Source organism: Bombus bifarius, unplaced genomic scaffold (assembly GCF_011952205.1).
Source record: "Bombus bifarius isolate JDL3187 unplaced genomic scaffold, Bbif_JDL3187 scf7180000009125, whole genome shotgun sequence".
Classification (NCBI taxonomy): Eukaryota; Metazoa; Arthropoda; class Insecta; order Hymenoptera; family Apidae; genus Bombus; species Bombus bifarius.
In genome coordinates this window covers 4,119,756-4,263,934 of record NW_022884914.1, presented here as the reverse complement: position 1 = coordinate 4,263,934, position 144,179 = coordinate 4,119,756, and the positions used below count along the sequence as shown (strand labels likewise).

General features: G+C 39.0%; 2 protein-coding genes across 4 annotated transcripts; one reads left to right on the top strand and one right to left on the bottom strand.

The window, feature by feature from the left end:
• Positions 1-58,044: 58,044 nt before the first annotated feature.
• LOC117213700 (ankyrin repeat and SAM domain-containing protein 1A-like) lies at positions 58,045-135,877 on the bottom strand. Of its 2 annotated transcripts, XM_033459257.1 has the most exons (18): positions 135,750-135,877; positions 135,569-135,684; positions 123,265-123,345; positions 122,639-122,795; positions 121,583-121,728; positions 121,162-121,284; positions 113,145-113,371; positions 112,214-112,430; positions 108,117-108,393; positions 105,551-106,234; positions 99,945-100,119; positions 68,882-69,196; positions 68,485-68,612; positions 67,839-68,216; positions 64,698-65,009; positions 63,491-63,649; positions 62,979-63,116; positions 58,045-62,575 (listed from the first exon to the last, which is right to left on the bottom strand). In XM_033459257.1, exons 2-18 carry the CDS (start codon positions 135,670-135,672, stop codon positions 61,973-61,975), a joined length of 4,224 nt encoding a protein of 1,407 aa, XP_033315148.1. In that variant the 5' UTR covers positions 135,673-135,684; positions 135,750-135,877; the 3' UTR covers positions 58,045-61,972. The 2 variants fall into 2 exon arrangements, with proteins under 2 accessions (XP_033315148.1, XP_033315149.1); XM_033459258.1 differs by lacking the exon at positions 135,750-135,877 and having other exon boundaries at positions 64,698-65,006; positions 135,569-135,704.
• Positions 124,701-143,614, top strand: LOC117213702 (transmembrane 7 superfamily member 3-like). 2 transcript variants are annotated; one of them, XM_033459260.1, is made up of 8 exons: positions 124,701-124,996; positions 137,270-137,608; positions 139,351-139,619; positions 140,667-140,838; positions 141,067-141,207; positions 141,658-141,807; positions 142,709-142,969; positions 143,304-143,614. In XM_033459260.1, exons 2-8 carry the CDS (start codon positions 137,323-137,325, stop codon positions 143,411-143,413), a joined length of 1,389 nt encoding a protein of 462 aa, XP_033315151.1. In that variant the 5' UTR covers positions 124,701-124,996; positions 137,270-137,322; the 3' UTR covers positions 143,414-143,614. The 2 variants fall into 2 exon arrangements, with proteins under 2 accessions (XP_033315151.1, XP_033315150.1); XM_033459259.1 differs by lacking the exon at positions 124,701-124,996 and adding an exon at positions 135,928-136,151 and having other exon boundaries at positions 143,304-143,568.
• The last annotated feature ends 565 nt before the right edge of the window (positions 143,615-144,179 follow it).

The window sequence follows — 144,179 nt, the reverse complement described above, 5'->3', positions numbered from 1 at the left end:
GCGACCAAACTACAGGAATAAAAATTGTTTCGCGTTAAAGACGGAGATCAATCCGTGCGGCAACCTCGAGGGTGGTTCGAAGGGTCTTCTGAGCAGTTCGGTAACATTAGGAAAGTTTAAAAGTTTCAGAAATCCTACTGATTATTTACTGAATTACTTACTGGTCATAAATTTTAAGCACAATTCTAAGGGTAATTCTGTGAAAGTTTAATAAGACGAAATTCCTGCAGTTTCATACTTACAAAATTTTTATTAATTCTGTTTTCATACAAATTTCTCAGATATTAAAAAGTCTATCATGAATATTAATTTTCAAGAACCGCAGAATGAGAACAATCATTATTTCTCAAATACCTTTTCCGATAAGTCTCGTTATACGTATTCTGTGTCGATAAACGTGGACCTATACTACTTATAACTTTTAAAACAGTGGTCGTTTTATTAGAATGAACTTTCGTCCCAAAATCCCTGTCTTATTTCAATATACCATCACCGCCATTTTGTCCTCGCGATATACACCCCTAAATTCTCTAGATCACATTAATGAAAGAAAAAGAAAAGGAAATACTGCAAGTAGCAAACATTAAAATGATTATAGAGACGCAATGCGCGATATTTTCCAGTATTCGGTTACTTAAGGAAACACCAGGGCGAAATTAATACGCTGTCAATTGCGAAATCGGCACGGTAATACCGGCAAGTTGCGCAAAATGCCTTGCGTCCGTAACACCCGTAAATGACGTGGTGCGGATCGAAGCGCGTTCAGGGGCAAGGCCCCTTGATGAATTGTCCGCACGTGCCTGGCCACGTACCACACCTAATTACATGCTGATCACAACGAGTACCTATATTGTCCTTTGAAATGCGAAATTGCCTATTGTCAACGTTTTCGCGGTCGAAACAACCGGCAGCCTGTAATCGAAATTTACCTCCTGATACATTTTCAATGGGGGAGCATTGTTGTTCCTTTCGCAGCGTGCTCGTCGTTATACTTTAATTCCGTTCGTGATGCTGCAAAAATATATGCGCAAGGCACGATTGGATTGAAAAACTGTGGCTTATATTAGAAATGCGGATAAAAAGTAAAACAGAAATAATAGTTACGGGATGAAAATATCGTAATAGTTTGAAATGTTAAAGATGTCCCAGAGAAATTTTTATAGATGAACAATGTGAATAAATTAATTTGCTTGCTATTATGGCGATGTATGTATTGAAGAGGATAATAAAATATCTTGGGCCAATCTTGTTGAAGTTTCTGGTCCATTCCTAAACACAATCCAACGTATCAAATAAGCTGCATGTTGATATCTTCTTGGATATGAATATACAAACAAACATATGTAGATTAGAAAACGAGAAGCCTTTCTATTTTAAATAGACAATCTAATTTTAAAAGGCAATCTTAATATATTTAAGAAACAATTCAATTTTCTCTGAACCTCCCTTTACTTCACTGTAAGTTTAAGAACCGTTTAGAAACATACAGTAATTTATTGTATAATAACACTTCGTCGATTTTATTTCACAAATGTACGAGGCTATAACTATCTTTTTGCAACGAATCGGACACATTTTCAAAGAGCGACCACGATCCGAACGACGACGTGTCGCTGATCGGCATTTATTTTTTTTTCCCATCCTTAAAATCACCCATCGTGGCGTGAGTCGTGGATTGATGTGTTTGCTGGAGCCGTTGATAGATGGAGGCGCCCGTGTTGTCGGCGCCCTTTCTACCCCCTTAACATAGACAAATGCTTCCTAGCCACCCTAACAAATATCTCTCAGATTTATTATGCGAAACCGCTTCGGCCTTAGCAAGCTCGACGACTACGTTCCTGAAAGTTTCGAGAGCAAAAAATTGGTGTTCTTTCATGGGCAGTCGTGCATGGCCCAGAACGGGAAGGAAGACACGGCGAAGAAAAGCTCTCCCGATTTTCCTTGGAACCCGTGGGACGAGTCCTTTTAATAAGTTTTATTTCAAGATCAACGTCTTATGCCGTATTAAGTAGAATGAAAACGAAAGCCGGCAAAGAAACTTCTGCCTGGCACGACGGTTGATTTTTCGTTCGTTCGCGATTCATTACGACCTTGCCTTTCAGCTTGACCACTCCTCCTTAATTATATCCGCAGCGCTAATTAAATGCTTCTTCACTGGCAACACAGAGTTTCGAACGTTTTGGTGTTAAACGACAGCCCTGTCAAATGCATGGTTTCTCAAGAAAGATACTCGTACCACAATACTTCTGAAATATAGTCTGAAACTGTCAAATTCGAAAAATCTCCAACTATATCTTATTAACAAAAAAATCACTCTCTTCTGACAAGCATATACACCACAACACAGAATCCTTTCCATCGGCAGGTCCCAGTAATTAATTCAATTCGTTGATCAGCGTATCTTAGTTTTTACCGCGAATTGCTTTTCATTCCACCACCTCCTCCCGCCCCAAAAAAGACGAAAAAGGATCAGTGGGGAAAAAACAGAACTACAATATACCGCGAGATGGAAACACAGTTCGGAAAAATTGCAGAACGAAGATGGCGCAGGGCAGGTGCGTATAAATCACCTATCGCCACCGGTCCGCGGTTCATTATCATTACTCGCGGTTCACGTGACACGCCACGACGAACACGGTGTTGGTGGATGACGTTGGCCGCTGACACCCTTCCCCGCAAATTATTGTGAATATAAAAGTGCCGCGAAATAACGTTGCCGAACGAACGAACGACTGCTATTCACGTAAGTGCAAACGTATACACGCGGACCGAACGAAACGCGTTGCCCGATCTCGTTGCATATTTGTGGCTCCGCTATCCGGTCGTAAATAAAGTCCCTCTAAAAACAAAAACGCAACGAAATAACGAACAAATGTAGCCATCACTTCTGCTACATAAACCTCCGCGCCAGTGTACGCCAGTCCCCTGCAACATCGGGGACGCCGATCATCGCTGATAGTGGTCGTATGCGAACCTACCGTATGTATGCGAACACACATTGCCGATTGCTCCGAACATAGTCAACACCGGAGAATTCGTAAACTGCAATTTCGATCGATCTTCGTGTTGCAGGTAATAATCGATAAATATTGATCGGTTCTGCTATCTTTCCTATTGGTAATGTGGAAACGATTCTGTGATATTGGGGATCTGTCACCTTTTTGAGGGAAGTTGGCAAATCTTTACGTTATATATTATGATACATTGTATTTGTTTACATAGATTCAGTCAAAAGTACTGAAACATCGAGTTTCTAAAATTTTAAACGTCAGATTGAAAATAAAATGTACGAAAATCCAAATAGGCAACAACAAATCAAAGCTTTCTCTTTGAACTAATAACATAAGCGACAGATTCAACGAACTAATTGTATTAAATGACCAAAAATTAAAACTACCGCTCATAAAAAAATACTTATCAACCACTTTCTAATTTCCCTTCCATTATGGAACAATTTGTTCTTTCTACTTAAAACGCAAAATCAAAGTTTTTTACTACGAGTAACAGCAAATATCACACACCTATAGTATCAAACTTCTCTAGAATATCATCAAAGCACAATCCAGCAGTCTGTACCGAGCAATAAAACAAGATTCCCGCGGATCGACGTAGGAAAAGATAAATTGCGGTATTCTTGGGTACCGTGGACGTAATATCGGTGCATATTTACGAGGCTGCGGGAACGGGGTACGTTGGTTGGGATGAGGGACACGAGATCCTGGGGTAGCGAAGACGAGAATCGAGGGTGGCGGTGGGTCGGCGGGGATGGAGGTTTCTGGCGTTTCTTGCGAGACGGAGACCCCCGGGCTGTGCCGTTCAAAAAACATTCAAATTAATTCCAGCCGGCTTGTTCCAATGATGGCGGCCAATGTTGTGCAACATAAGATGAGACCTTCGGCCTTCGTGTGCTCCTCCAGAAATACACGGTACGCGTGCATGCACGTACACATCCTTTCATCGACTTGCAAGTATGTATGCTCACGAATTCGATTTTTATATAGGATGTTTTATAACACGTGACTTGTCCCTTTGAAAATCGATGAGAAGCACACGAATAACAAACTTCGATGAGAATAGTCAGTTTTTGATTTCGTGATAATTCGATTTCTTTGACCATTTTGTAATTAATGAAATTACCAGATAAATCTGCGGTAGGTTTAAATACAAATCTCCATTAATATGCAAAGGTTATAAATAAGGTTTATAATATCGAATGAAATCTAAATTTTATAAATCAATCACTCAGAAGCTATACTGATAAATAAATCTTATATTTTTTAAATTTCTTAACTCTAGTACCAGGGTGCACAATTACTTTTTAACTCTTAAAAAAAAAAAAAAAACGAAGCGTTTAATTTCGACGAAGTTAGTCAATGTAACTGCTATTTAACTTAAGTATTCCCTTTATGTCACCAATTCAATCCTAAGATTAGGTTTGCACATTTTGAACAGTCCTGTACGCTTAAAACGCGTTTATGCAGCGAGCGTTTTTTATGTATCCGCCTCGCGTTCATGTACCTGTCGGTCTACATATCCGTAGGTACATGCCGAAGACCACCCCCTAACCCCTTTTCACGGTGGCATCAGTCTTTCCCTCTTCGCCGTTTTTCTTCTTTTTCCACGTATCCGTCGAGCCATCTCTCCCGCTATCTCGTGCGCGAGTAGAAAACTCGAGCGTGTTGGTAACAACGCTCGGAAAGAGGAAAAGAGCTTCGGAAAAAGGAACATTTCGCGGATATTCTGCGAGCTCGTCCCCATCCCCCACTCCTCTCTTCTTCTATTTCACGTAGTCTAACGCTCCGTCCTTCTTCGAGCATCGGTCTCTCGCGTTTCCTCTTTCAGTTTGGCTCTCTCAGCCAACCACCCCCGTGGCCTATTCTGCTTTGCATGTCTTTGTAAGGGGTGGCGATGGAGGGGGGGAGGGAACGACCGACTGTGGGGTGAGTTTTCTTATAGGATACAGCGGGAAGAAGCCGACTGGGCGAAGAAAGGACGAAAGAGAGGAGAGGAAACGAGACGAAAACGAGACGACGACAGAGCGTGTGACGAGGACAGCAGAGTGGCACGAAGGGGTGGACAGAACGGAAAGAGAGAGAAATGATAATCCATTCGACGGTCATAACGCAGCGCAGCACCGTAAAGCTCACCAGACAAGAAATACGGCCAACCGACCACCCTCTCCGTTTCGTCCTCTGCATCGTCGTCTCTCTATCTGTGTTTTCATCTTTCTCCAGCCCCCGAAACCTCGCAGCGAACTTACCCCTGGTTATATGCAAACCGCCACCGTTCCCCCGGGCCAGTCATAAACTTACTGAATTATATTACGCGGACCCGCTGTCCCTCTGTCCAACCCTCTCTCCTGTCCTTTCCTACAAATGTACTATATCCGCCCCTGTATACACCCACCTACACCCACAACTTCGTTCTAACTAGTTGGCCTTTTTGCTCCCGGTTCTGTATCATCGGACCGCTAATATGTGAATTTTTTGAGATTATATAACGAGAAGGATCCAAGTATTTGCTGGCGGTGTATTTCGAATAAGGAGAACTAGAATTTTTGGTATGACTAATGATATTTCCATTATATGGAAACAGTGTGCACTATTGGCGCATTAAAGCTCACATAAGAATCGTGATGGTATTTTAATGTGTTTTTGCTACAATGATTGATTCAATTGTTATTACGTTGATAAAGTTGTTTTCCGAAGAAGTTTCGACGTGGATGCTGGCAGCGTATTACCGACGAAAGTTCTAACAAAAATTTGGAAATTCAGATTCAACTCTGTTACGTTTCAAAATATTTTTGTAGCAAGGGTAAGGAAGGGTGTATTTTGAGAGGAAGGGACGTGTTTTTATTTCCATAAATTGAAGTTGTGGAACAACTTTCGTACAACTTAATAACATGAATTCCATTGTTACAAGTTTCAGAGGTTTCATATCCGTGAACTTTGAATGTGAAACTGTGAATCAGATCAGCCATTATGTTAATCGAAACAAAATCCATTTCTAAGACCATAATACTATTCCTCTATAAAGCCCCAGCTATATATATTACATCGTTCAATATACTCAAGTCCCTCACTCACATTAAAAAAAAAAAAAAAGAAAAAAGGAAGAAGAAAAACAATGTCCTACACATAGTAAGAAAAAAGTCAATCCCATTGACGTCAATCTTCCTCAATCGAGTTAGGAGACGAAACGTCGCGCGAACTAGATTCTCGTAGATTTATTCCCGCGAATCGAGCATTCCTGTTCGACGCATCGATCGATTCGTTTTCAATATCGTCACCGACGACGACCAGTCACAGACATGCCGGGTCATTACTAAATGCAAATCGTAGTGAAACCGGGATCGATGAGTTTGCATGATGTACCACACGAGCGAGCGAGCGAACGAGCGAAACGGCCGGCAAGCGCGTAACGCCGTTTAACCGTTTAGGGGTTCGAGGCACGTTAACGGGGTGAGAATCGGCCGCCACTAGTCTCGACACGCGCCTCGTTGCCTGCCGATCAGCTTTTTTTCCTCTTCGTCGCATTTTAATAACCTCGTCGCGCATTGGTTACCACTCCCTTTTCTTTTCACGCGGGCGTTACCGTGAGCTTATCAGACTCGTTACGTCTCAAAAAAGTCACACGCTGACCCTGTTGATTTCTCAATTTCGGTCGGACGCGACCCAGTGTCCGCCACGTCGGCCGAGAAACGGGGATCGAATAATGGATACGGTTCCCGTGAGAAAGCGGAAAGAATGAGTTGTAGCTTTGGCGAAACGATTTGATAGCTTTGATAGATACGCGTGAGAAATATTGTCACTTTTTAAATGCATGCTTTTTACACAGTTTTGGTTTTTATTGTTCAGTTTTTTTTTTAATTGTACAAGGATTGTGTATTTAATGATCGTAGAAGATATGTGTTTGAACGTACTTATTTTTTAAATCGCTGCGAATGTTAGATTACAAGTGTTTAACACGGTTTATGGAAGAGATGTAAAATAAATGCATTCGCGGTACATTTCACTGTAAAAATGGTAGAATTTTATAAAATTAACGTTCCAAGATATTTTATTATTCAAAGTGTGTAAATGCACGCGCATTCTTATTACAAAATAAATATATGTTGTTTTAAAAATATTTATAGAGATGAACAGGAATTGAACAAACTACGTGGACCATCTATCTAACTTACACTCTCTTTCTTATTAATTCTCTTCCTACTATTTATTGTGCCATACTCTAATTACTTTTATCTCCTATTTTGCAAAGTAATATTTATAAATTAAGTATAAATTAATACGCTCGTAACATTATGGAACACTAATACTTTCACTGAAACATTATCTTATCTTTGTATAAAGATATTCAATGACTTGCCTAATGGATAAAAGAGAGAGATAACGAAAGCAAGGCGGCGGGAAAATCGGCGAATTGAGCCGTCATCGTAGCGACGTGTATCAAATCGCGCATTATAATTGGAACGTCGACGTGCACGTACGTCGAGCACGTGCCGGCACTGGGCCGCAGCTCGATCACAGTAAGACCTGCTCGTATATTATTCCTACGGAATCATAACTCTAATTCCCGATATCGAATCGAATTACACGGCGATTGTTATGGGAGACGTTCGATGAACGAGCGCATGATCTGGAAGGGTGACTGCGTCCGAGCAAGGATACCCGTTATTAGAGCATGTGCGCAGGATATGCTTGATGTCTGACACTTGTTCCTTGTGCAACGATATTTGATACGGGGAAATATGCAATAATACGAAGAACAATGTTTATATTTCATTAGAAATATTTTTTTTCGTTTTTAATTTTCAATCGTTTCTTATATTAATTGGACCTGTTGAGTAGAATAGAAAGCAACCAAGTATGCTATGATCTGTAGATCGCTTTATTATTTGTGAACGATATTGTTTCTTTTAATAACAGCGTTTGCCAATTAAACAATTTGTTTTCTTTTTTTACTATATTGATTTTATATTACCGTCTCAATTTGATATTAAAAGATAACACTTATTTTCTAGATATAACGTTTGATAGAGAATCATGCAGTTAGATTTATGGAATTCTAAACATGTTTATATTTATGAAATGATGTACTTGTGTTTTTAATTTCGCATGTAACTTGTTGAATACGGCCAAGAGGTCTACGCAAAGGATAAAGCGTGGTATCAGATAGCGTAAGCAGAAATTATAACCAGCGGAGGCTACTCGAAAACTCCTACCTCTCTGAATAAATGCAGCGCACCCTCTTCGGTACACAACTTGAACAAACAACTCGAAGATCCCTGAAAAAGGGACTTTAAAATCATATTCACCCCTGCTCGCAACTGAATCTATTAGCTTCAAGCATGTACCATTGACTGACGTTTATAGTTCGATAAAGTGTTTGATGTTTGACGTACAAATTCGTCGACAGTACCTGGTGAATACCCACTAACCTATTATAGAAAAAAAAATTGTTTTTATATCCTGTATACTTGGAGACCTATACAGACTCTTTTAGAGATCTATATAGATCTATTTTTACCATAAGGACATTTTGCATTTATGATATCAAACACATGTTTACTTTCTTAAATTTTTGACGGAAATACGTATTAATAATTATTTTATGTATGATGACATCTAAGATATGAAATTTATGGTACTATACCTACTTAATGGCGTGGTCGAATTTCTCTCGTGTTACATTATGAGAAGGTTAATATCTAGTATATTTAATACGATTACTCTATCGAAAACTCAATCTCTTGCAAAGGTAGAAATAACTAAAACTAACTAAATAACTTAAATCGGACTTCAAACAAATTTTCCACACTCCAATCGACATCTTAAACCCCCAAAATCCTTCTCACCTTCCAAATAAGTCTATCCAACCTATCTCAGGGTCTACATAACTACCTTATTAATCGCCTACGACACAATGCAACCAACCCCACGCTCTGAAACTCGACAACTATATCATAATCACACAGTCGTTCAAACTACCAACCCCTTGTAACCTTCTTTCACACACATACACGCACACATACCTCTAGTCCCTACCCAAAGAACTCGGACTCGTTCTCCGGTAAAGTACCTTCGATCATAATACACGGACAGCGCAATCAGAATTTACACTCGTCTAAATCGCGTATCAATCACCGGGGGCCCACCCTCTTGCGCCTAAAGGGATGCACGCGGCGCACGGAGGCCGTACGATAATGCGTTTCGCGCCGATCCTCCTGATCGTCCGACAAGCGGGTCCACGCGTCCTGCGTGCACGTATAAGCTCGTTCTTTTTATGGGTTGCCCTCCTGCAGCGGCACGAGCAGTCACGTGCCCGAGGCGCCCCCTTCGAGCAGCCTCCCTCGATCCTCAACTCGCCCCTGTGTCACGAAGCCGCCCACTTTAGACGCCCCTGAGAGGGAAAGAGAAAAAAGGACGGTCCCGGCACCAGCCTACCCTCGTCACCTCCGCAACCAGCTTCGTCGCTTTCATTTCCTCCCCGTTGCTCATCTCGTTTCTCTCTCTTCCCGGCACTTCTCCACTTTCCATCCTTGCGCGGCCGGTCGCCGCTTTAATAAAAAGCTACTTACTTTTTGGACGCGCCGTCAACAAGGACGCCGACGCGTCTCGTGACACCCCGTCGTCGAATTATTGACGGCTGATAAGGGACGATTAACGCTACCCTTGGAAAGGGAGCAGCTTCCGGAACGCGAGTCCAACGATTGCGAATTAGATCGGAATTCGTGATAGAGGATATATTTGAGGATTGGAATTTGAGGTGGAATAGATCGAAGTGAGAGAGGAAGTGAGGATATGTGTAGTTATTATTATTATCATTAGTTGATTAGAGGTTGTTATTTCATTTAATTATATTAATAAGCTTTAATTTGCTAGTGGCGATATTAATTAGTTGTTTGTAGCATTACGCGGTGAGGTAGGGGTAGATCTTTTAGGAGATTGACGTAACTGATTTAAATTAGCGGAATTATTCTGATTAGTTCCTTTTGTAAAGAGAAATTACTTCACAATGAAATTCAGCGAAATCGTATAAATTTTCACGTATAAATTGTATTTAGAACACGCCACTTTAGTCGAGGTGGAAATAATTGGCTTGGACTACTGAAATTCTTAGAAAATCGAAGTTTTAAATACTTCGGATGTTATTTTCAACGAAGCCATGCTCCCCGATTGAATCATGTTCATCTGAAAAATGTTGTTTCAATCGTTTTGTCAAAATCTTTCCGCGCTCGCCATTCCATCAATCGATCCGAAAACTCTGGTTCTTCCACTCGTCTCCTCGCAATCTAAGGAGTACAATCTACCAACGACGCGACATTTCACACTCGTTCACCAGCGGCATCGTTATAATTTCGTCGCTTCCTGTTGGGCAAACAACACGAGGATGGAAGAGAGGACCACGCGAAAGGGTGTGGAAGGGTGTGTACGCGAAAATATGTACAACGAGAGCCGGACACGTAGACCGGCGTTGAACTTTAATATTACAAAAAGCTGTAATCCGACGGACGAGGTAGCTGGAGCGTTAACCCTGGCCACCCAATTTATAAAAATAACGATGAAATTACTGTTGCGTGAAGTGTAGCGTCACGCAGGACACCGATGCAACGCTGCACCCTGCGAAAGGATGACGAGCGTCCAACGAACATGTATGGGCTAGTCACATGGACACACTGGACCAAGGAGAAAGAGAGAGGAAAAAGAGAAAGAGAGATTGGACCGGTGGCTCGTCGAATGGGCGACGCGAAGGGTAACGGTGAAGAGGGTGGAGTGACGAGGGAGGAGGTAGCGTGATACACGTTTTGTCCGTCATCAGCTAGCAGACCGTCGGGGCGTTGATGTTTTAGTCTCTACTCGCGTTTTACGTTCGAAAAAATATGCGCATTGGTACGTGAGCTAATCGGTGGTAATAACGAAATCTCGGATCCGATTAATTAAAACGGTGAACGCGCCCGACGCGGGGCTCGAGAAAACGAGCTCTTCCAGTTCTTTCGAATGCGCGCGTCGATGCCGTGTCGTCTCGTGTGCGCACATATCGCGCAACCCCGACTGCTTCGTGATGCTTCGATGCCTAAGCTTCCTTTTTGTAACTTATTGGATAGCCCCTGTTTCTTTTCTCTTTCATCCTTTTCTTTTTTGTTGCACTTTGTTTCTCTTAGAGCTTCGTTATCGCGAGACGTTTTTTTGTTTCGCGGAAGTGCGCCGTAGGCAGACTGTAGGATAATCGTTGGGATCAATGGGTTATTTAATACTGCTTTAGGTTTAATGGAGTTTAGAAATTAAGTTAACGATAGGAAGGAGTCGATCATTGGATATTTAGATTTGTCAATTGATTTGTTATCAATTTTTCTTCCTGATAGAACGAAAAGATATTTTGTCCAAGATAAATATTATTCTGAAACTTTTAATGTAGTATTCTTTGAAGCTTCAGAATGTCATTAGTCTTATAACGAGATCGAGCATGTTTAATTAAAGACAAAACCATTCTAGAATCACTAATGCTTAAAACATTGTATGCACAACGCTTGAACCAATTAAGAATATGTAAAAAATTTCTATAAAAATTCACTACTTGGCAGTTTTGACTAGTTATTCTCGTATTAAAGTCGAAATATAAGATTCGCCCCAAATTATACGACATATATTCGATACAGTATATTCGCTTCATAATCCTGAAAGTTATACGAAAAAAATGAGGATCGAGAACTAGCTCCTTGGTCATTATTAAATCACGTTAAATCACTGGAAGGCCGTGAATCCTTGAAGAATCAGAAGGGACGTCCTTCGGAGTTCCCGGTGTGCTCCTCTTCTCGAAACTGTCTGTCTGTCACTCTCCCCCCAACCGACCGAATCCTCATTGGGCCGATGCTAACAATGTTTGTAGATATATTGTATCTCACGCATCACTTGGCCCGCAAATTGTTTTATAAACAGATTATAGCGACAGCGGGGTCGCTACCAGCGTAACGCTGGTAATATACTTCGACCAACCCCCTCGCGACCCACCCCCTCGCATGCACAAGAACTATTCCATTGTCGGCAATGGCGACCGCATCGTTGCTCGCCGTCAAATCTTCAATGTTATTGCATCAAGCGATGAAATATCGAAACGCTAAGATCATACCTGATTTCGTCTACTCGCGAGATTAAATCTGTAATCGACTTAGGAGATACGATGCTCTTGAACAAGATTCGTTTTAAGATAGAAGATTGAACTTTGAGTTTATTGCAAGTGGTTGCGGATACACTTTGAGAAGTGGATTAACGGTTAATATGAGAATTACCAAAGTGATGAAAATAACGAATTTGTAATTTTTCATAGAAACTTGATAGACTTACAACGGTGCAGTTTTGGAGATTTTCAGATTATAAAAAGAACGTGGATAAAAGATTTTTGCATACATCGCATCTTGATTTCCTTGGTACAAATTTTATGATCACAGATTTCATCATCAATCATCGGTAATTCTAATGTTAATTGCATGTAACATATTTTTCTGATAAAGCAAGTTTTATTTTAAAAACTACGTTACATTTACAACTTAAAAACATACTTCGTAAAAGACACAACCATAAATATATCTAAAACTCAGTTTTACTCGAAATTACTTTGCTCATTGATTTCCCTCCTATCTATTCATAAAGTAAGAAAAAAGGCGAATCAGATCTCTTCTCATTCCCTACAAATACATATCCAATTTTCCTGCCGATTCTGGAGGTACAGATTTTCCTATCAATTACGGGTACTCGGGCGATTTCAGGACAAAGCCGTGACCGAAAAAAGAGCAGTGCGACGAATGCAGTCGATGCAAAGTTAAGAGTGCATTGAATTTCTGCATCCGGGAATGGGAAAAATCCGGTGAATCAGTGTCCTTGGCTCATTAGTTCGATGATAGCGGTAACCCGCCGACCAGAACGGAATAGCGTGCTTATTGTGGTAAACCTGGAACTTAATGGTCTGTGACCCGAGTACCGTACACCGATGCCAGGTCCTTTATCGATGATCCACCAGGATTCGAGTAGATCAGAAAATTTAGTTATTCCCGCCAAGGCGGAAGAACTAACGTTCCCGGTGCTTCGACGCGCCTGCTGGGCGTTTCCGGTCGCGTGCCATTACGATTCCGTATAATCTGTCCCATTTAAATTTGAAACGGCCTACCCTTTTCAACGACAGCTTCCTTCTATTCTTCTGTTCATCTTCCTCCTACAGTAAATCATCCATTTTTCATACCGCCGCATAAGTAATTGATGCACTTTCTGTTTTGTAGGTTACAGATAGTTTATTAGGTAATTGAGGAGTTAGGAGAAAGTTGGTATAAATGACAGATTTGAATGAATGATACGTATGGTTAAATTTTAATAAAGGATTGTATGATTTTATATTTTAGTTTATATATTTCATATCGTATATTTGATTCTTAATTTTTAATAAGATTCTGGATAGATATAATACAATTTGATGTTTTTTTGTAAAACTGTAGAAAAATGATGTATTATTTAAATGGTTTTAGAAGTTTTAATAATTAGTCTTGAAGTTATTGTTATCATAGTGGCAATAAAAATATGAAGTTGCAAGACAGTACTCGTGCAATATTTTTCTGATTTCTTTAATACCGATTGCTTTACAATGGATCGTAAAGATGGCACGTAATAATACAAGATAAAGAACCAATCGCGCATGAACCGATGGTATCTTTACAAGGTATTACGTCAAAAGTTGGCTATATCTGTCACTGAAAGGTAAACCGTTATTGGTACTCGAAACTACCGACGTCATCCGCGTATCAAAACCATCAAACACTCTACTTTCCTTCTACAAAGCACTTGGAGTTTCCTTTATTTACTTCAAAGTCATTTAAAAGTGGGTACTTCCCGCGGTGGAGTGGAAACGAACCGATAAGAGCGTGGCGAAAAGTTGCCGCGTGATCATCGTACGCCTTCGACGAAGGGGTTAAATCGGTCGCAACGAGGGTTGAATGCGTACCAAGCGCGGGTTTACCGTTGTGCGTCGATGATGTCTTGCGAGCGGATATTTTTGCGAGGCAATCGGCACTCGCACGTACATACGACCCTCTGGAATATATCGAGAGAGTAATCTTCATCCAGTAATCGCCTTGACGAGTTATTTCTGTAACGTTTCCCGCACAAGGGGGGTGAAAACTGCCGTAAGAGATGAGCTGCAAGAGAGGAGGGTGTACAAAAAAAGAGAAGAGCGCGCTTGCAAGTGTGCGACCCGTGAGAGATGCCTCGCACGATTACCTACCCAATCTCGAATATAATTTTCTTGTTAGCTGTAAAATCCAATCAACGTTGACGTTGCCTGGCCGCGCCGCTCGGGTCGACCAACCCCGCGCTCCGTTTTCTTCCTCTCTCCGTTTTCTCGCTCTCGCTTCTCCTTTTTGTCGTCCCCTTTTGCTTCTCTCCGGGATCTACACACCAGTTCCAGGAATATGCCAACGGGGAACAACGTGGCAACGAACAACGAACGGGACAAAGATGAAACGAGAGGATCGAGAACTGACCGAGATGAAACGAGAGGATCGAGAACTGGCCGAGATGAAATAGAAGGATTGAGAACGAGAGAGGACATAGAACCAGTCCAAGATGGAATAGAGGCAAGCTGGAAGGGAAGAATCAAGTTACTCCGAATCCGCTGTGTTACTTCTCACTTATTTCGTGGGCCGCGGCTAATGCGATTCTCCTGACCGTTTCTAACGTCGTTCCGTAGCTACGCCACGCAGCTAACCCCAAAAGGCTACAAACTGGCCTGCCCTTTGTTTTCTGCACGGTCCTTTCAATTATTTGCAAATAAAAGACCGAGCACAGGGGTTAGACCCTTTTTCAAGCTTTCTTCCCCTCTTCTATATTGTCTTCCAACCTCTCGTTCTCGTTCCGTTACTTTCGTACGGCCAAACTTTTCGCCCCTTCGCCAATCCCGACTTCTCGAAGATTAAAACGCTGTTCTTGGGTGGGAAGTCTCATGGGCGGAGCTTTGCTGATCTCGTTGCATCTATTTGGGCCTGATATTCGCTTCAAATGATACGCAACGGGAAGATTAGGGTAATTTGGAATCAGTTTTGGTTTCGTGGAGGGATCGTGAATCTGATCATAAATTTATCGAATGATTATTCGAATCTTGTTTTTAAGCTATTCAAATATTGTGTACTTGGTATTGTAGGAATGGTAGGTATATCGATGGAGATGTCAATTTTCCATTAACAAATTTCATCGCGAGCTTCCAAACGAAGGAAGCTAGTGGAACAAACTAACAAATCATTCGAAAAATTCTCATCCATTCGAATCTCTGAAGACAATGGCATTCATCCTGATTCATTGATTCAAATACAAAGACTCTAATCAGATTAAAATAATTACGCGTCATTAAAAATAATTAGCCGTTGTTGTCGTGGTAAAAGAGAGGATGACAATCACAGTGATATCTACGATCCTGTTTCTTTTCTCTTCTTGGCAATTATTATATTCTCCTTTCCATCGTCCAAGTCGATTCTGTCTCGACTTATCGGCCTACCACGGAACAGAATAATAGGCGCATCCTGCTGCAGGAGATTGAAAGGAAAAAGAGGAGTGCCTTCCACGTTGGCCAAGGCTCGCTGGTAAGGGAAGCGAGTGCCCTCTTCTTCTATGCGCCTCGCTGACTACAGACCACGGAGTTGAATCAATTAAAGTTTAATCCGGAACCAGGAGGATCGAGAAGAAGCAGCCCCTTCGTCCACCTTTCCTGCGTCCCTCCCCTTTCTTTCTTTCGCCCCTTTCGCGTTCTCCCCCTTTTTCTTTCGTCCTATCTTCTTTCCCTTTGTTTCGCCCCTTTTTTGTCCCGTTCCTCGCTTCCATCTTTCTCCTATAGTCGGTTGCATCCTCTTTTTTCTTTTTTCCCCTTTCTGCTCGTTTTCAGTTTTTTCCGTTTGATACAGCTCTTGCTTTCGTCCGTGTTCTTCTCTCGACGAGATTGTAGTGATTTCGCTATTTCAGATCGCTCGCTCTTTGCCTTCTTGTTTCGATTCGGTTTCATCCGGGAAATAATGCAGGCTACTTTCGCTGCTTTCAAATTCTGTGTCCTACTTTCTGGTGTTTCTATCTTTATCGATTTTTCTTTCTGTTAACCCGATTATAAAGGCGTAACTGTTATTTATTTATATTGTTTTTACTGCTATTCGTTGCAATTAAATTGTAGATGTTTGAACGATAAAGTATTTGTATTGTAGTATTATATTATAGTATTATATAGTTAGTATTTAGTATTAGTATGTAGTATTATATAGTTAGTATTTAGGAAACGAGACGAATATCATTTACGTTCGAATCCTTTCATTTTGTTCACTAAAATAAGAATTTACACGAACAATCTCAATCTAGTTACACTCCCCATCAATTCACTTATGACAAACTCTAAGGATCCTCTACTTCTAACTTTAAATCAAGATTCCATTTTTCATCGCCATATTGGTCTAACCATCTCTCCCAATGTTCAATAATCTACACGCGTTAAAAAGAATTAATAAAATTTCCCGCACTATGCTTCACCTATAAATTCCATACTTTCTTCTTTCTTATTTTTTCCCTCATAATCTGTCCTAACCCCATTACGTCATTCCTCCTTCGCCATTCGATTCGTTCCTCCTCTTCCATTTGCCTTTCGCCCTCCAAAATGGTTCGGGTCGGTAGATTGGAGGCATCCTGGCTGGAAACGAAACGAGGGCAACGATAGAACGAAAGAAACAACTAGGAGGAGAAAGATACGCGAAGGGAGGCTCGCGCAACGGGGTTGCTTCTATAAAATGACAGGGGAGGGGGTAGAAAATTGGGGATCCTGAAAGTGTATCGCTTACGCGAGGGGCTCCCTTCACAATGGGGATTCGCAACGAGCGGAAAGAATAGTTATCTGTAATATGGGGTGACGCGTGCTGATGAGTCGGGCCGGAAGTTTCGATCACTTCTACCTCCCTCTTCTGTATCTGTCTTGCCTTCGTTAAAAACGACCTTGCGATTCGTAAGCTAGGCTATACGTTCGTTTTCTCTGTGATCTTTTGACAGAATGACAAAGCACGCCGAACGAGCGCTCATTTTTTTGCGATAAGGAGCACCAGATAACATTACGTCGCTTGAATGGACGGATGCGTTGAAATTTTCCTCTGAATGAAACACTGTTGCATTCTCTTTGGCGAATAATGTAAATAATCATGTAGGGTTAAAAAATTGAAAATATGTAGTTTTTGGTGTATGATGGTTTAAGTGGAACATGTTTGTGTGGTGCAGGATTTGAACGTATAATTCAGAAGTTATGTTACTAGGATTTTTATGCGTATTTATGTTATCTAATTTGAAGAGAAGTATTCTTGGTTATATAGTTTTTTGATTAACGAACGATTCATTGTATTCGTTTCCAACAAGCAGATAATTTTCTTTAGAAAGTAATAGAATGCTGAATTTTATCACTGATAATATTTATTCTTTAATTTTGTACGTATATTATTTTATTGTAATACGGGTATTATTATTATGATTAATGTTCTTTGAAATATTAAAATCATAATACATCGCGTTCTCGGAAACCACTTGTCAGGGATGCTGGCGAGCTGTTCTCCATTTTCTGCATTACTGACATGTTCAATCGCAGCAGTCTGGAAAATCGCCAACTCGAGCCCCGGCGAAACGAATCTTAGCCTTATCGAAACGTCAAACATTTTAGCGGCGAACTTGACTCCGACAAAAGACCGATCACACATGTCGCGGAAGATCCTTTATTCCTCTCATGATTTCGCGCACAGTGTGCTCCAACAGCTTTTCGGCGTATCAACACGGATTATACCATTCGGCCCAGAATCGAAGTGACACAGTGATTATTCAGGAACATTTTAATGGAGCACGTTAAGCACATTAATGCCGTTGACTATGTTGATGACCAAATGGGAAATTTAATCAAATGATCATTTTTAAGATACACGGCTATAGATATTGAGCAAGACTAAATTGTTTTTATTAAATGAAAGAAATATTCTTTCTGTATAGTTATTCCTTAGGTTTCAAGAAACATAAGAAAATGTTTCAATTGTTAAAAAGAAATAACTGGTGGTAAGAAATATTAAACCGAACCTAACTTCAAATAGAGTAATTTTCAGATTCATAATGAATTATAAATGTAAAGTAGGTTAAGGATTGCAAACGAAGTTACACGGACAGAAAGAGTTAAAGCTGTGGACAGCAAAAGATCCGACTGATCATTCATTATTAATTAATTTAATTCGTGTGTTGCGTCTTTATGTAAAGTAAATTAAATTTGTAAGTCTTCAATGTACTTTGGAGTACAGCAAACGCGCTTGCAGCAGAGAGGCGTTTCAGAGAAATTAAAGCGCAGAATAAATATACCACTCCCTTCAGTAATTTGTGTAAAATGACGACTTACAACTAACGCTACCTCGTTTATGAGTAGGAAAACTGCAAATCATAGTTGGAGAAGTCAGAAACAGTAGAATATATGAATAGCGTTTAAATCTTCAGAAAGCAACAGTTAACCTCGATGAAATTGATTAGTTCTTAGAAACTTAAGAAACTTTCAAAAAACAGAATTGGTTCAAATATGTCCTAAAGAACTTTCTCTTTTTATCCTTCCGTTATTCTTACCTCTCTAAATCAGATGAAAATCCAATTTTCAAGGAATTCAACGCAGTGTCGTCGAAGATATCTCTTTTAAACACATTAAGATAAAAGCCTAAAGAAACTGGTAACGACATCGGCTGTTCGGTGAAAATGAAAAAGTGCATCTGCCCTTTGGGTTTTTTTTACCGAGGAACCATACGAAACAATGGCGACTGGATCCCGAGGATGCATCCACGGTCCGTTTACCTGGAAATGCGATGCTCGGTACAGTCGCTGACCCAAGCCAGGCAATCTCTCATTTTTGCCGGGACAAAAGAGCGCTAAATCTTATTGTTCTTATGCCGGTAATTAAGGTGGGTGAATTAGTTGGCGATTGTTCTTCTGCCGTTCGGTCATCTCCCGCAGGGGATAATAAATAAGATTCTTGAGAAATTTCTGACCGTGTTATTCCGCAATCCTGTTTACGCTCAACGGGCCACCCAAGGGGGGAGACTGGATTAACGGCAGAAAAAAACCGGCAAACCCATCCTGCCACGTTAATTACAACTGTAACGAAGTCTTCTGTTCGTTCCCGGTTATGTTACCGATTATTTTGCGCCAACTTGAAAAACTGTTCTTCTAGCGGATTAATCTTTCGCGAACTTGTATATAATACTTATAATGTAGTATAAATGGAATATGCTGTTTCATAGTAATTAATATTGCAGTATTTGTCTGACGTTATACCTAGTTGTTTAGTAATCTATCGATTTACGATCATGTTCTTTTTTTCAGTGAATCTTTTATTGTAATGTCTGTAAGTGAAGCGTCTACGTAGTAATCTCTGTTGATTCATGCTCTGTGGATACATACGTATACTTGAATGCACAAAATTATTACTGAATCAACAGAGATTACTTCATAGACGCAAACGAAGCAGAATCCTTTTTCGTTACAGCAAATGCTCGATATGTTCTCATTTCACTGCTATGTAAGACTTACATCTACGTACGAATTATAGATCGTTTGTGCTGACAACTTCTGGGGTAACGTACTTCTGAATCAATCTGCTTGTTTACGTTCAACGAAGGAACTCACTCACGATATCGAAAATGATAAAAATCGATTTTACGTCGAAAGGATTGATTGCTGAACCTACGTATATTGGTTGGACATTTTTTGCTCCTGGTGAATACTATAAACCCTTAAAGCCTTGGACTATTTTCTTTAACATCCTGATTGTGCAAATAATTTAATTAGTATTTGACTTAATTCTAATTTATTCTTAATTTGATTCTTCTATCTTCTTCTATCAAAGTTCTGTCTCCCACAATTTTCTGTTATCTATCCTCCTCACAAAGTTGCTTAATGATAATGAACTATGATATACTGAAATCTTAGACTCACGATTTATATCTTATGAAAAAGATGAATATGAAATTGGAATTTTTACTAGGGTTTAGATAGGGAAATCTCTATATTCTACGCATGTTTTGCACTTTTAATCTTTCCACAAACACACAAACATCCATAATCTCGTAATAACTCCAAGTTTCAACATATTAATTCCTCTATAAAACATACCCAACTAGCTATCGGGAACAACTTTTACAAAGTTAGGCGAGTCTCGATAAATCAAGGCGAATTACAATGAATCGCATAAATCAAGAATAATCGTGGAAGCGTTCGCCGCTTCTTAAATATTCGCGTTTCGAAACGGCGCGGCTTGGCGTGGTATTACGACGTAATACCTTGACTCTAGAACCGCAGTATTTCACTTTAGCCAGGAAACGTCGTCGTCGTCGTTGTCGTCGTCGGCCGTAGTCTCGTTTCGCGAAGCGGCCGTAGAAAACTTACGATTGCAAAAACTTGTCTGGTTCTGAAGACAAAAGGACAAACTTTCCCGCTCCCGCAAGAGTTGCTGGCGACTTCTCCGTCCTTCTTCCATGTCGACTTTTTCAATTTCACTCACTTCCTTCTCTGTCCTGCTTATCCGACGGACGAACTTTTGGTGACAAGGCCTCTTCGTGTACTCCTGCTCCCCGCAAAAACGCATTTCCGAGGAGCTCCAGAAACTCGAACGAACTTCGAGCACTCGTCGATCCGACGATAATCACCTTTTTATTCTTTTACTTTCCTTCCAAATGTGGATGTTCCATGGATTTGTCATGTGAAAGAGTTTTATGGTGTTTATGGTTCGATAAATATGTTTTGGCACGATAGTTTTAAACAGTTGATTATTTTCAATGCTTTTAAAATTGAGGGACTTGCAGCAATGAGGAGGCAGCTTCCGTATTTAATCCTACTGCAAATTCATTTTAAACTATTCTTGGGATATTTTTCTGTCGTTGGAAAATTTCTGAATCTGAAAGGAAACGAGGAAACGTTTGATACTGATACGCGTGATCTCTCCTCTATTTTACACTAACGATTTATTGAAAACGTTAAAAGTCAATCTCTCGATTGAAGAGTAACCGCGACTGAGACGTAAAGAGTTCGAGGTTTGTAAAAGGGTTAAAGTGTATTCATCGGAATAGAAAGTGTACGTTTCGTATACAGCGCAATGGATAATATAATCATAATATTTTAAATTCTTGAATCCGCGGCATTATTTACGTAAAATACCAATTATATTATATTTTCAAAAGTTTTTATCCATTCGCCGAACTTCCACATGACCATTTTCTAACGTTTTATAATTCTCTGTAGATTTCAGATAAAAGTACTCTCACTTAAAATTCAAAAATTGAAATCTGTAAATTTTTGTATCTGATATGGCTATTTCCCGTTTCGTTTTTATTTTTTTTTCTGTTTTGTTTCTACCTTTTTTAATTATTCACGCGTAGCACATGGCGCTACGGGGGAAAATACGCGTCATTCATCTGCAACGCTTACATTACATTTGTTGTATATTTCTGCACAAACGCGACAACATGACGCTTGACTTCGTTCCCCCGATGCGTTTTGTTCGAATTTAATTTCATTTTGCTACTTCATGTGCTACAAAGGGTATTAAATTCCATTGCGTCGCGTTAAGTGAAGCATGACGAGAAATTGCTGCCTCTCATTTTCCACGCATCGCGACACTATTTCCGGACGGAACTCTTTATTCCTCTGCCGACAACCATACGACACAATCGAATATCGTAGCGTCGACCATTTGTTATTCGCATCGAGAATTGACGAACCATCGTGAAACCGTTGAATCTTCGTTTCACCTTTGGATATGAATTTCTCTGCGTTCGCCTTTTTCTTTTTATTCCACGATGAGATTTATTGATTGAACCTTTTAGAAATTGATACGATGATCTTTCTTTGGATTGAATGAGTTTTTTGAACAGTAGAATGGGGAAATTCCATGATAATACATCATCAGTTAATATGAATAAGGTGAAGATAGTTAGCTATTTAATTAAAATTTTGGACATTGCGGCAAACTTCTAACTAACTAAAACTAATCCTTTAAAGCGTATATTAGATAATGCATCACGAATAATTAACGTTATGTATCAACCGTCATATTCTACATCAAACCACTATAATTGATAATATACATATGCAGATGTGTACATGTCTCTTTAATTACACGATTAATTGATTCCATGTTATTCAACATCGTGTTACACTATTTTGCTCACTAATTGTAAGTGTATATTTGCCAGTTATTAACAATATACAATTTCGTGTAACAAAGTGTATAATATGTATCAATGATAAAAGATAATTCTCTTAAAAATGATGAAAAGGAGAAATTTTATAAAAACTATGTTATTAAAGTATTGTATTAATAATGACAAGAGCCGTTCAAAATCTTTCACTTCCCTCTCAATACAACATATTCGCCAATTCGATACTCACACAGCAATCAAACAATCCAAAATTAAATTATCATTGAACCAAGAACCAAAAGTAGCAAGTAAGCAGAAGTAGAACCTCGGCTATACGAAGTGATGTGGTCTGGGATACTAGATAAGTCTAGGATAGTCGAAGACTTAGATGATACGGAAAGGTCTATTACTGTGCATAAATCGTATAGTAAAAACAGAAATCTTTGATAGTATAATGTTGTAAATGTGTCCAGATTTAATTGATTACTTAATTGATTGCAAGTTTGATTAACTGCCTTTACGGTATCTGACTATTTACACTTTCGTACTCTTCGTGTCACAATTTCGAAAAGAAAATGAAGTTATGGAAATGTTCAAAGCACCTTGGATAATGCGAAATTTCGATTAAACGGAACTCGGATAACCAAGACTCCAACTATAAATTAGTATACCGTTGAAGTAATACAGATAGCACTGCTATCTCCACCAGTTATTGAAACATAATGCGTCACTAAATATGTCAATTTAAATAAATGTGTTAGATATTCCTATTATCCTCGCATTCAATAAGAAAAAGAGAAGAGGAAAAGACAGTTACTTCCTAAGACTTCCTAGAGAAGATATATCACGCTCAACAACTCACCAAATAAAATCTCACCCCGTGGTTAGTTAACAAATACACCAAGCGTCGAAACAATCAAACCTAGACGTTCGTTACAGACATCATCAAATGTATTGCTAGTCAAACCGCGTCTTGATTCTCGAGTGCCGCAAAATTCGTCTCAGCAATAACTTGTCCAACTAGAAATCCACGAAATCCAAAGAACACGAGACTACGGGCCCCAGCGATCGAAGACCATCGGCCGTTTATCAAATATCCGCAGTTAATCCAGTTACGAGCAATCCGGTAGCACGACGCTGGTGGATTGTAAAGAGGATGACGTCGAAAGGGAGGCGGCGAGGATAGGGGCGTCCGCGCGGATAGCGAGCCGCTGATTGCAGCGGGTAATGACGGGGGCTCAGGGGTGAGCAGTAGCCTGGAAGTAAGTAAAAATTTAAAATTTAGTTACCGCTCGCGTGCGTCCGACGGTTTGCGAATGCCGCGGATGTGGGACAGGATGAGTCAGCGCGCGTGCAACCAGCAACCAGGAGGCGGCGGGGAAACACCAGATCCCGCGGAACAGCGTTTCTCAAACTTTTCCGCAACCCTCAATAGTTCAACTAAACGTGGGCCAGGTTCTATGTAGGTAGAAGTGGAGATTAATATATTTTAAGGCAGAAGGAGGATTAAAAAATCAGGATATTTGTGTGTGCTCTTGGTTTTTAATATTTGAAATCCTATAGCCTGTAGTATTGTATTGTCAGTATAATGCGCCAACTCTGACTGTTAATTATTTCTAGATGAAATAGATTAGGGAACAATTCAGTTGATCGCATTCTCATTTTCTTGAAAGTGGAATAGCTCTCTATAGTGGACCAGTCTCTGTCTACATTTTATAACCTTTGGTTTTAAAACGATAGTTAAGCTATAAAAAATTGAAAAAATTGTAAAACTCTATTCAATAATTACGTTTAAATTGTATTATATATTATATCATATAAATAAACTGTAATTAAAGGACATTAAAGCTATAATGTCACAGAAGTATTTCGACTTGGATATTAACTATGTTAAAATTAGATAGTCGCATTCATTCAATCAGCAGGAACAGAAGCGAATTCTGTTCTAAAATCGTAACAGGATCCGCGTAAAATTCCCGTTTCCCTCGGTTGTAATCTCAGCCAATTAGATCAAGCATTTCGGAGTCAGAGGCAACGAGCAGCCACAGCACAAGTGGAATTAGACGCGAGTAGCCAGGCTCGTTTATCGTCCGACCTCGGACCGCCGGCAATATACGTCGACATAAATGTAGAACAGCAGAAACTCTTATATTTAGATTATCCTGTTTGCCCTTCGTACTTTACAATTCTACCTAGGTCACACGGTCATCGCTCACGGAAAATAAGTCCAACATACTGAAACTCTTGTTTAACAAGAAAATATCTCGATAACAAAATTCCTCCTATTTCATTTTAATCAAAATTTTCACTTAAAAGTACGAGTAGAAATAACTTATTTATCTTCCTTTTCTATAAAATCTTTTATCAAAAAATTCAACCACATATATCTTTTTACATTCTTTAACACGTTGACCGGCTCAACGGTTTCAACAATGTGAATAACTTAGATAATCAAAATTAAAAAATGAAATATTACGGTGTAGTATATTTCAGTCTACCGCGAATGTTTGGGCAAGGTATATAAAATTTGCATGACAGTCAACGTGTTGAACAATTGCTATGACAATTCTCAGCGAAAGGCGGCCGAATTCATTACGCGATCCAATATTATAGTCCTCGGTAGCTCCACTATTAAGTACAAACACGGCAAACAATTTAGCCAAAACCAGCTTCAAACCCAAGAAACAACAAAGAGTCTACAACGTCCGACGCGGCAAGCAAAATCAAAGAACCGACTATGGTTGAGAATTTGAGAAACGCTGACGCTCTTCTGAGCGGTGGCATCGCAAGGGTGTAAGCTTTAATAAGGGCTGCTGAATTTCACACTGACTTGGCTCGCCACGGATCCAAAGGGAAGGGAGAGTTGGATCCACTGGATAGCAGGAGGGGCGGTGCAGAAGGGGTGAGAGAGGATGTTGCACGAGGAAGGGAGAGAAGAATCGGGGGTTGAACAACGAAATGGGAAAGGAAGGCGTGCGAGTGATCGGCCAGAATAAAGTCTCGCGTCCTAAGCACGAGGCTCTAAGCGTTTCTCCACGCACACACTCGCCTAACCGATCAACAGCCAGATTATTAGAGTATTAGAACTTGTCTCATAACTCACGAGCCTAATGGTCTTTGACCTGGTCGGCACGACGATCTCCCGGGCGTTCCGTATTGCCTTTGACGCAATCCACGATATATGTGCGTTTTCCTTGCCCAATGTCTCTTTCTCTTCTTTATTTTTGCCTTTTTGTTTCGATTGGATGTGAAAGTTGTGTAGCTTTTACGATCGAGTAATCGTCGAGGGAATAAACTTGTTCGATATCTCTGTTTTACCTTGATTTTATGTGTGTTTCGGACTGCGGACTCTTATATTTCTTTTGTTACATTATAACATATCAAACGATATAACATTTCTTCATATTCGAAATAAAGCTTTAATGATTAGATACGAAACGATAATAATAAGACTTTCGAATAAAGAATCTATAGATACGTGAATCTGAGAAGACTTTATCGAAGTTGTTGGTATACTCTCCGAAAAATGATTACTCTGATACGAAATAATAAGATTCCCAGAGAATTTTCAGCTAATCTGATCGACTTCTAACACTGAGTGGTTCGTATAAATCAATCCGTGAATATAATTTAATGAAACAAGATCTTTCTTAATACGACATATACTAACAATCAGTTTATCAATAAACACGAGTAAATTTTCAAAACACTTCCAAACATTTCCACACGGTCTCATCCAAATATTGCTCGCCCCTCAAGCCAACATCGGCCCATCCCGAAAGCACCCTTAAACCACAGTAAAAATCCGTGGAAACCAGAATCTCGACGGGGTTGGCGATGAGAGAAGCGAACAGCTGCGTGGAGAGCCGTGTTGGCGTTGGCACGTTCGCGAAGCTCGCCTCGGCGAGTCGCGTTACCACGCACTGGCAACAGGATTGTTTTAATGCCATTTAAACTAATCGAATTAGAGAATGAATCAATGTGACGATACGGAACGATAAAAGAGGGTGATAGGGGGGCTGAGGAGGAGGGGTGAAAGCGTGGTGAAGGGATAGGCGAGGGCGGAGGAAGTGGAAGCTTGGATGGGGGGTGGATGGATACGCAAAAGGGGGCGCATGGATGTGCAACAACAACCCCCGTCCTGCAAACTCCGCAGCTGCCAGGCACAGCGATCGCTCGACCGGAAGTAACGCGACTACTGCCTACTATGCGTCTCCGTCTCTCCGACCCAACGTTTTCTCCCTTTCTCGCTCTCCCTCGTTCCCTCCTGCTATCGCCGTCTCAGTTTCTCTCTTTGTTTCTCTCCTCTCCCCTCATCTATCATTCGTCCCATCATCCCATCTCTGTTTAACAATGTTGCATCCGTTGTATCTTGTTTCTCTCGCCTAGCCGTGTTTCTCGTTCTTCCATTCTCACTCCCTTGGCCGCCGCAATTCGCACACCCTCCCCTGTCATTTACATGCGTGCACGTGGTACGAGCGCGTAACCAACCGCCTAGACGTGTCGGGATGAGTCCGTTTCCACTCGTTTTTCTAACATTCTTCTCGACACCCTCTTTTCCAGGGATTTCGTCTTGCAAGTCGAGTGCTTGTGGAAGAATGAAGCGCGACGTCGTGATAGAAAGCCCGACGCCGAGATTGGAAAGAAAATGGTAAGAGTGAGGTAATGGGACGAAGTACTTAGGATACAGGGCTATCTACGTGTATGAGATGATTTTGGGCAATGAAGATGCTCGTTGTAAGAAAGTAGCGATGTGTTTAGATACGTGTTTTGTGTTGTTGGGAAATTAAGGATTTTAGGTAAAGGTTCAAAATAAACTTGAGCGGTTATACATATATTGGAACGTTTGATTACAGGAAGATAGTGGCTATACTGAATTCTAAGCACTTTGATTTTGTTTTTTGGATTACCTCGTTTTATTAAGCATTGTTTATCATTGGCAGCTATCGTGGATAATAGAATAGATGAAAGAATAAACTGATCTCATTTTTTATCCCTCTTATTCCTTACGCGCTTTAAATGCAATTCGTTCTTCTTTTAACAGTCATTAGAGATAGAGAATTCCGAATTTGTAAAGGCGTTCGTGTATGGTGATCAAAAATATATCTGAAATAAAAAAATGACGTTGAATGAGAGATAAATTTTGCGTTAAATTGAAAATACAGAACTTTTCCTGACAAACGAAACTCCTTTTCTTCCTTTTATTGTCTTCTTTTTAAAAGCGTTCTACGAGTGAACCATCCACCACGAACGAATCGTTGTCGTTTACACGGCCATGTTCGCCACGCGAATTTACGCAACCATTTGGAAAGGCGCCTTTGTGATTTGACACGCGTGGCGATGTCAGATGTTTAAAATTACGACTCTCTGACCGGATCGCCTGGTATCGGGCTAATCCAAAAAACGTTCTTGCGTCGAATCGAATTTTTTCTAGATGGATAGAGTCGCACGTGTCAACCTCGCGGTCGGATTGCCGACTATGCCGTTTAAGATTGAAACCCGATTTAACTGTAGGAACCGTGAATGCGTTCGTGGAACGAGGATCAAGATGCACGTTTCGCGAATTTCATTGAACACGTGTCTTATTACCTACAGATATTTTTGAAACATCTATCGTTTAAAGGGGTTAAAAGATTGATTGCAAATAATTTTATTGTTCATTTTTAAATAAAACTTTATCGTATAACAATACCATACACAAATATAATATCTGAGATTAGTTTGAACAGGGTAAAAGATAATATTTGGATAGTTTCAGATTCATGTTGTAGCAAGAATCAGGTAACGAATAAAGTTTCTATGATACTATAAATTACGTATTTCATCAATTATATTTGCTATTCTTAATACTTTGCTATATGATTAATTCAGATTGATCTTTCATAACTAAAATGTAACGCGCCTTAAAAACTATTCAAGAATTTCAGTGCGCTCATAAGGTATAATGACATTCACGAATCTCTTCAATCCTAGTCTTCATTCATCTTGTCATAATAAGTAGAATAAATATAATACAATCAGTATCCAGAATTTCGTGTCAAATACACGCACCGAAGCTCATCATACACATATAATACATCTACCAAATCATTGGAAAATGCAGCACGGAAAACAGGGGATGATAAAAACGTAAATTAATCCTCTCCTCCCATAATACGGAAGATCAGCGCAGTCCTCTTTTTAATAATATACACAAAAATCGAAAACACGTTGGAATCACGACACTTTCAACCCTTCCGTCGAAAGCAACGATGTCGAGTATCGAAAATGCCAGCACTCACAGCACGGAATAATAGTAATAATTACGATGGGTTATAATATCACTATACACGCACTTAAACATCGAATTAACCCACGCCAAGTAACCTTAGGCTATATTGAGAGTAATATGTCTATTACACGTCTTTCCTCTGTCCTCCCTCTTTGGCTGTTCTCCTCGCCAGTAAATTACGCGCGCCCCGTTTTCTCATTAACGTGTGCGTGTGCACCACCTATAACCTTTGCTTGTTGGTACGAAGCATCGAAAAAAAAAGAAAAATAAATATAAAATAAACGACGCGTCCTTCCGACACGAGCAGCCGCGAAACGTCGATGTAATTAAATTCCTTTGGGCGATTATTTCGTCAATCGCCGCGCGCCCAATTTACATTTTCAATGAACGCGAACGCCCGTTTAAATCGATCCTCTATGAGCATATAACGTGCTTATTTCAGAAAATTTCTCCGCTGTCGGTGACTTGGTGAACGGAATTCTAGAGAATTTCAAGGTTACTTAAAATTATACATAATACTGATACGATATTTAATTTTATGATCGGTATACAGAAAAGAAATTGAATCTATAGAGAGAAAAAAAGAGTTTAAACAACTTAGTATCATGGATTAATTACTAGTAAAATTGTTAGCCTCGCAAAGTGTGATGGAATATTTCGACACGGTCCCAAGATAGAAAAATTGAACAAGGTGATTGTTTCTTATGATACAACAAAGTTAAACAGTTTTCAAACATTCCTCCATATCCATAAGTTCATAATCTCTCAATTTATACCATCTCAAATTTCTAAATCGCAATCTTAATCAAACAAAAAAATTCTCAGAATCATCTATGCACCCCATAAATCTACACTATTCAATTACTTTTTTTCTTTTTATTACTCAAGTGAAGTTCTCGTATCACCAAGTTATTCATAGACTCTTACTCACAACAAAAATAAACAAATAAAATTTCACAACAAGTGCGTGAGTATAGTCGCGCACCAAACTGCATGCACCCTACTACCCTTAACCCAAATCTCATAACTCTTTATCTTCCCATCTCAAAGCGGAGAAAGATCATAGTACGATCTCGATAAAGACGAAGAAATCAAAGGAGCTGCGTGCATCGAGCTCGATCCACGGCTGGCTATTCGTAGGTGCTGGTGGTTGCACGTCGTCGAGTCTGTGGTTCGCAACGCGCATCGAGCGTCGCGCTGATCCAACCCTCCGAAAAAGCAGCCGGCAAGAGGCCGGCTGCAACCCTCCTATCGGCATCGCTCCGCCCCGTGCCACCACTCTGGCTGCACCCCAATAGTGGCGCGTCCGCGTATAGTCGCCTATAGGGCTGCACCGAGCACGTCGATGCACCGCCACGTCCCTTTCGCGCTCGCAACCCTTCGCTGGTCCATCCGTCCGTCTGTCCATCCGCATCCCTTCCAACGATCTGCATTCTACGCGCCATCCATCTCATTCGCGGTGCGAGCCAGCTGCGGACTCGAATGTCGTTGCTGTTAACTACTCGCGGATATTTCTCCTTTCGAGCAGCCTTCCTCGCCTCGAACCACCCCTTCCACTGCTGCTTTTTCTTTTTATCTCCCTGTTGCTCGTCTCTGTCTAACACACACGTGTCTCCTCCTCGATGTTTCTTCTTTCCTTCTCTCTCTATCGCTCTTTTGCAGTGTTCTCAACCCTCCTACTACCCCTGCATGGAATGCCGAGTGCATGGAAATCTCTATTAGGAACTTCCATTTTTCTGCCACAATGGCGTTACCCGCTTCTTCGCTGCCTCTTTTGCCACGCGTATGTGCCGTGAGGGAGCACAGCGATGTCTGCAAGAAAGAGAAGGTGGAGATGAGACGAGATTCTTATGGATGGTCCGTCGTTATTATTATTATGAAACAAGAGACTGGCAACCGTTGAAGTCGCGCTTATCGTGATTAAACGTCTCGCTTTTACGGGGCATCTTTGATCAACGACGTTTCTTTCAAATAGATGAGTTTGTTATTGCATTTATGAAGAGTTTTAGTAGGTGGAATAGATCGACTTTTTGGGTGAGATTCTTTGGTATCATTGCTAGTGGTCAGCCTTTATTAGACATTATTGAATTATTACAAAGGTAAAAATTTAGTTTATAAGGAAAAGAATTAACGTTGATAAATATTCTCTTTTTTAAAATATAATTAAAATGTTAAGAACTTTAGTAAAATAAATAAATGTAGATTGTAAATAATATTTTTATCAAGGGTTTATTTATTTCTTGGTCAGAATTTAAACAAATTTTTTCTTAGAATTCATATTTTCGTATAAAAATATAATAATGGGATTATCATTTTCAAGTTTTCTTCTTAAGATATTATTAATAGTAGAAGGATATTGGAATTTCTAGAGAACTATGTAAAAATAAAACTCGTTTGGGCGTTTGGTTGGTAACTCATTTTTTTATTATAGCAAGATATACAGGATATCCAATACATTAGGGAATAAATAGCGATCCTGGTTTTTGTAGGCCAAATAGTCTACTGAACGAAAACGTTGGCGGATCGTTAATTTGAATATTGCTGAGGTGGATTTCTACGCTTTGAGCTTCCACGTTACGATTCGCTATTCGGCACACTCGACGATGGACCCACTAATTTTCCACGTATAAAAATCTCCATGTTGAACCATTATTCATTCAACGTTACAAACATTTGTTCGATCTGATATAAACATTTCTCTTTTAATAACAAGCATTCCACAAACATAATTCCATAAGTTTTAGTAAATCTTCACAAATTAACTTCTATATTTCCTAAATTAATTACTAAAAGACATACATTTTAACTTCTAAATATCCAATTTTCTTCATTATCTAAAAGAGGCAAACTCAAAAGTAGAACTCATTCAAACATACATACACAAGATCAGTCTCAACTCGTCATACAAATATACACGGTGAGTCGTAAAACTAGAACACAAAATACTGTCAAAAATATTATCTATATCGGTAAGTGTATTGAGAAATACTATACGAAATTAAACGATTTCAACGTAGATTATTTTGTTTAGAAGATAACTTCACAAATCAGAGTATTATAATCGCACATGAAATTGCACAAAAAATGACTCATTAACTTCTATCATTTTGTACGATAGAATACTATCTATATGTCATTAAAGAAGAAACATTCCAAAAAGGCACGAACAGTTTCGAAAATATATCAGATTTCATTCTTACGTGGCTCACTCTGTATATAACACTCCATTACCAACTACACGACTAGTTTTACCATTTAAACACGCCAGTTATCAAAGCAGAACGCTGTGAATATCCTTCAAAAGCGAAGCAAACTTAAGTACAGCAGAAGCAAGGATTTTCCAAAAATAAGTTGCAACGTTTGGTTAGTCACGAAAGTTGTCCACGTCTGAGCCGGACGTCTCAATTCGCGCGAACCGATGGATTCGCATCTGAACGAGTGCAGGTCGCCTTAAAAGATACCTCCTCCCTCCTACCCGGTTGGAATGATCGAGAAGCATCTCCAGCATCCATCCCCTCTTAGAACGTTACCGCTCCCCGTCGTGATTCACGGGTGAAGAGGACACATCGACTTTAAACCTCAGGCAGACAGGCAACCTCCAGACCCTGGCGCGGAGTCTCCTTTCATTAGTTGGAGTAGGAAACCAGCCAGTCAGCCAACCAACCAACCTACCTACCAACTAACCATCCATCCAACCACCGCAACGACCTACCCACCACTACCAGCTCTGCCATCATCACCGACGAGGCCAGGCTTCCATGATCCACTCTCGTTTCTGGCGCCCGGCTCCTGATCTTGCGTGCGGTTGACTCGTTTTCAATGAATACAATGCCGGGGCAGATCATATTGAATATGAAAACGGGAAATCAACGAGTGCCTTCCCTCTCTATAACGTTTCACCGTCTCTACTCCTCTATCTCTTCCTCGTCTTCCTCTTTCTTCTTCGTTCCACCCTTTGCTTCGTCTCTTTCACCCTTCTTGCGGATCTATCCGACTCTGTCCTTGCAACAACGAGCCCCCGAGGCGGGATATCCATGGGCTCCGCTTTGTCGAACCGAGTCAAAGAGATACGAGAAAGAAGGGTACAAGAGGAGAGAGGCGGGGGTGGGGGATGGGGAGTGGGAATGATATCGTGTCCGAGCATTGGGCTCCGTGAAAATCACCGACAGCGATACCACCAACGCAGCTTTAATCGTTGCACGTCGGATTAGCGGTCGGCCCTGCTGCTTTCCTGGTTAACCCGGATCGTAGAAAAGCGCGCGCTGTCTAACTAAGGCTCGCTGGCTTTTTCCCTTAGATCGGCTTAGGACTTTCTTGAATTGTCTCATGGATGTCGCTGGAAGTATCGTGCTGAGAACAGGTTGGTGGATTTTTGAGATCGTGGAGAGGTTTAAGAGAAAGTTTGGATTAGGATGATGAGATTTGACGAGGTTTTTGATTATGTAACTTAGAAATACTTTCTTACGGAATTTATCGACTAACGGAGAATTGGATTATATTGAAATTCAATATTATTTGTAAAACGTCATAGAAGTGAGTAATTTCTTAGAAATTCATAAACATTCGCAGTAACTATAAATAAGATATAACCAAATATTTTGAGAAACCAATTAGAAATAAAAAAACAGCCTCTAGAAAATCCTTTTTCTAACGAAAAGGGAGCGCAATCGTGAAGGGTTGGTCGACAACCTTTTTCGTACTCCAGCCGCGATTTATACAACGCTATTGCTCTTAATCATCGTGGAGGGTGGGTTTCAAAATCGAACGAACAAGAGAGAGAAGAAGAACGGACGAACTGTTAACGATTTCGTGTGGATTGTGTTTTCTTTGGCCCGGATCATCCCCACCATATTTCGTTCCCGTGGTCTCCGCCGGCAAACACACTTCGTTAGGCGATCCACTCTCCGTTGTTTCCGAGCGCTGGCAAACTATGCACTTTACCCTCTAAACAACCAGTACCTTTAACCCACTTACAACCCTAACGTGCCGTAGACACATATTCACGGCCAAAGTCGGCGCACGTAGTTTTATTCGTGTCACGAGATTACTACTATTTTATCGTTAACACGATAAGATATTTTTTCTTCTGATGTGAAATCAAGTAAAATTTCTTACGTGAAATTCTTGAGTGAACGAAGGATTGTATTAAAGTTAAAAATTTAATTATAACACTGACAGGTTTTGTGTCGCATTAATAGGATTAGATGTGATTAGATTGGACTTGTGTCCGATCAGACTGCAGCTATTTACGCATTACTGAGAAATTTATATTGGATAATGTACAAAAGTATATAAAATATCCAAAGTAAAATCCACTAGTTATAATATATAATATATATGATCTTCTGCTTCTCTCTCGTCGATTCAGAATCATTACCTACCCCGATTACACCAATCCTTTAACCCCATTCTCGCATAAAGCAAACCATTCTACCCCGAGAATCAATCAGACCTCGATCCAAGTCCTCGCTGTCCTAAATCGAACCTATCAAGTTTCCAAACTTGACTCAAGATCCCGGAAGAGAGAAGAACAATTTCCACTTTCAAGAGATGGTGTTTCCAAGAGGGAGAAAGTGGGCCAGGCAAAGGGCTGACAGTACACGATCTCCACCAGCTAAGAGTCTTACTGAACGTAAAGATCGTCGGAGCAGAATGTAGGCTGGTAATTAACATTCTAGATTTTTCAGCGGAACATGTACATACCTACGTAGGGCGGGAGCATTCGCCGTGAGAGGTGGACTGGTTTCACAAGCAGATGCTCGATTCTTCGGATGTTCTCGCGTATGGGCAAACTCCCGCGCAGGCAAAGGTTTCTGTTACCGGTGCTCCTCGGCGTTGTCGCTACTGCTGCCGATGCAGCCGCTTCCGGCTGGCCTCTTCAGCCCTTCGTGAGTGGGAATCCGACGTCGACAGTCGGCGCACAAAGCTTATTATGCCGGCTTGGCTCTCTTCAGAGCCCCGAAGAGGATGGGCTCGTGCTCGCTGTGCCATACCACGAGTTAAGTCGATGGCACTCGACGAACATCCTTCCTGTCTACATCCTCGATTCGGCTGTACGAACCTTCTTCCCGCGCTACCTCCTTAACCCGTCCTCCCTCTTTTCCATATGATGCTCCTCTCGTTTTGCCCTTCTTCTTTATACGAGTGTATGGCGAGGTTGCTCTCTCGCCGTCTGTTCCGTCTCTCCTCTCTTCGGTGCCTCTCCTCGGCATTCCTTTTACCGTCGACCAAGCGTCTTCGTTTTTATCTTTCACCGTCTCGCTCGCGATTTTCCGTTTTTGGAGCTCGAACTGAGTTGTAAGCGAGCTTTCAGCCCTCTGTAAGGTTAGGATCCTCTCTTTGCTAATTGGTTGTCTGACTGAGTTTTGAGAGTCAGATTTTCGACTGGAAAGGCTACAATTTTTTTTATATTTATATATAATTATTGTATTTCTGTCGTATTCGTGTTGTGCATGCGAATGAATTTGTGGAAGTGAATTATTTGTTTTCAGAAATGATTATTAATCATGTACTTGTGTAGAGAAATTAAGAAATTAATAAAAAGTAGGGTTGATCGGATTGACCTTTACTAGGAAATGTATACATTGAAATATCTCAATTAGAAATTTTATTAGCATTTTAACGGCACTCGACTGTTTCGAATATATTGATAAAATTTGAAAACAATCTGAAAATGGATTTAGCAATTGCAAAATATTTAGTGTAAGTAATACACATGTTAAAGGGCCGTCATAAAAATGTTCAAGGCTTTAACAAGTATATTATTGGAAACAATCATTGATCTTCTAGAAGGTGTATTTACTACCCTTAACCTTAAAAAATGTTTATTTCGAGCATCCAAATTCTCCCTTGGCCGCGTAAACATTTTAACCCCGGTCTGAATTTCAGCTTTTCAAATTGGGGGAGAACAGCGTAGCGACGGACAAAGTTATTCGCGCGTCGAGCGTCGATCGGCAAATGGGAAGTCAACAAACTTCCACCATTATTTACAAGCATTATCGCGTCGAGCGTGCGTAAACAGGGATATTTGGCCTGGCCTATGTAGCAAGCTGAAAATCGTCCGCTGACAAATCACCGACGATGGCAAAACGCAAAAAAGCCTCAACTAAATTTGCTTGTCTTTAGCGAGTAAATACTTTTTCCATCGAGCGAGCCCGACACTTTGTTTGCGCAGCAACGATACCACAGAACAAATTGCTGTTCGATAAATGATATTATATCCGTGAATATGCGTTTAATGAATTCTACACGATGCATAATATTCAGAAGATAAAGCGTTGGTTACTATTCAGAAATTTTATAGCGCGCAGCTTTCGAATTGCAGGATGTCTATTTTTATTTTACTGACGATGAAATTATTTGATTTATCAAAGTAAGAGAATATTGGATTGTTGTTTTGTAAATGGCTCAAAGACTACGAAGTTGGAATTGTGACTTTGGAATTCACAATTTTGAATTGGATTTAGAAAATACGTAACATAATATGTTATATTTAATCAAATAATCAGAGCGAAGATGATAGCGAAATAGTGTATTGAATAAAAATAAAAATATTTGTCTTGAAGGTTGTTTATATTCTATTAACATCAGAATTATTCAGTACACTAAAATGAAAATTTGCATTAACTAAAGTTTGGAGAATACGAATAAAGCAAGAAAATCCATCAAAACGGTTAGTGTAATCCTTCTTCTTTATAAGAATACAAAAATACATAAAGTATATAACAATGACAATATCTGCTATTTAATATTAGCAATAGTAGACGCTTTCTGAGTTATTCGACCGTAGAACGAAATATTCCTACAAATCGAAACCTAGTAAGATTTTCATCATCACTCGATATTCTAATCGAAAGGTACCATCATCATTCAACTCACATAAATAATCACCGCAAATCCTCTCTTCCGACAACAAGTATCACCCACCTCATATCCATCCACCTTAAACTTCTACGTGCACACTCACACTTAAACGTGCACACTCACACCCACCGTTTGCGAAGAAAGTTCCATCTCGCGCCATCTAGCATACAATTTTCCACGCGTATACATCCACCAAGAACAACTAAAAATTCCAGATACATTCCAGAGATACCTACGCCAAATACAAATCGCACAAGGATAAAAAAAAGAAGGAATGACCGGAAACTGAATGGAGCCGGAGAAACGATAGAGAAACTACAGAGAAACGAGGAACAATTCGATCGCGGATGGTGTGCCGGAGAGCTCTGTGGCTCGACTGATCGCCTTCTACCTCGAAAAGCCTTATATAGGCTTCCCCGAATTTTGTGGTCCACTTAACTAGAAAACCTGGTGCTTATCCGACTCCGGAGCCGCTGCAAAATTACACGCTTCGGCTTATCAAGCCGTGAAACTGGTATTAAGCGTCAGACGAACGAACGCGCGGGTGCTCCTGCACGCGCGCGAGGAGCCTTCGCCGGAGAGCTGAACCCGGAATGCACCAGTAAGCTCGTTTCCTAGGGTTCCTGCAATATAACTATATACACGGATATCGTTCACCTGACCGACCACCCTGACTTTTCGATCGGAACACGTCCGTGCCGAATCGACCCCCGCTCCTCGTGGACAACCACCCCCGCCCCCTTACTCTACGTTTTCACTCCTCTTCCGGCGATCCGGCTCTCTCGAACATACATCGACTCTGATATTTCTTTCTCTTCTGTTTTTACATTTTTGCTTTTTCGTTTTTATTTCGCGAGAGACTTGCACTCGATGGCGCGTGAATATCGTGATGTGTCTTTTGAGAACCGTGAAGTTATTAGTGCCTGGGAATAGAGGATAAAGGGAGGGTTGGTGATTTGATAGAGGAACAAGATTTTAAAAAATATTGGGTGAGAGTGGATTTAGAAACATTTCAGGCGAGTTTGTGCGAATTTTGGGTGAAAAGGGAAGCGGGAAAATGGGGAGGAAAGGGTGGAAAAATGTACATCTCAATATTTAGCTCGAAATTTGTTTTGATATGAGTTATAAAACTTATCCATTTAGTTATAAAACTTAACTTTGATATGAGAAATAAAACTTATCGTAATACATTTTTATACAATATATTTTTTCGTAAGAATTGGTTGAATTTATCCGAAAGAATTTCTCCACTTATATGCTCGCCATTGTATGTACTTCGTACGATCTTCTCACAAATTTTTTATCTATAAAAATGTCGAAAATTAATTAAGGTAACTCGTGTTACAAAATCTCAGATTATTTTTTTACAAAGATATCATTCCACCATTTCATTTTTTATTTCTGAGCGATCAATCACATTGACGACATCTTTGGAACAAACGGACTGTTACGACCGTTCGCGGAGAGACGTGATCGCGAGATAGCACGTCAACGAGAGTTGTAAATTCTCGCTACGATTATGTTAATCGACGCCGCGAAATAGTCGTTCCCCTGTTTCGTTTAGGACAACAGAGGTGGTTTAATGAATATAGCACTGTGTTAACACTAATAAATTAACGTTTATTTCAACAACTTATTAATTAGAAGGATATAAATGGAACAACAAAAGAAATGTAACTACGTAATGCGCGATATAAGATATGTATTGACAGTTTGGCTTCTCGAAACGTTCTGCCCGCCTTTCGATTTTTTCCGTTTTTTCTGGAAGGCGACCCCCACTACGTTCGGATCACGCCACATTCTTTTACGCCGGATAAAATAACGGCCACGAATCGAAGTTTCTGGAGGTCGCCCTGCTTAATAAACTATGCGCTTGCCACTACAATGTTTGTTTGTCGGGCAGCCGCGACGATCCGCCCGCGACATTGTAGTGCCGCGACCGACGGTTAAGAATATGATCTATGGCAAGCCGCATGGCGTAACACGGACCATGGATCAACCGCGAGATTCCATTACGAAGTTGGCGTTAAAAAGAAGGGCGCGGATTCGTCTCATAGGCGGGGTAGCTTGTTTTCGTGGAAACTCGCAGCCGTCGTTTCACACGTTTCCGCGTGACGGATATCGCGCATACACCCCGCGTATCGACGCATGCTTGAATATCGTGCGTCATTTCGCAAGCTGGCTGAACGTGTGGAACGATCGACGAGGGCGGGCATACAGATGCAACGTCACGCGGCAGAAAGGAATACGTCATCGTCCACGCGTGAAACTGTCGAACTGTCGTTAATTCGCTGGCGACAGGCCGCGGGATTGCTTTTCGAAACCGACTTTTATCGGTTAATGGGTTAAATCTGTCGATGAACCTGTTAACCACGAAAAAACAGACAATATTTTTGACGTTCGACCAGGCAGTCGTTTTATTATTATTCTTCTTTAACGTATATTATGGAAGTCTCCAAATTCTTCAAATACCTGAATATGTTATAAACAGCCAGTGAATGAAAATAAATAACTATATACATTAATACAGTAAACATTAGTATTACCAAAAATGCTTCTAATTATTTTATTCAAATCTGTCATTCCATTCACATCATATATGACTTATAATACGTAATACTAAGGAAACAAAAATTTATTAGGATTTCCCAATAAATGTGTTTAATGAGTAGAAATCCTAACATTTACGATGGTCAGTATATAGGTACACTGGGAACCTGTTTCAGTTTCTCCGTCTTCTTACCGGTATTACCATTCCTATCCTTCTGCAGCCTCATCCCTCGTCCATTCTCCTATCCCTTTCATCCCTTTGATCCTTTCTTTTCAGCGCAAACTCAAAAGTTTCTTTTCACGACTCGGTACAGCATGTAATCGCGCATTTACGCAAGCATTCGCAGTCTTGATTCTACGATTCCTTCGATTCGAAGGCTTAGACCGCTTCATCTCCCTCTGTCGAGTTTCGTGTCAGAAAGCAGATGCAAATTAGTTCGGAGCGAACTACAATTCAATTAAGCTTCATCATTTAACCGGCATTCTCGCATTGTAATTTGACTCGCAGGTGGCGCGTGCGGTGCAACGAGTGAAGTTCCTCCTCCGCTGTTTCTCGAGTAATTTGAGGGAAATTAATTACTGTGACACCGTGGCAACGGTATTTCTCGGGGCGAAGCCACATGTCGCAAACCATGTTATACGTGTGTTCACGCGGCGCCAGGAAACGCGTAGGCGTTCAGCGAGAGGATGGATGCCGGCCGTCTGGCGATACGGCGTGACGCTTGCACGCACCGCGACCTGGTTCCGTGGGTTGTCGTTCGTTCATCGATTCGAAATTAAATTGTCCGCTGTGCCTGCGGAGAGACTTGTTAATAAGCTGGAGAAAGGAACAGCCGATTCCAGCGGCAATTTATAGTTACTCGAGCATTGTCGATTGTATGAAAATTTTTAGGTTTAAGTAAAATTGAATATTGTCTTCAATTTTCGAGTGATCTAACTGTTGGCAGCTTGAATTTGTTATCCATGGTGTGATGCTTTATATGAATGAAATTATACATATTTTTTATACCAACAATTAGTTTATTCTCCACAGTAAAAAATATTAAATTATAAAACGGTTCGATTCCAGAATATACACGACATAGACAATAATCATCGTGGCTCGTTCTCTGCCAAACGGATCAAGATGAAATATACTCTATTTTCTTCCCCGGATACTAACTTATACGACAGAGAAAACCCCATCAAAGACAAAGAAGCAAACAGGCAAAAATTCCGAAAATTAGTTTTTTGCGCTCCTTACCTTATCAGCTGTTTCTGAATGACTGTTTTACTTTTTTTATTCAATGTATAAACACAACCCTTCTACTGTTTTATTACATATAATAAATACATATATCTATGGATGGCATGGAATTTTATCGATGGATGAAGATTTGGAATTACGTAATTAGACTTAGATTTTACTTCTTCAATTAAATTCAATAAAGCATGGATTTGCATAAACATCCGCAGTCTGATTATCATATATAATAAACCACTTCTTTAAAATAGTATCGCATTCCACGATCGTTATTAGGAAAAGGTGCTTCGCTCTATTGTATCAATTTTCTCCCTCATCCGAAGATCCCTGAGCCGAAGTGTTAAAAGGAGATTAAAGATCGAGGAATTACACGATGGAAGCCACGGACCATCGAACGGTGGAAAGAAAGGCCGACGTGAGAACCGACCGTGGGTTTCTGACGGCATCGATTTCAACTCGACAGAACGACGCACGTGACCAGAAGTGGCCAGGAACCCCTTCGACGTCCACGTTCACGAGCCCTCTCGTTCCTCTTTGGATTTTCGTGCATCCTACGGCGGTTCTGCGCAACGCTCGCCAAGTCAAGCGTTCCACGCACAATAGAAGCGGCTTAAACGCCGGTAATTATATTTGCGGCCGAGTGTCGAACGGATGGTTCAGGTTCTTGCTGAAACATAGGTTGGGGTTCGTACTGCTGCGGTAGTTTGTTCGTACGATCTCGTGTAGGTTGAAGTTTAAAGGAGATGATTGGTGGACCTGTAGTTTCATTGCAGTAGAGATTAACCTGTAAGTTTGTTGTTAAAGGTGCACCTGGTACGTCAGGTGAATCTGTAGATTTGTCTCTGAAATCTGTAGATTTCGATCTTTTTTCGATTTATTGATTTGATGTTTTATCTGATATTTTCTCTTATCAATATCAGCATTGTTTCTCTGTTCAAATCCTGTATTCGTGGAAACGTAATTGGTATAAGGAAAGGAAATATCTTCCAAAGTTAAAGGAGAATTAATCTGAAGTAATAATTGAACATAAAGCTACGATACATATCAAATGTAATTTATTTAAACTAAAGGCAATATCCATATCAAATTGGTATATATATCTTCACAAAGATTGCTCGATTTTTATAAGAATTATGTGTTGCTATGCGTTTCTTTCTTCCAATTCCACCTAAACTGCTGTAATCATCCACCTTGTGTCATAATCCAAACGTGATGCCCATCTTCATACATCGACATCCATAATCTTCCGCTTTTACCTCCGACAAACTTAACCCACCACAAAAGTTAACCACTCCTTTAAAAAACCCGTACGAATATCCAAAACAAGCAAAAGATCGACTAGTCTCTTCCGTAGCTCGTGCACACGCGAGTAGCGTCAACCCGCGCGTCCTCCCACTCGTTCTCGCGAGTACCACAGAAACTTCCGGGAGTTCCATGCCGTCAAAGGAGTACGTCACATTGCTTTACGACGCGCACGATACACGCGTGTCGGTCGTGTCGAGCATAAGTGGCGCGTATAGCAGGCGTGCGTACACAGCCGGTACAAGTTGTACACATTGTGAACGCTTGTACCGCGGTGCAATTGCTGGCTCGATAGGAAGGGGAACGCACCCCCGCCTCGTTATTAATGGCAATACAAATCTCGAGAGTCATCGAGCGCTCTTCAATCTGAATGCCTTCTGCTCGTGACGTCACGCGCGCGAGCCCGCGCGGCTTTTCTCTTTTCTTCGTTACCTCAGCACCCTGTACACCACCCTCCCTGTGATTTCACCCTCCCGTCCCGTCTTCTCTCCTTTTCCAAACCACCGACGCCCCCGAACGCGCTCAACGTCGTCGTCGTTCTTTCTCGCCAGAAGTTTGTTGTGTTTTTATTCCCGTTGAATGAGTCAATCGCTTCGGCCTTTGCATCCGGCGGCATAAGCACGCGTGGCCCCAATGGGAAAGCACTCGAGCTTCATGGCACACATATATACACGAAACAGAGAAGGAAATAGACGAACGAGTCCTGGGGTGGGGCCTTCAATTAACTTTCCTGATTACATCTCGTGCCCACATGTGGTGGCACTTTTGAAGTCTCTCGCGTCGCGTGCGCCCGTCCAAATTGTTTAATTGCGTCGCATTACCTTTTTTCCCTTTCTTCCTTTCTTTCTTTCTTTCTTTCGGGCTTTTAAGAGGTATACATGGGATCCCTGTTAACCGTCGGCTCTCGCTGGTTGGTTCTTTTTCCCCGTGAAAGGGATACAGGAGGATCGAGGGTGAAAAGTTCCGACGATCCAACACGCTTAACCGGTCCTCCATGCTTTTCTGATAGAGTAGGTCAGGACTCAGTCTCTTTTTTGTCCTCTTTAACCCTTTGCTGATTTCTTGCCGCTGTTTCCGGATGCCGCTCCGTGCTGTTTGGCAAGAAGCTTCTAAGCTTGGTGAAACTTGGTACGAGTAACAGCACTAGGTGCTGTTTGTGTTGGTTGGAAAAGGATTGTAAATTAAGCTTTGCGTCAACGTAACGTTGGCCCTTGATAGGTTAATATTCTAATTTTCAGTGATTTTTCAAACTTTAAAAAACTGATCTTTCGAATTTATGAAACTTCCCAATTTTCAGAAGAAAATTCTAAAATCTAAGACACAAAAGCGTGTTTGACTGAAGCTTCGAAAATCACGATTACATGTATCATCGACTACCTAACATCGCCATTCTTGGCTACCGAGAAAATCGCAAACTCGTATAACCAAACCTCCGACTCCCGTATTCCAAGTACGAAGTACCTATCGAAATGAATAGTTGGTAAAACAATTCAAGATTCCCGATTAATTTCACGGGCGGATTGGATCCGATGATTCGCGGGCAATAAAGAGGGCACGATTTCCCGATATATAAGGGTTTCCCTTTGGTCGGCCAAACACCGTTGGTCCTCTCTGTTACCCGTGAATCGAATGATAATGAGATTGTTTGACGGTGTTGGTCGATGGGCCGGTTGGTCACCGCCTGGAGCGATCCTCCGTCAGACCAGCGAACGTGTGCACGTGCGGGTATTCGAATGTACGAACACCTTGGTGGAGGGCATCGTGGCCTCACACAGAAGCGCGACTCGAAACTATGGTATCCAGCGCGCGGTGTATAATGCGAGCCAGCAGTGCATTGGGCGTCAATAATGAGATGCAGGAAGTGCGGGTGAGCTTCTCTAGGGAGAGGTCGTGGACGTTTGGTAACTACCAGAGAGACAGAGAACGGAGTGGATGGAAGCGAGAAATAGAGAGAATTAGGCGTAGAGAGGGCTGGATGGGAGGTTAGGCTGAGGAAGACCGATGGATGGACAGATGGATAGATGGATAGGCAGATAGACGGAAGATGGAAGGAGACGGATACTGAGGGAAACGTTGAAGAAGGATAGGGAAATAGGGTGAGCGAGCGAGGTAGAGAGAAATGCAGGTTGCAAGCACGGCTGTATGGTAGGTACCCTCTTGCCCGAGGGCGAGGACTTGGGCGAGGGCGAGGCCGAGGGTCGAGGGCACTGATATCCGCCCGAATGACTGCCACGTAATCACCGGCTAATTATCCGATAGATACCCGGGAGCTCTGCCCCGATGCCCGGCGTCAGCCACAGCCGTGCTCTCGTGTGCCCGTACGGATCGAGAGACGGAGTACAGGGCTGCCAAAGGGAGGCGAAGCGAGGAACGGGAGCAAAGCGGAGAGGAATACTGCCAATATGGCGAATATCGCCGGATTCCATGGAACGAGCAGTTCTCGTCTCGCTCTGTCACTCGATTCCTCTGTCGAGCTTTGTCATTCGTATATGGCCTCTTCTGGTATCCATCTTTCTCTATTATGTTCCCTCTATGCTTGATATTCTACCTGTTTCCGTCTATCGTTCGACAGGGTTCCTGGTATCAATCCCAATGGCGAATGTCAATATCGAGGATGCTATATAACGACGACGACTCGGTTGCGTCTAGCTGCGTCTCTTCAACGCTGCTGATAATTTGAGTACTTTTTGGGGGCGTTTGACCGATTTCGAGAGTTATTTGATTGTTTGCGTGGATATGTGGAGCGATGATTGAGATATTTTTCTCAATGACACGAAAATGTTATACATTTGGAAGAGAATGGAAAAAAAGATTCATCGTAGAAATTGAAAATGAGTTTGAAGAAACTTAGAAAAAAATACAATTTGAAATAGTACCAAAAGCAAGCAGCAAAGGAATTTGGAGGTTTTATCGAAAAGTAACGAAATCTCTAGGTCTTGGAGAAACGACAAAAAATTCTTCAACATTCAAATCTTCATCGTTCTACAGGAAACGATTGAAACAGAGAAATCTATTCAGTAATCCTTTTATAATAATTGCCATGTCCAATATTGTTACTCACTTAATCGCGTTCTGCAGGATCATTACCTAATAGCGTTTAATATGGCAGAGACCCAGACCATCGGAAAGTATATAACAACATATAGCGAAATTATTTGTCGATCGCTGACCGCGAAATCACGTGTGATTTTACACCCGCCCAGCATGAGCTAATTGAAATTCTCGTGTTTGGGATAAACACGATGCTGTGTATAGTATTCGACGATGAATTTAGCATCACCGCAACGTTCCATCCAACTCCCTGGAGTTCGATTAATGACCTTATTTCAGGTAATCGGGTAATTATGTTTCTGATAATAATGATACACGTAATTAACTTCTTGCTTTCCTCAAGTGTGTTTTCTGTCTGTGTTTTTTTTTTTTACTTTGTTAATTGTTGTTACAATGAAATCTCCTCCTTTAATTCAAACGTCCTATCTAACAACCAGAAACTGAAAAAAAAAAGAATTTTACCATTTTCTTTGTATCATGTTTGTTCTTCTTCATTCAATTATAAATATTTAATCATTGCTGTATCGTAACAGCCTGTATACTATAACTTTACTCAAATATAAAAAAGCACAGGACACAAAGAGCTGCAAGTATCTCAACGTATGTTGAAAAATGAAAGAATTCCAGATAGAATATTTTAACTAACTGAAACACTACAGAAATCAGTTTACAATTAGCTCGAAAGAAAAATTCCAAATTCACCTCGTCTGAAACCACCCAGAAAACGAATTTTCCAAATTCTATTACTCCATAACATGGCCAAACGATAACCTCCATCTCGCTTATATAAATGATGCATCCCATCGTGACTCCATATAACCACCTCATCTACGAAACTTCATCCCATTCTATGTATATAGTTTGCTCTGCGACCTCGATTCGGGGCGGTTAAAAGTCAGCGGCAGTTCGACGTACGCGGTATTCCATGTGCATCGTGGAGAAGCGAGGGTCCATGGAATAATTAGTTAACGGTATACAACAACGGGGACGCATCGACCCGTACGCTGTCCCAAATCGAAGATAACATCTAGATCCCGCTTCGCGTAAGCCTGACTGACGTTTCTGTGCGGGCCTGAGACCTTCTGTCCTCGTCATCGAGTGGTCTCACCCAAAGAACCCATCCTGCGGAGGGTATTTTCTCGTCGAACGCCCCGTGTACAACCCTCCTTTTCTTTCGAAAAATCTTTGCCACCGCTCTTTTCCCCTTGTGTCACCCGTTGCATCAGCACAGGAAAAACACAATTCGCCTCGTTTTTCGGCCACGTGGCCCCGCGACAATGCGGAGACGCAGATTCATCACGGCGACATGTAACAGATCTGGCCACGCACCGTTCGTCCCGAGTTTGTACAAGCATTTGTCACGCTTCGGTGAAACTAGGCCCCCGCGGGCTGAACATCGTAAAAGATACACTGTAAGAGAATCGTAGATAGGAGGAGGGACATTTTTGGGAAGGCAAGATTTAATTGGCGTTTAATCGATGGCTGGTTAATAATGGAGTTGTCGTGGCCTTCAAAATGATGAATTCTAGGTTTGTTAATTTTACAAGTAGTTGGATATGCCAGTGACCATGTTTTTGGAGAAGTCTTCAAGACGAAAGGATGTTTCGAGAGGGTAAAATTTGATACTAGATAATTGATACTAAATTAATATACTAAAGGCTTGTTATTAATAATCAAGTTAATGTTAATACAGAATCAATGAAGTCGAACACCTAATTATTTATTAACTAAGAAATATTTGTACACATTTCGGTACACATTGTACCATTTCAAGATTATCGTTTTATTATCGATCGATATACGATAGTTCAAATGTCAATATAAAATTGAAAAGGTTACATATTTTTAACGCTATAACTACTAGAGTAGTCAAAATGATCAATCCGTCCCTTTTTCTTTTAGTATTTTATATTTTTACGTATCCTTCGTTCTGATTTCCTTCCTATTTTTTATTAGCATTTAAAGTTCGAGGATATCTACAGATGCCAAGGAAGATACATTTTTATCCAATTGCCCTGTTTTGTAACCAGTGATCCCAAATTCTCGCAAACAAAAAATAGTAATGGATATTTAAGGAGCATTGCCAGCGGCATCGAGAACGATCCTGGGCAAACATCGTCGCAGCCATCATGTGGTAGCTCCTCGGGCAGTGTAATAGTGAGATAAACAGATGTTTCTGTAGAGATACTTTGGCTCGCCCGTAGGGAAACAGGGCACGTATCATTGTAGGATGCTCTAGGCATATAAAGACAATTTAATGGGTCTATCTCCGTGGTGGTCGGCGTTCGAGTTTTCTTCCCACAATGTTGACGCGCTGAACACGTAGGAAAGAGCGCCACGTGTGTAATAATAATTACGCAGGTATACAATAGGTTAAAATTGTATTCAACTTACCAACAACGTATTATTATGTTTCTTTATCTCGTTAGTATATTGCTGTCTTTGTTCCTAATTGCTTTTACGATTTATTTTACTCACTGAAGCGAACTTGAAGTTTAAATGATAGAATGAAAATAACATCATAATTCTACGAAATAAAATTACATAGAATATACACGATTCAAAACAATTAGACAATTCTTACTGAATAAAAACTGAACATAACACTTGGATACATCAATGAATAAATGAAAAAAAACATCTACAAGCTTCATAGATCGACACTATCGTCTATATGGTATTGTAATAAAGATTGGCTTTAAGACATTTATTAGAAAGAAATTTACAAACACAAGAGTCAAATGTAAAAATCAAAATGGCACAGCACATGATCTTATAACTGTTACAAACAAAACACGACTCAACTTCATTTTGGCATTTCTTTCCTCTTCTAGCCATTTACGTAATCTTACACCTGGCATCAACAACTCCTAATTTCCCTGTCCAACCAATTTCTCCGTTCACCCTAATTTCCTTCAGCCGATCGCCATCCTCGTGTCCAGATCTAGGGGATCGTTTAACTGTCGCGCGCACCCTTATCGCACGGTCGGATTCGTCGAAAGGAAGGAGAGAAGATCGGCAGAACGAAGCAGGACGAAGCAGGACGAAGACAGTAGCAGAGGCAAAGTCCTTCCGACCCCCGATAGAAAAATACGGCTGGTCGTTCGGGTGAAGTATTTCAATGAATATGAAAGTGACGGCCGCGTAATCCGGGCCAAATTTATCTGACCTCCTGGATATATACCCCTCGCGTTGACCCGGGTCCACGGAAACGCCCAGCCCTCCTCTCAGGCCAGATAACGTATCGAGGCTCGCGCCATCGCCGAGGCGGCCATTCGTTTTAACCGTACGCCCGCGTATATTACGCCTTGCCACGCGTCGATTGATATACAACCCATTCGTAATGACCCTTACGGTTCATCGAGAGAAACAAGCACGCCGGGCGCGTTAATTAATTCGCGCCGCTCCACGAGTCGTTTGCTCTTCGACTTCCTCTTACGGGTACTTGCGTCTTCGATCATGAATAATGAAACGCGGATGCTGTAAGTAAAACAATGGGATTCCTATCTGAATATCGATTGTGAATTTTCAAATGCTTTTTTAAAACGATTGCTTCTGAAAGACATGATCTCCGGTAACCTTTCTATAACTTTCAAGTATCTTCTCTAAATACGTTCAAGTGAACTTCAAGCGACCCGTAAATCACCCAGGCTGACGTTCACAGATCTGGAAATACCTGCTCTAGCTTTCACCCTCTAACTATTATTTTTGACAATATGACGCTCCCCAGCAGTTTCTTAATTACCAATGCCACGTATCCTCTGTAGACGTATCATCTCCAGTAGATTTTTAATTTCCAATCAGAAGCGTATGAATTCATTTGTAACGTATCCATGTGTATAATAAATCTCCTATAGTTCAACACTAAAATACAACTTTCAACACGATAACTTTACTAATTGCCAAAACCACGATGAAACCCTCGAACGCTACAAACGCCGCAATAAAAGAAACAAACTAACGGAACCGTTCTTGCCACGCACGTAGAACGTCGATATGATTGATGGGCCGATGACGCACCGACGTGCCCACGAACAAATTGGATCGTTCCTAAAGAAAAAAGGGCACGAACACTGCGAACGACGACGCGTAGGGTAGAAGGTGGTACAATTTGTCGAAGAAACGCGCCTGTCGACAGCCGTGTTCACATTTCCTTTCTCTCTCTTCCTCTTTCTTCCTCTTACAGAAGTCGATGATTTTACTATTGCCAGGCACGTCGTTTCGTCATCCCCCACGAATCCAGGATTTTTCGGGATTCTCTCTCGTCCTTTCTCCACCTTCGTTGTTTCTAGGCGAGGGTGTCGCGTCATTGTTTACAGGCACCTGTATGTACGTACATATATAACAATGTCACGCACACACCACGCTCTCGTTTATTTCTTTTGTTCCGCGTCGCAGCGAGGGGTTCCGATCGGCGACCCAGCCTGCTTTCGACAATCGAACGGACGTGCCAGATCAGGACGATAAACGCGCGAGACGTATCAAAATCCGCTAGACCGAAACCGTACCGCGGCTGATACTCCTATGAAAGAGGTCAAGAGAACCAAAAAAAGACAAAATAGATACGTACCTCCCAGTTCTCTTTTGTCGAATGATTCCAACGCCGCGGATGAGGGCTTAACGTAATGGCGGGTCCTGGTTGCGAGAGGCATTGAGTCGAGGGTGTTCTTGATCAGTGAAGGTATTTCATCTTTTTCTTATTCTTCGCCTGGATTGGCGAAGTAGCTTGGGTTAGAAAGATATTGCGATACAAAGATGCAACTTCCTGTTTGATGATTGGCTCTTTAAGGTTTTTTGCCGTAGGGTTATATAATTAGGTATTGAAGTTTGAAACAGTGTAATTATTGAAAATTATAAGTTGTACGTTTGTATAATTATAAGTTGTACATACTGTAACGTGACTTTGTACAATCAATATCGAAGTAAAGTTAGAAGAACTGAGTGATGCGTCAAAGTATCTAGACGTTTAGAAATTTTTAGTGACTCAATGTTATGAAATAAGGGGTTGAGTACTAAACTACTGAATACTAATAAAGACATTTTTATTTGTTCCATTTACCAACATAGTAAAAACCCTCCATATGGTATAATATAAAAAGTATTCAAAATCGCAACTAAATTTAAAGAATCATCCCCAATCTAGTATTCGTGTCTTGTTGTCAAAACCAAACAAAAAAAGAAAAAGAAGTTATCGTCGTTCCAACTGGTTCTTTTGGCGAGTACTTCCTAGAAGATAGAAACTATGGAAGGAATTAGGGAGAAGAGGAACTATGAAGTAACAATCGGTGCGGTGGCTATCAATTTTAACGACGAAACTTGCTCCGAGCTTTCCATTATTTTACCGCGTTTCACCGTGTACGATTGCCTGGCTTGTTTGGGAAGATAATAACAAGCCCGGCGGATCGTCGTATAACAATTTACCGGCTAATCGAAAAACTTTGTTAAGATTGAAACTTGCTTAATTAGCATCTTTAGCGGACTGGATGCTTATCTTGTGGCCACCGTGCAACCATAGACCGGAACACCGAACTGAAGAAATTATACAACGTGCAGAGTATTTGCGGTTTCGCTATCGATTCGACTTGCCAGACTAACTATTTGATACCGGATACCAACGACCTTTTATTTTCTTGGATCTGGTTACTTCTACCTTAATGACTGCTGACGATACAATGTGAACTTACCTATGTTGTGATATGTTTGTCGTTAAGAGACTTGCATATGAAGTTTGATAATAATATTTTCAATTTGCTTCAATACTTTGTGCGCCAGCACAGGATTTATATTCTTAAGAATATGTAAAATGATTCATGAAAAGATCAGGACACTCATCTAAATACATATAATGAGGATCATTAAAGTAACAGATAATTGGTTGTTCAAACACTTACGCATGTGAATGTTTCGTAAGATCAATAGCAGTTGTCCAAAACATAAAAAGTAGTTGATGTACAACTATAAGTTAATGATGACAAACAATGGATAAATATAATATAAATTAATCGGTAATAAGAAGATATCAGAATTGAAATGATTTAACGTGTGAGATTATTTATTGAAGAACGATTTTTGCTTGGAAACAAAACTTTACTCCTGATCGTAGATTTTCTCGAATTAAAAAGTATTTAAATCGCGTTCATCCATTTTACGCAAAACCATTTTTATACAAGTCATAGCTTGATTTGTCGCAAGCAATTGTAATTCATTACCATCGCTTGGTATTCAAGAGTTGGGACGATTGGACTTTTAATTGTAATGTTACCATGAATTATTTTCCAAGAATTACAATTCATTAAGAAAGAATCGATGTAACCGATTGATTCGAGTAGCCAATAGGATAGAATTAAACCAACAGTGTAATTTTCTCTACGTAAATTTGTTCGATCACTTCTAATATTTTCTTTGTTAATGCATTCCAAATTTATATTGAATTTATTAGTTAAAAATGTTTATACTGGTTTAATTTTATTAGCTACATAGGAACTTTTGAAGAAACTGATACTGAATTTCTTAATACGTTTACTGGTTCAAGTTGGAATATACTTACCGTCACGATGTGCAAGATATCGATATTAAATAATAATTTAATAATAATTGAAGCATTGAAGAACAAAACAGAGATGGGTGATTGAAGGAATGACACACAGTTCTCCCGTAAATTATCCGTTTTATTCCTTCAAGGCGTTATATATATATAGATATCCAGGGAATAATCTCTGTCTCATATATATATCATTCTAATAAACATGAACAATAATAAATATAATGTGTCCAAGAACGTAGGAAGTTTTTTTTTTCTTGCGTCTAATCAGGCTGCTCGGTACAAAATAGCGCGTTTATATTATGGCATTCTCGGCAAATAGCTTCCGTACAAGTACTCTTTTGATTTCAAAAGACACTGATCATTCACCACTACCCTTCTTCTTTTCAATTTGTACGTTCTCTTGCACAGTCGTCACGCACCTCGAGCATTTATCCTCGTCGTCCACGCGTTTCAAACTTCTTTCCAACCGCAGAAATCTCAAGAAAGAAGGACACAAAAGGAAACCTTTCCTTTTAAAATTCTCCTTCTTCCATCGCATCATTTTAAAACAGAAAAAAAAAAAAAGAAAGAACCAAGAAAGGCATCGACGACGAGAGAGAAAAACTCGTGGCGCGCGATTCATCAGCAAATACATCTATCTCTTTTATTATCACTACGAGTCATCCTCTCGAATTGCACGACGATCAAGCGCTGTCCCATATTTTTTCTTGTCTTCTCTCTTTTTATTCATTTTTTCAACAATTTTTTTCTTTGTTCTGTTTTTGTTTTGTCCATAGAGCGAGGGAGAAAGGGACAGAGTAACGCGGGGAAAATTGATAGTAACGTCTCCGAAATAGTAATTCGTTCGCGTCGCTCAACAGTGGCATTGTTTCGAAATCGACAGCCATGCGAACGCGTGTAGAAGGGAGAAAAAGGATCCATCGAATAGCTGGACCGGAATACATAGTCGAACTGCCTTTCGTTTTTCGAGAATCGTTCCGTCGGTTGAACCGTGAAAAAATTCGAATATCCACGGATTCCGGTTCTCCGTCTACCGAAACGTTCGAAAGTGGTTGTCTTTCATGTACGCCCTCGTTTATAAGTATAAGAACACACTTGCAGTAAAATCCGCGATACTTACAAAACACAGAAGAAGTTACTAAAACTTTTAGAAGTTATCATCTTTGAAATCTTAGATCGCGTACAGAATCCAGCACGTTTGATATTTAATATTTAATAAGAATGTGTATACATAATATAATAGCTTTTTGTATACACATTGTCTCAGCAAACTTCCTTCTCGATTAGAGAATAAATTATTCTGCATGCAAAAAGGAGTAATGTGTTTTCATTCGATGCTTAGTTTCCGAGAAAATCGAGTTCGAAAATTGAAGTGCGCGCGATCCTTGACCCGATATGGCTGTCCATGATGTCTCAACGAGTCTTATCTCAAAGTCGATTTTCTCGATCCCTCGAGCGAACAAAATTTTGCTTCACATCCTCAACTTATTTTTATTTTAAGAATCACTTTCTTATTCGTATTGAGTCGCGAGTTCGCCAAGTGCATATGTACTCGACATTTTGAAATCTGATTTTCTCGAAAACAACGAATACAAAATTTGAATCAACGAACTGGAAAACAAATAAAAGTCCTTTGTATGAGACCAATGAATGTCGTGATACTTGTGAACGAGAGTGTACATATACGAATATGGTTCGATGAAATTGAAATCGAATTGCGTGACGTGTGAACAATTATACGATTATATAATAGATATACAGAAAGACGTGTCAGAATTGAAAAGTGTCTCGAGTAGTAGAGGCGCTAAACGAGTTTGTGGATTGGATCGGTAACTAGAATAAAAGGTACAGCACAGTATACAAAGTAGCGAGGACAATCGTTTACAATCGATTCGTGAGGTAACAGGGAAACGCTGCCACGCGTATGTATCAATCCTTAATTGGTAGTTACACTTAATATCTACTGAAAGTAACGTTTATTAAAACGAAGGTACATAGTACGAAAAATTCAAAGTAACATTAAAATTCGAATATCGCATCGATATCAAATTGAAAACGTATACTTTATTGATCCAGCCTAATTTAATTTAATATAAATTGTATTTGTTGCAATATTAATTCTCAATTGAAAGAACGTTAAAGAAGCTCGTACAAAATCTTTGATTTAACGCAATTTTATTGCATCGCGTGGCGATACGAAGTTTCATTCGATCGTCGCAATATCTACAATCATATTAAATAGATATCTTGTGCATATATTATATCATTGACACGTTGACTGCCACGTCATTTCACAGTTAATCGCTACATCTATCGTATGCTACACAAATTTCAATTTTTACACTTATATATTTTCATATAATTCTTTGGTACAATGTATATAAGACTACGTAATCGTACCATAATTTACCAAACAATTTCTCAATTGCTTTAAATACATCGATCTTCTGGATATATTTTATTGATATTTAATTCGACGAGACAGTCAACGCGACAAATATATTCTGTGCAAAGTAAAGATCGAATCTCTCGATGAAGGCTAATCACAATAAGAGAAGAAATTGCAAGAACTAGGAGAGAAACATCGACGCAAAAAGAGTTAAAGAGTACAATATCTATAGAAAGAACGATCCATGATCGTTCTTTCGACAACCTTTCGTTTTCATGTCTGTCCTATTTCATCGCCAATAATTCTACCGTTACACACATCTAAACTCTACTATGTCTTTATTTTACACACTCTCGTTATCCGGTTATATGTACAGACATCGTTCGAAATGCTCGTTTCTATTATTCTGCTATGAAAGCGAAACGCAAAGACATTCTGGAACTCGATTGGAAGATGAAAATTCTCCGAGGATAGGGATCCTATGGATACAAAGTCCATCAGAAGCTGCTAGAACAACGAGCACGCGAAATGCGTTACGAAAATGGCGATCAAAATTGACCTCGATCATCGTATCGTTGCAAGTGTCATATTTTATTTTATAGCTTATTAATTATTTATAGATTATTTCATAATGAATTTGCATTTTGTGGATCGATCAGAAAGTCGAAATGAACGCAGTTTGATTCCTGTTATCATAAAATAATAATGCGATCTGAAGAGTGTATTTGAGTTGAAATTATTACTTTAGAAATGGAGGAACTCGGATAACCATCGACATGTTATCGCAAGAATGGTTAGTGGATTTTAATCAAGCGATCCATCAAAGTTTCTACCAATGACGATCGATTACATCGCTGATTCTATCAACGTATTTCGGTAATGACGACAACGTTGATTCTACGAATAATGGTCAATATACCATTAACTCTACCGACAATAATAGATGCGATGTTGGTTCTACCAACGATGGTTAATACATCGTAGATTCTACTGATGAATTCCAATGAGAGATGCAATATCGATATCATCAATGATGATCGATGATAATATTTGTTCGTTCTATAGATAACGATGGACGCATCGTCGACTCTACCAATGACGATCGATACATCACTCGTTCTATCAATGATGATGGATGCAATGTTGATTCTACAAATGGCGATGGTTACAGCCATTAATTCTATCGATAATTATGAATGCAACGCTGATCTTACCAATAATGATCGATGTACCATTGATTCCACCGATAATGATGAATGTAACGTAGATTCTATCAATGGCGATCGATGCAACGTTAATTTTACCAATAACGATGTTGATAATGATGTTGTTATAGCGACCAGTCAATAGACACTTCCAAAAATAAAGCTCAGAATTTTTAATTGGATAATCAAAAATCGAAAGATGCTTAAGCTGCTACCGAACAACGTTACTATGAGAACGAAGATAATTATGCATTCGTAAAAGCATTGAGCACAGAAGTTTCGATGCATTGGTGACTTCGAAATATTAAAAGTATTACGTGCTACGGTCAATGAACGGAAGAAAAGCGTCCAAGAATCAAAGATTCAAGTTTCATTCGACGATTTTCTGCAACAATAAACAGGATCACGTTAAAAAGTGGCCAATCGCACAATATCTTCGAAATCTTGAAAATAGAAGCACGAATCTTACGAATACGCTTTGTTAATCGTGCGAAGAAAATATTTAAATTGCAGTGTGCACGGAGCAAGATTTGAAGAATTTCATTCGAGCCTTTAGTATACTAACTATACAAGGGTCCTAGGAAAGATATGGAAGCTTTCACCGGAATCAGTTCACGAGTTGATCTAATGAAAAAGTTATTACATGTATAGTTGAAAGATCTCATGAAAGACACAAAAGCGTTTGTAAATTCTATTCTAAAGTACTTATTTTTACGTTGGGAGTGAAATATCATTGGTAGAAAGGAAGACAATAAATATAGGAAAGTGTATCTGCGTATTCAAGCTTATATATGTACTTATATATATATATATATGTATATGTAAATTATTATTATAATTATTATATAATTATTACTAAATTCATGATACGACTAAAAAATAAATATAACAATATCTTCCCTTTCCTATCAACAAATCCTAAATACCCATTTTGAAAATAGACACACCATTGACTAAAACTTCATTCAAACATTAATTTCAAAGATAATATGATACATGCTCGACTAAAGCTTCATTCAAAAATTCATTTCAAAAATAATACAATACATAATTGACTAAAACTTCATTCGAAAGCTCATTTCAAAGATAATACATGATTGAATAAAATTTCATTCAAAATTCCAATCGCATTACGTTACAACTATTTACAATATTCGAACCTATTATTAACTAGCTAAAAGTTCATAAATAAGATCTAAGCTCGCTTATTTAACAAAATCATTGTAATAATAATTATTATGCGATCGATAGACTAGCGAAATAATGTGGCGGATATTATAAATTCGAAGCGCCATGACGTTCGCATAATTAACGCAAGGAGGAGGGTGTTAACGAGACGTTTCGAGGCTCATGTTTTTCTCGCGTGAAACCTCCAAGCTGAGGCGAATCGCGCAGATTCACCTCGCAAATTGATGCGATTTGAGATAAGCGCCACGTTAATGACATCGCGTTTTCGCGTGCTTAATCAACGCGATCCTGCTCGACACACGTGTGTTCTCTCACGCTCGAAACTCTGTATTAAGGTGAAAAATGCAAACACCTTCCTCTATGGGAGTAATTCAACATATGCAAAAGTTAAGTGATGGATAAGTAAGATGAGTTATATGGACTGAGTGATAAACAGGATCGAACAATTTTTGGGCATATGATATTTGCTTTAATTTAATGAAAATCGTGATGACTTCGTTGGAGTTTTTATTTAAGCATCTAAATAAGTAAGTAAATTAATTATCCACTTATTTTGACAAAATAATTGTCAAACCCTTTAATATTAAATGTAAAAGGGTTGTCATATGGAAAATATCGTTTGTATTGTATTTATGAAATTTAAATAGATTAAAATAGGATGTAATCGAAGTGGGTACTTTAGTGTGAAAAAGATTAGCTAATGCGTCTTATTTCTGTCTTTGTTAGCTGTCATATGTCTCGTAAAATTGACCTTGTGAACGTATTACGTATTACTACTACTAGTATTAATAGAATGATTAAACATCAATACAAACAACGTAGAATGATTAAACTGTTATTAAGAAACAAACATGTAGACCTAAACTGATTAAACGTATCTTAACCGTTCTAACAAATACTATACGCTTCTAAATTGTTTCATCCTTTCGATCACCCTGTATGTATTATTACGTGGTTTATAAAAGTGAAGAGAAAAGGACGTAAAGTATATTTAGCTCGACTATCTTAACATTTTCTTGACAACACTATCGTTATATTTTTTGGAGCGTAAATTCGATAAAAGATACCGAAGCGATTAATCAATGCACCACCTTGCGTATCGTTTGAAGTTTTTAAGCGTAAGCAAAATATGTAGAAATTTCAAATTCTTCAAGTTCAGAATTCATATTGCGAAGATGTTTAAATCAAATAAGTATTATACCTATGAGTAAGAGGTAGTCCGACGAATGACAAATTTAGTGTATTTACAGAATCTCGACGAATATTGGATTACTTTATTTGTGCCTTGAAATACGTTCTGAGAGTTTCTGACTAGGTAATCGATATGTACACTCTGTGCTCTCAATATTTGTATTGCACTTTATTGCTAATTTATAAAACTATCGTTAGAACGTCCCTGTGAAGTATCTTTGCAATGAATCATTCTGAGATCCTTCAAGATTTTGCCGATTGACTTTCAAATTTCAGTCGACTATTCGAACGATCTTTGATAATAAACAGATACCAAGTTGTGATATTAAATTTTTCACAACTTCAACAATTTGTTCACGTCTAAAAACTTCGAACGGTGAAAACCGCAAGAACCCATCCCGCGGAAACCCCGTAGGATGCCAAGGCGTAGGTCAATCAAACGGAAGTGAGCGACAGAAACAACAAAAGTTCACAGGAATAATCAGTATGTCACTTTAATCACACATAGTCGTCTAATGTACAATTAGGAAATTGCTTCGACTGTCTCTTTGGTATCGTTGAGTCACTGAACTGATTCACGGTGATCGCTGTAGCACGCTCTAGTTTTACCATACACCTATGTACACGTACACCTGATACCTGAAATTCGATCTAAATAATCGACACGACGAAATAATCGTCGCACCACGTCATTCACGAGAAAGAAAGTCGACCTAAAAATTCCTCTCTCGACATTCCTGTGTCTAATATTTCCTTTTATTTTTCCTGAAATACTATTAATAGTTTACGAGCAAATACATATCGTCTCCCCTTGTCAATTAATCATTTACTTTTTTTTCTCTCCTGTTTTTCTCTCCCGTTTTTATCGTTTCTTGGTCCGTGAATGAGTTTTCTTCGCGCGATTGGCATGAGTCTGAGTTCCTTAAAAAAAACTCATTGCCGATACCACTCGTCCTATGTATAGTCGTATATAGTGTATACAGCTAACGTTTACTCGTTTAATGTTTTATTACTGTTTTTTTGTTTTTTTAATATATATATAATATATATATATAAATACTTAAAAGTTTACGCTATGATAGATGCCTCTTTCGTAGGAGATTGCCGGTCCGTCCTCTGCGCAAGAAGGAAATAAATTATCTCGTGCGACTATCTATTGCGTCCGTGTTCACAGCGGAACGGAACGAAAGATTCCCCTTTGAACACGTGTGGATAGGTTAAATTTACAGTATAGCAAAAAACAAGATAGCTACCAAGTGTTCGATGTATGTTATGTACACCTTGTCGAACGCGCGTATGCGTCCGTCGGAATTTTTTCTCTTCGGCTGACACCAGGCCGGTCTAACTTCGGAATCCCGAAGTTACATCGACGTTGGGTTTATTGAATACAAATGGGGCTCCATTGTTGGCACTTGAAAGATTTCATCGGCTACAAACTGTATTGTTCGTTGATGGACGAAATGAGTGTTGTTTCAAGTCGCGAGTCATGTGATTGTGCGATGAAGAAAATTCTTGACGAGAAATTTGAGATGTATGTAGTGATTCGTGTAAAGTTAAGAATGGACTGGTCTTTTTTCGCGCCTTTTTGAATCAGTAAATGGTTGTTATTTCTACGATCTGATAAATGCATAAGAAAGTATTTAAAACACTTTTCGTTGGCAAATACGATATCGAACGTTTGAGCGTATATTACGAGGAATCCATAGGAACAACAGAAAGAGAATTCTGTGTAAAATGTCTTAAATGGCATCATGTAGAAAATAATCTTCCATGTTACTTTATACGAATCACTGTACGCAATTTTTATAAAGAAGAAAAAAAGAAAGCAAGGAAAATCTTACGAAAGTACAAATCTACGAAAGGACATTTTGGTACGCTTGTCGATAAAGATACTTCGTTAAAATGTTCGAAACGCGTAGTACGTACGTTTTACTCATAAACGTCAAAACTTGGTCGAGAAACACTCTATCGATCGATAATACGACTATCAACTACGTAGCATTCAAATTGTCCTGTATTAAATACTGCACTCTAACGCAGTACTACGTTTTCGTCAACTATTCTGTTGTAATTTACGACGCTACAAAATTTATTGATTTCGTTATCAAATAATAGTGCCATCGATAATAGTCTAAGTACGTACATATTATTTTTTCCTTCTTTCGTTTCATTTATGTATTTTTTTTCACATAACCATATTATCCAAACAATTACCAATTATCGAATCTTAATATCCGACTTACCGCTCATTTTATTACAATCGAACAACACTAATAACCAAAGCCAACACGAATAACCCCTCTGATCGATTTCATATCGACTTTTTTCCAATAATGCTTCTTCTCGAGATTTTCTCGAATTTATCGACACACACATCGACGAAGCATGCTCTCTATTTCGATTTTCTACAATTCTACAATAGCTGCGCCACAGTTCGCGAATGTACGAACTTACGAAAGGTGGATCATCCACCTAATTTTACTCCACGTTGAAATTACTGTATCACGTCGTCCACGAACCTCGTTCACCTCTATCGCAACACCTTAAACGCTTAATCCTGCACGTATATATGTGTGTATATATATATATATACATGCAGGATTAAGCGTTAATATATATACATATACATTATGAATAGAGCTAACTATCATTTTAAATGTGATGAATACAAAGTGTGCGTATAGCCACGTGTTTATGGTGGTGTGTTATTTGGCAGTTTCTCGTGTTCCACTTGTCTGTGACCGTGTATAATATATTCTCTTCGTATCACCCTAAAATGGATTTCACTCCACTTTGCTCCGTCTCTCTTTGCTCTCCAGCTTAATATCGCGATTAATATCGCCACGTTCCCGTTCGATTAATATCGCGCGTGCTTTATATACAAACATGCAATCTTTGGTTTTCGCTACGAATCAATCTACCCGTTGTGTACACAACCAGACGTCATTTGTTTGACGTCTCGACAATTTTCTCGAGCTACCGCACGCTTTTATCTTTCCCGACTTCCCAGAGACGGTTCGTGATGGGCAATTATACGCTCACGATTTATCACTACGATTCGACAACTACATACGAGGTCAGTTAGGCCTGCTCCGTTTCAGGGACGGAGCCCACATACGTGAGATGCTACTTGCTGTTCAATCGATATTAGTACTCTACTATTGACACATCTTTGAATCAATTCGAGTCGTCTTTAGTGCTCAAAGCTGAATTGGTCAGCTACGCTCGAATATGATTGTAGTACGTTCCTTACAATCGTAGCAACTTGGAAACTTGAAAATCGACTTATATTAAATGTAGGGTTTTCGAGGGAACTCCGTGGAGTATTTAAATATACAATAGATAGATATTTGGTACCGTTTCGTGGTATAATATTCGTTTCTTATTCGCGAGGTTCGTCCAATTAGCACTCGATAGATACACGTTAATCCGCACGGAGTGAATTTTCTCTTCGGTTTTCTTTTCGTTTTTCCTCCTCTTCGTCCTTTCTTTTTTACTTCTTCTTTGTTTTACGATAATTAATACGTGCAATTTATGTTGTTGTGTACATGCATGTGTGTACATTGTACATACTCTATACGTAAATGCTGAGAAACGTGAAAAATGCGAAACGAAATAAGGACTGTCAGTCTTGGGTGATGAGAACGTCGAAAAAACGGTGGCACCTCGAACGAGGGTGACGATTTCATGGAAGAAACGAATCCATCGTGACGTCAATCAGCCACAGTTCAAAGTGAAAACGATTCAGCCTCTGAGTCTCATCAGTCGATTTTTCTTTTTTTAATTTGATTGTACGCGATCAAAATTGAGCATTCGCAAATTTGTTAACTCACCTGTACGTCCTTTCGACATGGGAATGTTTACATGTGTGTAAATGTGCCATTTTTAAATGCAATATAATGTTTCATGTGCAGGAGGAATCTTTAAAATGAAATCTTAAAAAAAAATCACGTCCTTTTGTCAACATTTTTTTCGGTTTTTCTAGTTCGTTTAAAATTATTTTAGGCGAGACGTCGATGTAACGTTAGTCACGCTCTTCCTCATTGACAAAACATCGAGTGTAAGACCTAGAAAACGTCTATTTTGTAACGAAGAGCTTCGTTTTAATCAAATAATACTGTTGACGATATACACGTTCCGTCCAACCAGATACAATGTAACAATCTTCTGAATTCGTTGCTTTGTATCTTCTTTTCCTTTTTTCAATTTTGTCGTTGTATGGACGTGAATAAAATATGTAAAAGATGAGCACACGGTTGTCTTCTAAACGTGTTTCGTCGGTTCGTTAATGCCCTCGATGTAGAAAATCACAGCATCGCCGTTTCATGGTCGATCAAGAATTTGGCAAAATAATTCGACAATCGTCTCTTACTTACCTGAGCTGTCATCAAACCCCTCTATCATTCTCTTCCGAATGACACAACCATTCAAATTGTCGATACCCGTCATAACGTCTGTCTAGAATGCTACTACAAAAATTCGAGAGATAAAAAGACACCGCGAACGCCTAGTCGAGTCCTATTTCGCGTGTGTCATATAATGTCTACGAAGGTTAATCGAACAATTCAAGTATAATCCGACCTCTCAGTCGAATATCAAAGTCCCAAATGGATTTTACGATATTAGTCCTAATGATCTTACAAAATTTCATATAGTATTCTGATGCAAGGATCAATCCGTACGATGATCTGTTTCACATTCACAATTAACAACCTTCAGTTCTTCATTAAGAAGAACAATCGTTCTAATGTCCCAAAAAAACTCTAAAACGCTTCTCAAATTCCTTAAAGTCCACCATACACCCTTGTGTCCGTCGTATTAAAGAACAACCCCTTGTATCAAACTCGCGTCTCGAAAGCGACATCCCTACACTTTTCCCACGAGGTCAAAGATCGTCAAGCGTTTCGATCTAATCTCTCGGACGAACAGTAATGAGTATCGAAATAGTAACGGAGAACCTTATTCCCCTTATAGTTCTTCTGACAGAGCTATAGGCGCCCTGGAGCCTGGCTTCAGGTCTTTCACGCCTATTCCGATGTCATCGACCGGCGCTGGCGCCAATTTCAACTGGTTCCCGTTCACTTTGATGTCGTTCACCGAATGGGACCTACCGTGCGTGACTAGCGGCTTTGCACTTTGGTTCGTGTTCGTGTTCGAATTCGAGCTGCTCACGGAGTTCGTGCTGGGACTGGTCGCTGAGTTCGAGCTGGAACTATAGTTCACGGTGCCGCTAGAGAAAGAACTCGAGTTCGAGTTTGCGTCTTGCATCGGATTGGTCATTGTGGACTGCACTATAGGGTTAGGGATGGACGACTTAGAGCGGGGTTTTGGTTTTGGGTTCATTGAATTCACGATGGGGATAGCGGCCGAAGGTTGGTTGTGCGATTCACGGCCGGTGTCCAGCGCAGAATCTGGAGACATTGGCATTTTCGATGCAGATTTTGAGAAAGTCGTCAGTTGATTGGCCGATTGAGATCGCACCGTGTGACTACCAAGTTTGTCACGCAAGGCCATTTGGTAGGCTACCTCGAACGCCTGGCCTAGGGTTAGGATCACCTCCGTTGCTTGGTCCTGAAACACGCATTCCTCGCTTCGTAGATTCTTTTTGGGTGAAGGAAAGAGATTTAGGAACAATGGAGTTGGTAGATGGAGGTGAATGATCACATTATTCACCTAGTCAACGTGGTAAGAGAATGACGTAAAAGAATTTGGAATTAGATGTTCCTGTTGACTCTTAATTTTCCTAGTATCTTATAGCGGTATATTATAGTGCATGTTATTTACTTCTATAACATTTCCAACTATATACTTGAAAATTACTTAAATACATAATCGATTATTATAATTAATTCATCTTTTGATTTTAGTCAAGATATAAAACTATGAAATTTAATGTTCCTTGAATACCAATTCTCACTATAATAAAGTTTCATATAGATATCTATAATAGAAACAAGAAAGGAAATAGACTTACCATCGTTGGCACGCAGAAAACGTGGCAGAAATGCGTACGGCTGGCGTGGTCCTTGGTGATGTAGGCGAAATGCGTGAGATCGTCGGCATCCTGGCAGGCGCAGTGAATGTTGCGAATTTCGTGCTCGCAAATCGGCTCCTATCGATTCCCATCATTCCAAATACAAATGTAGACACGGTAATCGTATTACGGTTCAACGTTAATCCCTTTCAACGCGACACAAATTCCATAAATGCACGAGATTGTCTTCCTTACTTATACCTCGCCGTATTACAGCTTCTCGATTAATCGAAATTCGGTTAACTTTATTTCAAAGAATAATCAATAGAAAGTTACGAAAGTTATTAAGTATTTAAGGAAGAGTTAGAAAGCTTAATTTTAAAAAGTGAAGTTGAAAAAACATGATTATCAATTTGTAATCAAATGATCGACATCAAAATTACCGTAAGATATTATGCAATACAAAGGATTAACGTTCGAAGTCTTTTCTTTCGTTTTTAAAAATATCTTACATTGGTCACCGTGTTGAGGAACCGCACGCCACGAAAAGAAATCGCCAAAGTAATGTCAGGGGTGACTCTTGGTTCGCGACACGTTTTCTTTAGCTTCTGTATCGACTTCTTTGTTGATTCGGTACCACGTAACTCCTTCACCACGGTGGAACCCAGATACTGTACGATTTTAGAACAGAAAGAAGATCGTATGTCTAGAACCGCAAATATTTAAAAGCTGCTTCCTTTAAAACGTCGCTCAACTTCAAAATCTCTGCCTGCGTTCACCATTTTTCAACATTTATTATTTACCAATATCTTTTATGTTTACGAATCATAGAGTTACTTAGAAAAGTGTTACTAATAACTTAAACAGCGTCAGATTTTTACGTAATATTTGCAACTTCGTATATCGAAGGAAATAGAAATCTATTACGCTGGACAACATGATTCCCCGAAGGAAGAAAGCGTTAAATGCTCGTTCATTGTGTTGCGGGTTACGCCATGCAAGATAATGCTCTGAATGAAATGTTAGTTACACCCACGCGGTAATTATGGTAATAGCCTTCACCTTGAGGCGTTGTCAAGAGTATCCGACTGACATCATACGACGTACTCGTTATTCAAGAACCGTGCAGTGCGTTTGAACGAGAGGATAGAATTATGGAGTCCAATTACTATACCAACATGACGTGTTCTCGTTTTCATAGCTATTACAATGTTTTTTTTTTGTCCAATATCGTGAAAAGCGCAATTGTATAAACAGATTTTTGCCACAAGCGGTTCTAGAATTTCTGAATGAAAATGAATTTGAATCGTGACAGTCACTTTTATGATTAAAGTCCATATAAAAACTAATGTAAAATTATTCTTTGCTCCAAAATCTTAACAAGACCAAAAAGCAATTAATCAAATACAATCAACCAAGAATCCCAATATTTTCGATACGCTAATACAAAGAAACTCGTTCGAAACTTTAATAAAAAAAAAAAAAAAAAACAGATCCTTAAGATACATTTACGTAATAAATATCCCAAAGAATAAACAATCGATAGAAACTATGAATAGATCCACTATGTAGATCCACATTAAGAACATTTGGCTCTCTGTAAAGAACAGTTCTATTCGCGATAGACGTAGCAAGGGTATGTAAAATACTTAGTAAGATGCCAAAGTAAAAGAGAAAAAGCAGAAGAAGGGAATGGAACACGGAAGCAATTAGACTTACGTTGGCGACGTACGTGACGCAGCCGGTGACTAGAGCTTTTGGCTGGTGCCTCCACTGCGTCTTCAGGGTGGACGGAACGCCGAGCAGCAGCTCCGACGGTGCCCTGATCTCGAGTTGTTCCGGTGCCGAGATCGCCCCATTATGCGAACTGGGTCGCTGGGGTGGCTGCGGGGCCGGCCTGTTTTTGCGGTGCCTTAATGTGCTCGTGCCGGTCGAATTCGTTCCGGTTATCGACGTACCGCCATTACCCTCCGTCGTTGTTTCCGGCAGCTTCTCCCGTATCTCCTCTTTCAGCTGCTGTATGTTCGTCTTCTGCGAGAAACGAGATACCGTCGAGTTTTTGAGCAATGAAAGTCTCTTCGTTCGTGATCTTATATAAGTCCGCTGGTTGTACTTTTTTTTCTCTTTCATTTTTGTTTTTTAATATTTCGGTGGTGTAATACGGAAGACTATGTTAGGAATTTTTTATGTTAGGAATATTTAATGAAGAATAAGATGGCTAGAATACTGCGAATGTCTATGCATCTACGAGAAATTTAAAGGTACAAATACGTACAAGGAAAAATATTGAATGTTTTTCAAGATATTGGTGATTGAAGTTTCTATTAGCAGTGAAGTGGAAAGATCTTAAGAGCAAGTAATCTTCAATGAATCTCAACGTTGTTATTATACTGTAAAAATTGAAAAACTTCAAGCAGATTCAAAGCTAATGATTCGAAAACCTATAACAATATAAATGAAGTATGTATGCATGTTTCACCGGGATTGTAGTAAAAAACGAATTTAGATCTGATGGAAGGGACCGGCGTTTTATCAGTAACGTCAATATTAACCCCATAGAACACGAGTACATTCCATTAATTTTCACCGAACGTAAAACCTTCCAATAGATTTATTTGAACGAACGAACGGACGACCGAGGCAAATACCTTTTTACATTCCGACGTCGCGTTCCCGGCCGCGTTACAAGCAAATTTCCGATACGTCAGCGGGCCAAAAATAAAAATGGACATGCCGGTGCGAAAAAAATTTTCGCGCAGCGTTACAAAAGCCGCGCACGAAAGCCGGGCTCGCGTTACAGAACGTGCAATTACACCTGTGAAAGCGTCGCGTTTCGAACTCGCCACTCGTCCCATCCCCGGAAAAAAAAAATGGGGAGAGAGAAAAAAAGGAAACTTTTTGCAATCTCCGTGAATGAATCGTTTCGCGCCGTTCCGGGAATTACGATCAAACCAGATTCAAACCACACAAGCGTATCGCTCGCTGTTCGGATTACATCTCGCGTATCGTTTGTTACATCTACCTCCCTTGTATAATTTGCCTTCGCAACTCCAAAAAAAGAAACCTAGAAAAAGACCTACGGAAAAGTAGAAACTACAAAAAACTAATACTAACAAACACGTGCATAGAAAAATGAAGAACACAGAGGCTTCTGCCTGCCTATAATATAGACAGGAAAACAATTCGGGAACAGTCGTAAAATTTGCACAATGTTTGCATCTTTAGGTTTTCTACTAATGCTTTAACACCCTTAGTCTAGTAGCAATTAATGGTAACAAATATTCACGTGTTGTTGGAAGAATAAATTAATTATCACGACAAAAATATTTGGAAATATAGTAAACTCAAAATCCAGCATAAAAATTCACCTCCCACGATGCATCTATTGGAACTTGAATAGTGGGCGAAAATGATTCTCGAGCATCCGGCGTTCGAGGATTAATCCGCAGACGGAACAGATGGATGGCTCGCATACGAGAGATGGAACTCTCTGCACGGGCCGGCAATCGTGAAATTCGATTACGAGAAAAGAATGGACGTAAGAAGCAGAGAAACGGAGGAACAAAGAGAGCAATTTGGACGTGTGCGCGTCGACCGACGGCCATTAATCGAATTTAATTAGCTAATTAAGGGAGCACCGGCGAAAAGACCAGGCGTAGAGACGCGAGGTGGTAGAGTAGCTCGTTAACGGATGCACGTATCGCGCTCGAGGCGCCCGAACAAAAACTATTAGCGTCCGCTCGAGCGATCAGCCTGAAAGCTTGTTCGAGTGTCGTCTCGTGAGGTGAGTCAGTAGCGAACAGGTAGCTAGCTGGAGCCGTGATGATACGCCTGTTACAATAACGCCTCTCCAATTAGCCACGATATTTACATTATGACGCGATCGGCTGAAAGCCGATGCGAGCGATCGAGCTTGCTTCGGTGTGTGTCGCTGCCACCCTCTTTTTGCCCAAGTGCTCCATGGCCCTCGTCAGACACCCCGTGTCAACGGAATTCTTAACAGGATCCCTTCACTCGCGACACTCACTCAACTTCTCGCTCTTTCTTTTTCATTTTGTCTCTTTTAGCACGTTCCCTCTCTGTCTGATTCCGATACGCTCTTAAAATGATCTTCGCGATGTGACGCGCTCCCTATCACGCGACAGGTGACACAATCGGCGGAACAAGAGCGTCACGTAGGTCGATCGCTGCGATGAACCTCGTTAACCCTTTCCAGTTTTCTCGCTTCAATCGGTCCAGTCGTTTTACTCGCTTTGCTGGGATTGATCGTTGCCTTTAGAGTTGTGAAATCCGCGTATGCTGTTTTGAGTATATATCTTAGGAAGTTTGTACATTTTTTGAAAGATGAAGTAAAATTTTGTGAAGATGAGCAGTAGATCGACGTAACAGTGGCGTAGTGTAAGTGTTTGTGATGTAATCGTATAATACTCATTGATATCGTGCGATAGTTTCTTTAAGTATTTGCTATTTTTTGCCGAACATTTAATGTTCATTTATCTGTATCAAGCACTACGCTTGTTTAGATACTCGAATTAATTGGAAAATAAATTTATAATCGATTATAAGCGACGAAAGCCAATTTGAAGAAAAAACAATAATCCACAACTCAACGTGAACCTATAGAAATTCCTTAATTCTCAACACACCCCAAAATTCCATAGAGAATCTCCAAGGCCTAACACAGCTACTGCATACAAAACTAAAAATATCAAAGTCTAAATTCAACTCAACGTCTACGGTTCAAATATTTCTGCGATTTTTACAGACGCCCCTCCTCTCCTCTCCATTATCGATTCCATACGAATCGTCAGCCGGCAACATGCCGATTCGTATTCAGACAGAACATGCGGTTTCACTCACCAAGGTGTTCAGATCCTTATTGAGATCCTCCAAGTTGGGCCCGGTGCAGTTGCGATTCTGCGCACGCGCGCTCGATCCGCTGACCGACGCGAGGATCCTCTTACGATGAGCTGGCTTCTGGATCTCTAAGACGGTCGCCAATTCGACCTCCCACACGCATCTCACACGTTCCATGTCCGTGTACAAGTTTTTCTTGAAAGTCTCTGCGTAATTTTCCAGGTGAATACTCTTCAACCATTCGTCCACGGATTGACTGTTCCCGCCGGATCGTTTGTCTACGCGTTTTTTCAGTAAATCGACCGCGTCCATTATCACGGCACGCTCTTGATCGCTGGTGATCTCCATGTCCTTCAGGTCGGTCTCGTCCAAAACTCCATTCTGTTAGAAAAAGCAGAGTTTTCAAGGTTTTTAGGAGAAGTATTATTCAAATCAATATAAAGACTGTAATAAATTTGATAAATCTCTAATCAGATATTCTAATATAATTTCTTCGTTGGAATTTAAAGTTTGGCTAAAACAGCTTACTTTTTATTCTATTCATATTTGTGCAAATATTTAACAGAATTGCACAAAGTTTATCAATAACAAAATTGGTATTGGATTACATCTTTAGAAAACAAAGAAGATATAATATACAAGCACGTACTATGAAGTCCAGATCATCAAATCCATAGTTGATGAAGAGGTTCTCGTAATCAGCCAGGCCCAACGTTGACAACCACTGACCAACGGAAGTAGAGACAATAGGGCTGCTGCTGGTGTCTGAACTCAGACCTGCGTACAAATCACACGAAATCACCAATTAATAGCAAATATTTTTCGAGAAATGATCGTGTTGTCTTTTTTTAAGATATTTAAGAACATACGGAATTTTCTATTAAAAATTAAATTTTATTCCCTCTTCTTTTTTCTTTTCTTTTTTTATTACAGATTTTCTCACTTATGCCAGCTTTCTTTCGAACTATTATTTATTTATTAGATTATAACCAACAGCGATACACTTTGATATTTCGATATTTCAATTTATAAATCTTGACATATACCTAGTCTCGTCTGGAATTCCTTCTCCAATTCTGTGACGAAGACAGATTCTCTGACGAGACCCGTGCCAAACGACGCCATGATCTCTGAAATTTTGGCCCATTCCTCCTGCTCGTCGAACGGGCTCATTATGCTGAGGGTTTTCTCGTCCCTCTCGCGATCGCGATCCGACCGGAACGAGACCTCTCCGTCTTCGAGACGTTCTCCGCCACCACCATCACCTCCGGTTCCCATTCCGCATGCGGATGGCCCGTAAACGTTCCGCAAGCGACGCAGCGTGCGCGGCCGCTCAGCCGTCACGGATCCTTTCAACAAACCTGTTGAGATTACGATATGACTCGATTATTTCTTGTGAATTACGACGATGTCTATAATAATAAGAAATATTTGTCGATCAAAGAGTCTTTAGATATTATCGTATTGTTAGAAAAATATAGATTATTTGAAGTTTAATTAAAGAAGATTTTGATGATATTTGTTTGATGGTTTATGAACAAACTGGAGATATGATCTGTGATTGTGAATTTTTATGAGATTAGATTTTATTCTTACAATAATTATATGTAGAAAGTGATTCCATCTCTTTGAATATCGTCATGAAAATATAAATTTCCTAACTCAGTGACTAAATTTATGAAAACTAGATTTTAGTAGCCATATAGTCAAACGTATAAATCCATCCTCCCTCTATCAATGTTGTATTCCTGAAACTTAGCTGACCAGCAATTTCGAACAGTTTTCAACGCAAACACGTCGAGCCTGTCTGGGATCAGCCAACGGATATCCATAATGGATAGCAGCCGCGTACGAACGAATTCACGGATACGTTGAATATTCATTACAGATTCGTCATTGTTCGATGCCTTCACGAGATTAGTTCGCGGAAGATAATCAAAACCGACTCTCGGCACAGATGTAGTTAAACAATTACTGTAAATTGCGCCCTCGTGGCTCGATGATATATACAGAATTGACAAATTCGTTCTTCTTGAAAATTACGAGATTCAAGAACGAATGTATTTAAATGTATAATTTTAAGAATTCGAAGGAAAAAGAAACGAAATTTCTTAAGTTCCTCTAGTGTTAAGGAAACTCTTTAGAGTTTAGCAAAACGAAACTTTTACTGTTATTTTGAAACCTTTTATTTGTACGCAGTATTAAACCGTTTTACGATCATAGAAGAATTGTCTAATATAATAAGAAAAAACATAGTTTCATAAAACTGCGTTTCACAGAATCTGCGGTTAATATTCCGGGATTAGTTTACATTTGCGGTTTCCTGCAGTTTAAATTCAGGTTTAACCACACAACGTTTATTCAAGTTATTCGAAAGAATTCAGACAAATACAAGAGCGGAGCGTTTTAAATTTTATCGCAGTTCCAACTAAATCAGATACTTCCTAGAAAATTATATCTTCTAGAAAGTTTATCATAGAAAAACCCTCAGTCCAATTTTTCGTTGCACTCCAATTTCTTTTAAGACAGTTATTGTTTTTCAAAAACGTTCGGTACGATCGTAAAAAAATATTTTGGTTGGTTAGTCTATCCTCACATAGAGAGAATCCAGAAAAAAGGAGAGAAAACGATAAAAACGCGTTAGATATTCGAAACGCGTCCGTTCATGCGTTCAACGTCGCGACGTACGGTTGCTCGCAAATAAATTCAGGTTTCGAGTAAATAAAGAACGCGGATAAAACGTTTGGGGGTCAAAGTACCATAAAAAAATCATTTGCGCGTGCACTTGTTGCGAGCGTTACATTCGCCGTGATTGAAGAGAACAGACAAACAGTGGACATCGCGGTTCGACCGTGCACAACACACCGCCAACGGAACAAACACATTCAGATCGGCGAAGATTATTGCAAAATCGATGTTTCCTGTCACGAACGGTGGCTGAAAAAACGATTCTCTGCATTAAATTTTTCGGGATTTGAGAAAATTTGCCTAGAGTAAAATAAATCCAGAAATATCATCATACACGAATTGCCAAATTCACTGAAAGTTATTAATTATTCACAAAATTTATTCAATGACAACTAAATATAGAATCTTGTAGAAGCTACTTTTATTACGCCATTAACAAAAAGGATGAAAGACTTTTCAGGAGAAAGAGTTCCAGCTATCTTTGCAAAGTTTATAAGATGGCCCCGAAGAAAGAAACAAGATGTACACTACCAACCATAAGTATCATAACACCAGCTGATGTTGAGTACAAATTCAACGATTATCGCTGCTTTTACACCGATAAAATATCAAATAAAGTAAGATCTGGTAGAATTTTCCAATAAATATAAGTAACGAGTAAATTCCCAACGCTTATACCAGCCAGTATATAATATTCGATAAAACGTTAAAATTCCTTCAAATTCTTCCTAAGCTTCTCGAATCAAATTATCTGAATCAAAATTGTGCAATAATAACCTAAACCTTCCACAATAATCAACCAACAAAACAACTGTTAAATACTTCATAGCCGGAGAACGAAACTTCCCGAATTAAATTATCCGAATCAAAATTGTGCAATAGTAACCTAACCCTTCCACAATAATCAACAAGAAAACAACTGTTAAATACTGCATAGCCGGAGAACAAAATCTCAACCCAATTAAATCTCTGAATAACACCACCCTATATATTCGTATCATCAAGCCTGCCACGTAAATCTATAATTACGAAGCGCGTTCAGTTAACGTAGACTTCTTACGACGTCTTATAACGCCTTACGACGCCTCTCTAGAACTTAACTGGTCGCACAATTCCGCTTCGACAGGTGCAAATAATTCCCCCATCCACGTTCTCGCGGTTGTGTTCGCTCTTTTCATGGTGTCGGCGCGGCGGTGTCAGCTCGCGTCTCGAGAGTGAACTCTCACGGGGGCCGCGTCACTTCGACATTAAGGACAATCCACGGTGGTTTTCAGCGGACGCTGTTACAATCGACGTCTCGGGAGCGTCGCGGGACTAACCATGGAAATTCTTTCATTCGAATTTCACAAATGAGAATTCGCGCCACCTACGCACGTACGAATGGGCCCGGGAGAGGCTCGTGCGAGGCCGCATAGACGGTCGAAGAAAAGGGAACGAAAGGAAGAGAACGCGGGAACGAGGAAGAGGGAGGAGAGAGAAAGAAACGAAAAAAGTACCACTTTAAGCAGCGGCTATGAACGCCTTTCAAAGACACTGTGTGTATCCTCTCCGGTACGAGTACATTCGAGAGACCCTGTACGTGCAAGTGTACGTCCAGGCGTCGTGAAAAGCTCATAAAAATATTAAACAGACGGAGACGGAGAGTGATAAAAAGGGAAAAAGAAAGGAACAGGAAGAGGTAGCAGCGGTAGACCAGAGAGAGGGTTGCAGCAAGAGAAGGAGAGAGAAGTCGCGAGCGCACGTTACAAGCAGCAAACGTACGTAATTTTAATTAAAGCTCCATGATGAAGGGCGTCGCCTGCTCGCGCGCACTCCAGCCACCAGCGTTATATTATGTAGGCAGTTATTCAAGTCATATACACAAATTACATAAATCCTCATCGTCGTCCCTTTCTCCCGTTTCTCCGCCTTCTATCTGCCTTTCCCTTTCCTTCCATCAACCTCAACCACCCCCTTTTCGTACACCTTCTCCTACTAAATTTTTCTCTTCCTTTCCTTCCTTTTTTCCTTTCCCCCCGGTTCCCATTATCTCCTTCTCTGTCTCACCGACGCGACTCTCCCGAGGGATTTTTTCTCTCGTTGCCATTCTTCCCGCCATCGCACGAGCGACCGCTGGCTTTCACGGCGTAATAGTTTCCCTAGCAAGGGAATCCGTTTAATCGCAGTAATTGGGAAGAGCTGCGACATTATGCGCTTTTTCTTTCGCCTTTATTTCGTCGCCAGTTTGCGACACTCTCACCGCCGTGAGAAACTACCGCGTCGAATGTGTTCTCTTTATTCCTTTCTCTCCTCCTCTCGCATCCTCTCTCGCGTCTCCTTTTTGCCTCCTCTTGTTACCCACTTGCTTGTTTCTTTTTTCCCCCTCTTTCTCTCTTCTTCTTCCTTTCTTCCCCTTCTTTTTTTGTTTCTATCCTTTCCCTTTTTTTTTTGTTACCGCTTTTTCGAAAGGGAATTTTTATTTCGCTCTTTCGGAACGAACCGGGATGCTCTCTAACAGAGAATTCATTTCTTGCGATGATATCGTGTGCGTGTAGGCTGCATGTCCGTGTGTATGGCGCGATTGGATTCGTTCTGTATCGAATGTTCTATGGCCTGGTTTTTTTTCCGTCGTTCAATCGGTTTCACAGTGTGTTTGTCGATTCGAGGAATCGTCAGTGAGTAAAGCGAACACTTTTTCAAATTAAGAGTGATATTCTGGTATTCTGTAATGCGGTTTGAAAGGGGTAAAAGATTCAAGGATTAATCGTAAAACCGAGCTACTATCTTTTGAAGTTCGTCAATACCGTGTTATCTGTGTAAATGAACGTGAAATCGTAGGTACATGTGCTCCAACAAAAATATTCCGAGTCTCTATCGACATTCGTATAAAGAGAGTGCTTTTTTCGGAATTGATACGTCAACGGTTGCTTTCGTGTGGAGCGTCGCACAACGGAGTTATTTGAGTCACAAACATTGAGGATTGCCAACTTTTTAAATTCATAAATCTTTCTCTTAGTATTCTATAAACGAGGCATTTCAATTTCTAGTTGTAATATTCTTACCGTACCAATGGTCCAAGGGATATTTTGAGTCATTTACATAAAATAATATCCTTTTAATAATTTAAAATAATTTAAACAAAATATCCCGTAAAATGTAAATATCCTGAGAAATTTTATCCTAACTTCGTATTTCTTTCTCTGGTCAGAAAATAATTCTAAAGTACAGATCGGCGAATAATTCCATTGTAAAAACGAAGAGTATACGTTCCTTCAAGCTCGTTGCATCGATCTTCGTACATCTGCGAGGAGGACCACGTACAACCGTAGGAACGCGAAGATTTAAAGAAAAAAAAGTGCTTAAAATGTTCAGAACGACTGTTACTCGCGGTAGCCTAACTCGCAACCAAGGCGTAACTTCCGCTCGTCTTAACTCCCTATTTCTAGATTCCCGACCGCGGTCCATTAAATCTGGAAAATTCGCGACGATGCCACGCTCCTCGATGCTCGTAAACATTAAAGTAATTCTTGCGTAAATAACTGCATGCGCCTGGAAAACGCCGGATTTCGCTGTATATTAAAAACGAACGGCCATTAAGTCGCTCGTAAACGGCGCTCTTTTCGAATCTGTTCTCAAACTGTTACCGAGATTTCCATGGGCAAGATCTGACAAAGTCATACAAATTCCAGGATAGTTGATAACGATTTCAGGAATGACGACCAAATGTCGTAAGATGATTGATGAGGAATTAATTACGATTTAAATATCGCCTCGCTCATTTGGAAAAGTATTTAAGCAACGACTAAAATTACTCGGCAGGTATCATATTATGATACGATGAACAAACCGAACATGGGAAACGATCAAACGTATATAATGCGGTTAACATAAAAAATTAACTGTAAAATCTTCTTTTTCATTTCACAGATCTACAGATGTGAAAAAACGAGGAAACACTTTAATTATCAGAAGTTCTCGACCAGCGTTAGTCAAACCTTATTATCTTTTCCACGTAATAATCACAAGCAAATTACCATCTCCACAATAGGAATCATTGCATCACCCATATAATTATTGCATTCACCACGAACGACAATCAAACGACGACCACATAATTCGTTCAAGAATGCATCGCACCTACGATCAATTGAACCTAATTGACGAACCGAGCACGACTTTCGACACGCGATGAATTCACGCAACGTATCGCGATCATAGAAACCGTCTTTTCCCGCGTTTCTTATCGTAAATCCATTGTTGAAACACTACGGTGGTCCCATGAAAGAGCATTCGTCGCTTAACAAGATAAATAAGCTGCTGGTACAAGCTGTAGATTGAACAACGATTGAACGACAAATGCCCGCGTAATTTGTAGACCAGTGGCTACTTACGTCTGGCGATCTATTCATTCGTTGAAAAGGGACTTAAGTAACGTTGTACACATATATCGTACGTCGTGGGCGTATGTGACTGGAATTCGTTGCAGCCTTTGTGATATTTCGTTGAATCGTGACACAAGTAGGAGATATGGACGTTCTAGTGAATAGAGTGGCTATTTTTAGGTGGTCGATTGTTACACGTAAAGTGAAAATGGGTCAATATTTTTGGTATCTGGGTGCGGTTTTGTGGTGGAGAAAGGAGACTGAGAGAGATAAATGGTTCGTTTTAAAATATGGATACGTTACACTGAATGTATTAATTTGGTAAAGATATATGCTTACCGGCCAATGTATACAGATGCTAATTTGGTAAGTAAATATATTCACGAACAATGAAATTAAAAATTTTACTGACAGCAGCATACTGTGTTGTCAATAGATGAACACCTATATTTACTGGATAGAGTAGACAGTTTTACGATTTTATGATACTTCGTAGTTTTGTGATATAGCAATTTAACTAGTCGCCATATATTAGGTGAAGTAAAAAGTTCTGAGCGCTTTTTCGCTTTATTTCGACGATGAAATTAACATAGTCAAGATTATTCGATTTAGATTAAATATGCGCCGTTTTGTTCGATTACTTTTGTCCATTTTGAAGGCAATTTCATAATTCCGCGGTTGAAGAAGTCCTCGTCCCTATTGGTAAAAAACTTGACCAGCTCATTTTCACAAGCCTCTCTTGAGGCCAGTTTTGTACCATCAAGAAAATTTTGCAAAAACTTAAAAAGGTGATAATCGCTTGGTGCCAGGTCTGGACTGTACGGCGGATGCGATAGAACCTCCCAGCCAAGCTCTCGGAGCTTCTGACGCGTCGTTAAAGATGTGTGCGGCCTGGCGTTGTCTTGATGGAACACAACACCTTTCCTATTGGCCAATTCTGGCCGCTTCTGGTCGATCGCCTGCTTCAGTCTGGTCAGTTGTTGACAATAGAGGTCCGAATTAAGTGTTTGCCCCGATGGGAGCAGCTCATAATGGATGATTCCCTTCCAATCCCACCAAACACACAATAAAACCTTCTTGGCCGTTAATCCACGCTTGGCGATCGTTTGGGCCGGCCCACCGCGATTGGACCACGATCTTTTTCGGCTGTTGTTCTCGTATGTGACCCATTTTTCATCGCCAGTCACCATCCGCTTCAAAAATGGGTCGATTTCGTTACGTCTCAACAAAGAATCGCAGGCATCAATTCGGTCCAAAAGGTTCTTTTGCGTCAATTCATGTGGCACCCATACGTCGAGCTTCTTCTTGAGACCAGCCTTATGCAAATGGTTCCAAACGGTTTTCTGGCTAATCTTCAGTTCCTGGGCAATGGAATAAGTGCTCACATGCCGGTCCGACTCGACGATTTCCATGATTTTATCCACATTTTCGACGATTGGCCTACCAGAGCGTGCCTCATCTTCGACGTCCATATTACCAGAACGGAATCGTTGGAACCACCGCTTTGCTGTTGCATTCGATACTGTACTGGGTCCATAAACAGCACAAATTTTTTTGGCCGCCTGCTCCGCCTTTTCACCTTGGTCGTAGTGGTACTGAAGAATGTATCGAATTTTCTCTTTTTTTATCTCCATTTTCGAACGCTGTAACACACAACTGGCTTCACCGAACACAAAACTGACAAAGAACCTTTTTGATGCGTAATATCACCTTGAAATCGGTGTATACTATGACTCGATGCGATGTGCACATCGTGAGATATGGCTCACTAAAGACATCTAGCGAAAAACGCTCAGAACTTTTTACTTAACCTAATATTACATTTACTAAATTTTACGCTTTCACTGTGACACGTATACGTATTTTATGGACTTTTGATAGCAAGGTGACAGATCTATGGTTCTGTATGTAATTCAGTTTGATATTCCAACGACTACCAGGTTAACTACTGCATCTCTATAAACTTTGAAATCATTAGTCACTTTCACGTAATGTACACTATATTAACGCATTATTGACTGGCCAGAGCTGTTAAACAATTATTAAAATATCATATCGTGTAAGTTATTCACTACGTTGGATAGTATTTATTAACTTGTGTAGAAATAAAGTGAGCGAAAATTATCCAGTTATGAAAGTAGCTGCTTACGCGTGATAGAGTTTGCGTAAGAGGCAGCCAATTATATAACAATATGTTAAGATACTTCATCGGCGACGACAATGCGGCTTAGTTTAGGAAACAAAGCTTTCGGGTCAACGATTTCTAAATAACCGCACAAACTGCGACGTATTTGGACACGCTAATGACCCTAGCTGACTCATAATACCGCTAATTAAACTTGATTGTAGCGCTCAATGGGTCAGGAAACAGGGTCCCGTTTAAAATGCTTCCAACCAGACCGCTGAAAGGAATCCTCGATAACGCATTAAATCGCTAGCAATTAACGTCAGGCATCTCCATCGAATAAATCAAATTCATCGACCGACAAAAGAAAATAAATATTCATTACAAAAACTTGGTAATTTCTAAAGATCACGATTTTGGATTCGTATTAAAGAGATCCTGTACACTCAAAACGCGTGTAACGAGTTCTAAAGAATTAAAAATTCATGTACTTAATTACATGGATAATTATACGTCTCAATATCCTTGTACATCGATATTCCAGGTCTCTAGGTCACGTGTATTGAAGCACACGAGAACGTCTATATTAGCATATCTATACCCGATCATTTAAACGCGATTAAGTTGCAAAATAGAATATGGATTAACATTGATAAGTTTCAATATATACCGTTTCATCTAATATATAATCTAATATATATACGTATATATTATAATATACAATATATAATTTAATGAGTTAATATTTTAATACTGTCAATACTGTCAATACTGTGAGTCAATACTGTAGCACATAATAGGAGCACGGTTTATTGAAGATTTGTGATACATCGTTGGAAAACTTCAGAGTAAAGGAATTAATAATTTATATAAAGCTGTTCATTTAATGAAGTCTCAATGTACCTACAATAATAAATATTTAGTTTGCGAAGCAACATGAGTTTAAATGCACGTGAGACAGAGATTTCTGCTCTTCTTATCGCATCTAGTAATCTAACGTTTCAATCCCTGTTGCAACGGAATTCACAGTTTATCTCAGTTTATCTCTGTGAAACAGTCGTTTATCGCGGTAGGAACTAAAAGCGTTTATCGAGCAAGGTATATTAACATGCCGGGAATTCACATTCACGGTCATTTACATTTGCGCGGCAATGCGAGCAGCGTGCGCCTCAACCTTTCGACGAATTGGTCGCTCGAGCGCATAATTAAATACTGCCAGCATTGAAAAGTATAATCGTACGAAATCGCTTCGGAGAAGACCGTCGCATCGTCCCGAGGAAATAGCTGGCTCTAACCAGCGAATACGCGAGCAGAATTACAACCAGTCGAACGATCAACGCGGCAATGTATTTAACTGAAACCTTGAACAGTTCTACTCGCTTATCGCACGGTGTACTCGTCATATTTGCGTTGATACGAAACAAATTCACCGCGGTAATCGTTGACTAGTCTAGCAAACTATATTTATAGAATTATACTTTTCGTAGACACTGCGGTTCGTTTAATTCCTTGTTTATTTACTTAACTTATTCATCGAAATCTGCCTTTCGTTATTCGATATTAAATTCTACTAAACAACTTTCGGATAAAACTTTTTGTTTCTATATTGCAAGATTTTATATATACGCTTTATACGAATCATCGTAAAGTTTTTGTCAAAGTTTCCTGATTTTTCTCTCAATTTTTTTCCAACGCGTGATTTTAATAATATGTGATTACGCTTAATGATGGATGTCTGATTTTTAAGAATTTCGATATTACTTGGTATAAGCGTAGACATTTTTTTATTACCTCTAGTTTCTTTCGACCATGTCAATTATATAGTAATTTGTATTAAAATATTATAATATATGAATAATATTCAAGCGGAACTTTCCTTATCTTTCGCAATACTTTTTAACCAAGAAGAATATCTGTTCCTCGAACAGTTTAAAATTCTCTGCTGACACATCTAGAAACATATATATTCATTTTCTACATAGTAATAAATATAAACCCCGTAGCTCGATCACGAACCAGTCTTCCCTTTCTCCATTCCTCCTGTATTCGCCAAAAACGCGCGCGATTTAAATCCAGTAAGTCCAAATACACCAAACTAATGAAAACTCAATCGGAAGGAAGATATTCCAAACTGGGGTTGCAGAACAAAGGAAATGTTATAAACACGTTGCCTCGAAAGGATGTTTTCTTTCCTGGTTCGAAAGGTTTAAAAACGGAACAAAGCGGACCGCGATTTCGATCGCTAGTCAATTGTTGTTCGTCTGCCGCGCTCGTGAAATCGAACTGTATATTTGCCCAGATGTCCGCTATATTTCGGGGCTGGATTATAACATAACACACGAGGCAAGAGCCGTGCCACGGCCAAACATAGAATCGCCCCTAAAAATATCGGAATTGCGAGCCGGAAATAACCTGGCCGGACAACACGAATTCTACGAGAAAGATGACCCTACGCCGTGTTCTTAATGAGTTTCTAATGTTCTTAGTTAATCTGCGGTACCAGGATAATAGAATAAATAGAATAGAACGGTAATATAGTAATGATCACGATATACGAGATCGTCAGAGTAGTCAAGGTAACCAAGTTTTAAGATAGCGGGACAAAAAATTGACAGAAATATGGGCACATAAAAACCCGAAACTTCGGCCAAGGTTGTATAAACGAAATTTTAATACGAAGTCGATGTACTTTATAGCGGAATAAAAATTTGTGCGTATTTTTGTAACAATTTTTCCTCGCAATTTTTCAGTCTTTTAACCGAGTCGTGCTGTAATCATAAATATAATCAAATAGGTCGATTTTTATTTTTCCAAATATAAATATGATACAGGTTATTTTCAACGAACACCGAACGATATATTAAAATATAGGAATCCACACGCAAAAAAATTGCTATGTCTAAGATATAAAGAATCCGAGTGAACTCATTTTCCTCGATTAACAGATTCATACTTGCAATTCTTCTGGTTATAAATGATAATTAGACAAAAGTAGAACGCTAAAACAGACTGCAGTATACGGCTTTAAGTGAGTCTACAGTTCTAAGACATCAGTCGGTACTGCTTTTTGATGTTTGAATTTACAGCCTTGCTATGTCATGATTTGTATTACACGGATTGATATTTCCTGATTACCAGCGCTGTCAGTGTTATGGATGCTGTTAGGCGATAGAATATTTTAGTTTAGAAATTAGCCTTGCTCACAAGGTAGTAGAGTAGTACTAGAAGTAGCTGAACACCGTTTTAGTGCTCTGGATATAACTCAACGCGAAGGAAATATCTCTAGCTCACCTTGTCAATGTTTTCTCTGAAAGAATGCGTTTCGACGAAAGAACGTGGTTCCGCAGGTAGAAGAACGCATGTACCTGATTGTACCTGTGCTGGCTTAACTACGTTCGAGATAGCTATCCTTTTTTGTTGTGAGACGGAACGTAGAAAAGCAAGACAGGTAGAAGCTACAAAAACCGAGCAAGAAACTCGTGTAAATTGTACCAACGAGCGCCACGAGAATGATATAACAGGTTTCAATCAAGCAATTAACGAGTATACTCGTGTTTAAAGGATGCAATTGTGTTTAATCTAATTTTAAAAGAACCTGATCTTTAATTAAAGGTCAACATGATTTCTATAATCTCTATCCGTCTTTTTATGATCACATTTTACTTTATCAATTTATCTTTTTATGATTTTTAAATATGAGGGTATTACTCATTTTTAAAGTGTCTTTTTATCATCAACATTCTTACGAAAGAATTTCCTTCAAATTTATAGGTATCGGAAATCCAACCATAAGTATTAGAATGCTCGATGATATTTATGTAGTACAAACCGAATGAATATTTTCCAGTTATTTTATTGAAACTTTGTTCTTTGTGTCTCTCCGAAGTCAAGCTAACCTCCCCTTTTTATTAACATTAAATAAAACAAAGTATTCTACACTTTCTCAATAAAAGTAACCAATGATAATTCTTCTGATATTTATTGCTGACAGTAAATATTTATATCATTATCTGGCTCTTTCTAAAGTGTAAAAAAGTCAATATTCTTATTTGCATCTTTCATGTCATTTGAATAACCTAAATCCAACCCAAAACGTATATCTTCGCAAACGTCTTAATATATTTACCTGGTCGTCTCGGCGCTCGTTAATTCGTTACGCAAACTCAATAACGTTTCTCTGTCTCTCTCGAACGATGTGCCCGCACTGTCCCCACGAACGATATCGAGACGGCGCGATTTCTCGACTCGCGACGCGTCCTCAAATAATGACGCAACGAATGGACAAACTATTATTACATCGAGCCACGCGACGAGCAACAAGTATCACGGTTTTTGCGAGGCACGCCAGGAACTTCGGTCACGCAGGATTCCCTCGTTGACTGCACGTGACACTAATGCACGGTTGAGCGCGCGCGCGCGTGCGTGCGTGCACGAACACGTAGAAACAAGGGAGGGTACGTAACAAGACCGAGGAAAGCGCAGAAAGTCCAACGTTCGCCCATTACCGACGCGACACCCGTCCCCCCACCTTTTCCTCTCTTTCCATCGGTTTGCCAGATGTCCTTTTTCCTCCTCGCAGGATACGATACGCGCGCCTTCCGAGTTCACAAACTACGAACAATGACCGCACGGTTACACGACCGCGACCGGTCGACAAATCGCTGACTTTTGGAAAACCGGACTCCGCACCGTCGACGCGTGTGTATCGTTTCGTAAAAATTTCTACGCAGCTGTTGCACCCGTACGTACACACGCTCGATTTCGACCGTCTGCTGCAAGATAACGCAACGAGTGCCGGCATTTAGCGAGACGTAATTTCGATGTTTACCGCTGCCAGCAGTTTTATGTGCGATGTTCGCTCATTTGCGTATAGCTTTCGGTAATTTTGTTTTCGAAATATTTAACGGGAGCGTCGTAGATCTAATATCGTGCTCTAACTGTTAATTGTTCAGGGAATTGTTCACATAATCACGACATTAAGTAGCTAATACTTTTACTTTGAAACATTTACTTTGAAAACATTTACTTTGAAACAAGGAACAAAAATACACACCCTGTGGATGAATCAGTTTTTCTCGCAAGTTGCTGAAGAATCCTGTGTATTATCAATTACCAGTACGTCCCCTCTTTTCAATTCTAAGGAACCAAACACTATAATACCATATAATAATTTTCCAAAATTTCTTCGTGTGTTCACTTGTTTGTACACTATCCAACTTTTGCACTTTTCTCTTACACACTTGTCATCGTACGGTAAATAAACATTCAATGTAATAATACAAGTTTCAGAGACACGAATGACAATTGCACTTGAGTGTAGATCACAATTTTAGCGCCACACATTTGACGCGCCAGTATTAAATGGTAGACTGGTGCTCGCACTGTAATTCCACTAGAGCGGTTCTCAGCTGCTCAGTAACGAAACCAAGTTTTCTGAACTCGAGCGACACGCCCTGACTACGAGCCGCGCGCGATGATCCACCTGCCTCGATCGATCTTCGTCCCACTGTACACTGGCGGCTGATTCCAGCGGTTCTATCGATCCTCCTTCGACTGAAGACACGTGACCTTACGCTGCCTCCTCCAGTCTACCTGTGCGTGATTCAAGCACCGTGCTTTCGACGAATGTCCCTTCCTTTTCGATCAGATATCTGTTTACTGATGTTTTCGATAATCAGCTGTTTGATTATCAGTCGACGAATACTAATTTACAACTTGATTGGACTTCTGCCGATAAATAATGACTTCTTTCTCTACAATTACAGATTCTTGTCCGGGGATTTATTGGACATGAGTAATTTTGATGTCCGAGTCTTTTGTGAGATAATTTAAACGTGATTTTTTTTAGTGATTAAACATATTTGTTTTCGTATATCGACTGTTCAATAATTCAGGTTGAAGATGAAAATTCGTTTCCTATTGATTTATTAATCGTCTCTTCTTTAGTCCCAATAATATTGTCAATCTCACAAAAAAAGTATCAGCTGTTCATCAACTTGAAACTTGATACTCCTACAATTATGCAATAATAAAAAAATCTCTAATGAACAACTGATGAAGTTTGGAACAGTCGAAAGAAATAAAAATAAAAAAGAGAAAGAGAAACGATTATACAAGAACATACACGTCTCTTCACAAACTACCGAAAGGCTTATATCTCGGTCACCTCAGAAATTCTCCTGTATTATCACACGACCTAGCATAACCCAACACTCAAATACAAGTCTCTATTTCGCAAAATATCCCCAACTTTTGTCTAACCTAACCTCGAATAAAGCTTCTCTGAGCAAACTCGTGTAGACTAGGGATTCCAGTTGGAAGCCCGATGGAAGAACGAAACCGGTCTACAAAGCGATCGAGGTTGGCGCAGGTAGTTCCAGTTCGATTTCAGCACCGGAGGATCCGTGGTTGTGGCGTGCATCGGTCAGAGGAACACGCGACGAACCGGTCCGCGGCGTTGAATCGCTGTTTCTCGTTGTCGTTCGCCAAACGACTAAAGATTTGGTGATCCAAGAGAGGCAAACACAAACGACGGAGTTGATCGACGACGCGCCACGAGGCTGCTTAACGAGACGACTAATTCGAACGTGTTAGATCCACGAGGAGCGGTTGCAACGGTGGTAGTGGTGGTGGTGGCAACGTGTTCGAGTAGGAGTAGCTTGAGGAGAGGGGGGAGGAGGTCCGGTCCTCGCCACCCGCACTTAGCAGCCGGACAGCAAAGAAAGGGAAGGGAGAGGCGAACGGCCGGTAAGGAGGAACAGAGACGCGTAAAAAGTTACCAGACTCGTATAGGACTATGTAGTGTGTGTTGGTCGCGTGGAAAGATGACCCCAGAGATGGGACTAGAGTTTGCTGGGACCCCAGGCCGAATTATGCTACTGTTGGTTAGGATGGTGCGAAGAAGAAAGATGAGAGGATGTAGAGAATGTTTCGTCATCGGTATATTAATCTGCTTTTTTTTTTGCTAGTTACTTGAGTTTTGGTATGCGGAGTAACCTAGTTTTGGATTGAGGAATTTATGAGGATGGAAAAGATGGTTTTGAGATAGAATTCTTGAGAATTAGTGATCATAGTTAGATGCTATTACAATGAGCTTTTGGAGATCGTGAAATTTTCATAGTTGCATAGTTTCGTAGTTTTGTGACGATTATGGGTATGTAGATGGTTTGTTCTAGTTACACGAAGGAACAATGGTTTCTTTTACAGTCGTGTAGGTATAAAGTATTGACTTATTACCGTATTATCTTTCACAGAGTATAGGTTCTTTGTGTTAGCTGTGTCGACATGATCCAATTTGGTGTTACAGATTAGAGAATAATTAAACTTCTATAAAACAAACGTTAAATTTATTTGGTATTTTTGTGGATTCTATTAACGTAATGCCAATTGTTGGTTTGCATCGTAAAATGTGATCTTGAGACTGCATTCGCGTGAACTTTGTTTCGCAGAACGGCTTATCAGTCAGTTTACGGAGCCTGCAATGTTCCAGGTCCTCGAAAACACGCAGACGACCCTGAGAAAGAATTGAATGGCACAAAACAGACAATGAATCTACACTTGCGTGGAACGCGCTTGCATATGGTGAAGGTTCGTTTCAGCTGACCAGGGTCGGGCATTGTCATGTTAATGAATAGAAGACACATTTTCAAGGCAAAACTTGCGCTTGTTCGTGGATTGCATGCTACGTAATTACCTTATACCTGAACAAAGTCGCGTATAATGTAAGCTGACACGAAGATGATGAGATAACAGAGGAAGACGCAATTTTACGTCGAACTTGATTTTGAAATGTGAAGGTTGAATCAACTAATCCATTAGCCATTAGCCTTCTTGTGCTTTGGCATAACACAAATTCGGAAAAGTAGATATACTATACAGTCCAATGTCTCTAAATAATTTACATTTTTGGATGATTCATCCTAATGTATTTTAATGGAATATTGAAGAGACAGGAAGTAAATGATGCAAAATTAAAGCCAACAACTGAATACTCGTATATCGATACGGTATTTGCGATAGGTATAGCGCATCAGTACTGAGTTACAATTGTTAGAATCCAATGGTTGCCTTAAATACACAGGAAACAAGAATCGCTGCAAACAATTATCCCTTTCAACAGATTCAAGCTTTTTAACGACAAAAATTTCTTATAATCTATAATCTATAATCTCCTATAACCTCCATTTCATACTGAAGAAAAGTGTAATAATTATCTCAACAATATACATACCGAGAATTAACCAAGAAATATCCCACAAAAACATCCTCGAAGCATTCGGAGCAGCAAGTAATATTCGAAAAACACTAAATTGATCCGCAACTATCGATCAACGACCCCAAAGAAAAATTCGTTGCTTATTCTCACGATCGAAGCAAATTATTAACCATCGAACCGGTTAACAAGATGAAGAGGAACCCGAGCAACACACGACACTCTCGTGCAAGATATAACTTGTAAGAACACGTCACTCATCTAGAAGAGGCGACGACGACGGTTCGTTACTCTGGCTTTCTGGGAAACTTCTTGGAGGTCATGACTAATCCATTCTGCGGCGGAGGAAACGGTACGTCTCCCATTAAAATGCGCGCTGCGTGCGAGCGAAGGCTCCGGTTGCTTCCGTTTAAGATCAATAGACGCGCGTGAGCAACGAGTAATTACGTCGATAAAAGCCATGACTGAGCCCGCGAAAGCGAGAACATCCTTTCGCGATACGTTTTATGCTCGCACGAACCGCACCTCTTCCTCGAATTCGACCGTAGATTCGCCTGGAATTACGATTTATCGCCGTGTTTCAGGCGTTGATGTCTCTACGAACGACGATTATGAAGACGTACGATTTAAGAGAATATACAGTCGCCTTGGGAAATAAGTTAACGCTCCCGCTAAAAGTTTAAATGTAAGACCGTTAACTTACTTTCCGAGGCGATTGTGTATACTTCGTATGTCGTAAATTGCTGTAAATTGCAGCGAGGAAGGTTCTATAGGTGAAGATAAGTAGAAATTGAAGAGTAACGAAATCGTGTTGAAGATTTTATTTTCGAGAAAAATACGAGGTATCTCATTTTAATCTATTCGTGCAATTATATTATCTTCCTAGTTCCAAACTATTCATTATTCGAAAAAATATTTTACGTGAAACTTACTTTGTTCCGTGGGGAACATCTTGTGACGATCACAAGATTTATCTAGGTGGACGTGCCTTTGAGATTTCTTTTTTAAATAGACCTATACATGTTTTGTACGCCATTCGATGCACGTTTTAATTCTTTACAAGAAAATATTAAGATACTTGGATCGATAAATGATTAGTTTAAAAGTCATTTTAACTGTAATATCGCAAAACTTATCGTATGGAATATAAGGAAAACATAAGCAAGAAAGCAGCACGTTGTCTTACCTTCTCTTTTAGACGATAAGTTTTACAACGAAGTAAGTTTTACGTGAAAAATGTAATGCTCTAAGACATGCTTCGAATAATGAATAGTTTAGAACGCAGGAGTTTAGGAGATAATTACGTAGATAGATTAAAGTAAAACAGCATGTATATCTCAAAATCAGCCGGGTATAACAGGTAGAAATCCATTTATCTGAATTCATCGAAAAAATGATACATTCATTTTGTAATATTGTATTTCTTCTTTTATTAAGCTTCCTTTGTCTTAAAAATATTTAGTCGTTATTTCCTAACAGCTAGTGCACCTAAAACAAGTTCATCTATCTGAACATCTGGAGAAGATCATATACTTAATTTTGCCATACTTCTGTTACTAATCAGTTCCCCCTTCAAGCATTACATTGTTACCCAATAATGCGCCATACATCGATGTTACGAAATCAAGTCGTAAATACGTCTTTCATTTGTGTGATATAGAAGGAACGAATATAGATGTATAGGAATTCAATAAAATCTTTCGTGTCACAAATTACCTACAATTATATACTCTTTCATCCAGCAATCAAGCTAACATCGACCAAACGAGTTTCCCGTAACAGAATCAACCTAGGGCCATTTTCTCCTTACTTTTTTCCTCTGCAATCCTTCAACGACTATGCGCGATAAATCACGATACTTTTTTTTTGCTTTTTCTCGTTTTTAGAGCCAAGACACGATTAATGGAGCGGAACGAACGCAAACGAGATTCGCGATATAAGATACGTAAAACGAGATCGAAGATTTCCCACAACAGGGAAGAAACTCTCGCGAGAGAGAGAAAAAGAGAGAGAGAAAGAGAGAGAGAGAGATTATGACATCACGGAGGAATGCATAAAACCCGCGATGCATGAGTCACGCAATACCGTCGTTGTATTCTTTCGGCGGCACGACTGTTTCCAGCGACTTTTCCTCGCGTTTGGCCAGCTACCAGCAAACTCATAGATAATTCGAACATGTGACGCGATAAGCGAACTGCGGTGCGGTTACTCGCTGGGAAGAGCTCGTTTATCGATGTTCGAAATTAATTTCGTAACGAGCTTTGGTCATTGATTATAAATTTCCCTAAATACTCAGGGAAAAGGGGCACAACCAAATGATAGGCTGAATAATATTTTGGAAGTCAGGGATTACGTGATTTGTATTCTTGTTTTGCTTTTGTTCAGATTTATGTCTTTAGAAGAGAACACGTGTGATAACGTGTGAATCAATGTTGATTACTGAAGCCACGTGTTGGTGATACAGAAAGATAATAATGCTTCAAGTGATATTTTAATTATCATTGTAGATCATTGGAAATTGAATAGCCTTCTGAACAAATAATTTAATTGTGAATCATTATTTTTTATTAGCGGATGACTAATAGATGATTGGAAATAGATCGAATTTATATTTGGATAATTAGGCTTTTTAATTCGACTAAAACGTATACATAAATATCTGAACAAGTCCAAATGTGTCTAATAATACCTGACAATGAAAATATGTAAAGAAGAATGAACTGCTAGTTTAGCGTCAAGCAACGTAAATTGCTAGTGACTGTGACAAACTATGTACTAAGAAAGTGGTTTCCGAACACTATTTAGTGAAGACAACTTTAGCCCTTAGTTGCGAGGCAACCTGGAATGTAGACAAATTTAGACATTGAAACGCCAAACAGCTGGAATGATCTGTGATAAATTCCTCTATAAAATTTCTCTAATTCTTGAATTTTAAAATTTTAATAAAAAAGAAAGATTCTGATAAACACGGAGAATCTATTACTTCTATAGCGTTTTACGTTCAGAACGCCTAAATATCACGGATTAAAAATTGATGATTCATTTACAGAGTACGGAGAATAGTTAAACAAGGCTCCATTATAATTGCGGTTTTAACAATTGTCGATTTCGAGCACGGATTTCCGCGTTCTTCCGGTTGACGACAAAGAGGTACGTACTTTTTCGTCACGGTCATAAACGGAACACAATGAGGAGTTAACCAGCCCACTGAAAGTGAGTTCCGGTTCCCTACGTTGCAACTTGTCGTTCGACGAACCTCGTATTTTTTCTCCTGAACGAAATCGTTACACGAACGAAACTCCTGTCACCATTCAGTCAATACTCCATTCAACTAGATAGTTTCTTCTTATAATAGCAATTATTTTACAAAATTTTGCATTGCTCATTTTTTCTATTCCATTATTAATTCCTGTTCCAATATTTACCTTACTTTATTTAAATTTCATTCACAAATAAGGCATATTAATAAGATACATTTGACTTATTCCTATTAAGAGATAAGAATAAATTGAATTGAAAGATAAGAGGCTTAAAGTCATTCAAGGACATCATATTTCATCATAATTATTAGTCTTCATATTTCTCATACAATAAGAGAACACGCGTTTTAAGAAATAGATTTTTCTTTGAATTTCCATAGAATAAATTAATATCTAACGAGTAAGTTAACGGCAATAGTTTACGAAAGAAGGTTCTTTTCACTTATCGAGATTTCTACGAATTCGAGAAATCTGAGAAGAAGAGAATGATCCGGTGGAGAATGAACAAATTGAAAAAAATTCTATGTTGTCAAAAGCTTTCTAGCGAGATGCCAGAACGGAGACTGAATACTGATTTATTCGAAGATGGTAAGAGATTGTTGGGTACGAGCGAAGAGATAAACAGCGATAAGATATAACGTATCATTTGTCAAACGAGACGTTGTCCTGTTCTCTATGTACGCGTCTTCCCTCTGACAAGTCTTGCTACGTGCTTCGAAATGTGTTTTCGATGCATTCACTGCTGTACGTGTTGAAATGTCTACTTGCATACACTATGTATTTCTTTTTCTCGTGTAAAACTAGTTACAGTGAGTGATAATGGAAAACAGGATATTACTCTCCTGAAGCGTGTGATGTATCAGATAGCGCAAAATTACTGCAAAAACTAATAGTTGAACTTTGTCCTTTCGCTGCAGGAAATGTGTAACGCATAACTAGTGAAAACGGTACTCTTATTTTTCAATCAACTTTTCTAAAATTTGTATTTTAATATTTGACTACATTATCGGCAGGAAGAAAGAGAAGATTTAAAAGATTATGATTCAGCTTCTACACGCTATATTCACTCTATTGAATCTTATTCTTCGAAGCTAACCTTTAAAGCTTTAAGCTTAATTTCTTCTTTTCGTCTAATTAATTTATTCATAAACTCTCGGTGGACAAACTATCCAACCCATAAACACCATATCAAACTCGATCAACTAAAGTTTTATTTAATTCTGCTAAAAGAGAGAACTAACGGGAATGGAAAAAATAGGAAAACTATTTTATACCGGTATGTACCATCACACAAAAATTTCTCCTCGTCAGAAGCGATCCGTGTCGCAACAATGGGTGCCAACGGTTTCAATAAACGAACGTTGAAGCGATGGCCCGAAATTCCAGCAGGAAAAAAACGCGGCTCGGTGATTAGAAACTCGATTGCGTTCGTTCGACCACGGTTTTTCTCCCGTATGGAACAGGCGTGTAACGACGAATGGTCGAGTTGCGTCGAGCTGTTATCCCTTTGGGAACGCGTGCTTGTGCCGTAACATGTACCGTATTCCACCGGATGTCATGATGCGGTTTGCCTTATTGTAGCCGGTATATTAACGTTCATACGGACGCTGCTGCCAAATCGGACGAGTGACGTTAACCGAGCCGAATTATGCGACAATGTGTAACTGCAGCGTCCACTAGCTACGGACTAGAAAATTCATCTCGGATCACCTCGTTTGCCCGCTCGTTCGCGGCTATTTAAACGTTTCACTGTGTATTACAGAGTTGTTAATGAATTTTGCTTTGATTCTACCTTGTAGGTGGAGAGATTGTAGTGTGTCGAAGCAGTACCTGCTGCAGATAGACTAGTTTGGTTTAATACAGACAGCCAGTTTATTCTCAATCATGAGTGACTGTTCCGTGTAGTACATTATCATCTAGCGTCATATAGAATTTTAATTAAATAACGATTACATTTCACTGAAATAAACAGACTTCTAGATATGTGTATAATCTCTGAATAGCGTACAATAAATAAATAATATAAATTGGAGTATGTCTTTAAACGAGGTTTCGAGAGTTTCCAGAGATATTCTATGCTATAGAGGAATTAATATTTCGAGAGCTTCCAATAAATGACAATTATTTTTCATTGAGATGAAGATATCTCTAGATATACTATAACGTCGAAATAATGTATACTAAATAAATGAATAGCATAGATTGGAATAGATTTTTCAACGAGGTTTCTAGAGCTTCCGCTAAACGTGATGTAAAAGAAAATTTATATCGTGTGGATTGGCATGAATTTTTAATTCATAGTAGTTAAAGTTAGATATAAATGATATCGCATTCTAACAGCTTCGAATTAGGAAGGAAGAATCTATCAGCAACGTGTAGCACAGCTCAATTGATAGAGCAGTCATCCGGGAAACGGAAGGCCCGGATTTAGATCCCGGTCAAGCAATAGAGATTTCGTTTTTTCTCGGTGCAAAATGCTGCATAACCGTGAACAACAGTTATTTGATGTTATAACATCAAGTCCATACGCCAGAATGATCGTTCTGCAAATCGAAGATACGAGTATAAAATCTGATCTACATGAACAACTGGTCTCGACATTTGATTGCTCCTTTTTTGTTCGCATTGCGTACTATGTAACTGTAATTAGAAACCACTTTGAATATTAGGTTAACCGTACGGGGCTTTCGTGTTGCAAATAGATGATCTAAATATAGAACGTGGACTTTCCTTGCTTTCGACATTCTACGATAACTATAGACTATAATCAAGGAACGTTGAATATTAATTCTAGCCTTTCAATCAAATAACATTTTTATAAAACGAAAATGTAAATGACTATTTAGTAATTCTATCAATTTTCAAAGTTTTCCTGCTTGCGTGTTATATTATAATAATCGTGTAGCTACATATCAAGTCAATTAATTAAAGTACTTATCTTTAGTACTAGGATATAAGGAATTCACCAAGATTGACTTACATCATTGTATACAAAATTGACCTAATATTGGATGAGGAGGTCGTTAGTCCTAAGTCAACACGCAACCTCGGCTGATAACTTCCCTCCAACAGTTTTATCCTAAAATATGTACTATTCATTTCTGCCTTCATCTCCCGTTTCAACATTTTTATTTCTTCCCATAAAGTTAGATTTACTTGGATTAAGATTAAATATGAGGAATCTTACTTTCAACGTTCGTGCTACCTCTCTAATATTTTAAACACAGTTTCTGCTTCATAATGAATAGTTACAAGTGAAGCAGCCGTGAAATTTAAATGTCATTTTTAACTATGGCTGCTCAAATTCCTTTGCATATTTTATAATATCTTTAATTCGTGATACAACTAACTAATCTTTAGACTCTGCCTAAAACCAGTTATGTCATTCTACGCCCAGATGCCTTAGACAATAGTCCTCAGATATTACTTTGTACAATGAATAAATACTCCTTGTTAAAACATATTCTACAAAATATTTTCTCTGCCATTTAACATACGTTTCTCGGCTGACTAATGTAGATGTTATGTTTCCTATTAACATCTGTTTCGCTAACGATGTGCTTAAACATCTAAAAAAAGAGTTGATGCGAAACAGTTTAGGATGAAAGATTTTGTAAGTAAAGCTTAAGTAGATAAAGGTGGTTATTATCGAAAATCCTCAACCTACGACAAGCGGACCCCTTCGAGTACGCGATAGCACAGGGAAGAGCGCAGTAGATGCACGCGTGCATCTGTTATCACTGAAAACGAGCAAGCCGCGTAACTCACGCCGTCGCGTCGATAAGGCAGACTGGTTCGTTTGTTGATTTAACGCGACACGCCGGCTATCTGCAGATATCACGTTAATGTACAGACCGGTAGTTTCTCTGGCGGCTATGAATTATTGCCCCAGAAACGCTATAGAATGGTTGCCAGTACACGATAATCATGTTCTGGTGATTACGAAAGTGTAGTAAATGAAAAATAAATAGAAGTAGAAATCCCTTCTTTAATTTATGCTAAATTTAATTTAAAAGAAATAATAAATAAAAGACGTTAAGTTTAATTTTGTTCAAAATAATTCAGATTCGAATGATTTAACAGCGTGGAACAGATATTTTTTAAGCATCGCTGTTAAATGACTTCCTTGTTAAGAAATATCGAATCTGATCGAAATGTTTGCTTTATCATGAATAATGCAATTCAGCAAGATCTTCGTGATAATCGATGATATTAGATGGTCTATAATCCTTTCTGTAAGATTCTACAATCGCTTCAAAGTGCTGCAATCACTTGTTTAATATGCAATCTTACAGTTTATTCTGCTTGTTAGCAGATCAGTCAATGACAGATATTTGCCTTGTCTGAAAGAATGATACGACAACGAAAGTGTTTAGAGGAAAGCGTGTCTATAATATATAATATAATTCAATCAATAGATAAATGCATCAATTTCCATAAAAAATAAACTCAAGAATAAATTACAGCGCAAGAATAAAACTTCCTCCGAGGACACAATATAAGCCCACCCTTAAGTCATTTATACGTATAGCCATCAATTTAAACCCACAACTGAGCCCACAGTGCAATGACGCATTGATTAAGAAACTCATCTTCAAACAAAGAAAACACCGACGATGATGTCCATTGACCGGAAGCGGGCTTGTTCAAGAGGATTCGAATAGCAGCCACCTAATTCATTGTAAATCGGTGTTTTACATAGCAGTATGGGGTTATGCAACGCGTAAGGGGGCGCGCACGGATGAAAATAATTAAGAGGCTAATAATATAAAAGGACGCGTGTCGTTGGTTAAATCTCACCTTGCTCCACTTTCCATTCGTTCGTCACTCGGAAAGCGACGCGTGCAATTAGATTACAACACTGTGCCCGCTCTCTCGTCGGGCGTACGCGCGGGAACACCGCCCCCTGGACGAGCGAGCATCCACGGAAATCGCATTACGTAACAACCAGAGAAAGCGCTGCATCTATCGGAAAATTTCGTTGCTACTCTTTTTATCAATCGCTCGCATGTAACTGTTGACAAAAGTGTTCAAACACTCGTGGAAATTTTTTATGAATCTATCTTGTGTCTTCTACGACACAATTTTTGAAATTGTATAAACACTATAACGATTAGATTGGATTTTTGTGCGTTTATGGAAAATTTGAAAATGAAAAAATGCGCAAGATGCATATGATACACGTATGCATATAAAATATCCAAAGTAAAGCACTTGTTACAATATTTACCGAGTGAAACAATTTCTTACCCAAGTACCATTTCTTTAATGATATTCGTAAAAGTATGAATTTGCATAAGTATGCACAGTCTAGTAACGGGACTCGTCTATCCGTCATGATTAGATTGATAAAGTTTGAAGCCAATCTAAAAATGTCTACAGAAGTTACGATAAACAACGCTTGTATCTTTCGATGACTTTTTGCAAATGTGGTAAATGATTTTTCAATTGTAATTTGAATTTTATGGATAACTTTACGGATATTAGAAAATATAGATATTACTTGCTAAGAATTATCAACGAAAATTGAAAATAATGTTACAACTAATATTAGATCTAGGCTCGTCAACTTAGTTCGATATTGACGCGTAACACAGGATTCGGTGTATCGCGTGATACGAAATAGACAGAATATTTCGATAAACCTAACACGATTGTAGCAATCATGATTGCATAATTACCGGGTCGATGATAAAAATGGCAGTAATGAGCATGCATGCAAACAAGTGCAATGATAAATCGATGCATCGTCTTTTCGTTCGCAGACAAATTCGACGTTCCATTCTTCCTCTTTAACAGCAATCTCGAAACGAAAATCTTCGATGGAAATGAATGCACTGCAATATTTACAGAGAGCGTATATGTACAATGAGATAGAAGAAATATAGAAAAAATATACATGAAGATTTGAAGCGGTTGCAATTAGATCGAAATAATAATAATAATAATAATAATAATAATAAAGAAGGTAAATGTAATTATTTATGTACAAATTATTTATGTAACTTACCGTGGACCATTTGAAAGACTCGATCGAAAATAATCATGATCGTTGTACGATCGATCGTGTTCGGCCATCTTTCATTATTAATCTCTTACTCAAGGAGAAAAAACCAAGGAAAACGTTTGGAACGCAATCTCGTCGACAATTTGTTTCACTCGCATGCAGTTTCACGTACACAATAAAATAACAATATCACAGCAGGAACGTCACATGTTGTGAATATTTACTGTACACATCTCGAAAGCGTCGCGTCTCTATCCAAACCGAGTCGTTTTTCGTCTAATTAAATTAATTAAAACAATTAATTTGAAATATAAATAAATAGTCATTATATTTGCTCACTTTTCCTTTTCATCAATCAAAATTTGTTCGTTAAGAGAAACGAAAACTTGAACGAAGATAATTTCACTTGTCACGGAACACTTAGTCGCGACATTGTTTCGCGAGATAGTCGACTCGAATTTTAATCAAAGCGTAACTCGATTAACGTTAAAGAACAAGGCATTTTCACGAGGTGGAAACGACAACGAGCCGGAAAAGCAAGCTCATCAACGGGATTGGACGCGGCGAAGAGAGATAATAGGGACCAAGAAGAGATAAGTGACGAAAGCTCGGTGGACGTACGAAAGCGACAAAAAAATAATTCAAGACATCGCATTACACAGCAGCATAACGTTTATTATAGCACACCAACGATATCGATATAACGCACTATAATCGCATATTTAGGTTATACTTTTCTAAGTGTAGTACCACCCTACGCCTAGGTTTTTATATCTAACTAAGAATATGTATATATATATATATATATGTACTTCTCTCTCTCTGTTACTCGTGAATACTCGTTGAGCGATTACAATAACTAGACGAAAGCATATTTAACATAAAATAAAATATGAAAAACAATCACAAAATAAACTATGTACTTATATACCAGGAAATAGAATTCTGTGTAACAAATCAAAGTGCTTAACCTACGAGTCTCGACAATATATGGAGCGTCTTTAGAAGTCGTGGGTAATTTTCATTCTCGACGAGTATAATAACTATACAGAAAAATATCGAGCCTCTCTTACTTCGATATCTTTGTTACTAAAAATTCGTCACTTAATATTCTTTGCATTTGATGCGTGGCAGTAAATTGATAATTGATTGGCTTGTTTTTTTCATTAATTAGTAATGGAAAAATATTTATCTATGGACGTTCAAATATTAATTTGACTTTCGAAACTCGGCAGTATATCGTATGCTTACGCTAAGAAAAAAACATCTAGCACCAACGTCGAAAAGGAACAAAAAAGAAACATCGGGAAGAAATCTATCCACGACTTTCTAACCAACGAATGTGACAAGTTCTCTGATATCGCCAATTGCACCCATCACAGCGCCCATATGTCGATGAAATACTTTCACTTAGGTATAAACTTTACGATCTACAACGACGATATTTCTCTTTCACATAAAGGAATTGAAATTCCACCAACGTTTTCAGGCTTAAAACCTCTTTCCGATACTTCGAACGATATCTTTCATCGCTGTTGCACATATCTCAAGTGAATTCGATTCGTCGTTCTAACTTTACTCTCATTAAAGTATATACTTTGTTACAGTGTGCAATTAAAAGGTGAAAGAAAAACGACAAATAGCCACTACAGAGTATACGTACGATTTATAGCATAATGTATAACTACGATTGAAAGTACTGAACTACAATTTTACGATTAAAGATTCGTATCTTTCTAATACATCGGAATCCGTCCGAGAAGGGTATTTACATAACAGTATCACCGATGTATTTCGATAAATGTATAGGATGTGTAACGTATACTCTATTGAAAAAAACAATCAATAAAACATTCGACATAATAACCTCTATAAATGTTTTTTACAAATATGTCATATACATAATACGCACAACGGTTTGTATATAGAGGGTAGTAGTAAGAAACGAAGGTTTACAGAATGTATTCTTTTAAAAAACATTAAAAAATGTTATGCTACTTCCTAAAACAAAAAAAAAATTACCATCGTAAAATAATATGAAAAAGGAACTTCTTCTTCTTTAAATGTAAATAAAAAGAGTTTTTCATGTTTATTGGCACACATAAAACTCGTCGAGTTCTGGCTTATAATAAGAATCATAGTGATTTGGTAGTGATTATTCATAGCGATTGTTTCGAACGTTATAAGTATCGACAGTCGTTGATACAGTAACACGCTGTCTTTTATTTGTGTAATTAGAATAAAAATTACGTAAAACTACATCTTACGTTACGAACCTTGCTTCAGAGAACACAAGAGTGTCCTCAAACTCTGTCAAAGCAAAATGCGACGTTCTATTTCGATGAAAAAGCTAATCCGCTAATTTCAACAAAACTGAAAGGATGCTACGTAAAACATATTTTACATAACTAATAAAGGAAAACAAAATACTCGACCAAACATAATAATAATAAAAACTAAATAGTAAAACAAACGTAACTATGAACTACGTATTAAAACTACGTTTCAAAATTACCCAAACTCGTAATAATACATTTCCTAAGAAATACTCTATGAAAAAGGAAACAAACAAATAAACGTTCTTTCCCTCCTCGATAGTTCTTCTTAATTCTATTAAACGCAATAAAAGTTCAATAATCTAATCATACTAAATCAAAAAAATCTCCTGTCGTTTTTTCTATACCTAATACGAAACATTTCCATCCCATTACGATATATTTAGCACGCTTCCAAATTCTGCAATCTTCTCTCGCGACACCCTCTATATACCCGTGTATACATCACAGTAAACGAACAAATGTAAAATAATCTAAGGAACTATTCGAATACTAATCGTACGTAGCACATTGCAAGAGCGTGTCTAGCACTTTCTACGTTATCGATCCCGTTTCTTGTCCACCGTGGGCGAACGTCTAGCGGCCGGAAAGGATGACGACTTCCGGTATCGGCTGCTGATTCGTCTCGCGGAAATAATCTGCGCGAAACCGCTGTACAAAAAAACATTTAACGCGGATACTGGTTATATTTATCATGATTACTTCGTCCAGCGACACATTTTTTGTCTCGTTTTATTTAAAATATCGAAACCTGTAGTCGACGGAATTAATTCCTTCGCTTCACGCGTTTTATCCTCGCTCAAAGAGATTTCTATATATCTTCAGCACCCCGTTCGAGTATTTCAATCGAAGTTAGTAGCAGTCTCGTTATAAAGTGGTATTTTCCTTCCTTCCTATATCTTTGTTCTTTCTTATTTCTTTTTTTTTTCGTCCTTGTTGAGGATCGAGCTCTTAATACTAAAGCACGTTCATTTATGTTTTTTCAGAAGTCGAGAGCGACGGGCTGTACGTGCTTTACGGCATTCTGTGACCCGTGAAACCTTCGCCTTCTATAACTCTTTGCCTATCTTTCTTCCCCCGGCTTAGTCGAAATCTGTTTGTCCCTTTTTGCCATGGGATCCGGAAGGTTCGTTCTTAAATATTATTATTATTATTATTATTATTAATTTGCATTTTAGTTTGTTAATTGGGAGAGGGTAATGTGGGTTTAGCAATACATTTATAGATTATGTATGTACATTTAGTAATACGGACGTTTGACATTTTCACTGCTACTAACAAGCTCTGCGTTTTGTTAATTGCTTCAATAATACTGGTACTAATAATACTGCAACTATTGCGTTTCTCTTTTCATTGAAGATCACTGTTGTTGCATCTTCACATTTAAAAGAAGATTATTGAACACGATTATACTCAGTCGATGTAGTAATATCTCGGTTAAAAAAAAAAGAAAAAAAGAGTAAATCTCTCCCGAGCAGGAAAAATGAAATTCTGATAGCAACAAAAGTGTTACAATGACTCTGGAATCATCGTGTAACCGTGTTTGAGACGGAGAAGTTACAAAAATCGTAAGTCGAGAAACGAATTTTCAAAAGAAATCTCATCGTGATTCAAGAATTGAAATCAAAATCGGAACGATCGATTTTCTTGCGAACGTTTCGAAATATTTGCGTAAACGATATATCTCTACGCGTGGATACAAATCTTCTTTCACGGTGTATCTTTACACGTTGACACATTTACTCAGGGTGACGTCATCGTGTTCCCGGCGCATCGCAAACAACCACCAAATGGAAATATTGGCTCAGCGTTCGATAAACCGGTATAAAATACGAAAATACGACAACCATATATTCGCGACAATGCAAAAATACGAGCCAGAAAAAAAGGAAATGGAAAGAAAGGCGGAGAAAGGTAAAAACTATACAATTGGTGGCTCACAAAACTGGTATAATACTAAAGATTGAACCTTTCGGATCGCCATGTTATATTAAAAGAAAAAAAGCCATGACAGTCGAAAAGTCCTGTTGTTGTTCCACCTATAGTACACGAAATCGTAGAAACAAAAGCACGATGTAAATATAATCGATCCATCGACGTGAAACAACAATCGCGAACGATGTTGTTCTGATACGTAGAACGTTTCGACGAATCAAATGTTACAAAATATTTCGTACGAAAATCATCGTCATGACTCTCTTACGCAATTAAGCTAATATTATCAGCGAAACTTTACAAGCTACAAGTTATAAATGTAAATTATTAATGTTAATAGATTCTCTTGCATCGCAATGACAAATTTGATAATAAAATAGATAAAGTTCCATTTTATATGAATGTTATAAGTTAAAATTATAAAAATTGCTTTGTGCAACGCGAACAAAGTAATCAATAATCTAAATCTAATCTAAACTTGTTTGTCGACTCGCTGATGTCATTAACCCTTCGTAGACAAGCTGGTTCGCTTGTGCTCTCAGCGATATTTCCCTTCTAAGCCTTATTTTTTTCAAATATCCTTTAACTCTTACGTAGACGATCAAAATACTGTGATTAATCAACTTAAAACTTTCCCATAAATTTCGACATTTTTGCATAGAAATAACCAAAGAATGGAGATATGCAGCATTTTATGATACCTTTGCTGGAAGGTAGAAAGTTATTGAAATAATAAAATAGAGAAGTATATCCAAGTAACCGAAGATTGCCCATACTACGGTTGAACATTTTGCACTGAAAAACTGACTGTATAATGTAATTTCAAATTTTTCGTAAGTCCGTGTACAACGCTAAAAGAATTGGATATAAAAGATCAGCTTGTTTATGGAGGATTAATTATTGAATTATTCTGCAGGAGAGCCAATGAGCTACTAACTTTCGTGAATCGAAATACGCATTTCGATGGTTTTTTGTGTTTATATATTTATATGTATGTATATATTTATATATTGGTTAGTGATATTTCACTAGTTTCCCCCGGGGATGACGATTGCCGGAATGGCGATCATCGTCAGGCAGACGGTCAAAATAAGAAGAAACAAAGACGTAACACAACGATTATGCATGTACACGTGGGCAGAAAGAAGCGTCATGCGGTGCAGCCAAGCGTGCGATGCTGTTTACCTGCGAACGGCACATCCCCGAAGTATTCCTCGACATTGTCCGTCGACATGCTCTTGTCGGACAGAGAAACGCTCGATAACGATCCGCTGCTAGCGTCCAGGGAGCCGCCGGCCGGAAACTGCAATAAATCCTCGTCGGTTTCCGTTTCCATGTCGCGGGACCGCCGTTTGTATACCTGCCAACAAATAACACCCAGGTATATGCATTTTTCATTGCTGTTTTTCCTCTTTTTTTCTTCAAAGATGACTCCTGATGAAATCCATTACGGACACATTTTAATCGATGGCCGGATTTTATTGGGTGTCCGATATTAATATTTTTACAACTTCTGAGTTTAGTAGTTTACCCAATTTCTTTTGGTTTTAGAATGTGGACAATCATATTTGATGGATAAAATAGTCTACGGATGTTTATCCAAGGTATCCAAATGCAATTAGGAATTGATATTGTATTAAGAGATCGAAATACGTCGTTTTATTATTTATAGCTTCTTGTTACTTTTGGAGCAAATGTTGCATTTATTATAAGATTACAAGATCGTTGATGTTCCATTCTTCCACATTTTGTAATTTAATAATTTAAATAATAAAGTAAGCGGAAATCTAAAACTATAACGTAAGAAAAATACTTTGAGCAAATGAATAATCACTTCTCATTAAGATTTCAGTTTTTTAAAAAAACAGTTTAGTTCTAACCAAATAATTCTGACAAACTGGTTTATCCAAGTAGTTTAATTTCTTCTTTTTTTTTGTTTAATATTTACATAAAAGCGTTGAATAGGGAAATTGCCCCATACAATTGAAATTTAATAATATATACACCGAAAGTTAACTATTTATGGTAAAAACGTGATTGTCAAATATTTAGATTATATTTAGTTTTTCCAATTTTTCCGCCTATTTCCAAGCACGCCCGCTTTTTTACTAGTAATACAGACTTGAATTACTAAAAAAAAAAAAAAAGGGATTAGAAATGACATTTCGTGCGGTAACGTTTACGAGCAGGTGCCCAGATTCATCTCTGAGCGTTGCACACGCGTCGAAAACATGCTGGTGCAGACCAAATAAAAAACGATTCCAATCCGATAGAAATCTATTGGGACGGATCACTTGATACGATTATACACAATAAACGTTATAAAATATGAATCGGGTAAATAAATCTCGCCAGGGATGTATTTGTATCCATAAAGCTTCGACCCGTAATTTAAACCATTGCCACACGTGTACGGTTATTAAAATTTCGATTTACCGAATCAAAAATATATCGTCGTCATTTGCCCCGAATTAACGCTCTGAATAAATGTTGAATGTTATAACAATAATAAAAGTCATCGAGTTCGTGTAAATATGTCGTCCAATTTTATAACTTTCAAATTAGTGGGAAACTTGGTCCAGCGAAAACTGTTGAAATAAAACTGTATTACAAAATATACACATAAAAAACTCTGTTTTTACATCTTCAATGGAGCGTTTCGTTCCCTTTTTGAAAAAACTAAAATATCAACTAAGGATACTAATCATCGTTTACATATTACAAACAGTGCTTAAGATGGTCTTGTTGAATACAATATTGAGATTTATTAATATAAACGATTGATAATTGATTGTTCAAATACCTTTTGATTGCGATAAATACTTTGTATCCTCTACGTCCACCCTGAAATTTGTTTCAATCTTTAAATATCGTAATCATGTCTGTTATATTTCATAAATAATAATAATAATAAATGTAATACAAATAATACAGACGTAAGATATTTTTACAGCAACCAAACGTGCAAATACTGCCACGATATACTGTAAATACAGATGTAAATACAAACTCTTGAGAGAAATCGTTTTACCATGAAGAAGGTGCACGTATCGCGAGCAGTTCATCCATAAAGAAACTCAAAGGTGGTAAGCGCGAACGAGATAAGATTCCCTCGCGTCATGGATCGCCGTTTTAACGCAATTAAAATTTGACGCCAGCAGAGACGACAGACGGTCAGACAGACAGACAGGCAAGCAGACAGACACGGGCGGTCGCATCTCGCGGTGTACGCATGGTATACATGCGGAAAGCGTCGCTACAAATTCGTAGATTTCTCGTCGTCGTCATGACGCAAGGAGAGAACGAGCGTTCGCGAGGAGAAGTCAGACAGGCATAGAAGCTGAGGGCTTCATTATTCAAAGGGTGTCGGCGTCTTGCATTCTGCCGCTCTGCTGGATCCGCGGAAGTTGACGGGTGTGAAGCAACCATCCGTGAGCAGTTCCTCCACCTCCTTCTCTTCCTTCGCCAAGCTTCAGGCGCGCCGCCACACGCTTCCTCTTTTCCATGATTCCTCCTCGACTCGATATGCCATTGATTCACACCGAAAAGATCGCTGACATTCGTTCCTGAACAACTTTGACGTAGCCCATATATTTTACGTTCTTTTTATCTCTTCTATCTTTTATTTAGTTAAATTCCGGTGTAGGCAATTTTAATCTTCGAATCGTTGACATTCGTTCGTGAACAAGTCCAACGAAGTCCGACTTTATATATTCCTTTTATTTCTTATTTATTTCATATTTTTATTTTAAAGGTTTATTTCGATGTACGATTTTAACAAATCGTTGAGATTTTCGTTTGCGAACGACTTTGACGCGACCCATTTTTTTACACACTTTTTCTCTTTTTTAGAGGTGTTATTTATAGGAAATGTTAACTCTTAAAACACTGGTATGTTCGTTTGTGGACGACCTTCACATGGTCGATTTTTTATTGTACTTTCATTTTATTCACTTTTATTTATTTATTTTAAAGATGTTTTAACGTAAAGAACCTTTAAATCGTCGATATAATGTATTTTCCCTTATTGGAAAAGAGAAGATCCGATACATAAAGTGAGTAAAAATTTGATCTTTGAGTGACCAATTTCTTTCGCCATGGATTGATCATTAAAGGAATACGAAACCGAGTAAACATTACATGCACTAGACAGTTTCTGTTTCCTGTATAACCAAGGTACCTTTACCACTATACCGCTCGAGGAGACGAGTAAATTGTGCCGAAACATCGGCTGTGTCTCGTCCGGGTTGATGAGATTTACGAGCGTCAATCGAAATCGAGGTTGACTCGTTATCGCCAGTCGCGACTCCGTGACTTGCCAATTACCGTCCCGCTAGATTGCCAGATCTATACACATACAGACATCTCGTTCAACGAAATTGCACATTGTAACTTCGTTTCCCCGTTTCGCATGTAACCTAATCCAAGCCCCTAACCCCTTTTCTTATATTTAGTTCTACAAATGGATCTACAAATAAATTCTCCAACAAAGTCTTTATTTTCTCACGTTTTATACATATCTACAAAAAAAATATTTTTTTATAACGTAAATGTATCTTAACAAATCATAAAATTATCTAGAATAATTTCTCTTAAAAAGAGAGAGAATGCTAAAAAATATCCCATTTTCCTTTTACCAAATTGATCCTGGTAATACTTAACTCTTGATTAATATTGTTATATAATAGATGATCACTCGTTTGACTTAGGTCATCTAATTTTACAATCTATAAGATTGATTTATACCTATTTCATATATAAATATAGCACTAAACCATAGAAAAAATGCAAATTGACACGTAGTACTCTAAACATAGGTAATTTACTAAAACTGCAAATCGCTTATAGCTTAATAATACCAGTTGAAGTTTAAATACTTATTCCTCTTCCTTTATCTATATTAATACCTTTATACGCACCAGAGCAACTTGTAATCCTAAACTCGAGTCTAACTTTTACAATAAACTCTTAAACAATTCAACAGACTCTTAACAAACTTACGTATCTTAAATATACCTACGCTTGTCGATATAACTGATTACTTATCCAAATGTTCCTCGAATCGATCCACGGAAAGAACCAGGCGTCTGTACACACACGACAGAGAGGAGAAAATCTGGTAAAAACCATACGCGACATCGTATCCGTGAAGATCCTGAAGCACTAACTACTCGATATCCTTGAAGCGGAGGTAACCGTACATGCCGGCAGCCAAAGCGTCTTGCCTTCATCCGGCTCCTTTCGCTGAAGGATATATTCACTGTACGATATTTCGTGAAGCATGTATAACCGCTGAAAGACACGGATTGCGAACGCACATAGCAGTCAGCGGAAAGGAACTAGCGAGAAAGGACAGGCGTTGGGGTAGCGAGAGCGAATTGGAGTGGGTGCTGAAGAAGGATGCAAGGAACACATAGTTGGTAGACGGTATGGGAAGAGAGGACGCGTGTGCTACACAGAAAATACGATGGTTCGAATCACGAGATGGCGCACCTGTAGAGGGTACGAGATAGATGAGAAACGAGGGAGAAATAGAGGCACACGGTGGATGTTGTGTGGATATCCATTCGCGGCGGATGGGAAGCGAACGTAGTCAGTCTCACAGCAGAACGATCACAGGATGACGCGGCAAACGGCGAGAAACGAGCGATACAGGCAGCATAGAGCGACAGAGAAGTCGGCCTCCTTGCAAATCGCATCACAGATCAAACACGGCTTGTATATTAAACGTAACCTGCTATAAAGCGTCCTGCCAACTGCTTATCTACTGTCCACGTTCCAGGACCGTCTCTCGATCTTAAGAACACTTACTGAGCGGTATTTTTCACGATATCCTTCCAACAATTGACACGATGCAATCGCTGTGACATCGTTATTCGTCTGTCTCGATGAATGATAAATGATTTTAAATATGCTACCGTTTACGAGACCAGCATTGCGGACCAGTACTTTCGCGACCAGATACGTTGGCTACGTTTGACATCCCGACATGTGTTACAAGGTACATACACGCGCCAGTCCTTAGTCGCAGCCAAGGATGCAAGATTGAACGCCCGCGAACGCACGCTCCAGTGGAGATCGTGTGGCGAATCGCGAAGACGTTTGTACCGCGTCAGCCGCTTAAGATCTACTGGGAGACTGCGATTTGCATGCGATTCCAGAGATAAATGTATCGCTGTTGAGGCAAAGGCTTGGCAGATAACGTGGGTTTTTGAGATGTTATGGATCGATAATTCTAGGAATGTTTCGTGAGAGTTGGCGTGATCGAAATGGTTTGATAAATGTAATAACGTAGATACGCGAATTCTGCATCTTTTACGGGTTTTTACATTGGACGTTAGATTAGCTTTGGTAAGGCTAATGTTTGATATTAATCTTGACATTGTGTTTATGAGAACCTTTAGGCTATGAACGATGTTTGCTAATTTGCTAATGGCAAAAGTTACTTACCAAGAATTCCACCTCACCAAAAATTCGCACGTCACACAAATACTGCACAGAGCTAGAAAGAAGCGCCTTCGAAGGAAAGTGGATCTAATCGGTTATTTCCGATAGATCCAACACAATCGTAAACTTTTAGCCAAGAACGTCGCATCTACAAATGAGACCTCATCGTGTGACAGTGAACAAGGAAAGAGAGTATTCTCTTCGCTTCTTTTTGACTCTGCAGTACATAAACATAAGCGACAAACCGACCAAAGCCTCCAAATGAGAAGCTTGAAAGTTAAACCAACAGAAGCAAACCACCCAAAATCACCCACCAATAAGTCTACAAAATAAGTCCAACTCACCTGACTCAAAGGACGAATCCTTTCGTGAATCGACTTCTCAGCCTGCATTGCAGAAGGTGGCGGATGATCAGGCGTCGGTGGCTGAACATAGTGCGTTGGACTGGTGGGCAGCATCATTTGTACTCGTTTCAGGCGCTTGTCAGTTGCTTCGCGACCTTCTGGCGTAGAATGCTCGTCGATAGCGTCGCGCTTGTCGTCCAGAAGACTCTCCTGGGAAGACTTGAGCGTGAGGAACGCGTTCGACACGAACATCGGTTCCTGGACGAACGAATCGGTCTCGCTGCACGGCGATTTGTCTGCGCAAGGACTACTCTCCGGTTCATAATTCTCGAACGCGTGTCTACGTAATTTTCGTCGAGGGTTCAACGTCTTGATCGGTCTGTTCTCGTAGATGGAAGTTATGGCAACCGGTTCTACGTTAGTTTCGCGTCTTTCTTCGCCATCCGGCACGCGAGACTTCATTTCCACGTATTGGTCCACGCTTCTGGTCACGTGACGCAATTGTTCACGGCGTTTTTGTAACTGCTCCAAGTCGATATGGCTGCGGGCGCCGCTGCGCGCCATGAATAAATACTCGTAGTTGCTCGGGCCCAGAGAACAGTCCGCTGATAAAGACATCTGGGTCTGCAAGTGCGTCGGTGAGACGGAGAGATTGCGTCTGGGTGGCTTTTTCGGTGGAGTTGGCTGGAATAAGATACATTGCTACTAATTTTACGCTTGAGGACCTGTTAATATATTTCGCGCTGAGAAAATAGATTTTTCAGGAAATTTTGAACGAAAGTTGGAAAATTGTAGTAGAACGAGACAAATGTAAAATTCTGTATATTTCAGTCTTGTTGTGTCTAATTGCCTGTTTAAATAACGTTTATAAAAATATGTATTGAAGAATTTGATGAATTAGAGAACAGTCAGGGGATGCAGACAGCATGAATCAGACGATATTATGGAGAAATAGTAATTATCGTATGTGGAGAATAAATAATCAGTTAGATAGATTAAATACAAGTTTGATATATTCCAAAACAACGAAATATTAAAGTAGCTCTAAAAGAATAGTTTTTGACCGCAATTTAGATATAGTAGCTACTTAAATCTTAACTGATAATGTTGATAACTATATCTTAGTTGAATATAAAATATTGGCACTTAGACAACAACTGACACAAAATACGGAAATAAAGAATACAGTCTCAATTAAGAATTGCGATTAACAACAATGAAAATGGAGCCTTCTCCATCTATAAAAACAGTTCAATGTTAATGAAGTTCGATTAATAACAATCGTTCGCATATCTTTCGAAAGTAATATTCGATCGGTATTTTTTTTCACGAAGTAACCTCGTTCGAAGGAAAAATGTGTAGCCAGCGTCAAGCTGTCATGCCGGGCCAATTAACTTGCGATCAATTTGTCCACGTTAACGAACTGTAAGACGCAGAGATGATTCATTGCCGGTTCTTCGCGCAGTAAAAAAAGCTTCAATCTCGAACAAGTGGGAAAAAAATAGGGAAGAAGGATGCTTGAGAAAAAAACAATTCAATGTACAAATTGAGATTCTGCTTGAAATTAACAATCGACCGGTATTTAAAGAAAGGGAAGGAAAACAAGAAAATGTCAATATGAAGCTTATAAAAATTCCAAATACGATACAATTTCATAATACGACGTGGCAATGTAAGCATAAGAAATTGATACTGATTTACATAATTTTTAAATCTACGTAAGTTACGTAATACCATTACGTATAGTACAACAACAATTTAATTATAAAATTATTTATACAGGATATAATGAAAATAAGCGACTTTGGTATCGTGTTCTACTAAAGATAAGTTCATTTCTCCTTCTCCAAACAATTATTCTTTTTTTAGTTAGAAATAAGTAATTGTAGTATTTGAGATAGAATAATAGCGTATATTATGATAAATTAATCTCTGCCTGAAAGTTCGATAGGCAAAGAATTCTCATATTTATTCTTATGAAGCTTATATCTCTAAACTGACAAGTTCTTTTCCTTTTCAAATAAAATACTGACCCTTGACTATCACGTAACACAAAAATCAGAAAACCAACGGAAATAGACTTATCATATTTTTTCTCCTGTAATCTTCAGACGTGATCGCTACTCTTACGAAATTCCAATGCAAACAACAAAATTTCTTATATCTGAGAAAGAATCTCTTTCTTAAATATATGTTACAGTTTTTCTTAAACCATTTAGAATCTTCTAGGTTGTTTAACAAAGATTAAGATTTGCACATAAAAATTAAAGAACCACATCAAAGTTAAAAACAAAATACAATACCAAAGTTCACTATCACCTATTTTGTTTACATCTTGTATATATATATATATATCATCAAGAATACCAATAATATCACCAAAAATGAAAGTAAAAATGTTATTAAATACTTCGTACATTTCATCAACAAAGACACAATACGTCGGATCAGTTACTAGAATGAAAGATTTCGCTTCGAACGAGTATACTTTTTGCGACATAGTACAACTCTTCACCGAGTCATAGACGAGATGTCGAGACGAAAAGGGGAATCGGGGTATTCTTACCGAGACTTTACTGTTGGAGGCGGGGCTGTGAAGAGAACTGGACAAGGGTGCCATTGGCAAGTAAATCCCGGCAGCGCTGGAATCGTTGGGCAAACAACGCCGGTCCCGTGGGCTCGGTCCACCGACGCTCGAGGACGAGGAAACGCTCAATTGATCCGACTCCCTGCCACCCCCGTATCCCGTGGGTAATGTCAAGGACAGATCCTCCGACACGAAGCTACCCTCCATTGTTCCACGAGGTACCGGTGGCGTTTGGTACAATCCGTTGTCGGAACCCCTGCGCAACCAAACTCAACGTCTCAGCGGGACCAACTCACCATTAACTTGGAATTGCTAATGGTTTACTTCATCGAACAAATTCACTTTTTGTTTTTTAATTTGTTTCGTTCTTTGTTTGTTCGTTCGTGTATGATGACAAAGTAAATTAGGATAAATATCATGCAGTAGCGCTTTGGACGATTGACACTGTAATATATTATGGATTTAAAGGAGTGTTCTTTGAATTATGAAATATTTGACGATGAAGATTTTGTTTAATTTCTCCATGATAGAAGATGATTCTTATGATTCTTGTTGTATGGTGCAGTTTGATTAGATACAATTGAAAACAGTATTATTTATATATTAATTCGTTTGGAAATTATTCTACTTTTTAGAGATTTACGCGTGAACATGTTTTTATCGATGCTTTGAACTTCATATTTAATATGAAATTCAAACATTAAACTAAGTTAATTATATTTAAAATCAAACAGCAAATAATCCAGAAAATACACATAACGCTGTAAAATTACGAAAAACCCATCACCATGAGATCAATTTCCAAGCAAACATATAATAAGTTTATCACTCTCCACAACAATTTTTCCAAGATTTTCCAATTCCAATTTTCCCTATACTTTGCCTATTTACGCGTCACGAATATCCAATATGAATTACAAAAACGCAACAGGTTGCAGCGTCGTAAAATTCACCGCAGTGTATCTTCGACAGACAATCGAATAGAGAATCGATTTCAGTGCAGGAGAATCGAAAGCGCTAGCATTGTGCTGGAGAACGTTTGCATGTCATTACCGTGTGATGTCGCGCTGTGCTAATGGTATTCTGTCGGTGATAGTGTTTTGTGGTTTGTCGTCGGGAGTTTGATCGGAACTTTCGAGAGTATTTATCGAGTTCAGAGTGTCGGACATGGACATAAAGACGCTGTCGAAGACGGAACTGGGGTCGGAGTCCTCTGTCTGCTGGAGGGTCCTCCATACTCCGTTCACAGGTCCCCCATATTCCTCGTTTTCACTGAAATTTCGCAATCCATCCGGTATCGTAAGATTTGAACGCGGTTTACAACGACTCCACTATCGTAGCATACTGAAAAGCGAAGCAGTGCAGCCGGCGTTCCACCGATCAAGCGAATACAGCGCAGAACAGCCATTTTATAAATACGTCGCTTTCGAATTTTTATTCTTTCGAATTGCACATTATTAGTTTTATCGTTGTATATTTCTTTACTTGAAGATTGTAATTAAGTATGGGAAGTTTTTGATTGTTTCTATCTTTTCAAATTTAATATTACGATTGAATGTTAGTACGTATATTAAAGATAACTTGATGAGCTAGCTGAGATAATTGTAAAATATTGCTGTATCAAATGGTTAATATATCGTTATTTAAATAGTTCATATGTTTCAAATAGCTAAATCAATAATATGTTTGTTGCATACAACGATTCAATTAATTCTTTATTATGTTCTGAAGAAGGTGTACCACACGTTTGAAGGTTTTAATTGTGATTCGAGTTTTTCGGTTGAGTTCAATGGATGTTTAACGAAAGAAAGGCTCAGATCTACTTGCACCATTCATAAATCGCTAATAATGCTAAACATTTCCATCAATGACATTTGTCTTCCTAATTAACATCTTTTTAAAAATACGTCTTCGATACGAATACGACACGCCCCTTTTTCTCCATCTTCAATTTTCTCAAAGAAACTATGCTATCGAAGAATCGCCCAGAAAACCTTCGTTACGGCGATCTTCCACAATTAAGCGTACTAGGCGCGAAGAGGCGCGGATACAATGGCCAGTGCTCGTTCATTGGTCAAACTAACGAATGGCACACGACTCCGAGTATCATCATCTCTCCTCTCGACAATGCGTAAGTTGAAGCGGAGACGTCCGCGGGCGAGTGTCGACTTTTTAATGAGGCCACGTAGGCGAGGTCGGAGGCGAGCAGAGAAACGAGTAAGAGAGAAGCAGAAGGACCACACCGGTGTGGCGCGCCGCTAGGCAGAACAGGGGAACAGAGGAGTGGAAGCAAGCGAAGCCAGAGGTGAATGAAGAGCCGGCGAACCGCGGTTGGAGGCCATGCTCATAGGACGAGGGAGAGAGCAATGGTTATTAGTTTTATGCTGAGACGGGCTAACATTTACATTGTTTAACGTGATGGATTCATCTCGAGGCGGCCGAGCCACGGCTGCCGACGTCAAACATTGACGGTGGAGGTGCGGAAAGCTCTGGTACCGCTCGTTTTCCCCTTGCTCCTCTTCTCGTCTTTCGTTTCTCCACTCGCCGTCTCCCTTTTTCCCTCTGACAGTTTCTCGGTCGACCTCGGTCCTCTTTCTCTGCCTAGTCAGGCCAACCGCGTTTAGCAGCTGCCAGTAGCACCAACAGAGAGAGGAGAGACAGAGAGAGAGAGAGCAGAAGAGAAAGAAAGTGGGAACGAGAGTACCAATGGGGTATACGGCGGGGGTGACCCAGGGGTGAACGAGGCGGTCGGACTCACCATCGCCTGCCTACATCAGGAAAATTAAACCAAGCCAAGCGGTGCTTAACGCGCTGGGGCTACACGCGGCCGCGCCACCTCCTCCAACCTCTTCTCCTCCACCTCTACTTTCAGCTTCCCTTTTCGGTCCGAGAACCTTTCCTCCTCTGCTCTCCTACCCCATCCAACGTCCTCTCTTCCTGACCACCCTCACAACCTAACCCTCTCCTCCCCTTCTCGTATGCCTGTGCTCGGTGCAACCAGCATCGGTACTAAAACGATACCAGCGACGCCGTTAACCATCATCCGAGCACTCGCTGCTCGCCACTCGTTCATTCACTCCGTGTGCCCAGGTCCACGTCTATGCTTTTGTTTACACGACATCTCCTATATTAAAGCAGCCACGGCTATGCGCCCATCTATACTAAATATCTGCCCTTTTTAGAAAATATTACCGGGGCCTCTCCGCTCTTATCCGATGCACCGACGCGATATTCTTTTCTCTCTCCCCGACCAAGATGACGCCGGATGAACACAAATACTCGGGGAACAGGTAGAGCTCAGTAGAATTGTTCTTTTCCTCCGGGTTTTTTTTCTTTTTCTTTTTTCTGTTTGTTTGTTGGGTTGTTTCTTTTCTTTTCTAGGCTGCTTTTCCTCGCTGGAAGAGGAGATCGTTGCATGGAACGCAAAATGCGAATAGCGTGTACCGATGCGTTCTTGTCGGAGATGGCGATGGCTCGTCACGATCGAACAAGCCGGTGTTTCGCATCAGTGGAACGGAGCTTGGTTGGTTATTGTTAGTCATCTCTTTTTGTCGGAATGAATATTCGCGAGATAAGTTGCGTTTGTTTGTCGTTTTCTTGTTGTAGTTATCTTAAAAATGATAATTTTACGAGCAAGTCTATCGTTGAGTCAAGTGAAGTTGTTCAGTGAAATTCTCGACGTTTTCCTATAGTTCTTATTCGTTTGAAATTGAAACAATTATAAAGTACAATAAAGTATAAAATATTCTATCTAACGATCTGATATAATATAAATCTTGGAAATTACGATATTATCAAGTCTTCTTTAAATCTCCTTATGCACATCTCAATTTCTTCTCTTTACATTCTCCGAACCCGAGAATCGTTTAAATGCCCTTAACTATAAATCAACACGACGACTCGTTCCATTGGCAATGCTTATCGTAGCTTGAAGCGCAGAGCGCAGTAACGCATAACATGTAGAGTCACAAGAAAGTTTTACGATCGTAAAAGGGTCAGGAAAAAAAATGAAACATCGAAAGCGACGACAGGCGCGAACCAGTGTGAAAATAGGGGAAAAAAGATTGGATACTCACAAAGACATAACGGAAGTGCCGGAAACGCGGCGATCGTCGTCTCGAGGCTTATGATAGAACTGCCATTGAGTGGGCGATGTCCCTTCCGCCGGAGAAAGATCATCCCCTGGGCGAACGTTTTCGTAAGGGCTACCCAATGAATCGTTTCCCTGGACCGGAATGGGTGGCAAGTTCTCGCTGTCTGCGTCGCTTTCCACACCAGAGGAAGACCTGTGCCCTGTTCCCAAAGTTTCATCAGTGAATTTCATTCATTTTACAGTACGCTTTAGTTAAAACTTTATGAGTTACAGAAACAATTTACTAATGAGTCAAAGTGACCCAACTAATCTTTGTTATACGCTAACAAATAATTTTCGTATAATATCTAATTTTATATTGTAAAATAGCCAACAGTCCTTATATCAAATTGACAAATATATGTATCTAATACGGACCACTTGAATCATTTCGTCCAATTCATCGTAATTTGTCCAACCTATATTCGCGTCCTTTTACGTCGCCAATATTTACAATACAATTTCGCTATCAATACGCAATTAAGAACCATCGCTTTAATCATTAACCAAACACAACGCGAATTACCGCTTAACAAACAATCGTCGATCAACGATACAAAATCAAACTGGAATCGCGGATATTGCAAACAGAACAATATCAAACTTTCATCAGAGGATCATCGTTAACAAGATTTAACGTGCTATCGCGTTAAATCTTGTCACGCGAAGTTCGATCATGCAAATATTTTGAAAATCGACGGGAACAGGCTTATCGGAGCCAGTTTATCGCTGCCTACTTGTAAGCAATGATTGACAACGGCAAGAAAAAGCGCTTTTTTTCTCCCGAGACATGTCTCGTTAATTGCACAGCTCGTTTACTCGGGATGTCGCGTCGAGGCGGGAGAAAAAAAACCAGCGTCGCAGCGGATACGCACTTTTTATCACCGCGGTGATGTCCTGAGTGACGTGTGGTGGGAACTGTCCCAGAAGATCGAGCACCGTGTTCTGTCGCGAGTCCCGGATGCCCAGGTCTACACCTCGGTCCAGGAGCGCTCGCACGACTTCCATTTTGCCGCACAGCGCCGCCTCGTGCATCGCGGTCCCAGCGGACGTCCTCGTGTTTACGTCCACGCCTGCTGCCAGCAACACTTCCACCACAGCTCTAAAACCAACATTTAAGTACTTTTCTTTTATTTCTAGGCTCAATTACAGTCTGTTTTTGTAAAAGAATCAAATTGGTAGATGACTGTTTTCTTGGAATAAAATATGAAAAAAATGATCAAAGTTTGTGAGCATTGTAGATAAATGTAATTGTATAACATGATATAAGACTGGATATAACGTATTTATATCCCCTCCATAAGTCACGAGATATTCAAATAAATGATAAAATAATACTGTGCATCACTAATTTGCATCAACCCTTGGAAAACCTAATTGAATTAATCTAATTCTATTTCGATGTTCGTTTCCATTAAGAATGAATCAATACGTGTACCACAAATTTGACATTTACTGTCATATAAATGAATCGACTCTATCTTATTTCAACAAATTCTCCAGAAATATTATCGATCTCTTCATCCATTAATCATACACGAGCCAATGGCACGCTCCTCCATAAACGTCATTCCGTTAGTAGCTTAAACCTTTCACGCAGAACCTCCCCTAAAATTAACAAACCAAATTAGTAGAAGCTATCCTCGAATTCCCTTTAGCCGCGAATATATCATCGGCCGTTGAAATTTGCTGAAGCGGAACCGGATGGAAACCGGTGATCGAGGAGCGGTTCTCGAGGGCAGAGAGAGGATCCGTGGCTCCGCGGATCACCGGTGTCAGCTGAAAGTGGCCCGCTTGCACGCATTTCCCATTTCGACGCGATACCAGCAGCAGCGTGTAGCACGAAACCCAGATTTCGTTTTGTATCTGTCGGCTGGTGTGCACCGACTGCAGTGACCGCAGCCATCCGTCGCATATAGGATTCGTGGCTGGGAATCGGATTCACGTGCACCTATGTTGTTATTACCGTGCCATAGGGGTATTTGTATACTGGCTTACCAAGAGCACCGATATTGAATCCGATAATAGACATTACTCCCAGCCCCCGGAATCCATCCCTCGTCCCTTCCACACCGAAAACCTCCCCCTGGTTGTGTTTCTCTTTCGCCTACACACGTCCTCTCCCTTTTGGTCCCGCTATGGGCTCTGGCTCTGTCTATCGCCGCCCACGCATCCAACAGATCCACCAAATATCGCGGCGGGGCGCGTGAAACGCGTGCGTGAACGCAATCATCGCAGTGTGCATCGAGTACACAAGCGAATCCTGGCCTACGTTCCGACGTGACCGGCTAGCTACGTGTGTACACTTTGGTCTTGCGCGCGTACACAACGCCGGGAACGAGCGTACACGATCGAGTTCCGCACATCGGGATACCGTAGTTTCGCGCCTGTCCAAACAGTCAAAATGCCGGTACACACACCCGAAGACCCGGTATGCTGTTTGACCGTGGAGATTGTTCACCGGAGACCAGCCAGATTTTCCAACCTAATCAGCGCGACGAGATCCGATCGAATCGCGTGAAACTTTATTCGGGGTACTGACACGGGAACGTGGCTGTAGAGCTAGCTGGTTCTTCTCAGTCAGATGGATTTCGTTTGAGCGATGAATTTGGTATTTGGGGTTAACTACTATTGTAGATTAGGTAGTTTTTAGACTTTAATTCGATAAATAGAGTGTTCTCGCAAGTTAATGTTTGCAAGTGAATATTCTTGGTATTTTATGTAGGTGATAGAATAAAGGGGAAGAATAAGAAATAAAGCGACAAAGTGGTTGAAAAGAAAAAGTACAATATTATATTACATATAATATAATAAAGTACGATACTTCGATATCACTTGGAAATTGAAAGAATATTTTATGTCGCGTAGCGTAAGATAACAGATCCATTCGTTCGTTAATGGGACTTGCAGCAACTAACTCGACCAGTCATTGTAGACATCGATTAATAACTAATAACGCTGTCGCAGGTTACTTAAATTCAAGCAACTTGACCAATCTGCACGAGACTTAGCAACATTGTCATAAAATGACTTTTCAACTAAAATACTTTTATTTAAATTATGTATAGCAAAATTATTTTTTCTTTTTTTTTTTTAATATTTAGCATGGAAAATTAAAACAAATGAAGTATTATTTTCGCTGGTATGATAAATTTACACTCAGCTTCTCTTACATACAGGGTGCATAATTGTGTATGAATAAATATTCAAAACGTGGATATCAAAAGCGGGAAAAGAAACATTTATCTAATGGTAGCCAGGGCGACGTCACGTCTACCTAGTGACAGCTGATGACCGCTCGCGCCAGCGAAGTCACGCATACGTGACAACGTTAAAATGTTAAATAGTGGAATATACTTGAACACGGTGTCTCGTTGACACACGATCGCGGCACTTGGAGTGCGTGAATAGTCGCGTGAACACCACGCGTGTACGTACACACGAACACTCGTTGTGAAACTGTACAGCGCGTGCGACTCGCGAGCGCGTGCCACGCGCGCTGTATACACTATGGTGTATTTATCACGCGGCTGTATACACTATGGTGTATTTATCACGCGGCTGTATTCCACTATGGCAAGTGCGATCAGAAACAGAATATCAAGGGACGTGTGAACAACGAATATTGCTTGGTTTTGACAAACTGTTTACGTGAATGAGATTTCGTAGGGAAACTTTCGGAACAAAGTAAAATAGACGATAGAAAGAAGATGTTGGAATTTTCAAGATATATCGTGTTCATTTCTTCCTATTATTTTTTATTTTTGAGAAATATGCGTCATACGGTTTCAATAATTGGTAGTATGCTAGTATATGGTATCGATTAATTATCTTTTTAAGTTTTGAAGAAGAAAATTAATACAGTTATAACTTTAGTTACAAATTAATATATTCTTCCTTCTATTAATGTTAAAATTAATAGAATTCCAATAGCCTTATGACGCAGTCAACAGAAGTTTATCGATTGCAGTATTTCAAACAAAAATTCCTATTATTCCATAGTTACGAAGGAGATCGACATTTCGTATAAACTGATCATTTGATGTAAAATATAAGCTGATCATTTAACATATATTTTATAGTTCGTTCATCTGACGTATTTAATCAGAAACGATATCACTGTAGCTGGTAATATTCTGTGAACATGTTAAAGTAATTATATAATAACATGTTGTACAAAAAGTTAAATTTCCACAAACAACCTCGTCATAAGTCTATAAAATTTCTCATAACTTTGACTAATCTGATAAGTAATTCTATCGTTAAGTCCAAGTGATTTCACTAATTTAAATAAGACCTTAAAATTAATATACAGAATAATATATATCTTTAGAAACCTGTCACGTGCTTTCCATGAAAATAAGGCCAATAAAGTTCGTCTAACGAATCATTCGATATATACATATTTCGGTTTCGATATCGCGGAATCTGCATGGACAACAGGAGTCGAGAATGGCCAGAGGGGCACAGATTGAGCGGTTTCCACCAGAGAATGAGGGAAAGGGTAGAAAAGAGGAGGATGGCGCATCGCTAGCGACGGAAAATGCATTCATCGGACTGTGTATCGCGACGCGATCGCATTATAAGCGGCTAGCGCCAGTTAAAGCGATTACCGGCAGCAAGGCTGCATAGAAAAACCGACGTTATACCCGATTACAATATGACTGCCGTTTCGCGGCGATTCACGATCGGCGAACGAACGATTTTCGATCGAGCCACGCGTGCACCCGTACCCAGCCGTTCCATCCTACGCTCGTCCAACAACGTCGATTATTTTAAAGGCTTACCAGCCGGATTATGGACGTGACGCCGCTATGTTAAATGAGAATGAATTGGCCGAGCAAAGCGTTAAATACCATTCCCTTCCCCGCTCTTGCAGTCCTCTGTTTCCCGATGCTGGAAACGAACGACGCAACAATGGTTCTTTGGGTGTTTGAGGGGGTTGAAGACGTAGGTGTATTTTGAAACGATTTAAAGAAATTGTAGAGAGAAGTCGTGTTGATTGTAAGAGGTTTCGTTGTGACTGCTTTAAGCCGGTGATACATATTGAGAAGTAAAACTCTAGAAAGTAAAATTGTGGATGAAGGATGGAAGGGGGTAGGAAGGTGTTTCAACTTTCTAGTTCAATATGAAATAAACCAGATGATTAAATAATTAGAAATGAAGTGACTCGTGTCAAGATACGTGTAAAATATGATACATAATTTCTGAAATACACAGTATTATTTAAGAACTATAATATTATTCTTCGCTTCAAATCAAAAACCTTTTTACTCCAAATGTACCTGAACACAATATTAAAAATACGTAAATATTCAGAGAAATATGTAAAAAAAAAAAATAACGTTCACACTTCAATTTTTTTGTAATTTTTTACCGATTACTACCATGTCAATTTTACACAAATATTTCCCTTGATACCTCCACCAAACGTTATTTACAACTGCTTGGATATTTTAAATCAACGAACGGTTCGCCGACAGACTGGAAATAATAAACCAGGTGCATCGCATCCAGCTCTTCGAAATATAACGCGGAATATAACAAGAAAAAAAAGAAACTATATATATTTATATATGTATACTATAAATGAATGTATATGGTTAAACACGTGCAAATAGCCAGAATTCGAAGAATTGTTTCGAGCCTGTGCCGAAATTCATTTTCGTTATTTAATTGTACAGCATCGGTGTAACCGATTATCCGGTTAATCTTGCATCATCCGATTGAACGATTCGATTAATCAAATAACGAAGGCTCGTGCTTACAATATCGTTTATTTAACTCAACATTTTTGCCGTGCGAAGCAACAATCACCAATTATTTGTGTAAATGCTAGTAAATCGATCGGACGTTGGCACGGGAAGCTCTCTCGTCGAATATTTCGGCCACTATTTTTCTTTATAGCGGCCGCCATTGTACGCCATTGCGAAATATAACGCGAATCCTCCGGTCTCGTTCGCGGAACCACGTTTCACCGTCACACGCCATCCCCTATCGCTTATTTTTGACATCCCTCTCTCTTTCTCTCGCTCCAATAAATCGCTCGCTGTCACACAATTTACGGTTTCGAAATTCACGCTTTGTCAAAAATACCTGTCCCATGTGTACCCTTTCGAAATTTGCTCTGGAAATGCCAACACATGGGACTGCAAAGTGAAGGAGAGAGACAGTAGTATTTATGGAAAATTGGTCGTATAAGGGAATATTTGATATTGTTTTCTTTCCTTTTTTCCTATCTCACGTGCAGTAAAATTGAAACACAATTTTTTCGTTTTTAATATCGCTCTGAATATACGCGTCTATTCGTTTTTTTTTTTTTTTGTATATAACAAATACGTTTAATTCTTTGCGAATCGAGTCGAATATATTTTACCTCGATTAATCTGTATTATTAAAAGCGAATAATAATTTGTTTATTATATTGTTTAATCATTTGCTTTTCTTATTGTTATAATCAATGACCTATTTGTATTAACATCACAATTGATCCATGTTATATCAGAAACAGATACCAATTTGTTTATCATATTGCCCGATAATTTGTTTCTCATATTATGTTTATGTATAATGTTTTTCCACGGTCCACGTATAATAATTTTCCGACCCATGCAAAAAAGCATCACTATATTACTCGCACATATAATTTTAACGCCTAGACTCGTAATAATAAATCCTACTATATCACTCTCAAACGATTTTATCACCTAAACTTATACATTCTTGTAAATTTCACATTACTCCTATATACTATATTACGCCTAAAAAGTGATCAAAACATCTAAATTTCCACTTACATACTAAATCACGCACCAATTACTATCCATCAACGTTCTCTCTCATTGTTCATCGTGCGAGCGCTATGAAGCCACGATATATCCCTTCAAAAGGGAACAACGCGTGAGTGTTGGTGCGGTTATCGAAGCGTCAGAACACCTTGGCGCATAAAGGGGCATTAAACATACCGCGATCGAGTCGGTCCGGAGGGGGAGAGGCGAGCAATCGCGGTTCAGCCGCGCAAACGTCGAACGATCTAGGTCGATACGTTTCGAAGGTAATGATTAATACGATCCTCGTAATCGAGAGGGCGGTCAGCAACGCTCACGGACAGGCAGAGTGCTATCGGTCTCCGCGAATGTATTCGATCGGAGATTCGCTCGAACGAGGAACGAGAGACCGATCGGTAGGGTGGTAATATAGGACGTGTGTAACCAGGAGAGGGTTGCGACGGATCATGGCAGTTGGAGGACGTACATACATATCGTATTCGACGGGATTACGCAACGCGGTGCTCTCTGATTGGCTCTAATGGGCAACGCTGCAAATGGCTCGACATCGTTATGGTTAGCTGAAACGAGTCCATTGTTGTTCCTAGATACAATGCAAGGGCTACATTACTCGGTAATTAGCGCGAACGATTTCAGGGGAAAAGCGTTCTCGCGAATGGAATTCTAGAAGGTGGAACGTTACGTTTCAGAGTTGGAAGAAGCGGCGTGATCATACTAGGAGGAAGTCTTTAGTCGATTTCTTCTCCGCTAATGTTGCACTTTCACAAGTTTTGTTGGTTATTTTGAGCCTTTTTTTAGTTCTTGGAGTTGAGAGATGCATTGGTTCGTTCTTCATTGGTGAGTACATTTCGAGAAATATTATAAAAATTGTTTGAAGAATATAAAAATTCGTAAATAGAGAGTTTCGTAAGGAACATGAGTGATTATAATATTATGGACCGATTTCTATGAAAACTTCCGATTAAGAACTGTGTTTCGTTCATATCGAGTAGTTTGGGTCGATACTTAATGACCTGCGAAATATTTGATAACTGTTTTAGATAAATTGATCATATAATAGGAGCGATGACATATTCGCAATTACCAGATACGTGTTCCAATTTCAGATATGTCCATTGTTTCCATCAAAATAAACTTAATTTATTGGAGATACTCTAACAAGATTAATCACAGACAACTAGTTACGACCAATTTATACGATATTATCTAGAACATACAATCAGTATTTTCTAAAAATAATGACTTTGATATTAATAAACTATAAAACTAATAAAAAATAATAATTAATTGACGATAATAGTCGTCTATCCCAAGGTATACACACAGTGGTTAAAAAGATCATGATGTTTTGTCGCCCATATAGTATTGTCTAAAGTAGAAACGTGTACGAACGATTACAACTGAGAGTTCTTTCTTTGGATGTCATACATCAGGCGCAAATTAATCGTGCGATGCGTGTACGCGTTCAGAAACTGAACATGTGCACGAGGTCCGGCAGGGTTCCACGAATCATGAATAATCTAGTAACGATCCTGATCTGCAATGCAATATAAAATAGATTTCATGGACAGCGGCTGTCCACGCTTGCACTCACGCTTGCTACCCTCGCATGTTGATCAAACGTCGTGCGACGATCATCGACTCAGCTTGATTAAATAAAGACAGCATGTTACTTTTGAACGATTCTGTTTAGTTATTGGATGAGTTACCATTCACAGGTCAACTTGAGACTGGCAACATCAAATAGAATTTTAGCTGATGTTTTTATAAAATAAACGCAACAATTCCAATGATGAGATATAGCGTGAAGTTTTTAATGGGAACAAATACCTATATTGAATTCTTCTTCCTTTTTTAATAATTTGTACTTTTCTATATATTATGTATATTTTCTATACGCATATGTATTTTACGTACATATTCTTTTCTTTCAATTATTCTATTCCATATACGTTATTTATGTTTCGTATTATTACACTGCTCAAAACTATTAGGGAATCATTATAAAGAAATTGAATTGGAATTTATTTATGAAAATTATGTAATTTCAGCAAATATCATGACTATAGGAAACATAAAAAGATACATGTTCACAAAGACTCACCTATGGCCATTTCGCGAGGCTAGATGCAGCGGGGTGTGAGGAAAAATCACCGATGAGGAAGAATTCCGAAGGGGCACGATCAGCTCTGGATACGTACTAACGAGCAATTGCACGGTTTCCAATCTATAAAAGATAATTAATTTTACAGAAGAAGCACAAAGCCAATTAGCAGCGTCATCGATTATTCATTCGGGACGATCGATAATATGCGAGCAGTTTCTGAAAACCAGTTCCAAAACTGCTCGATTTTGAAGCGAACTACCATTTGATAGAGTCAAAATTACAAAGCAACTTCTAACATAGACAAAAACACAAAATAAGTGGAAAGAATACATGGAAATAAAAATAAAGGGAACAAAAATATGTGCAGATAAAAGAAGAGAAGGGGAAAAAGGAGGAAAAAATCGTACGTGCAATTTACCTGCCATATTGCGCGGCGAGATCCAGCGCGGATTCTCCCCGGCTGTTGCGGATGCTGGGGTCGCATCCGTATTGCAACAGCTGTGCCACCACTTCCGTGTGCCCATACTGTGCAGCACAGTGCAACGCCGTCTCGTTGTCCTTCGTCTGCGATCATACAAAGCCGGTATTTCGAGTTAACGGATACACTTTGTTTCGATTGCTGGCATTAGAGCGTTCCAACTCAAAACAGCACGGTTACGTGAAATTACTGACGAACAGAAGGAAAGGTAGATCTATTTGTATTGGAACGAGCGATCAGATTTTTATCGGACAAAACGAAGCTTCACACAGATATTAGATTGCATACGATTTCGTGATTGGTATGAATGGAATTAATATGCTATTAGAAATTTATTATTTCGGAAAGTACAAGAATCTGTTTGATACGTTTAAAAAGCGCTTTTTGAAATAAATAGCGAAACAGTAGTAAAATATCAGTGTAATAAGAAAGAAATTATATTTCTGGTAAAATGGGGAAATAAATTTCCTGCAATTCTCAGATACAGTAAAGTAAACAAGTAACTGAGACCATGTGGGTGAATTTAAAGCATGATGTATGTAAATTCAAACTATAATTTCGTTATACTGCGAAGAAATGGTTAATCAAAATTACTTTATAAAACACACGAACAAGTGATTTTTGCTACAAAATTTTTCAGTATATTCAAATAAAAGAAAATTTCGTTTCGCAGAACTAACGTCAAAGGCTTATTCAAGGAATTCAAAATGTCTCGGGAACGCACAGAATTTCTGCGCTATTCACTGAACAACGAACGAAAATTAATTTCTAAAAGAAACTACATAAATTCCGCAGTTGAATACTTCAATAAAAGAGATATAAAATTCCATCCTCTTCCGTGATCGATATAACATAAACCAATAATTTACCTATATCATATATTATAATAATACCATAGTATTATAATTCATACGAAATAAGATATCGTAGCATGATTGCCGAATGAAATTAGATAAAAAAAATTAAAAGAAATAGCAGAAGAATAAATTTACTGACCGTAAGATTTACTTTAGGTACCGAGGGTCCTTGGGTAAGAATTAACCGCACGATTTCAGCGTCGCCCGCCCAAGCTGCCAAATGAAGCGGCGAAGAGCCTTTAGCGTCGACGACGTTAGTGGAAGCCTCATATTGGAGCAATAATTTTACCACCTCCCTAAAGATAAAAGCGTTTCCCCGAATTATCGTTAGAATGTATGTGACATCGATTAATTGCCGATCGAAAGGAGTATTAATTAGAAACACGAGCTAACACAACATATACGTATGTATATAATTATATACGTATGTGTAAATTATACCCGTATATTATCAGTCAAAAGTTTGGAATCATGTATAATAAGTTCCAGAAACTCAAAAAATGTTTTAAATGTTATCTTACAATTCTTCTATTTTGGAAAATAATTTGGTAAAAATTGTTATTAAGCAAAAGATATTACGTATTAATATTTTGTAAAATTACTTTTGAATTGATAATGAAATTAGTAGATGATTCAATGTAGACACAATTGGAGAAGTTACTTCAAATTTTTAGTCGATATTGTATGTCAATGGAATTTTCATGAAATTAATTTTAATTTTAATTTTGCCAAATCAAATTTTTTTGAAACATTATTGAAACATACTTGTGTCCGTTCAAAGCTGCATGGTGAAGAGCAGAATATCCACTGGCGTCTTGCACGTTAGCCCCCGGACCCCGTCGTAAACTGTAAATAAATGAAACAGTTTCGTTATGAAACGTAGTAATTTCTTTGCTTTACGCAACGTAACAGTTTATAATGATTTCGAATTGACATATATAAATTAGAAAAACATTGACGTTGAATAATTTGATATTATTATCAACGTTATTAATAATATGTTCTTATCGACTCACAGGAAGTTGTGACAGATACGTAATGATTCATTATTAAAAGATTATACAGCCACCCAGATTATTGTCATTCAAAGACTGTGTTCATATTTGATTCCTATTATTCATATGTCAGTACTAAAACTAAAGATTATTTCTAGATTTCATGGAAAAGTAAATGTCTCCTCATATAAAATTTTGATCTAAAAAATAAATGTGCCTCAAAATCCATCAACCACACACCACGCACTAGACTTCTTGTTGAAGCTAACTTAAGTATCTCAAAACTTTTCGGACACCTATTATCACAAAAGATTGTCACAATAACAACATAAACACCATAATTTATCATTCTATTCCTTAAAACTCGTCGTCGATAGTTCACCAGTTATCCTGAAAAGCAACTCGCGTGCTACCACATTATTCTAATTCTACCTCACAAATCCTCTCACAAGACATCACATTGCAAATACCAAAGTCTCAGTGAAATCTCTAAGTCCCAGCAGACTGACATAGGAACCAGGCTGACATCCAAGATCTAACCTAGAAACTCTTTTATCCCAGAATCCCCACCGAAATTTAACAACACTAACAACACTATACGAGCCTCTCGGGGGACGTTATCCGAAAACAAGTCTCGATATTGCGTTATTTGGCGCGACTGTTCGAAGCAAGCCCGATTGTCAGGGTACGGTGGCAAGCGCCAGGATAACGATCATCGAGCAGCGGCCGGGACCCATTTCCGCAATTAGGAATTCATGTTTACTGCCGGTAACTAATACCCGGCGGCGATACGAGCTCGCAGAGGCAAAGAATCGAGCACTCCGCGCCAACGAGTCACCGTATCGCAGAGCGCAGACAGAGTTAGGTCGCACAATGGGCCTCGCGGACAGGAACAGGTTCGCTAATGAAGCTTCCTGCATCCAACACATGTTCTCATTACTGGCCTTTGTTGCGTTCGTGGTGAGATAAACGTCCGCCACGTTCTGCCCTGGCGCAAACACAATGTAAACGCGTCTTTGGATCCCCTTGGGACCAGTGCGACACCTTCTTTTTCGCACTTTTCTTCCCTGCGTTCACTTTTCTGGATCGCTGATTTTTTGTTGTTAGCATGGTACTAGCATGGATCGCGAGAAGAAGATAGTCGAGCAGTTTCTCGTTATCCCGTGTTCTCTTCTCTTAAGTGGATTTGATTAGCGCCGCTGCAGGCTTGATCATTCAGTCACCGCGCCCCCTTCGAAGCGATGAGAGCCGTACGATCAAAGCCGATCGAATTGGCCGGATTGGATGAACGGTTGTGACGAGACCAGCCGCAAAACGGCGATCGGGATAAGAAAGGGAAGAATTGTTCATTGTCGTTTGATCTCTGACTTTTTTTCGTGTCCGGAGGGATTCGCGAGACAGTGACAGTTGTCAGTGACAGCTTGGAAGTTGTTATACGTATGTTTCTAATTACGAATGATCTTAGAGCATTTGTAGCTTGAGCATAGTATTTGCTACTTTTTGTAAGTATTTTAATTATTACGGTTTTAAGTATTACGGTATTATAAATTTTACATGTATGAAATTATTTTTCATTGAGTATTAGGAAATCTTGATGTTAAATTTCTAATAAGTATCTAAGGTATTAATTAACGCTACGTGGATCACGGTTGAGATTTGACAGATACATATACAATCTGTTAATAGTACTGATAATTCTATATTTTTTACGCAGTTAATAATCAGGTAGATAACTCTAAAAAATGTTTACCCATTAACTAAACAACCTCGCAGCATTATTTTCAAAAAATATATATAAATAAAATCAAATCAGTGGATTTCAGCAAACGTTGAAAAATATACTATTTGTGGGATTTCGAGAGAATCAGCGCTACGGAAAGACAACGTAAGGGAACGCAATATTTATCTAGCTCGATTAATACACATCATAAACGCGAGCAACCGTATTTGCTCAGTTCTCGTGTAATTCCGATATGAAGATAGACTCGTAAAAATATGTATGTTTACCCTCGTCCTTCGAACTGTCGCACACATAACTCTTGTATCGATATTAGAACTTCTCTACGTCACTATCGATATTAAATGACGTTTTTGCCGCACAAATAAAACGCGAATAAAATTGAGAATCACGTTACGTAATATCCATTCAACAATGACCATAACTTCCGACGATTTTTCAGCTTCTAGTTTATATTCCAAATAATTCAACGACCTTATAAATTGGACAAACGAATTAAAACTCAGATGACAAAGACTCGGTTAATTCTAGGTCAATTACATTTACAGTAGCTCGTACGAAAATATTCGAACGCTTGCAAAAATCTTTTACGAATGTATTATGCGTTTTATATACTTTTAAATTCCATATATTCCATACAGTTGAAAAGTCTTTTCTGTCAGTTATTCGCTTTATCGTTATAAAATGAAATAGTCGATGCTCGTGGCGATAATGACTCGGTCTCTGCCGAACGGAGGTTAAGCGGTTCGGTTAAACTTTCGATGAACTGATTATCTGATTTGCAAATCAGAGCAAAAGCCGAGTGTTGTAACAATAAACAATGGCTAATAACGGTTCTTAGCGAGCGATGTAAACCGATATCGAGGGTTTGTTGGAAATTGTCCTTCGCAAATATTCAGTAAGCTCAGCGATGTTTATCGAAGCGATAGAACGTCAACAGGCGTGTTTACAACACGATAAAAATTGCACGAATAAATGCGCGAAAACAGCTGTCACCGGTGACGATTTTACTCTAGGCGGTGCAAACAGTTACATATATTCAAAAAAAAATATTAAAATCAGTGGTGTAAAAGTACTTGAAAAATGTACCTATTAATTTCAATTTCGTATATTTTGAATATTATAGATGGATAAAAAAAAACGGATTGAATGTAGATAAAATTGAAATACGAACAAGTTTAATAAATATAGAATTAGATTTAGATATAGAATTTATTTTTATTTGAGATAGAAGAGAAGTAACGGTTCTGAATAGATAGGTACGTATACTCTATTTCTTATCTTATACTTCTATCTGGGATTACATAATGATAGAAAGCTTCTTTTCCTTTTTAATGCGATGATTGAAATCTGTGACAAGGGGCAGAAGATAAGAGATCTTTCAATTACAGTAGTAAAAACAAACAAAAGTACGATACTGTCTTAAGGACATAACCTCTAACCAGAATAAAGATTCCCAAAAAGTAACCTTAATATATGAATTCCTTAATACGCAAAAAACGGAGTAAACTGGAGCTGATGAATAACATTTTAATGTGTGCTTAATCTGCCTATCTCATTTAATCTGTTCCCGACCCTAAATTCACGTGTATACATATAGTTCAACATAGTTACAGAATACAATTAAAAATCAAAAAATAGGATAACAATCGCCAACTAGTTTTATCAGCTATTAACAACAGCTATCAATATTTGTATATATTCACATTGGTATATTCTATATTTTGCACAAATCATTAATGATATTTATATCAGATATAGAATTCAAATCAGGAATAAGCACGGTTAAATTGAACGTAACGTGATCGAAATCCAATACAGTCTGCTGTCGTTACCCATGATCCAACGATACCAGTTCATGATTAAACGATATTCAACCTGAACAAGACAGAGCAGCGACAAAAACAAAAGAACCGGTCATTATTGTCATCGTTTTCCTCGCCTCCGAACAATTTCATTCCGATTCCCTGCGACAAGGCATCGCAGGAAAACTTCCAGTTGGATTTGCCTCATTAACAGGGACGCGCGTTCTGAATCGACGCTTACGTCGCCGAGGCTGGATCAAAGCATCGCATTCAGTTTACCCAAAACAATTACCGCGGGCCGAAGGCCTTTTCTCTGCGGAGGCGCGCGGGGCAGATCAAAGGCAGCCTCCTGGCCGCCGCCGTCGTCGTCGTGGTCGTCATTAAGCAGCGAGACGTCATTAAGCTTTCGGGATAGCGGCACTTTAAATCATCGGCACGCGACGCTTATGTTCATAGGAGGATCGTTCAAGGCATTCGCCACTCGGCAAGGGCAGGCAGCTTACCCGCCACTCGACGAGAGGCCTCTAATCCATTGTATCTAAAGATCAAAAACGAGAGAAACTGTCGATTTTGCCCAACGCAAACTCGCTCTCGACAGAGTCAGAGTCGGGACTCGTTTGTTCTGACGACTCGCAAGCAAAACCGAGAGAGTCAAGTGGCGGGGGTGGCCACCAGGATTCCGGTGGGGCGGCAAGAAAAAGAAACGAACACTCAAGGGTTACGCGAGTGCGCCTCGCAACGCTTGGAAGTTCGAGGAGCTTTTGGCCGAACCAGAAGAATAGGAAAGAGCTAACGCAGAGAGGAGGACGGCACGTGTTGAATTTCCCTCTTTCTTTCTTGCCACCCCCTTTTTCATTCCGTCCGTTTCTCACCCCTCCCCCTCCCCTCCTCTCTGTCCCCGTGTCCGCCTCCGCTACCGCCGACGACTGAGTCCTCTCGCTTGCGCCTTTCTCGCTCTCTTCTGCGGACAGAGCCGCGCGTATTTATTTTCCGCGCCCTAACAACGGGACGGGGGTGGTAGCCGGCTCTCTTCAAGCCGAGTACACACGGAGAAACGACGTAACCCCGACGAACGCGTGTGTATGCACGCCGGAATACCAACTCAGCCGTAGCTTGTACTCATGTGTATACATCAGCGTGCGTGTACATGGTAGAGGATGTTTCAGTTGTAGCGGCCGGCATAAAGTGAATAAGAATGATGAAAGAAATAATTTTTGTTCTTTCTGAGATTTCTTGATGTCAAAGAGACATAAAGACGAGCGATTTATAATGTATGGAATTGACTGTTGCCATTTTTATGAAATTTCAATAAAAATCTAAATAAACAATTAAATGAGCCATACAGAAGTCATATTGATCAGTTTAGATGCTAAGATACTCAAATATTGATTGCTACGAACAGTTTGTTGTTGAATCTCTTCTATCGCAGTAAAGAATAATGTGCATTAGGCAATCGAATAAATTGTAGGACGTAGGTTGCTTCGAATAAATTATAATTACCTAACGCTTTGCGAAGCTTTTGCGTAGAAATTTGCTCGTTACTAGACACGGTGCTTACATATTTTCTTATATACCATGTATACCATGAGCTTTCAAAATATAATAACTACGAAGAATGAAATTAAATTTAAGCGCAAACTATTAAAGATAATTCGCTTAGAGAAAGGAATCTTAGATCCTTACTATTCTAAGCTTAAATAACATCTAGCTTTAGAAACACCCTATACAAATGTATACGCAAGCACTGTCGGAATGGCCACGCTCGTCTTCCCGTGTCTCTCTCATGTTAGACCAGCCGGGAACGTTTGACTCTTCCTTTCTTTTAGCCAGCCCCTTCTCTCTTTCTCGAACTCTCTCTAGTTGCTTCAGCGAGCCACCAACTCCGTTCTTCCTCGTCTGTCGCACCCTCGACGCCGACTCGCTTGCCCCATTCATCGAGTTTATCCGCTTGCCCAAGTTCCTTAATTAAACCCTGAAGATTGTCTGCAAAAAGGACATCGCCCAGTGCCCTCGACGTCTATGAACATTACGAATTGGACAACGAGGGGACATGAAAGATACAGATAGGTAGCAGGGGAGTGCGGAACCTCGAATGAAAGCACCGTTGCACCGTCTGTCAAGCATCTATAATGGCAATTTCTTGCCGGTTTTAATCAAGACGCCGAACGATCAACGACAAAAATGGCCCGTTTCCTGGGATAATTGTAGTGGACGTTTTTGCCCGGCGACCCCAGACAAATGGAACACGTGTCGGAGAATCGTAAATGCCGATCGAAGGACGTGGGAATCCCATAGACTAGACTGTGGACCTTCTTGGGATCAAATTATTTTCTGACAGATTGCTATAGTTATTTTTAGCCGAAGATCTTTAGCACACCAATTATATATTAAGCTACTTATAATCGTTATAGAAAGGTTGGAAAGGGGTGCTGATAAGTCTGTGTGTATGAGTTACTAACGTGGAACAATGGCTAACAAACGCTAATATCGCGTTAACGCTATGATCGCTAGTTTCTATTCACATTGACGTCAAAAGTTAACAAAATGATCAACGAAGTGATTCTTATGTCTGTAGGAAATATGGGTAACTATGAATATTTGATCAGTGTAAAGGTGAAAATGAAAAAGTGCATAAATGGATAAGTAAATGTGTATACTGTGTGCTAATATGTAGTTAGCACTCATGCGGCGCTAGTGTCGCATCATTGATCGTCACAGTGTTAACGAAGCTTAAGTGGTCACTGCAGTTGGAACTAGATGACCTGTACTAGGAAGAATATTGAAGATAAACGATTTAAAGTTTCATGATTGCAGTAGGGTATCGTATTGTAGCAGAGATTTGCTTTCAGTTGAATGTTTAAATGTTTAACTCATTTTGTAATTTATTCAATATCCGTAGTGGTAAATGTCCCCATTCTTTTAGTCATTCTTTTCTTTTTTCTGTTTGTTAACGTCTCATTCTCACAATGCGAAATGACAAAATGTGAAATACGGGATATCACAATTGCATAATAAGTCCTACAATTGAAAAGATGATTCCGCAGCAAGTGTACGTAACGTGAAATAATATTTTTCTATGCGCGGTCTTTGTTTCCAAGAAAGTCGAGTTTGAATATACGTTGAGATGCGCACTTGACTTACAATAAACCACGACCTTATGAATGTCCCTCGAGACTTCCATTGTATTTAGATGCAAAGCGAGCAGAATTTGTAGCGTAGGAATGTAACATACAATACATGTCAAACATTAAAATAACTTTTGTCGAGATATAATTTTATCATTCGACAATCTTTTTTCATTCATAAGACAAACACGTTTCATGTAACATAAATAAGTAACGAAATGTACCATTTGAATTTTTAAGCAGAAATTTTATTTCATAGTTTTTTAATTTATCTCTATCGCAAAATCAATTCATATTGTCTTGGACCAGCAACATTTATTTATTATTATCAAGGACAGGTTAATTGTTGCGATTGAAAATGCAAAATGCTATCATAAAAAATGTAAATAATATTTTAGGATATCAGAAACAAAAGATATTAGGATAATTTTTCTAATGTAACACTCACTTTTAAAAAATATTGATAGGCATTAATAATAGGATCATTACGATTGTATTAACTGGGATTATAAAAAATTAATGAACAAGAACAGTAACAGCTAAAACGAAAGAGCGGTCGATATCATTGAATTATGCAGTTTTCCCCGCTAATCGACAATCAGAGACCGAGTAATATCAAGGGATAAGTGAACTTCTATTACCTTTCGGTTCCACGGATGGGACTGTGAACGCGCCTTCAAGCCGGAAGAAGAGAGTACAGAGGAGGAAGTCTGGGGGAATCGACCGAGGCTGATTGAAACATGAACGAAAAGTACGAACTAAAAAGAAAAAGAATAAATATACGAACAGAAGAAATGAAAAAAGGAAAAGAAGACACTTGACAAAAATCATAAAATAAGAAAGAAAGAAAGAAATTCTTTCACAAAGAAGGTATCATAGAATAAAATTTCAAAGAGACACGATAATAAAGAAAAAGAACACCGAGTGCAAAAAAATAGATCGCACCAAACTAAGGAAAAAGAAATGAGAATTACAAAAGAATTCAATGGACAAGACAACGAGGGTGCAATAATGTAAAAGGGAATGCCCGTACATATGTGAGACAGTGTTGAACAGGGAATAATCGAAAACAAGAAAAAGAGCACATACGTGACACAGAAGAGGAAATAAGAAGAGAAGCCAGACGACAAAGAGAGAAACAGTAGACACAGGGGCCAAAATGTAGCGAGGGTGAAGACACGCGAGGGCTGTTAGAGCGTCAATCGATAAATTCCTCCGACGTGGAAGAGGGGCCACGATACGTGCTGATGTCGCGAAAAGGTCCTTCCTCGCAAACACTCCAAGTGTCACTCCGGAAAGGTGAGAGAAAAAGAGCGGGGAGGGGAAACTCTCTTCTACTTGCACTTTATGCAGTTTCGCACCCCTCAAGGGAAAAACGGTAGATCTCTGTCTCTCTATATATCTTTCTCTGTCTCTTAAAGGGAGGATCGTCCATCGATCCATGATAGAAACGAATATACAAGGGAGATATCCTCGTCGTGAGAGACTGCCTTGTCTGTCGACTAATTATCCCCTCGTCGATCGTTTAACGCACCGATTCCTCCTTCCGGAGGAGTGGAGAACGAACAAAACATTACAACGATATCGGTCGAGTATAACAGAATCGAGTACTCTCTCTTCAGTAATTCGAAAATTTGATACGATTTTAGAAAGACAACAACGAATCTGATATGAATAGAGACGAAGATCTTAGACGATCTTAGACGAATTTGAATTAACCGCCCTTATGTCGTGACGTGGATAACCTAGTTACAAGGTTCGACGTACAAGAAAATTGAGAAATTGACCTATATGGTGAGTCGAGAGAGAGAGAGAGAGAGAGAGAGTAGATAACATGGATATTAGTTTGAAGTGGAATTTTCGAAGGTTGGAAAGTTAGAAAATAGAGTTTCAGTACATTTTAATAAAATAACCTCGATTGATTGGTGATTTTCAAAGATCACATTTCAGTAAGTTAATCTCATGACAAAGACACAATATCGTTTGAATGTGAATTTTTCATATTTTATATTGCACGAGTTTTTTGAAGCATAAACGCATGGCTAAAAATTCAGCCTAAATTCCATGCCTTAACATTCATCCTGGGGATGAAATAAATGAAAACAAGACCGTTGAAATCTTTATTACCTTGAAATCGTCGAAGGGGCTTTATCAGATCCACGGTCATAAATTGAAAAGCAAGTTTCTCGGTAGCAGGGATTCCGAGGCGGGCCAACGGTGTGCCCAAGAGACATCAAAGAGAAGCGAAGTTATCGCGGCCGGGCGATGACGTTAAAAGTTCTGGTTCGCGGGAGACCAAGTCGCCGAAGGCGATGTTTCTATCGAAGGGAAGCCCTTCCCATGGCCTCCGGGGGCCGTGATTAAAATTATTGCCCGACCCAAAGCCAACACGCCGTGCAAACAAAAGGATAAACATATTCGCGGGCACCGGTACACTATAAATGGTACGATTAGCATCGCAAAATGTTTCTCGTTTGTCCCGTGAGTGTCGCTGGTATCGCGGAGTAGCGCGCGCGCGGGATGCACAAGCGCGTTTTATATTGCTTTCCTGTGATCTCTTGAAGCGTCAGAGAGGGAACAAAAGATAAAAGAAGACAAGAGAGGCGAAATGAAGCAGGAGAACAGAAACTATAGGAGAGAAAGGGTAAAGAGCTTTGGTGGAGAAAGTTGCCGTGGGCGAGCTTTGTAGTTATGGACAAGTTGCACGACTGCGACTGGTGACGAGCAAAAGGGGCAATTTGTTAGAAGAGGAGCCGAGAAGCGCTTTCGTCGTGATACATTTAGGACTCTGAGCTTGATCCCGACATTCTGTCCTTTTCTCGCCCGATTCGCCGCGTCTTCTCTCGTAGAGAAAAAGAGTGGGAGAAGTGCTTCTTCCCTTCTATTCCTTTCCACTCTATCCCCTCTCTGAACCGACACCCTTCTCTTTCTCTTTCGCCCCGGAAGGTTTTTGCTCCGTGACAATCGGTGTTAAAATGCGTGAATGCACTCGAAACACGCACGCCTGCTTCTACAGGAGCACGCGGCAGAGACCTCTCGAAAACAAACGGTGGTTTCTCTCGTCCCGTAGCCAACGTGACTTAATTAATGAAAGCGTGCGCGAGAAGCATCGACAAAGTCGTCTTTGTCGAGAAGTTCGCGGCACTGGGTCAATACAGACCGCCGCGCCGACCGATCGTTTCGATTAATCGCGCCCCCTACTCATTGATCTGCTTCGACCCGTCGATCGGGTATCGGGTCGGGCAAAGGAATCTATTACGATTCCAAATTCGATTGAGTACGGAGAGCTCGCGATTAGAGAAGTTGACAGTGATTTGTCGAGCGAGTCGATTACATTCCTGGGTGAATTAATTCGCGAGTTACGTGGAACTGGTTTGTTAGCAGTTACGAGCACGTGCACGGTTATTTAGTTGCCGGTTTTTTAAGCCGAGACAGACTAACTAGGAAGGATGACTAAGTTATTAGACCGACTGTTTTTTACACTGAAACGAGATGAACATGGGACTCACTGTTCTCGTGCAGCAGTTATTACGTACATGGAACGCATTAGTCTCTTAGAGAAATGCTTGCCAACGTTATATTGTAGAAAAATCGTATATATATTTTTCAAAACCGATAATAAAAGAAATTAAATTTATTTGAGTTTAGGAAATTTTGTGTAAATAGAATTATATATTTGATATAGTATATTACAACCTGTTCTATTTACAGAAGTATAATTCAAAATAATATTACTAGTTCAAATTATTAATTTTTTAAACGTCCACATTCCTTCACAAACACATATATACCATATATACCATTATCTGTACTTGTTTATCTAACATAAACTCTTTTTTGCTTTATTTTATCTATTATCGACTGCACAGATTGTTTTTTCGAATATTTATCTAACATAACTGTCTAATATTAGAAAAGCAGTTTTCCATGTTGTTTTTTCAGTATATCCCCTATTAATTTCTAAATCCAATTAACGCAACCACGGAGCAAGGTTCACAAAGGTTATTTCCTTAGACATCACAGAATAAGGACAAAAATATTCGAGCTCAGTCGCGCCATCTTCACCGATCTATCGCGACGAGGTTATCATTGACCCTTGAAAATAAATGAGTACCCAAATAAGCCTGTTTATCTGCTCCCATAAATAGAAAGTAGCAGGATCCGATAAGTCGCGAGGAAACGTAGTCACGTACTTCCAGACTCAGAAGCACAGATCGATCTTTCGTTTTCTCGTCGGTTTTAACTCGTTAATTTAATTAACTGTTACCGCGTAAAGTAACAACAAGCTCTCCTTAAATGGCACGTTAAAGGAATTGCGCATCTAGCCGCTAAAACGTTCGATACGAATTTTAATAATTGATAGTGAACTCAGGGTTGTGCGTCCATATCGTAACGCATCTTGGCATGTATCGTCGTACACACAGCAGACGCGTCGGCAGGGTGATTCATGGTCACGGTGAAATCATGAATAATCACTGGACAATAACGTGGGTAACACGCGCATACGGGAGCATTATTCTACTCTACAGATATTCAGAGCAAAACTGATTACGCTCGGTAAAATTATGATGCCCGCGTTTAGTTCCACGCGGCGATTGTATAATATGTTACAGGGAAAATGCTGGATTATTAAGCGTTGCGCGGTAAAAAGGTAGCCCGGAGGATACGGGAATTCGTATTCGAACGACGGCTATTGCAGTTTTTATAAAACACGCACAGTGATTCCAATTACGGACCATGAGACACGAAATTGGTCGTCTATTAAAAATATATCACACTATCGGTGAAAGACGTGTAAAGGATAATTACAATGTTAAAAAAAATGAAAAAGAGGAAGGGGAAAAAGATAATAATAACAATACAGCACCGTTGGTTGCAATAAGGTTCGTTCGCTTAATTAATATGAAAACTATCGAACGGAACAGATTCCCGGTATTAACGGTACAAACGGCGGGACACGCTCCACGAGTTTCTCTCTGGCAAACTGTCGGAATTAATTGGAAAAATGCAGCGATCAATCGAGCGTAGGTAATTTAACGCAGGTACCGGTACGAGTAATGACTCGTCCACATCCGTTTATGCCCAAAACACAGTTATCTGTACTCAATTAATTGAGCAAACACGGAAGTGCTCGAAGGATCAGATGAAAGGAAACAATCGGATGTACAGTCAATACCGTATAAACACTTTATCATCGAAGCACGAATGATCAGTAGCTGCAATTCGAAAAGAACGTGGACACGTAACACTAATCTCTCGATGAATTGACAGACATCGGGGCAATTTTTCATATAATTGAGGCAATACGGTGTATACGAAATCAAAGGTATCGCGTAAAACACGTTATAGAATGCATAAACGGGAAAAGAAGCAAGGAAAAGCAAAGTCTGGTACGGTGACACCCACCTTGCCAGTGGACCACTCCTCTTCGCTCGTTGACCCAAAATCTTCTCGACCACGGTGACATTTCCGCTTCTCGCTGCCTCCAGCAGCTCCTGGTCCTTCCCCATGGTCCATTTACACTGTAATCAAAGTCTGGTGTTCACTTGCACACTTGTCAATTTCTGTTTTTACTATGATTACTCGCGTTTCATTGATCCAGCGTGGCCATCTTGGGCCGACTGCGTCGCCACCTTGCGGTCACTTCGCGAAATAACCGCGACACACGGTAGCGCGAGAGAGAAGAGAGTACTCGGGCAGACTATGATTGGCTATTCGAGAGCAAGATAGAACGACGGTAGCCGAGACTCGAAGTATACCGTGCTCAGGCATGTAGCCGACTGTCAAGTACCAGCTGTTGCGCCGTACTGATTTTCCGTGGCTTCACGCCGACTCGGCTTTGCGGCAATTTAATCGAATAAGTGTGTCACGCGGCTCGTAACTCTGATCGACATGAACCGCACTTTTGTCGGAGAGCTGTTAATCTTTCTGTTACTCACCATTGGCAGCTTAGCTAGGGAAAAACCATCAGATACACTATCTCTCACTGGTAAGCACACATAACCTCAAAGTACAATAGCGCGTCTTGATGATCTTTTTCGTACGTAATTCTTCAGCTGGCTGAAAACTTTCATCGTTAAACGCTGTTAAAACGATTTCAAACATGAAACGAATTAATTTCGTCGATCGTGTTTATATTCTTCGGTAAACAGGACATTTAGAGATAAAGGAATTTTAGATTGTTTTCGTACAGCATAACCTTTTATGTTGATGTAAATACGGGGTTATTAATAATACTTATCTGGAATATTAAATTTTTTGTTGTCGGGGGGAGATACGAAACTATAATGAAATAAGTTAAGTTAGTTAAAAAGTATGTTGTGTGTATAGATTAAGTTGTTAAAGATTGTTTTTTAATTGTACTTTCTATTTATTGTGTAAAATTATTTAAATAGAACAATAAGATAGAACAATATATGAATAATAGTATATAGAAATAAAAGAATAGAAATTGTAAATGTAAGATAAGATAAAAGAGTTGAAGTAAGAAAGAAGAATGAAAGTGAGATTTTAATAAAAGTATTTTTACTTGGAGATACTTTTTACATACATTTACTCTAATTTTTATACTATCATGTTTATTTTTAAATGTAGCTGAATATTTTAGATATATTTATCATCTTTCATCAATACAATGCGATAAGAAACTAAGTATACTTATGTTTAGAAAGTGATAAATACAGTTATACTTAGAGATAATCAAACCATTATAGTTTTTGAAAAAACATTTGCTTAATAATCAAACACACACACACACACACACACACACACACACACACATACATATATATATATATCGATATGACCAACAAGCTTGTTTAGCATTTATATGATATTGTACTAATTTCACTAATAGATATACACAAAAGTTTTTGTCATCCCAATTGCTATCTGATATAAGCAAAACACGTAAGAATATCAAAACTATTGCAAGAGAAATGAGCTTCTATTCATCATATGTAGAAACAAAATCTAAATCAGAATAATATTATAATTTGTTTCTCTTGGAAATAGGATTCTATAGAATTGTTTCAACGTAACATAACAAATCATTGCTACGAAGAACTAGTGAAGAAATGTAAATATAATGTATGATACATTTTACAGATGGAAGTGTGTTACAGGTGAATTTAACTAATCTTCATGATTCTGTGCCATACATGAGACAAGTATCTATCAAAGCCAGTAGCAATGCAACATTTAATATAACCAACATTTCCTCCAACGCTTCTTTCATTATCTTTCAAATTCATACCTACCAACACAATGTCACGCTGTCTTATGATAAAGATTATCTTAATAAAATTTCAAACAAAAGCGTATTTGGATCAAACATTGGCCTTTTCTCTAGGCTAACCAAGAACATAGTAACGCAACTATTCGTGAAAAACGATAATGTCCACGACGTTAATGGTCTACTCGCTGTTGTTGCTTACCACAATAAAGGTGAGTACCATCGCTTGTAACGCATAAACTTGTCGATAAGAACTATTGTTCTATTGTTCCCTATATTACAAATCTTTAAAGCTTAACATACGTAATATTCATTGTTACGCAAATGAAATTTCAAGTATTAGGTTGTTCCAAAAGTTTCTTTCGTTTTATAAGGAAATAATAGATATAGTAGTAAAACAAAATGGGTCATATATAATTCAATAAAATTACATAAAATTAAAAATATCGTGCGTCAATTATTTCCTTATAAAACGAAATAAACTTTTGGGACAACCTAATATACATTTATAACATAGAACTGAACGAGAATCGATAATACATAGTAGGGATCATGTTATAAACTACTGGTTCAGATATAACACTGTAAACTCGACGTTTCGAGCAATATAAAACGATATACAGGGTGACCAATTTACTATTGTCGTAACATTAAAACACCTTTACCTAGAAATATTTGTATAAAATATTAAAAATTAATTCAACAAATTAAAGGAAGAAAAATTTCAATATTCATTAATAAAGACTTTTTCAAAAGAAACGTCAATTCTGCTTTAAAATTCTTTTATACTCTCGCTGCATGCCTGATTATTAATCCTATTTTACAAAATATTCAAATAATAACATTTGTTAATCCTTGTATGTTATATTTATAACTCCGAATTCCATGTAAATATATTTAAAAATCTGCTCTTGTCGAAATAGCGACCTGTCGATGTCCTATGACCCTTATTGTTAGCATCATACCCATTATTTTCTTCGCGAGTGGTCACAATTCGCACATCATCAGTACGTGCACCACACTGGTGCGATACAAAGAGATTAAAAATGGCTTTCAATGACTCTACACTCCTTAGTCCTCGTACTCGTCTATAGAGTATCACGCCACAAAGAAAGGAACGTATTCGATAAAAGCGACCCTCACACCTCGCGTTATTTTATCCTGATGTACTTGATATCCTATGTAGTACAGTTGTATTAAGTAGATTCCAATTTGGCATTTTCTTTTTATTAATTATTGACTACTTTGTGATATTTTCATGTTTCAGCATTTAATATTATACGGGCTGTGAAATTTATCCTAATTTTATTATCTGATATATTTTTCTTGTAGCCAATGTATAAAGAAATTTCTCTCATGAAATTCCTATAGGTTTACTTGCATAATATGACGAAATGATATTCACCTTATTAAAAAAGATCGGATTATAGCATGTGAGAACACCTGTGTAATCTTTGTTCCTCCTTAACACCTCCACATGAATTGAAAATTATATGCGAGACCCAGATACTACAAATAACATAGTACATATTAATAGAAATAATGTTTCTTCGCATATCGAAGATAAAATACTTTAGTAAAATTAAGTGGCATCTAAGGAAAATTAATATATTAAATATGTGAATATAAAACATATTTATCTTCATAGACTTTACATACACAAAAATTAAAAGATGTAATTAGAATCGTTAAAACCAGATGCACCGATTTTTCCTACACTTAAAACATTCTGAATACCATTTCTAACAACTCCAACTATCTGATATGGCATGATCTAAAGTTGGTGGAACGTATTTCCTGCAATCGCGACCTCTAAAGTGATAATAGTTAACGGCCCAGCCTGTATATCGTCGTCTGTTCCGTTTCGTATACAGACACGAAGCGGGTTCGATAATAAATTTCCCATTGCAAAGAACGATCAATCCTGTCCATCAGTTCATTGTTCTCTCCGCAGCACCCATACCGGGTGGATGCAACATGGAATTCAATACAGAGATCGCGCCGTACGCGAGCGTGCAGACACTCGACACGATGGTGATCGTCGACGTGCAACCCGCCTCGGTACCGTTGAACGACAGCGCAAAGCCCACTTGCGAAAAAAACCCTGTGGAAGTCGAGATGTATCAGATATTCCTGAATGAGCAGGACTTCAGTATCAATAGTTATTTTACGGCTATCACAAGCATGCTGACTGTTACGGATATTAAGGAAAACGGAGTAAAGGTACTTACTGGAAGATTTTCAACTTCTATTCAGTGATTTATTTATTATATTGCATATATTTCTGAAACTGCAAATATGGAAGTGTTGTCCAATTTGATTCTAGGGTTTGGTTATATTGTATTGATGGAATAAATAATATTTAATCAGGAATAAATTATGTTTAAGTTGTAATCAGATTGGAAATTAATTCTATGTAGCATATTCGATATTATCAGTGGTGTCAAGGGTTTATTTATTGTCAAAATTTTTGTCACTTACATATGAAAGTTAGTTTTCAGAAATCTCTTTTTCATTCTTATTTTTTCAATGTTTCCTTTTTATTCATTCTTTAATTTATTCATAGAGAAAAGTTTAGTGATGTACTTTTCTTCTAAGAGGATAATGACGGTTAACTGCATAAAAATTATGTGCAAGAAGAATCTGGACTTTTTTATGATTAACGACACAGCAACAGCAAAAATTCATGCCCAACTGTCAATTTAACGATCCGATTAATTCATTCGGTTGCTGTAATATGTTTGAGCGAAATTTACTTTCAAACCTTCGAAAACATGTTTATTCCACTGGTCGAATTGTAAATAACTGCCATCTTGAATACTAGATTAGGAAGAAAAATAATTTTTCCTTCGATGAACGGTATTCGTTTTGATTAACTGAACACTTTAATTTTTAACAATTACTTTAACTATCCACGCAAAACATGTATGCAAAAGTTAGTCGATTTAAAGGACGAAGTACAATTAAAGGTTCAAAATAGTTTTATTAAATCGTTAAACAGAATTATACAATTTTATTATAATACTGTTGTAATTACACTTACAAATAAAGTATACTTTTGATTAATCATTAATTAGTTGATTAATCCAACATTGTATGCCAAAAGTAACAATGAAACATGATATTAAATTATTATTATTGATAACAATTTCATGTACATAATTAATCAAACGTGCACTCGCGTAATATATTCAAACATTTTCAGATATCAAATGAATGCATGTAAATCGAGGCTTACAATTCTAATGTGAAAAAAATTTTGTCCAATAGGTAGCGAATCCGGTGATTTCCTCTCCGACAAGGCGAGTGTTCAGCGCGTACACCGGAGTTGGCTCCGTTTACGTCGCACTGGCTACTTATGGGAAATATTCCGCGGCCTACGTGCCATCATTTTCATACGCCTGTCATCCCACAATCGATCCGGCCTCCTGTGACGTTTTACGTACGTATTTTATTACGCATACAAAAATCACATGAATAAAACATGATAAGTCTATGTTTTAATATTAATGTCACTTGGTGCCTAAAAAGGTGTATTTTGTAATTAATCAAATAGTAGTTTTACGAAGAAAATCGTTTAACTTGTCATGTTTTCTTTTGTGCTTTTCACATATAAAAATTATTGTTAGTATCGCGAGAAATAATCATTATATTTGATGCTTTCTTCCAGCCAATTTACTTTCCAAGATCGTCTGCGCTTTCTGTTTCTTCGTCGGATTGTTATCAATATGCTTCGGGCACCATCACCTTAAAGCCGATATGGCGCTGCCGGTATTTTTCACTGGAACCGTGATTGGTTACGCTGCAGTGGGTATGTATTAACAATAACATAATACATCATTCGACTTTCCCTCGAACTCCTGCTTTCTATTTTCCAACGATAAGCAAATGATATTATTATTTTTGTTTGATGAAAACTTTGCAGAACTACCATGTTAATAATTGTACATACATCGCTTCACAAAGTAATAAAGATCTTAAAAAATTCAGTAAAAAATGACAATAAAAAATACAAGGATTATAAACAATATTAGTTACACATCTACTATATTTTTATGTCGATTAAGTGCAGGGAAAACTAAAAATAATACGCCGTCAGAAATGACGAAAGTATAAGGTTTTTCTCTTATTAAATTTACGTAACGAAATTCCTTTGTCCACAATCCGATTCTGCGATACAGAGAATTGCATTCTACAATAATCAATATCCAAATGTAACAAGTTCATCTAATATGTAACGATCGTATCCCGTTTGTTGCAGGGGATATTTTAATCGCCATGGGAATAGGCCTGTGTTTCACGATATTCTGGTTGGTGTGCCTGTCCTACCTCCCAATTGTCTTTAGCGGGATAATGTTTAACATGACGCTGGGCTTCCTCTTCGCGTGTATCGCTTACTTTCTGTCCCCGGGTACGGAAGAGGTTCCCGGAAATCCATTTCCAAACGAAAGGCCGGTAAACGTATCCGGAAATAAATGCCGTATCCGTGCACGCCGTTCGAGGAAAGATCACAAGGAGTGTAGTAAATTATAGGAAAATAATGAATCGCCGGCTTAAAAGCGGGCGAGAGGAGTAACGCGAAAAGAAAAGGGGGTGAGAGGCAGAAAGAGAGATGGAGAGAGAGAGGGAGAGAGAGAAAGGGAGAGCTCACCGCCCCCGAAGTTAGTTGGAGTTTGGCGAAGGGATGAAGCATAGTCAGAGAGTCCCCCTGTAGCTTTTATCAATGTTGTTCGCTCATGTGGAAACTTCGTCTGCCGAATCCCCCCATGCAGCAGTGGCGGGCATTCGCGTTACCTCCTACCTTTCTCACCATAACCATCCTCCATCACTATCGCATACACACGCATAGACACTTACACGATAAAAATCATCACGTAGAGAAAAGCGCACACATAGACCAACTCCCTGCGCGAACTCCCACGAACCGATCTAACCAGCTTGAAAGATTCGCATTTACCTAATTGTGTCCCTTGTATTTATTTAGCTCCGGGACCTATTTAGATTACACGATCTATGCATGCGTAACTGCACGGAGCATCGGTCCCGATTTACCCTGTCGACAGATGATCGACTTGGTCACCCTCTCTCTGTTCACCGTGTTCGTCTTTGGCATAGTTTGATTACATTCTCCGTGGTTTATGCAATTAGCGTGAAGATATGGTTACAACGGTAAAGGTCTTGTTTTTTTTTATCTTTCGAAGTGTTTCTATATAATAACGATAACGATAGGCGTTTGGAAATGGGATTCGTGAACTACTTTTGCAAAAATAGGTGAGTTATATAATGATGTTTACGTTTCGATGCTTTTCCAGATTCGTTTATAATTCTGCGAAACGACTGGATATTTTGGTCGCTGTTCATGACCTTGGCCCTTAGTGTGAGTTTGATCATGACTATAATATTTCAATTTGGCTTTGTCATCACGTGTTCCATAATCGCGTCCTTCATGGTAATCCTGCCATTTGATTATTGGACTGGTTCTGCTCTGAAATATATTGTAATAAATATCATAAGAAGGATAACCGTCGAGGGTTTCAATTCAGCCGCAGTCCGACCACCATCTGAAGCTAATGGTATCACGTTTTATATATTTATACCTTACTGTTCATTACTTGAGAGTAATTACACTCTGTTCAAATTCTATTGTTTGCTCAATATCACTTTCGATTATCAATATCGCAAATAATCACTTGTATTTGTTAACTTTTGAAAAGTATACTTATATATTATATTATGCTTTAATCGTTAACCATTTGCAACTTGTCACACTCGATATTATATATTCTTTTAGAAATGTTGAGCAATCAATAGAAATTTGAGATAAGCTATAATTAAAACTGATCTTTAAATTAGTGAAAATAGTAGTTATTTCATAGAAATTTTTCAAGCAATATGCTACCGTTTCAGATATAGCCCTGATCATATTCTGGTCATGTTTGGTGCTATATCGCATCTGGAAGCAATGGTGCAAACTAGGTGTACTAGATCTGGCGGAAAGAACTCCATTACTTCGCTGAACATTTAAAAAAAGCCGAAAATTAGGTTTATAGCCATAGATATATATACATATATAATGTAACAAAGCCGATCAACTTTGCAATGTTCCATATACAAAATTTATATACGAAATAAATTTCAAACGAATTTTTATATCGCGTTATTGTGATTTAAATGAAATGTAACTTACTGTTAGTAGCTTATGTGATATAATCATTACTAAATAATAATATATAATAATAAGTACGTTTATATAAATATACTTGGTGTTTGTTTTATTAACAATATAACCATATATTTATTTTGAAGAGTAAATACGACGTACAATACATACTTAAACATTCAGACAAAATGAACGTTCTGAAGTAACACTTACACCCTTTGTTTCCTTCATCTGTCAAATAAATGTTATTATAGCCCTTAATAAATAAAATGTTATTTATTACGAGTGACGAAGAATGGCATTTAAATAAATAACAAATAAATAACAATTGTTTTGCTTTATCAGAAGTCAACTCAGAAGTTTATCGGAAATTTAGAAAGAAATTTATCAGAAATCAGAGGTTTATTTAAAAACACGTGATATAACGAATAATTGTGGCAACTTTTATTCTTAAAATGTTCAAGGAAACGGTAAAAATGCAGATAAGAAAGCAATTTTTTGCAATATGATATAATTTTGAATTTTAAAATTGCTCTCTAAAATCTTCAAGCGCTAAGACATAATTCATACACTCAGAGTACAAACACTAGGAAGGATCAGGTTCAAAGGACAACAGTGGAAGG

Coding starts and splice junctions, on each gene's coding strand:
- LOC117213700 (XM_033459257.1), bottom strand. CDS start 135,672: ATGGGGAAGGACCAGGAGCTGCTGGAGGCAGCGAGAAGCGGAAATGTC. Junction 121,729..122,638: donor TACCTAAAGTAAATCTTACG/GTCAGTAAATTT, acceptor GTATGATCGCAG/ACGAAGGACAACGAGACGGC. Junction 68,613..68,881: donor GGAATTCCAGACGAGACTAG/GTATATGTCAAG, acceptor ATTTGTACGCAG/GTCTGAGTTCAGACACCAGC.
- LOC117213702 (XM_033459259.1), top strand. CDS start 136,055: ATGAACCGCACTTTTGTCGGAGAGCTGTTAATCTTTCTGTTACTCACC. Junction 136,152..137,269: donor AGATACACTATCTCTCACTG/GTAAGCACACAT, acceptor TACATTTTACAG/ATGGAAGTGTGTTACAGGTG. Junction 140,839..141,066: donor GGCCTCCTGTGACGTTTTAC/GTACGTATTTTA, acceptor GCTTTCTTCCAG/CCAATTTACTTTCCAAGATC.